The 144179-nt window shown below is 46.0% G+C and overlaps 1 protein-coding gene across 2 annotated transcripts; it reads left to right on the top strand.

The window, feature by feature from the left end:
• The first annotated feature begins 12432 nt into the window (after positions 1 to 12432).
• Positions 12433 to 100821, top strand: SPSB4 (splA/ryanodine receptor domain and SOCS box containing 4). Of its 2 annotated transcripts, XM_015132001.3 has the most exons (4): positions 12538 to 13212; positions 27151 to 27997; positions 99203 to 99252; positions 99357 to 100821. In XM_015132001.3, the coding sequence occupies exons 2-4, from the start codon at positions 27304 to 27306 to the stop codon at positions 99372 to 99374; spliced, it is 762 nt and encodes a 253-aa protein (XP_014987487.1). In that variant the 5' UTR covers positions 12538 to 13212; positions 27151 to 27303; the 3' UTR covers positions 99375 to 100821. The 2 variants fall into 2 exon arrangements, with proteins under 2 accessions (XP_014987486.1, XP_014987487.1); XM_015132000.3 differs by lacking the exon at positions 99203 to 99252 and having other exon boundaries at positions 12433 to 13212.
• Positions 100822 to 144179: the final 43358 nt, after the last annotated feature.

Below are 144179 nucleotides of genomic sequence, written 5' to 3' on the forward strand. Positions count from 1 at the left end.
AGACAGAGTTAAGCAGACCAATAGACCGGCAGACCCAGGAGCTAGAAATGTTATTGCAAGCCACTGAAACGTGGAGGTTGTTTGTTGCCACAGCAAAAGCTGACTAATTCATCAACAGTAATTAAACACTTGCTCTGTGCTGGCATTGTCCTAAGCATTTAACATGTGTCCTCTCATTAATCCTCGCATTAATCATGTAATGTAGTGTTTCAGTCAGGGTTCTCCAGTGTAAACACCAGAAAACTACTCTGGCTGTGTTCAAAAAGACTTCTGTTTCCAGCCACGATAGAACAACAGAATCTGGATGTACCTTCCCATCTGAAAGAACTAAAAAGGCAGAAAAAACATGTGAAACAATGGTTCTCAAGATATTAGACAACAGGCAATATGGGAGACTGATTTCTGAGAGATGACAAACAAACATAATGAACACTGCAAATTGACTCAGCTGACTACCTGGATAGAGTTTCCAGGCCATGGTGCAAAACAGAAGAGGCCAGGCAGAGCTTGGCAGTCTCCTTGATTTGGGAATATGGAGCTGAGAGAAGGGAGGCCAAGGGGACTAAGATTTGTGGGGCAGAATTCTAGAAAGGAAAAAGCTACATAGAGAGGAACATTGAGATTTACATAGAGTTCCCCCTTGAGGATTTAGCTGAGTACAGATCAGCACACACATGAGAGGAAACTATTCAAGACCTGGAAAAAAACAACCAAAGAGAGGGAACAATTAGTAGAGCTCACATAGGACTCAGCATAGTGCCTAGTCTTACCAGGCAGAGTGGACTTTGGGTGGAATACTCACAAAGAATTTTTTTTTTTTTTTTTTTTTTTTTTTTTGAGACAGAGTCTCATTCTGTTGCCCAGGCTGGAGTGCAGTGGCGCGATTCTGGCTCGACCACTGCAGCCTCCGTCTCCCAGGCTCAGGTAATCCTCCCACCTCAGTCACCCAAATAACTGGAGCGACAGGCACATGCCACCATGCCTGGCTAAGTTTTTAATTTTTTATAGAGATGGGGGTCTCACTATGTTGCCAGAATTGGTCTGGAACTCCTGGGCTCAAGTGATCCTTCCACCTTGACTTCCCAAAGTGCTGAGATTAAAGGTGAGAGCCACTGAGTTCAGTCCCTTAGAGGGATCTTGCTCCATAGTTGGAAAAAACTAGCAGGCATACAAAGAAGCAGGTATATACAATCCTAAATTTGGAGAAAAATCCATCACTTGAAACTGGCCTAAAAATGACATGGATAATAGAATTAGTAGACAAAGACATTTTTAAAAGTATTATGACTCTATTTTATATGTTCAAGAAGCTAAAGGAAAAACTAAACATGTTAAGTTAAAGGTATAGATGACATAATAAAGTCCCAAGTTGAATTTTTAGAGATACAACTACAAGGTCTGAGATTAAAAAATATGCTGAAAGGGACTAATAGCAGATTCTACATTGCAGAAAGGAGTGGTGAACTTGAAGACGTAAAAATAGAAGCTACTGAAAATTAAGCACACAGAGAAAAAGGATGAAAGAATGTTCAGAATAACAGGACAACTTTAGGCAGCCTATACATGTGTAATGGAGTCTTTGAAGAAAATGAAGGGGGAAGAAAAGTATTTGTAAAAATAATCGCTAAAAAATTTCCCAATGTGATAAAAACTGTAAACCAACAGATCCAAAAGCTAAATGAAACCCAAGTACAAGAAATATAAGGAAACCGCCACAGGACACATCATACTTCCCTTTATTAAAACCATTGATTAAGAAAAAACATTAAAAGTAGCCTGGAGGAAGCAGGACATATTACAGAAAAACAAAGAGGAGAATGGCCTTAGATTTTTCGTCAGAAACAATGTAAGCTAAAGGACAAAGAAGCAACATCTTTAAAGTCTGAAAGAAGAAAAAAAATTAATCAGTCCAAAATTCTTTACTAAGGGAAAATATCACTCAAAAATTAAGGCAAAATAAGACTTTTCCATACATGCAAAAGCTGAAAGAATTTATCACAATCAGACCTGCACCATAAGAAATGCTAAAAGGAAATCCTCTAGGCAGAAGGCAAATTATACCAGATGGCAATGTGAATCTATACATTGGAATGAAAAGTATTTGAAATGGCAGCTATGTGGATAAACATAACAACTTTAAAATACCTAAATCTCTTTAAAAGATAACCATTTGGGGCAAAAATAACAATATATTAAGGGGTTTATAACGTATCTAGGAGTAAAATGTATGACAACTATACATAAAAGTATACAAAAAAGGGTAAAAATGGAAATAAAAGTTTTGTAAAGTTCTTATACTATACATGAAATGGTATAATATTACTTGAAGGTAGACTATGGCAAGTTAATATGTATCCTATTAATATAAATTCTAAAGCAACCACCAAAATAACACAGTAACTTACAGCCATGAACCAACGAAGGAAATAAAAAGGATTTATAGAAAATAATCAAAAAGAAGGCAGAAAAAAAGACAGGAAAAAGCAGCAAAGAACAAATGGAGAAAATACAAAACAAATAGCAAGATATTAGATTTAAACCCAACCATATCAATAATCACATTAAATATAATAGTCTAAATATCCCAATCAAAAGGCAGAGATTACCCAATCAGATAACAAAATCAAATCACAACTACATGCTGTCTATAAGAAAACCTTTTGAAATATAAGGACACGTGTGTGTTAAAAGCTAAAAGATGGGAAAAGATATATCATGTTAATGCTAATTTTTAAAAGAGTCTAGCATAGTTATATTAATATCAAACGGTAGATTTCAAAGTGGTATTAGCAAACTTAAACAAGGTAATTTCATAAAGGGACATAACAAACCAAAAATATATGCATGTAAAACAAAGCTTCAAAATACCTGAAACAAAAATGGATAGAACTACAAGAAGTAGCAGACAATCCATAAGTACATTCATAGATTTCAATATCCTTCTCTCAGTAATGGACAGAACAGATAGACAGAAAGTCATTAAGGATATAGGAGACTTGAATAACACAACCAACTTGACTTATTTGCCATTTCCAAAGCACTCCACCCACCAATGGCAGAATACACATTCATTCCAAGTGCATCTGAAACATAAAGATCAACTGTATTTTGAGCTGAAAATACATTTAAATAAATTTAAGGCTATTCAAATCATGCAAAGAGTGCTGTCTGATCACAATAGAACCAAATTAGCAATCAATTCCAGAATGCTGTCTAAAAATCTCCAAATGTTTGCAAAAAATAACACAATTCTAAGTAACTTATGAGTCAAAGAAGAAATTTTTAAAATTACACAGTATTCTGAATTTGAGGAAAATACAAACACAATATAGCAAAATATGTGAGAGGTATCTGAAACAGTGCTTAGAAGGAAATGTATAGCCCTAAATGCCTATATTAGACAAGAAAAATGGTCTTAAATAAATGATCTCAGTTTTCACCTTAACAAGACAGAAAAAGAAGAGCAGATGGATCTCACCGTAGGCAGCATAAAGGAAATACTAAAGATCAGAGTGAAAAAACTCAATAAAATAGAAACCAGAAAAACACAGAGAAAATAAATAATACCAAAAGCTGTTTCTTTGAGAGGATTGATAAATTGCTAATGAGACTGAACAGACAAAAAAAAAAAAAGTGAGAACGAGAGCTGGGGGTTTGGGGGAGATCCAGAGAGAGACCCAAATTAACAATATCAGAAATGAGAGAAGTGACATCATTATAGATTATGCGGGTATTTAAAAGATTAGAAAGAAATAGGATGCACAACTTAATGTCAATATATCCTATAATTAGATGAAATGGACAGATTTCTTGAAAGGTGTTAACCACTATAATTCACTAAAAAAGAGATAACCTGAAGAGCTCTGTATCTATTAAAGATATTGAATTTCCACTTAAAAACCTCTCCACAAAGAAAACTCCAAGGCCCTATTACCTCACTGGTAAATTCTATGACACACTTAAGGACTAAATAACTCCAATTCTATACAAATTGTTTCAGAAAATAGAAGAAAAAACAACACATCTTAACTAATTAAGGTCAGTATTAGTTTGTTGCCATAGCCAGACAAAGATGTCACAAGAAAAGACAAACACAGACCAATATCCCTCATGAGCACAGACGCAAATTGAATCCAACAATATATTAAAAAGACAAATACGTTATGACTAAGTGGGATTTAGTTCAGGATTGCAAAGCTAGTTTCGCATTCAAAATTCAATTAATGCAATTTTCTGTATGAAGAGACTCAAACTGAAAGGAAATTGGGAAACTCACAGAGTGGACGGGGAAGGATGGAAAACCAGATCCAGAAAACAAATAAACAAACAAACAAAAACAGACAGGAACAACAACGACAAATTCTAGGCAGCAGAACCACCACGGAGGAAATCTCGCCTCAAACCCAATCTCGTGAGGCCCACTACTGCCACTCCCAGCACTGATCACTGGATATAGAGGTGACCACCAAAGCTAACATTGCCCATGGGCTCTTCTGCCAACCCTGCCCCCAACAGAAAAAATTCTCCATCCTTGCTTTTTTGAATGGCTGGTCCCAGCTTCAAAAACCTAAGAGGGAGGTTTTGATTGGCCGAACCGTCAGGAAGGCGGAATAGTAAGGAACCAACAAGGGGTCTTAGTTGCTAACAACAGAATTCACTCTAACTACTACATTCAGATAGGGACTTAGTTTAAAAGATTGACTAGCTCACAGAATCATTGTGATTGTTGAAACGTAGGTTCTGAACGGAGTTTTCAGGAACATACCTGTCATTACGCTGCAGAACTGACGCGGTAAGGGAGCTTCTGCCATAGCCAAGAGTAGGAAATTGCTACTCCTACCACTGACTCCAAACAAGAGTTGCATCTTCCTCACAGCAGCCAGAATGAATGCTCTAGCCCTAGAGAGTTTCTTCAAGTAGTTCACTTCTGAGTCAGATCAGTGTGTCCGTTCGCAGAATCTAGATGACATCTGCATAGATTACTAGAAAGGAGTCTTGATCCAGATTCCAAGAGAGGGTTCTTGGATCTTGGGCAAGAAAAAATTTGGGGCAAGTATAGTGAAAGCAAGTTTATTAGAGAAGTAAAGAAACAAAAGAATGACTACTTCATAGGCAGACCAGCCTTGAGGACTGCTGGTTGACTTTTTTTTTTTTTTTTTTTTTTTGAGATGGAGTCTCGCTCTGTAGCCCAGGCTGGAGTGCAGTGGTGCCATCTCGGCTCTCTGCAAGCTCCGCCTCTCAGGATCATGCCATTCTCCTGCCTCAGCCTCCCAAGTAGCTGGGACTACAGGCGCCCGCCATCACGTCCGGCTAATGTTTTGTAGTTTTAGTAGAGACGGGGTTTCACCGTGTTAGCCAGGATGGTCTCGATCTCCTGACCTCGTGATGCGCCCATCTCAACACCCCAAAGTGCAAGAATTACAGGCGTGAGCCGCTGTGCCCGGCCTGGTTGACTATTTTTATGGCTGTTTCTTGATCATATGCTAAACAAGGAGTGGATTATTCATGAGTTTTCTGGAAAAGGGGTGGGGATTTCCTGGAACTGTGGGTTCCTCTCTCTTTCTTAGACCATATAGGGTAACTTCTGGACATTGCCATGGCATTTGTAAACTGTCATGGCACTGGTGGGAGTGACTTTTAGTATGCTAATGCATTATAATCAGTGTATAATGATCAGCGAGGATGACTGGAGGTCACTTTCATCACCATCTTAGATTTGGTGGGTTTTGGCCAGTGTCTTTAGTGCATCCTGTTTTGTTTGTTTGTTTGAGACGGAGTCTCACTCTGTCGCCCAGGCTGGAGTGCAGTGGCGCAATCTCGGCTCACCGCAAGCTCCACCTCCCGGATTCACGCCGTTCTCCTGCCTCAGCCTCCTGCAAAGTTGGGACTACAGGCGCCCGCCACCACGCCCGGCTAATTTTTCGTATTTTTAGTAGAGACGGGGTTTCACCGTGTTAGCCAGGATGGTTTCCATCTCTTGACTTCGTGATCCGCCCACCTCCGCCTCCCAAAGTGCTGGGATTACAGGAGTGAGCCACCGCGACCGGCCTGCTGCATCCTGTTTTATCAACAGGGTCTTTGTGACCTGTATCTTGTGCCAACCTTCTATCTCATCCTAGTCTGAAAATGCCTAAGCTCCTGGAAATGCAGCCCCACAAGTCTCATTCTCATTTTACCCAGCCCCTATCCAAGATGGAGTTGCTCTGGTTCAAACGCCTCTGACACATCCGGTGCAAGGGAGGCTAGGAAATGAAAGACTTTTGTTTATTTGATTTTACCAAAAACAAATTGTGAAGAGGGTTTTCAAAAGATTGTGAGCATCATGTCATGACTGAATGCTGGGCTTTTTGGACATTACTGCGAAGTGACTCTGCTTCCTACTTAGAGTAATGTGGCAGGGAATTTCCCAGCTTAGGCAGGGGAGTTCAGCTGCTCAAGGTCCAAAAAGTAACAAATGCCAATAGAGGAAAGTACTTTTATTAGTTCCATTTTACAAATTGGAAACAGAAATTTCCTAGACATTTAGCAACTTGTGTAAGACCACAGCCCAAAGAACAAACATTCGCCAAGCCCTCATATGCATAATCTCCTTTCATCTTCACAATTTTATGTGGTAGGTGTTATTGACCCCATTTCATGTAAGAGAAAAATGAGGATTATAGAAACTAATTAAAAGCTAAAGATCCTGTGGTACATGCAACCCTGCCATAATCTGCCACGCCCACCCCAACGCTTCCTTCCAGGGTACCAAGTCATTTTATAGCAGAACTCTCCAGGTCTCCGTGCGTGTGTGTGTATGTCCTTAATATCTTGTCCTACACAAAATTCAGTGATCACTGGATATATTTGGGTATCTGTCACTGAGCCTCACCTGTCTTCTTTCCTACTACAGACTAACTCATGTCTTTTCCAGAGTTCTCCTGGGAGGCTGAGACTTCTGGGCCCCAGTAGGTCTAATTATCTAAGAAGTAAAGGGAAATGGGGCAGGGAATGGAATGGCCTGGAATCAGAAGCTCTGTCAGTATGCAAATAACTTACTTGCATGCAAATAATTCCAAGGAAATGGAGCTGGGTATCCCTTGTGCAAACATTTTTGTCTCCTGTGAATGATGTAAATTACTTTTGGTACATACAACCCTCCTTGTTTTGTGGCTAGATTGAAAAAGTTTTAGCCCTTCATTTGAATAGGCTGACCCATGCTAGACAGTGATGAAGAGGACAACAAGACACAATGATTCCACTCCTACGAATAGACCCAAGAAAACAGTAGCACAGATGCACCAGGGAACCTGTTCAGAAATGTTAATAGCAGCACGGTTTATAGTAGCTGCAAAATAAAATCAATCTGAACACCTATGGAAGGAAAATGGAAAAATTAATTGTGTATGTTCACTCAATGAACTATTATAGAGCCATGAAAATGAATGAGATACTGTTACATGTATCAACATGGATGAATCTTGTTAAGTCCAAATGGCAATTCCTAGAAAATGATATATAATACAGTATCTTTTAATAAAGTTCAAAAATCAAGTAAAGCTAAATAAATTCATGTTACATGTATTTTTAAATCCAAGGAAATGATAAACCATAAAAATCAAGATAGTGGCCAGGCGTGGTGGCTCATGCCTGTAATCCCAACACTTTGGGAGGCTGAGGTGGGTGGATCAAGAGGTCAGGAGTTCAAGACCAGCCTGGCCAAAATGGTGAAACCCCATCTCTACTAAAAATACAAAAAATTAGCTGGGCATGGTGGCGTGTACCTGTAATCCCAGCTATCCGGGAGGCTGAGGCAGATAATTGCTTGAACCTGGGAGGTGGAGGTTGCAGTGAGCTGAGATGGTGCCACTGCACTCCAGTCTGGGCGACAGAGCAGGACTCCATAAAAAATAATAATAATAATAATGATAGTGTTTTTTGTTTTTCTGGTTTTTTTGAGATGGAGTCTCCCTCTGTCGCCCAGGCTGGAGTGCAGTGGTGCAATCTCGGCTCACTGCATGCTCCGCCCCCTGCAGTTCACGCCATTCTCCTGCCTCAGCCTCCTGAGTAGCTGGGACTACAGGTGCCCACCACCACGCCCAGCTAATTTTTTGTATTTTCAGTAGAGACGGGGTTTCACTGTGTTAGCCAGGATGGTCTCCATCTCCTGACCTCGTGATCCTCCCACCTTGGCCTCCCAAAGTGCAGGATAGTGTTTTTGTGTGAAGGGGAGGCAGAAAGATGGGCTAGGAAAGGAGCACACAGGAAGATGTAGGTGTTGGAAATGTTCCAGGTCTTGGGTTCAATAGTGGGTTCATGTGTGTTCATTATGTTATGAACAAATACATAAATTAATAAGTGCCATACTTGGGCTAATGTTGACAATGTGTCATGATCAAGGACTATGATTAATTCAATTTTGATCATTCAATACCTTAAATGGAAGACAGAACTAGAGAGAGAGAAGACAGAACTAGGCAGTTAGCCTTCCTTCCTTTTTTCCTCCCTCCCTTCCTCCCCACCTGCCTGTCTTTCTTTTCTTCTCCTTTACCTTTAATTATTCCACAAACATCTACTGTCTGTTGACTGTATACACTGTGCCAGGCTGAGAACTAGGAACACTGGGATGAATCAGACACAATCCTGCCCCAAAGAGTCACCATGCAATGCGAGAGTCTGACAATTCCTCAAAGGTTTTCAAGGTGCTATGACAAATGTAAAGCAACAAGGTGTGGTAGGGCTTACAGAAGGGGCCCTTAACCCAGCCTGGGCTATTTGGGAAGACTGTGGAGCTTTCTGCTTTGACAAATTAGCAAGAAGAAAATGTGGTTGGGGGTGTAACAGGTATAAAAATGAAAAAGACAGCCTTGCCCTGGAAGAGCTCATATCTTGGGGTGAGGGACAAGAAAGGAGGCCACAACAGTGGGACTTGGGGTTGTGAGAGAGGCAAGCACAGTCTTGAGATGCACATAGGAGGGCACCGTGCTGTGCCTGCGGTGTTAGGAAGGCTTCCTGGAGGAGATAACATGTATATAGGCAGAGAGACAAAGTATGAATTAGTTACCTGGAAAGTCTGTACCAGAAAGAAAGGTAAGCATGTACAATGGCCTGTGGCAGGAAGAAAGAGCATGAAGGGGGCCCCAGTGTGACCTGGCCCAGAGTGCAAACGAGAGGAGGTGAAACTAGATGAGTAGGCAGGGAGCCAGATTCCATGAAAAAGCGTGACCATTATCCTGTGGGCCATGGGGTACCTCTGAAGGGAGTGGCAAGGGTGGTTTTTCCTTTATGAAGAGAGCCCAGCAGTAGAGTAGAGGTGAGGGGGCTGCTTTCGCTGCTGGGGAAAGAGATGGTGATGTTTGGGTTGTAGAGAGGAACAGAATTTGAGAGCTGAGCACCTGATGGGCAATGCCGCATGGCAGACTGGGCTCAAACACGATTGCTCCTGAGGGGTGGGCAGAGGACATTCAGACCTCACACAACACAGTTTTATGTTGCCACAGACCTCCTTGGAGCAAGCTTCAAGCTCCAAAATTTCTCAGAACTGAAAGTTTTTCCTCCAACTTCTATAAAACCAAGGTAAGTACTTTTGCAAGACAGAGAAGGAGTCCAAGATTTCAATAGCTAAAAACTGGGAAGTAGACTGTATACCATGTCTTGTGGGAGAAAGGCAGGAGGAGTGAGGGTCGCAGCTTTGCTTTATCCAAGGGGTTCTGGACTCCTGACTCCAGCAGCTCCCTACTGCACCTTCTGCCCCAGGCATTACTCCGCCTTAGTCCAAGAATCCCACAAATGCTACAGAGCTTGGTCTACTCCTGAGAAGTAGAAGGAAAAAGATTTATTGTGCACCTACTACATGACAAGCTACAACCCACAATTGTACTCTGGAGACATTCTTCTGTTCCTGTTTACAAATGAGAAAGCTAGGACCCAAAGGCTTGGAACTGAGATTTAAGCCCAGAGCTGTCTGACTATGCCGATGCAATACTGCACATTCTTTAGAGCAATACTGTGGCTAGTTTTTCACAGGTATAGTTAGACTCACTCTTGGACAGTTAAGAACATCTTGTATTAGTTATCTACTGCTGAATAACAAATTGCTCCAACATTTAACTGATGAAAACAACAAACATTTATTATCTTACAGTTTCCATGCATCAGAAATCTGAGCACAGGTAGTTGGTTTCGGTGATTCACGATCTCCCATGAAGTTGCAGTCAAGGCATCACACAGGGCTGTAGTTTCCTATGAAGGCTCAGCTGGGGGGGCAGAGATCTGCTCCCAAGTTCACTCGTGTGGTTATCGGCAGGTCTCAGTCACTCACCATAGGGCCTCTCTCCACAGTGCCGCTGCAGGATATGGCAGCTGGGTTCTCCAGGGGGGTGATCCCAAAAGAGAGCAAGAGTGCATGCTCAAAACAGAAGCCACAGTCTTCTTATAACCTAATATTGGAAGGAACATCCCATTACCTCTGCTGTATTCTGTTAGTGAGAAGCAAATCAGTTAAGTCCAGCCCACACTTTAAGGGAAAGGGTTTACACAAGGGAGTACATACCAGGAGTCAGGGATCACTGGGGGCCATGTAGAATCTGCTGATCGCAATCTAAAGAATTTTAGTAACCAGGCTATCCTGGCTTCTCCCCAAATAGCAAGTTGTTTCCCTTGTTATCCAGAGGCTGGAGGATTTGGGGGTCTACAGGGACACAAGAGGGCCCTGTTTTGGACCACTCTTTTGTGCCTGGGGCATCATCTCATTGGGAAAGGCCAGTGTGGTGAACCTAACTGGAGCCCCTAAGGGAGAGGGGAGTTGTTTTCTCAAATTATGGCCACTGCTCCCTCCCTCCCTTGTCCTTGAAGCTACTGTGATGCTTCCCAGCAAACTGTGGAAGCAACAGGCATCCTGCACACACACACCCAGCCTGTTAACCAGATTGGTAGAGAAACCATCAGCATGAACATCTTCTTTAAACTTTCCTTTGCTTCTGAGCTTCTTTCCACAAATTTTCTTTTCTTGCTCCCCAGCCACATCCATAACCCCCACAGTAGCTCACAGCAGAGGTGCTCCAGGAGCTTGTCAATAGGAGGTAGGAAGGAAAGACACCAAGTGTGGATGTAGATTAGCACTGTCACTTAGGGCAGTTCAAATGACATTCACTGTCCTCAGCATCTATCCTGTGCTGGTGCAGGCCATCCAGAGATGTGTGAGGTACCTATACTTGCCCTCCAGGGGGGGCTCACAGTTTTAGGAGGGGCAGACATGCAAACAATGATGAAACGTTAGAATAAGTACAATGCATACATGTCATTACATACTTTTGTCACCTCATCATGGTTATCTTAGTTCATAAAGCATCATCTTATGCTTAGACTATTACAATAGCTGCCAACCTGATTTCCTCCATCCACCCATCCACTTGGCTGCTAAGAGGTCTTTCTGGAATGCAAATCCGACAACATCACTACCCTGGTTAAAGGCCTCCCCAAGTAATGGGGAAGGTCAAGCTCTTGATACAGTCCCCACCCAAGACCCTAGACACCATCCATCCCTACAGCTCCATCATACTCCCTCTGCTCATAGCACAGGCTCTGTGCTGTGATAGGTAGCTCTCCAGGTGACCATGTTGTACCCCTGCCTCCAGGAGCTAATTCATGTAGACACATTTACTAGGAAACATTCCCAGTTGCCTTTTCCAGTCTGACAAATTCGCCCCAGAACCTCTCTCAAAACGTTTCCTTCACAGAGTTGGATTGTCTTTACTTGTTTTCCGTGTCCTTGATGAAATGGGCACTCTGCATCTACTCTTTGCCTCTTACCTGGCACAGAGAGGGATTGGGTCAGCAAATGACTGCGTAATGGACCTGAAGTCAATTCTGGGAGGCAGACGAGAGCCACCAAGACAAGAACTTTCAATTTCCCCAAGGAAGCGCAGATACCAGAAGCTCCCTGGCGGCTTCTGTTTTGGCCACGCCCTTTTCCTCAACGCTCAGTTCAGGCTCCCAAAGACGCAGCCCACCATCAGCGCTGGTAGAGCAAAGAGACCGATTTTCTGCGCCTCGAGTGGGCGGGGAACGCTCCTTGAGCAGGTGCGGTATGAAATTGGACTTTAAGAGATGAGTTGGAGCCTAATCTCAAAAATAAAGTGTGGACATGTGTGTGTCCGAGGAAGGTGGATATTAAACCACCCTCTTTTCCTCCCGGCTGCTATTTCCCACGTGCGTTGAGTAAAGGCACCAAAGCTGCCTAGCGACTGGGTGTCTACTCCCCGTCAGGGGCACCCACCCTGGCGCTCCAGGCGCGCTTGAGTGAATCCGGGAGGACCCACGCGCATGAATGAGTGCGAGAGCTAGAGAGTGAGCGCGCGAGCGGGCGGGTGAGTGAATGGCGACCGCGCCGCCGCCTCGGAACAGGGGCGCGGGCGCGGGCTCCACTTCCCTCTCCCGCCAGCTGGTGGCCTCGAGAAGGTGGCGGCGCCGGCAGCGGCCCGGGCTGGGACGGCTGGGGCGCGGGATGGTGGGGGAAGGGGCGTTCCCGGCGACCGCGCCTTCCGCGGCTATTGGATTAGTGGCCTTCAGGGATGAGCTCAGCCAGATCGGCTTTCAGCTGCAGCCTCCGGGCCGGCCGGGAAGGCGGGGAGCGGGCGGCGGCGGAGGAGGAGGGGGAGGCGGCGGCGGCTGCAGCATCTAGAGCTGGCCGTGGCTGCCGGGGCGCCCCGCGCACAAAGGCGCCCAGCCCCAGGGGAGGGCGATGAACACACCACATCCCGGGCCCGGACCCCAGCTGCTGCTTCCGCTGCGTGCGCTCAGGACGCTGGGGAAGACGCCCGGCGCGCCCGGGGCCGGCGGCCGAGGCGCGGCCCGTGCGCCCTGAGCGCGGGACTCGTCGCCCTCCGGGTCAGGCGCCAAGCTTCCAAGCGGCTAAAGCGCGGGCCTTGGAGCGCCCCCAGGATCGCCTCAGTAAGGCGCTTCCCCACTCCAGGCCCGACCCCCGGCGCCTGAGCTCCAACTTCGCGAAGAACGCTCCTAACTCCAGGCCATCCTGCAGCGCAGAGGGGGCGCTGCTGCCGGGCATCAGCCGTGAGGACGCGCCCCTGGCCGTGGGGAGAGAGCGGGCATTCGCGGGTCGCTCGGGCGCCCCTGAGTGGGCAGCGGCGGCGGCAGCAGACTCCTCTCCCGGGAGTCCAGGACCTGCCAGCGCTGGGGATTCTTCCCGAAGAGGCGCTTGCCCTCTCGTTTATGGTGAGTACTCTCTAGCTCCTGGTGAGGGGCGCGCGGGGGCCGGGAGCCTAGATCCGGCTGCACGGACTTTGTGCGGGTGAGCACTCGACACAGCTGGCGCTCCTGGCGTCCCAGTCCCCGAGAATTCCTCTCTGCAGGTTGTGGCAGTTCGAGAAGGTTGATTTGCGCTCAGCCCTGGGGCGTTTGGGGCCCGGCCCTTGGTATCATGGGTTCTCTAAGCCCTTTGCTTCTCTGCGTAGTGGACAACGCACAAAAAACTGCCACCCGATTCACCCGCTTGGGTTTGGATCCAGGATCCGTCACTCACTGGCTGGGTGACCTTGGACAGGGCGACAAACCTCTGTTTCCTCATCCGTAGGATGGGAATAACTGTGCATGTTTTATAGGGGGTATTGGAAAGATCTATGGGATGGTGCTCGTAGGTAGGCATGTGCCGGGCACACAGGAAGCACTCAATCATATGTTAGCTAGTATTATTATTAGCTTTGCGAGCCCAAGCTTGTTATCCAACTTTCCGGAGCTGCAGCAGTTCCCTCGTCCGTGTAATGGGGACAATAATTCCTGGGGATCTGTTCGTCCGGGGTATTCAGAGAGGTAGAAGTAAAGCACGGGTCACGCAATAAGCACCGGTGGCTGTTGTTACCGTTTATTCCTAACGCTGGGGCAGTAAGGCTGGTCCCCTGACCCGAGAGCGACTCGGGGACCAATTCCTGGCCTTGCTTGAAGACAAACTTGTCTATGCTCGGGAAGGGAGGGGGCTGGGAGCTCAGGAAACCCTGGGCGCGGGGCTCTGGGAAGGAGGTAGGGGGCCAGAGCCTTGAGCGCGGCAGATGTGTCCGCCCTGGTCGCTCTGTAAGTGCCAGGGGCTCCAAGCCAGGAGGGGACGTCGAGCCCCCGACCTCTGACTGGCGGGAGAACCGGGGGAGTGGCTGCTCCCGCCGGCCCCTGGCCAAGCGCAGGCTGCTGCCGATAGGAAGGAGAGGAGGGCACTTCTGTACCGCTGTCGCGAGAAGGTGGAGAGCTCTCAGTTCTGGAGTCAGGCTTGTGTTCGAATCTGTCTTCACCACCAGCTGGTGGTGTGACCTTGGGCAAGTTCTCTAACCTCCCCCAGCTTGGTTTCCTGGTCTGCGCCCCACCCTCCTCCTTGAGGGGTTGGGGGATGAAGATCGGAGTTCACTTATCTCAGACTCTGAGCCCTCTATCCTCCCACCCACTTTCTGCCCCCGCCCCGCCCCCCACCCCCGCAATTTGATGAGCTTAAGTCTGGAAGACGTGAAATGTGTAAAAGCATGATATAAACATCCTTTACCCAAGGGCATATTCCTCTGAGACACATACCCTCTAATTTATTCCACTTTTAAAACATTCTTTAAAAATCGTAATGAAAAGAATTTAAGCCACCTCTGGCAAACCACAAACAAAATTCAACTTACTGGTCATTCTACCCAAGTAGCTCTCCAGTTTGTATTTCTCGTTTATTTTAAAGATACGTTTAATGATATAAAAATAAAATCTGCAGTGAAAAGAAATCACCAGAAACAGTCAAAAGATATATGACAAACTGTCACATATGACATATGCCACTCCTATCACAACAGGCTCATCTCTTTAAATATGTAAAAGATTCCTGAGGCCAACAAACAAAAGATCAAATGAGCAAAGACACAATTTATATACGCTAAATAAAATAGAAATGATACTGAAACATATGACAAGATGCGTTATCTCAATAAGAAAAATGCAAGTTAAAATTAAAAGATTTTGTTTTTAATGTATCAAATTAGCAAGTAATCATAACCATTTATCAGAAGCATCTTTAAAAAATGTTGATCACATTTCTCCCTAGCTCAAGACCTCCTTAAGGCTGCCACAGAGTAAAATCTAGATGATCCCAGGGATCCTCAGGTCTGGTGCTGCCCTCCTCCACCTCTTCATCACCATTTTCCTCTCCCCCGCCACCCACTCTCCTAGCCTTCTTGGTTCTACTCCAACACTCCAAAGGCTCATTCACTTGCTGTTCCCCCTGCCTAGAATATTTTTCCTCCTAGTTTTTCATACAACTGAAACTTCCTCATCATTTATATAGACCTGTCCTTGGAAGGGCTTCATTTCTATCCCAGAAAGTGGCCAAGCAGCAGTGGCCAGTGCAGAATTCCTTGCCCTTTTGGGGAAAGACCTAGTACAACTCACCATATGGGAGTTACTTGATTTCCCCTGAGCTGCCCAACCTGTTGTCACACATCCATGCTCTCAAAAAGTTTTTTCTCTGTTGATACAGGAGTGAAGGGTCTCGGGCATGAAAATCAGGGGGTGCCAGGCCCTAGACCGAGGTCACCAGAAGTCTCTGCCTATATATGTACTATATAAGAACATAGTACGTACTCCTGATTTATGTGAACATGACCATCTGTGGCAAGAAAAGATCAACTATAAAAAATTTAAAATCCAGCAACACATTTTTAATCAAACATGGCTCCTCCATAAGCCAACTAATTTATTTGCTGCTGATCAGTTCAAGAAATAGGGATTTGTTTTGAGGCTATAGGAAAAACAGTTGTGGGTAGCGTGTCCTTTGGGAAAGACAGTGGTATACCTCAAACCAGTTATCATGAACTTTGTGGAACTTGAGAAGAACTTTCCTAAGCAGTGCTGATTGCGTGTGATTTTTGCTTTACACATTGAGTTCAGAACTTACTCCATTTAAAACGTATACACCTGGTGGCTCATGCCTGTAATCCCAGCACTTTGGGAGGCCAAGGCGGGCGGATCTCAAGGTCAGGAGATCGAGACCATCCTGGCTAACATGGTGAAACCCCATCTCTACTAAAAATACAAAAAATTAGCCAGGCCTGGCGGTGTGCGCCTGTAGTCCCAGCTGCTGGGGAGGCTGAGGCAGGAGGCAGGAGAATGGTGTGAACCCGGGAAGTAGAGCTTGCAGAGAGCCGAGATCACACCACAGCACTCCAGCCTGGGTGACAGAGTGAGACTCCATCTCAAAAAAAAAAAAAAGGCAAACCATGCTGGAGGTGTAGAGTGGCTAGTCCTTCTTCAGTCTGACAAGCACTTCTTAATGTAACCAGAGGTAACAGGTACAAGGCTGTGTATGAGTATTGGAGATAAAGGCTGGTTGGGTGCTGGCTCCACCAAGAAATGCAGATGTGGTGCAAGAGATAGCGGCAGGAATCAACAGCTAAGATGAAGACAAAGTGGGATGGAGGGCAGAGGGTGCAGTGGGACATAGGGAATAGGACATAATGGGGCAGAGGGAAGAGGATGCAGTGGGCTGGGGGGCTGCCATGGAGGGGTGTCTTGTTCTGCTTCTGCTAGAAGGGGCGGGGGAGTGAGAGAATGTCAGCCAGGTCAGAGAAGATGGGAAGGGTCCCAGGATGTGCTGACGAGGAGAGTCTGGCATGATGGGTCTGAGGTGGGCAGTGATGACAGAGAGTGTGGGAGAAATAAGAGCAGCCTGGAGGGCCTCTGGGTTCCAAGCAAAAAGGTGCAGCTTCTCTCCGAAGAAACCACCTGGAGGGTTGAATGAAGAGATTGGTGGGTGTCTTGGTCAAATTTACCCGTTGGCAGCATGGAGAGGGGGCTGGCGGGCAAACACTGGAGTCAGGGAAACCCGCTAAGAGACCAGTGAAGTAATCCAGGCAAGGTCTGAACTAGGGGAAAGGTGAGAGGGTTGGGTAGTGGGAACTGAGAGACGGGATCCATGGAAGGAACAGTGACATGGAGAGGAACCTGGTATGTGAGAGAGGGAAGAGGCCAGGCTCAGCCCAGGACCTACAGATTCCGAGGTGCCCATGGACCACAGATGTCCCACAGGGCTGAGAGTGTGGGTGTGTCCATGGTAGGAGGCTTACGATGGAAAGAGGTCAGCTGGCCTTACAAGGTCATTTGAAAGAACACCCAGGCAGGGCTGGCCAGTGGCTTCTAGTAGGTGGGTCTTGTGCTGAGGAGAGTGAAGGCAGCACTGGAGACCCGGCTTGAGAGTGTCTGCAGGGCGCTGGAGATGCAGGTCATAAGAGAAGATGCATGGAGAGAGAGAGTGAGAAGCAGAAACTGAAGTTGAAGCTATGGACTTGGGGGTGCCCCATTGATGGGGTAGGCAGGAAGACCCTGGAGCCAGGAGGACACAGGAAAGCTGCTGTGGTAAGCTCTACACTTCAGTGTGCTCATATGTGTGGTGGGAGATGCTGGAGCAGTGCCAAAGTCATCCATCTGAGCTTTAAACTTGTGAAATGTCATGTGCGGTGAACTGGAGCTCTGCTTTCTCCAGAAGCGAGTGGGCCTGGGCCCGGTTTGCTGGCCACAGACATTGCACCTGTTGTCTACCTTTAGGAGATATCCACCTGTTATCTGCATTCTATGAAATGCGCAAGTTGTACAGATTCCTGGGGCTGGAGCAGCTCCCTCCCCGATCCTGCTCCCTTTCTCCTCTCTTCCTCTCATGCTCTCTACTTTCCTCCTTAGTATCTCAAAAATGCCCCGAGAGATACTGTAGGCTTAACAGAGGGATCTTCAGAAATCCCAGCAGGTCCCTGTTATGACCTAGCTCAAGCCAGAGGCATGAATAGTTCTGCTTTTCTTTTAGGCATTCTGTTTCCAGACAAGAGTGATACCAAGTGGGGAAAGTTCATCTTGGGAGGTAAATGAGGGGTTGGACGCAAACCTTATCATGTTTTCATCATCGTTTTCCCCAGAGGGCTTCATTAAATGGCACCCTCCCCATCTTCTCCCTTCATGCTTTGACCCAGCCCAGACATGCTGGGCCTCAGGGAGGCCAGCTGCCCTGCAAACAACCTCCAAATGTGCCTGGGGCAGGCCTCTGGGCACAGGGGCAGCTGCAGTGACCAGGCTGGCCGGAACTGCACGTGGCCTCGCTGGCTCAGTGGTACGTCTCTTTCAAATGACCTTGCAGAGCTTGCTGCCCTGGTCACAGCCTAGCAAACCTCCTTCATCCCATCCGCTGCTCTCCTTGCTGGCTGACAGCCCAGCTTGCACCTTGGGGGCCCCTGGCTCAGTCACGCGTGGGAGGATTCCCATGGAAACCCCAGGAGAAGGAGAGGCTCGGGGAAACCTCATTGATTCTCACTACAGGAAGACAGGCGTGAGATGATTCCACCTGGAACTGGACAGATGGCTCTCTTTGTGAGCTCTTGGGGAAGAAAGGGCTTGCCCAGCCAGTTGTAGCCTGAGCTCCATGTGTGTATAGCAGGGAAAAGCTAATGAACACCTATGAACAGAACCTTGGGGGTTCTTTAGTTCATTCATTGTTGGTGGGTTCATTCTGAATGAGCATCTTTAATAAAACAGCCTCCCTACTTAATATTTGCACGAGAAAAATCTTAAAAACATTCCAGTTAAACTAAGGTCAGGCACCTATCATTGGTACCTTTGCACAGAGCTAAAAATTGAAAAATAAAGACAGGAAATAAATAGTCTGAGCTCATAGTGCTCTGCATTCCCAGTTCATTCTTACATGTTGGTTCTTTCTAAGGCAGTGTATTGCTTTTCTTCATTTGTTCATCCTTGTGCATTCCATAGACATTCACCCACCACTTTCTCTAAGCCAGGCCCATGGGGACTCTGATGAGAGAGACCCGGCCCCTGCTCCCCAGTCGCCCCAGTCCGATGGGAGGGAGGCAGCCAAACAGACATCATGTCCCCTTGTGATAAGTGCTGTGGTGGGCACAAGTATAAGGACTGTGAGAGCACAGGGGGCTGGGGAGCTCCCCAGAGTCACTAATATCTAATATCCTGAAAGCCTCAGAGAACCTGTGGAGGATTTTGAGCAGGAGCGTGATTAGATCAACTTTGTACTTTTACAAGTGCTGTAGTATATATTTGAAAGGTATGTGCAGTCTATAAAGGAATTCCAGTGGTATCTAAGTGGATTTCTTTTTACAGTCTTTGTCATTATTCAGATCTGTGGCGGAGTCTGACCCCTTCGGTGTAGGCTGTCTCCCTAAGGGAAAGTGGTTGAGTCTTATGCTTTTCAGCAGCCTGAGATCCCCAGACCAGCATCATTACTGCTGGCTAGATGAAAGAAGGAGACTTGCCCCCACCTCTGGCTCCGGCAAGTCCAAAGCCAGAGGCCACATAGAGAGAAGGGCATTTCACGCAGTCACTACCAATCCCCACAGCAGTCATGTCTTCTTGCAGACCTCGTGCCTGTTGAACTCAGCCAGACAGGCCTCTGTGGCTGTGATTTTGGGTCCCAGGCCTCTGAAGACTGTGCATCATATTTTTCAAACTAATGAGGTTCCTTAAACAGTGTGGCATTGCCACTTCGTGTCTCCTCATTCCCCTGTCGGGTAGGAACATCTGCTAGGGTCCTGGGAATGGCAATTAGCAAATTAGAGTTTTTGTTTTCTTGATCAGCCGTGATTGAAGCCCCAGAGCAGATCCTTTCGGATAATGTCATTAAGCATCCCCATCCAAGCATGATGTAGGAAATTAAGTTTGGTTTTGGGGGAAAGTGACGGAGGCACCCTTTGGCATTCTTCAGGATGCTGGCTGCTTACGGGGTTGAGAGATGATGGTATTCCTATCAGGAAGGTGGATTCTATTGTATGTCCCATGTGCCTGGCCCAGTGCTGTGTGCTGTGGTGGAGAAGAGGAGAGGAGAAATGTGCTAAGTGGCCACTCCCTCTGGCTGGAGAGAGAAGGCAGGGATGAGCCTGAGTTGGCCACTGCTATGCCCCTCGCTCTCAGCTGCACAGTGCCTGGCACTGTGTTCACTAAGCATTTTTTGAACAAATAAATGAGGGTTGGAAGCAGGGAAGGATGCAAAGCAGTAGCTAATAAAGGAGCAGACTGGATATAGCCAAGAGTCAGCTGCTCAGGAGTGGGAGTCCAACTGTGATAGTGGCATTACTGGGCTTCATGTCCCCATATCCTGACTTTAGCCCTGGCACTTTCTCTGCTTCATCCTCTGAAAAAGAACAGAGCATGAGCCCTCCCTGAAGCCCAGCACAACCTCTCCACAGTCCCTCTGTGTGCTCTGCCCCATGTTCAAAGTACCAGGCTTGTGTCTTGCATGGAGGGAGTGGGGCAGTGGCTGGGAGCACAGAAGTGCTGGTGAAAGCTTCCTGCCATCAGAGGAATGCCCTCAAGGTAGAGAAAAGCAGATCAGTAAGGCCTGAAAGATGTCCCCCCTGACTGATGCAAGGGTGGACAGAGGTACAGGGCAGGCCCCTGGAGGCCTACTGGATCCGGGCAGGCTTCCTAGAGGAGGTGGAACTCACTCTCATGGACTAATTATCTCTCGAAGACTCTACCTCCAAATACTGTCACACTGGGGCTTTGTGTTAGGCCATTTTTGCATCGCTATAAAGAAATACCTAAGACTGAGCAATTTATATCGAAAAGAAGTTTAGTTGGCTCAGGGTTCTGCAGGCTTTACAGGAAGCATGGTGCTGGCGTCTGCCTGGCTCCTAGAGAGGCCTCAGGAAGCTTACAATCATGGCAGAAGGTGAAGGGGGAGAAGTCATGTCACATGGTGAAAACAGGAGCAAGAGGCGAGGGTGGGGAGGTGTCACGCACTTTTAAATGAGCAGATCTCTCTCCAGAACTCAGTCACTATCCCTAAGACAGCACCAAGCCTTGACAGACTCGCCCCCATGACCCAGACAGCTCCCACCAGGCCTCACCTCCAGCACTGGGGATTACAACTCAACATGAGATTTGGGCAGGGACAAATATCCAACCTATATCAGGCTTCAACATGTGAATTTGGGGAGGACACAATCAGTTCATAGCAAGGCACATTCAAGTGGTGAGATGGCAATGTTGGAGGACGTCCACAATTTAAAAGAGCACTCACCACTTACTGGAAGCCCTGTGATGTGCCAGACTTTACAGATGTCTGCTCTGATACTTGCCAAGGCAGGCAAGGTTAGCACATAGTTAGCAGTACTCAACTAGTCTCAGAGAGGTTAAGGCCTGGCCTAGGGCCCAACAGACAGGTGCGGATTCACATCCAGGTCTGTCCTTCATTAGATTGCCCAGCTGCTAGTTTCCCTTAACGGCTTGCCATTCATGGACGTGAGCACTCTGCGGTGTGCCCTGTACTGGGGGAGCAGCAAAGGGGCTGTCTATTTACATGCCCACCTTGTCACACCACAGTGTGAGCACCCTTCAGGATCTCTGCCTGCCTCTGGTAGAGACAGAGACTTTGAGACTATGATTGCAAAGGAGAGCACTGTGCTCTCAGTGACCCAGTATGGGCCAAGCCAAGTACTAGTAAGAGGTCTCCCCTGGGGCTGCTGTTTGGCTGTTGCTTTCAAACACGTGTAAGTGTCTTTTCAACAACAGCAACTCCAAAGTTGGCATGGTTGTGTGCAAAGATAAAGCAGTTTTCCTTAGAAATGTTCTGTGTGGGCCACACAGAGCTGGTTATAGTCATTGCGGTGGAGAAGGCATTATTCTAAACAACATGGAGGAAGCCATAAGAGCACAGGCTTGTCATATGGTGACTCTGGGATTGATCCCAGTCCTGCCACTTCCTGGCTGTGTGTCCCCAGGTTATGCAAGTTATGCAACCTCTCTGAGCCCCGGCTGCTATTAGAAACAGTGCTGCGTATGTATGCATGTGCTGTGTACATAGGTAGTTTTGTGCATTTGAGAACACATCTGAATACATGCTGGAAGTAGAGTTGCTAGGTCAAAGGGTTTGCACATTTGCAATTCTGAAAGACGGTGTTAATTTGCCATTTGCTGAGGCTAAACCAGTTTATATCCATTTTAGCAATGTATGAGTCTGTCTTTTGTTCCACACATTCTCCAAGCATGCGTTATCCATTTTTTTGACCTTTGATAATCTGATAGACAAAAATGGCATTTCAATGGAGTTCTAACTCATTTCTTTTTCAGTATACATTGAGTATCTTTTCAAAGAAACCATTTGTTTCTGTGTAAACTGTTGATATCTTTTCACATTTTGTACTTGTATTCATTTGTAGGAGTGTGTCATATATTTGTTGGTGTGTTGCAAATTTTTTCCTATGTTAAAACAACAAACAAGTCTAACTTCTTTTACAAGTGCTTTTAGCTACACCGTTTTGTTATTTCCCATATTCATTTCTTATTTTACAGATTTCTGTCTTCTCCCCCATTAAATGATTAAATGGTTTATGTTTTATGTGTTTTTAAAAATTTAGTTACTTAAGTCATGCATTTAAAGTATATTTAGTAATATGTTAAAATGCTAATTACATCATTTTTAGGTGTAATAATCTAAATAAAGGTCCATTATACCAATTTTTAAAAATAAAATTTACTATAATTTGTAGACAACAACAAAATAAAAGAGAATAAAGCGAAATTCCTCCAAAAGCTGACAATGTTTATATCTGGTTAATGAGTAGGAGAAAGAGGTGAATTCTAGTTTTTGCCCTTTTTTTGTATTCCCTAAAATTTAGACATTTATGTAAGCTTTTCTAATTAATGGGCTTTATTTCTTCAGAATAGTTTTAGATTTAAAGAAAAACTAAACAGATAGTACAGAGAGTTCCCATATGGTCACGCCATTTACCACCCTAGTTTCCCCAATTATTAGCATCTTACATTAGTATTGTATATTTTTCACAACTAATGAACCAGTATTAATAATTATTAACTTCTTTTAATAATTAATATTATAGTTAAGTTATTAGTATTATTAACATATTTTTTCAGATTTCCTTTTTTCCTCAGATTTCAGTTTTTGCCTAATATCCTTTTTCTTTTCTTTCTTTTTCTTTTTTTTTTTTTTTTGAGATGGAGTCTCCCTCTGTTGTCCAGGCTGGAGCACAGTGGCACAATCTTGGCTCACTGCAACCTCCACCTCCAGGGTTAAAGTAGTCCTCCCGCCTCAGCCTCCCAAGTAGCTGGGATTACAGGCGTGTGCCACCACACCTGGCTATTTTTTTTTTTTTGTATTTTTAGTAGAGATGGGGTTTCACCATGTTGGGCCTGGCTGGTCTTGAACTCTTGACCTCAGATGATCCACCTGCCTTGGCCTCCCAAAGTGCTGGGATTCCAGGTGTGAGCCACCAATCCTGGCTCCTAATATCCTTCTTCTGTTCCAGATCCCATCTGGGATACCACATTACGTGGAATTGTTAGGTATCCTTAGGGCCGTCTTCACTATGATGATTTCTCAGACTTTGGTTCTGATGACCTTGCTGATTAGGTCAGGTATTTTGTGGGATGGCCTCCAAATGGAATTTGTCCTTTGTTTTTCTCATGATTAGAGTGAGGTTATGAGTTTTGGGGAAGATGCCCATAGAGGTAAAGTGCTATTTCATTATATCGTATCAAGGGTACATACTATCAACATGATAGATTAATATAATAGTAATATAATAATATAATATGATACATTACATGATTAGCTTTAATAGTTTATATGTTTTATTGGTTTGGTTTTTTGTGGTAGAACCAGCTCTTGAGTTTTTGCTTAGTTCTGTTATTTCCCTATTTTATTATGCTCCATTCATTTTTAAAAATTTAATATCATAAATATACCAGCCATGATTTCCTCTGAGAACGGCTGTAGAGGCATCCCGCAGGCTCTAGTATATGGAATGCTTTTTGTTATTGTTGTATTCCAGATATTCTGCAATTTCTGTATGGATTTCCTTTTTGATCTGAGTCGGAGTCAAGTTGTTTAAAGAATTTTTTAAAATGCCCAAGTGATAGGATTTTGTGATCTATAATTTTATGATTAATTTCTAGTTTTCCTTCTGTGTTATCAGATACTGTATTATTTTTGCTTTTTTGGAAGTTTCATTTGTGACCTAATATACGAGAAAATTTTTTTGACGGTTCCATGAACACTTGAAAAGAACATGCATTCTTTGTTTTCAAGGTATAGAATTTGATGAATACACTAATTAGATCTGTCTTATTAATTATGTAATTTGGTTTTTCTATGTCTTTACTTAATTTTGGTCCATTGGTCCATCATGAGCTAGAAGAGGGAAATTAAAATTATATGCCTCTGATGTGTATCTGTCTAAGGTCCCTCCTTATATTTCCTCTTGCTTTTGCTCTGAATTTTGGGGCTATTTGGTGAGTTCAGTCTTCAACTGTGGATCTTATTCTTTATTATTATTAAGTGTTCTTGTCTCACTTAAAGCCTTTTGTCCTGAAATCAACTTTAGTTGCCTAATATTAAGATTACAGTGCCTGCTTAGTTTGAGTTCACACTTCCCTGTTATGTGTTTGCCTTTCCTTTATTTTCAAAATTGTTAAATCACTTTGCTTTGGGGAATGTCTCTCATATGTAGCATATGGTTGGGGGTTTTGTGTTGTTCCCCAGTCTTAGAATCTTTTTTTAGCAGTTTACTACAGCCATTTAATGACATGGTTAATATTTTGGTCTTAGTTTTACTATCATATTTCATGCTTTCATGCCTCTCTTGCTTTCAAACAAAATCTTTCAGTACATGGTCTGTTTTATTTTGTATTGTGTTCAAGGTTTGTATTTGCAAGATGTGTATTTTTATTTTTAGTTCTGGAGATTACCTTTATAACTAGGGAAAATGGATTTAATCTTTTGTTGAGCCCATGCTAGTTGTCTCCCTTCTGAAATAATCAATTATAAAATTAGTTTACAACTTTGGTTCCCATTTTTATCTGCTTTGTGACAGCTTTTTTTCAGGTGAGTTTGCTTGGTTTGCCGTGTTTTGTCCTTTTCGTTTATTCCTTTCTTTCTTCTATAGCATCTTTGACTATATCCTGTGCTGGTTCCTCTTTGAAAGAGGTGAACCTTCTTGGATCAGCATTTTGCAGGAGACGCATGTGGAGGAGGTACCAGGAAGAGGGTAGGATTGCTCCCTGGTTCCCAGGAACTTTGTTCACAGGGTTGTCTTAGTGATTTCCTTTAGTCTTTGCTTCTACTCAGTCAGCAGAGTTCCGCAGCTGTGGGCTTTTCCCAATTCAGAGCCCTGCTCTCACTCTGCCTCACCAACACACTGCTTCCTGTGAAAATGGCGGGTCTGTGGTTTCCTCTGTTGGCCCTGCCCTCCTCTTCCTCCAAGGCGTAGAAGGCAGCTCCCACTACCAGACCACATGCCCTGTTCCCATTGTTTCTGATAAGGGATCATTAGTTTTTTCCTTCAGGGAATGCCAGCTCCTGGTGGCTGTGCCAGCTTTGTCTGAGATCTGCCACCACAGGTGTCTTCTCTAGGTGTTTTCTCACAGTATTTTTTATCTTCACTGCTTTTGGCAGCCCTTGCCTGTTTTTGGCAGCCTTTCCTTATAAGTTGTGGTTCAGGTTACAAATGTGTTCTAGTTTGCTGAAGAAGGAGTTTGCATTTCTTTTTTTCTCCTTGATTTTGGGTGATTTCAGATATGAAAAGGAGTAACTTTATTCTGCTATCTTAAAACTGTCTAGTGTTGCAAATTGTTATGTGTTCTGGTATTCCCTCAGATTGAACATTAGCCAGAGCTCTCGGAATAGGGTCAACATCTGCTGAAGCTGGGATCTGACAATAGAAACGAAAGAATATGAGAGTTAAGAATAAAATGGAATGGTGAAGAACCCACAGGATACTCGTCTGTGCTGTGTGGCAGCAGACTTCTTTCCTTCCCTACCTGGACTTTGGCTAGGGGTGCACCACTGTCTGGGTGGGAGGTTGAGGTCGGGGAAGGCAGGGCATGAAAAACACCCATCCATCTCCTCATCTGACTCAGGAGAAGTTGTTCTGGGCCCAGCAGCTCTCAGGCCAGGGAGGGGAGGGCACATGCCTCTGCTCTGGACAGGGCTTGGCTCTCCATCTCTCCCCATACCCAGGGCCCGTCCAAGTAGTCCAAGCTCCTTAGGTTCTGGCTGGTTTCCTGGTAATGGTGGCCAATTCCTTTTCCATGAAAACCAGGATCCTGCCTCAGGGAAGGCAATCTGGGGTCAATGCTGTTAATGGTGTTTACATGGCTGAAGAAAGAGCTCACCCATCCAAAGGGAGGGGATCCACATGGGATGCCCAGAAAACAGAGCCAGAGAGGAAAACCTGTTGGCCGAGTTCCAGGACCCTTTATATTATGGTCTCTTAAGTTCCCCCATCACCAGAGGGAGGTGTTTTATCCTCATTTTACTGGCAAGGTATCTGGAGTATCCAAGAGGCTAGGAGGCTTTCCTGTGGACCCACAGTAAGAGATGGAGAGAGGGATTTGGATGCAGTTCTGTCTGGCTACAGAGCCTGGACACCGGCTCCCTTATCCTTCCTCCTCACCTCTATTTACCTCCATTCACCTGCCCATGGAGCCCTCACTCCATCTTCCCACACTGCCTGATGTCCATGTCCCTGGTGACCCTGCTGCACCCTTGTTCTGTGTCTTCCCTCTCAAGCCTGGCTACATTTTAGGAGGTTATTTAGGCTCCCCAGGACTCCAGGGTTGGGAACCAATGGGCCACACCCTACAGCCCTGTGTCTTGAGCAGCTGTGTGCCCCCGCAGCCTTGGCACAGGGCTTGTCCCTGGGATCAAATGCACCTGGGTTCTCATCCAGGCTCTGATCTTGAGCAAGTCACAACTGCTCTGGGCTCATGCCTTATTTCTAAAATCAGACTCCCTATGATTGTTCTACGTCTGGAACACAGATCCTGAAGCCAGATGACCTTGGTTTGAATCTTGGCTCAGTCACCTATTTGCAGTGGGACTTTGGCTAATCACTTAACTTCTCTCTGCACTTCAGTGTTCTCATCTGTAAATGGTGAATAATAATGTATATCTCTTATAGGGAGGTGTTAAGGTTTAAACGAACTAATAAACATAAATCATTTAGAACACTGGCATATGGCAAGTGCTAGATTAGTGCCAGATACGAGTGTACGAATTAGTACTATTACTGTGCATGCACAGGGCTCAGCCAAGGCATGGACATAAATGAAGGGATTGGCAACTGGCTGCTGCTGCTGCTGCTATAACACGTGCCCTTTGCTTCCTTCCAGGAGCTTGGGCCCCTGCCACAGCCCGGTAGAGGCTGTGGAGGTCTACCGTCCGGAAGCCTGGTTCCCAGCCCCGTGGCCCATTCCTGGCTACGGGGAGTGGAGGCTCCCACGAGGTAGCGGTGGCCTGCAGCGGTCCCCTCCCGGCAGTGAAGCATGGGCCAGAAGCTCTCAGGGAGCCTCAAGTCGGTGGAGGTGCGAGAGCCCGCGCTGCGGCCGGCCAAGCGGGAGCTGCGGGGTGCAGAGCCCGGGCGGCCGGCGCGGCTGGACCAGCTGTTGGACATGCCAGCGGCGGGGCTAGCTGTGCAGCTGCGGCATGCGTGGAACCCCGAGGACCGCTCGCTCAACGTCTTCGTCAAGGATGACGACCGGCTCACCTTCCACCGGCACCCCGTGGCCCAGAGCACCGACGGCATCCGCGGCAAGGTGGGCCACGCCCGCGGCCTGCACGCCTGGCAGATCAACTGGCCAGCTCGGCAGCGCGGCACCCACGCTGTAGTTGGTGTGGCCACAGCCCGTGCTCCCCTGCACTCCGTGGGCTACACTGCGCTGGTGGGCAGTGACGCCGAGTCGTGGGGCTGGGACCTGGGCCGCAGCCGCCTCTACCACGACGGCAAGAACCAGCCCGGCGTGGCCTACCCGGCCTTCCTGGGGCCCGACGAGGCCTTCGCGCTGCCCGACTCGCTGCTCGTGGTGCTGGACATGGATGAAGGCACACTCAGCTTCATCGTGGACGGCCAGTACCTGGGGGTGGCCTTCCGAGGTCTCAAGGGCAAGAAGCTGTACCCGGTGGTGAGTGCCGTGTGGGGCCACTGCGAAGTCACCATGCGCTACATCAACGGCCTTGACCGTAAGTTGTGCCGGACTGGGGGGCAGGGCTTTCAGTTGTGCCAGGCCCTGGGAAAGCAGGGCAGGCCACGCCTCCATCGCCAGTTGGGAGGATCCTGCAGTGTGGAGGAATAGTCGGGACCTGGGTTTCAATCCTGACTCTCTCCTTTGCTGGTCTGGTGATCTGGGGCTGTGCCTTAGTTCTCCCATCGGCAAAAGCATTACTGTGATAGTAATCTAGCTCACAGCTGTGAAGATCAAATAAGATCACATGTGTGAAGTGCTCAGAACAGTGACTGGCACCTAATAGGGGCTTTGAGTATTGATGCCAATTACCAGTCTTCTAGTCTGTACAAAGGTTGTACCAAATGACCCAAGCTAGTCACAATGGGAGGATACTGACAAGTCCCCAGTCCCTGCACTTAAATGCCATGTACTCAAGTTATTGGTAAGTAATAAGTAATGACAACCGTCCTTTATTGGCCACCTACTGTATTCGAGAGGCTGAATACCCCAATTCTAGTGCTTACGGGCCATCTGCTAAGGGGGGCAGCTGCCTGTCATCTCCAGCCGACTGTCATCTCATGGGAATGAAAACCCTGGGTTGTGGAATCTTGTGACTTTTTCCAGGAGAGCTCAGAAATCTAGATTGTGTGAACTATTCCAATTTTTAAAGTTGACAGCTGCTGAAAACTCTCTATGGGCAAACAAAATACCCTTGCAGGCTACAAACCATCCCACAGGCTGCTGGGGTTGACCCCTGACAACTCTACAGCTTGCTCTCATTTAATATACACAACCATCCGGCAAGATAAAAAGTATAGGAACAAAGACGGTTATTGGTTTCGGGAGGGAGTCACTCAGGAAGACAGGGTGGCCTCTGGACCGAGGCACACGTGGCTGCCTGTCCTGAGCTGAATCCCAGCTGAGGGGCCAGGAGCCAGGCACTTGTGGGCTTGCACACTCCCCAACATCAGCCCACCACCACCCATCCAGACTTCCTGCCACACCCCTAATGAAGCTCTCAGAGGCGATGCTGAAAGGTAGAATTTCCAGTTATTCATTCTAAATAGGAGATGTAATTACCAGCCCCTGAGGCAGATCCTCCTTTTAGAAATAAGGAAACTTAAGAGCAGAGCTACAGAGAGCCAAAATCAGGGTTCCCCCAGTTCTGATGGCCCTGAAGTGCACTCTTTCCCTGTGTTCTCCCCTTTAGATGAGGGACTGAGAGTAACACCCCAGAAAAGAGTAACACTTCTCCAGAAAAGAAGTCAAGGACGAGATTTTACTCAAGCAAAATTTACATTTACTGGAGCCCGGGAAGGGGACATTTGATGGTTTCCAAGGGTGGCAGGCTAACGGAAAAGTGGCTGGTACGCTCAGCGCTCTGGTATAATTGTCAACGTTCTTGCTCCTATTTTATTTCCATGATCGTTGCCTACAATTGCCATTGAATGGCAAAATGTTGTTCCATTTTCTCTGTTTAATGGGTTAAATCTAGGAACTGATGATTATGTCCCTGAGAAGGGCAAATTTAGTCATCACGGTGCCTTGTGGAAAGTGTCTGGAGCCTTCTGAGACATAGTGACCAGGCAAATCCCAGTGGTGAGAAAACCAACAGAAACAACAAACAATCTTTATTTAATGGAATTGGAAAATTTATTTGCTGGAATTAATCACTGGACTAGAAGAGTGGCCTCGGTGTACCAAGGCTCTGGAGTCTGATGTGACTTATTTCCAAGTGTTCAGTGGTTTTCTGTCTTTGGTGAGTCACTCTTACTCCTTAAGACTCATTTTACTCATCTGTAAAATGGGATAGTATCAGGTCCCCTTTTTGCTGCTGTAAGCTCTTGTGTGGTAGCACCCATAATATGGTAGCTGAGATTTAAGGCCTGACATTGACACCCAGTGGGAGCTATCAGAGCCAACGGTTATACTCCTGCTGTAGGCTTCCTCTTGGCTATTAATTCACACTTGGGTTTTACTGGGTGCCTGGTTTTCAGGTACAAAGCCAAGGTGCTAACAGGGTTCCAGCCCGTGGGGCTATGCATGTTGGGATCAGGAGCAAGGACCTACCTCAGGGAGGTTGGGTGGGGAAGGGCAGTTGTGTTTGGGGTATTTTAAGCTTATGGGTCCTTCAGGTGGTTGAAAAAGTTTGGTGGAACTAAAATGTGAAGTGTTCTATCCTCTTCCTTACTGGTAGTGAATATTCAGGTTGGCTGAATCTGGAATATTGAATCTAGGAGGCAAGAGAGGCCAGATGTCATGGGATGCAAGCCTGGGGCATCTTCCGTTCAGTGATAGAGTTGGCTTATCTGCTATGGCACTAGTGTGTTCTCTAGATAGGGGTAATGTTCTCTCTCAGACAGGAGTGTGATTGCAGAAAAGGGAAGCTCAGCTTCTCTGGTTTTGAAAGGTCTATTCATGGCCAGCCTGGGACAATCTCCAGAGCGGGCCGTAGGAGAAGCTGCAGTGGAGTCTCGCAGGGATAGTTGGGAAGGGACTGTGTGATGCCTATAGCCTGTGTCCTGGGCTGAAGTCTACCATGAATCCCCGGGTTTGGGACTACTTTGGCTCTAGGGAGTCCCTGAGCAGGGAAGGTGACCCAAGGTGGATTCTGTGGATGGAAAGGATTCTGAGTTAATGTCGGTTGTGGACATGGTGGCAGGTCCCCAAACTCAGACATGATTGGGGTGTGAGGGACCAGAGTCAAAGACATGCTTGGAAGCAAAAGGCAGGCCAGCTCTCTGGAGTTGCTTCCCCACAGGATCATAGGAGAGAACTCTGCCCGGGGCCCCTCACAGAGCCGGGTCAGACCCGGGCCCCAGCACTCAACAAATGGCTGTTGGCGATTGCTTCCTCTTTCTGAACCTCAGTGTTCTCCTTTGAAAAAGGACGAGGATGATAAAGCTCACCGGCACAGAGCAAACACATAGCAATTGGTGCCCCTGCGTTGATGAACTAGGTGAGCTGAGGCAAACTCTGGGGTTCATCTGTGGCTTAAAGCAAAATGGCCTTAATAGAGGCTTTTCCTCTGACATGATGAAAGTAAGGTAATGGATATCACTTTCTCAGTTTTTGAATTTTTATTACGGTAAAAGCAAGACTTAGAAAGGGCTCACTACATTTAACTCTGGAAGCATGTGTTTGTTGAGGGCAAGAACTCCTGGAGGTGTGATTTCCTATTGCAAATGCATAACATTGTCAAACCTTCTGCAAGTGGAATTGTTTTGCTGCACTGTGGAGTGAAATGGCTTAGCATCTCAAAGCTAACTACAAAGAGCTGCAGGATGCACGGGGGCCCTGCCATTTAAGTGAACTGAGAAGCATGGAGCCGAGGCCAGGCAAATGGAGAAGCTGTCCCAGGTTGTCCAGGGCACAAATAATAATAATAATAATAGCAATAACAGCAACAACTAATACTTATGTAGTGTTTAGTCTAAGTGGGTAAGGGGGGTAGTATTCTAAACACTTTGCAATTTCTTTTCTTTTTTTTTTTTTTTGGTTTTGTTTGTTTTTTAGAGACAGAATCTCACACTGTCACCCAGGCTGCAGTGCAGCGGTGCAATCGTAGCTCACTGTAACCTCTCACTCCTGGGCTCAAATGATCCTCCCCTCAGCCTCCTGAGTAGCTGGGACTACAAGGATATGCCACCACTCCTAGCATGTATATAAATATGAATGAAACTGGCTCAGGAGGTAATGGCTAATTTATTTTATTTTATTTTTTTTATAGAGAAAATGCTCTCACTATGTCACCCAGGCTGGTCTTGAATTCCTGGCCTCAAGCAATCCTTCCACCTCTGCCTCCCAAAGCACTGGGATTACAGGCGTGAGACACCTCACCCAGCCATTTTGCAAATTTTAATTCATTTAGTTTTTGTAATGACTCTTTGCACTAGTACTGTCTATATTATCATTTTCAGTGTGTGATGAAGAAATTGAGGCACAGAGAGCTTGAGTAAGTTGCTGAAGGGGACACTATGAGTAACTAAGAGAGCCTGGATTCAAATGGAGGCGCACACGGGCACCTTGTGGAGACATTTACCCTCAAGGCAGGGAGAGAATGCGCAGGAGCATCTACTCCATCTGGCTGGTGACCGTGCAGCCCAGGGCCAGGTCCTTGCCTTTAGCAGTGAGTTTGGGCGAATCCCAGAAATGCTGTCCCTGTCATTTTTCCTCCTCTGACTGGCTTTACCTCCAGCCCTCAAAGCTCTTGGCTCAGCATGGAACTCTGCAGGGTGTTCTGTTGTACAAAGGCATCCCCAGCAGTGGCCATGGATCAGGCATTCTTGATCACTAACAGGGGAATGTCATTGTAAATGTCTCAACTACTGTGAGGTGTGGGCCCCTGGGGTGGGCCAGGCCTTTGGAATCTGCTCTGGGCTGCTTTCTGGAATTGCTCCATGGCTCCCCAGCTCCTCTCTCCACATGCTGGCGGCGGGAGGGCTGACAGAATGGCTCTGTCTCACATCTCGGAGTTCCTGGGTGGTGAGTGGTGTGTGAGTGACACCGGAAGCGGAGGGGAGTCTCAGACAGAGACAAGCGGCCTTGGGGTCCCAGGCAGCTTTGATTTGGGGGTATTGATGACACTTTTGTTGGCTCCCATCCATGTTCTGTTCTGTACCCTGGGCTTAGGGTTTTACTCGTATTTTTTTTCTTTTCATCGCAATAAGCCATGAGGCAGTATGACTGTTAGCCCCATTTTGTAGATGAGGAAAATGTCTTGGAAAGGTAACGAATTTGCCAAGGCCACACAGCTAGCAAATGACACAGCTGTGCTTATACCCAGCTCTGCCTCCTATGCCTGGGCCAACCTGCCCAAGCCTGCCTACCGCCGAGCGTGGCCCGACCCCACAGAGTGGACACCAGTGTCAGGGCTGACTTTCACAGGGTGGGGCGTGGAAATGCAGGTATTTGGGCCTAACTGGCTGAGAGGGCTTTCCCCCTGCACGGAGCCAAGGAAGCTGTATTTCCAGACGTCTTTCCTAGATGGTTTAATTGATCTGCCAACAAGTATTTATTGGCTCAATGGCTGAGCAGAGGAGGCTGGCAGCTAGCCAAGGCTTCTGGTATTGATGAAGGCCAGAGAGAGTTTACTCTCCCGATGACTACAAGGACACCATCTCCTTGCCAGAGCTGCACTCCAGATCTTCTCGCTAGACTCCCGTGCGTCTCACGGGGTAGTTTGGTCCTCCTAACCTCCGGGACATCTGGACTTGGCTCCTCTGGGCCTGGTCGCCCCTTTACCCCCATCCCTTATCAATCTGTCCTGACTCCAGCTCACCCCCAGGCCTCAGCTGAGGACTCCGTCTCTGCACCGGGAGTTTAGCGCTGACTTCTCCTACATCTGCAGGGTTCACTCATTTTTCCACCCATGCATAGGCCTTCTTTCCCCAAGTGGTTATGAAGTTCCTCAGGGCAGGGATGGAGACCCAGGAGGCATGCATGGTGAACTGGGAAGATTAGGGACGTCATATGTGCCTATTTACTTGATATCGCTTGGATATTTGTTTCTTCCAAATCTTGTGTTGAAATGAGATCCCCCATGTTGGAGGTGAGGGTTGGTGGGAGGTGATTGGGCCACGGGGGCAGATCTAACATGAATGGCTTGGCGCCCTCCTCGTGGTAATGAGTGAGTTCTCACTATTAGTTCGTGTGAGAGCTGGTTGTTTGAAAGAGCCTGGCATCTCTCTTCCTCCCTCTCTTATCATGTGACACACCTACTTTCCCTTTGCCTTTCGTCATGAGTAAAAGCTTCCTGAGGCCCTCAGCGGAGCCGTGCCATGTTTGTCCAACCTGCAGAGCGCTGAGCCAAATAAACCTCGTTTCTTTATAAATTACCCAGCCTCAGATATTTCTTTATAGTGACACAAGACAGACTAAAACATTGCTCTTGAAAGGAAAGCTGTACGTGTGGCAACAGATTTGAATACTACCAAAGGGTATATGGTGAAGTAACCCCTCCTCTGTAGCTCGGCCGCCGTCCCCTCCTGCTGGCAGCCACTATTAGCAGTTTCTTGTCTTTCCAGAGATATTTGTGACAGATAATTTTTAGATCATACTGAAAACATTCCCCTATATCTTGTTTTCTCCCTTCAATGGACCTTGGCAGTTATCTAATATCAGTTAATGCAGAGCTGCTTCATTCTTTCTTAACAGTCGCATGAGGCCATGATATAGTTGTGTTATAATCTAATTCTTCAGATCCCCGTATTTGGACATTTAGGCAGTTTCCAATCTTTGAACATAAACTTTTGATCCCAATTGAAATTTCCTTTCTGCCCCCTCTGGCTAATTAACATCCCCAAGTCTCAGTTTTCCCATCTGTGCAGTGGGAATAATTATATGTACCTTGCAGAGTTGCTGTATTAGAAGTGATGCAGAAATGAAGCATGGTCCAGCACGTGGGTCTCAGTAGGTTAATATTGATATGCGTATCCTGAATTTCTGATTGCGATGCTGAGCTCATCTTGCGCACCTGATGAAGGCTCATGAATGACTTCGTTTCTAGTTTAAAATACAGTAGAATCACATTAATTTTTTCTCTTTTTAAAATTTATTAATTTGATATTAAGGAGGCTTCAGACACATTGTTGGATTAAGATTATTTGAGGTGTCTAATTCAGCCGGTCCTTACATAGTGTAGAGTCAACATAAGACACCTAGCCCCTTACTTCACAGAATAGGCCCATAATGTGTGTGTTTTGCTTTTCTGTTATTGCTGCTGCTGCTAATGCTGAAAGTGGTGGCTCTTTGCTGTGGCAACTGCATCTTGGCCTTTTCAACCACCCTATAGCAGCCCTTGCAACAGAGTACATAGTACGTGCTCAGTAAATGCATATTAATGTCCTGGCCTCCCACCACCTGAATAAGCTTTTCTTTCCTCTGCCACAGGGGGACTTGAGTCACAGTTGGCTGGAGCAGAGGGGCTGGCTATGAGCTGCCCCCCCCCCCACTTGAAGCCTGGCCCCTGAGTGACCCTTTTCCCACCTCTCATTGTGTCCTGTGTACAGCACATCTGTCCCCGCACACAGGCCAGGCATGTTAATTCAGGATCCTGACATTCAGAAACTCCCCCTACCCTTTGTTTGAAAGGAACAGTCTCCCATTTGAGAAAAGGCCTCGATCAGATGCTGTGGCCCTTCTTTGAAGGAGGTTTTCACATTAACATAGTCATAATTAGGTTCATGGAAGTCTGGCTTGCAGAAAGGTGGCTTGAAATGCAGGTGACAGCATTTGAAATCAGGCTTAATCAGGACAAGCATCACCGTGGGCCACAGCGTGGTCTTGTGGGAAGCGCAGGGTTCAGGGGTCTTCCAGCACTGGCTTGGCTTCTAATTAGCTGTGACCCTGAACAAGTCATTTCACGCCTAAGCCTTCATTTTCTCATCTGAAAAACAGAAACTTACTTTGTCATGAGGTGTCAGGATCATGGATTACTATATAGAAAGTGACTGATCTAGTGCCTAGAACATAGCTACTGAAAAAGTGGTAGGTTTAAAAATGGCTAATTATGACTATTACTGCTCTCATAAATTGGTAAAATTACTGTTATTAAATATAGAAATAATTCTGGTTATTAAATTTTGGTCCACACCGTGAAACTGAAGGATTTCACACGAGGGAATTTGTGACGGTTTGGACGGTCTTGGTCTCGTTTCTAAGATACATGATGGAAATGCTACCTGAGGTTCAGAGGCCATTGTGAGTTTGTTGCAAATGAACTAGGAGTGTTTAGCCTTCCCTGTGAGCGGTTTCAACTGTTTCTGGCTGCACGTCTTATTCAAGCGGTTCTCTAAAAGGCCGCAGCTTCCAGTGGTGACTTGCCTGGTGGACATGTGTTCACAAGGATACCCAAACAAGCAGCACCTTCACCAGCTGTGTGCAGGCAGACATTCAGCAGAGATGAGCTGCCAAGGTGGCGGCCCTGAGGGCCAGCGTCCACCTCTGCAAAAATAGTGACTTGGTCTAGTTGTGGGCTGGCCATTATTGGACCTTTGGGAAAAAGGGAAGGGGAGGAGGTAAAGGGTCTCACCTTTTCAGGCCCTGGCAGAAGGGTGAAGGCAAGGCCCCAGACACAGGGATAGAAGAGATGATATCTGGCAGCCAATGCAAGACCCACATTTTACAGGTAGGAGCTGACTGGACCAGAGAGCTGGGAGGCTTTGCCCAAGGTTACCTGCCAGTTAGTGGCAGAACCTGAACTAAAACCCAGGCCTCCAATCCCCCTTGAAAATGTTCCCCATCAGAAACAAGGGAGTGAGAATTCAATGCCGTTTATGAGTCTGTATTGGAAAACACAGCTGTGGGAGGATGTAGGTGCTTAGGAGGAGAGGAGAGTGATTAGGGCCGGGTATGACGCTGATGGGTCAGAGGGACTTTCGCAGGGGAGGCCTTGGAGCCTGGGCAGAGTTTAGACCAGCGTCTCCCCACAACACACGCAGATGAAGATCCTCCATGGCTTCTCAGTGCCTCCTGCATGTCAGAGACCCTGCCCTGGCCACCGCTCAGACCATACAACCAGGGGGTCAGCACAGTCACAGATACCCAGGTAAGAAATGGTCTGTCTGTTTAGTACCTGCGTGACCTGGGCATACGTTTCCTGACTTTGCAGTTCCTCGGTATCCTCACCTGTAAAGTGGATATAGTGATGGTACTTACCCGTAGAGTTGTCAGCAATGCTGCTCAAACCTCAGTGTGCATTCAAGCCACCTGGTGACCTTATTAAAATGCCGATTCTGACTTAGTAGGACTGGGTCGGGCCCAAGATTCTGCATCTCTAACAAGCTCCTGGATGATGCTGCTGAAGAGTGTGACACAGAGCAAGGGACCCCAATCACAGCTTGTCCCCATGCCCCACCATCCACTCGTCTACCCCCATGCTGAATGATCTGGCAGCCAAGCTAAAATGCATATTCCAGCCGGGCATTGTGGCTCACACTTGTAATCCCAGCACTTTGGGAGGCCGAGGCAGGCGGATCACTTGAGGTCAGGAGTTCGAGACCACCCTGGCCAACATGATGAAACCCTGTCTCTACTAAAAATGCAAAAAAAAAAAAAAAAAAAAAAATAGCCAGGTGTGGTGGGACATGCCTGTAATCCCAGCTACTTGGGAGGCTGAGGCACAAGAATCATTTGAACCCAAAGGTGGAGGTTGCAGTGAGCCGAGATCAAGCCGCTGCACTCCAGCCTGGGCAAGAGAATGAAACTGTGTCTCAAACAATAAAAATAAATAAATAAGATAAAATAAAATGCATATTCCTCTGTGCCTTGGTCTGCGTTGCCCTCTTTGTTGGAAATGGCCCACTTCCCTGATGCCAGCTCAGCCTGGGGTTGCCGAGCCTGCTCTGCCCTCGTCCTTGCCACCTGGCTGACTCCAGGCCAGTCTCAGGCCTTCCTTGGCCCGGCTCCTGACAAGGCAGCTATGCCTTCTGCATTTCCTCCTTTTCACGTCCGGCCTTACTTCCCTCCCCAGCTACCAAGTGATTCCATTTATGTGCCCTGGAACCCAAATTCTTATAGTTGCCAATGCAGTGTACACAAGTAAATCCACACTCTTATCCATGAATGTTCCTGTGAGGATGACTTTGTTTGGCAAGGGATTACTGCAAATGGAAACAGCTCTTTGTTAAACAGTCATTGATTGAGCACTCACAAAAGGCCAGACACTGCCCAGCTCCACTGCCCCACACAAAGGCTCGTCAGCACCCTACACGGGGTAGCTCATTTAATCCACGGGTGAGGAGAAGTGCGGCTATCACAGTCTGCACGTGTGGATATTGGGCCTGAGGGAGATGAAGAGCCAGCACTTGCTTGGGAGGTATCTGTCCCGAACTTGAGTCCGGGCCTACTCCAGCGCCCACACCTGTAACCTCTGTGCTACTCAGGGTCACTTTGAGTCTTCAGTGGTTTTGCAGGTGGTCCCAGGCCTTGGGTTGACTGTGCTTAACAAGAGTTTGCTGAAGCCAGCGTTGGCAGCCCCCAGTATCACAGCGCTTAGATACCCTTAAATACAGTACAGCAAACTGCATTCACTCTGAACTCTTCTGACTTGCTGATGATTCTGAGTGGGTGGTGCTGGGAAAGCATTGAATGGAGGAAGCAAATTTGCCGGGGTGGGGGTGGGGTGTAAGTGAGCGGGGAGAGCCAACCGCCTGCCAGGCTGGCGGCAGCCTTCATTTACAGGGTCGGGAGCCAGCTGATTTGCCCAGTCTCGTCCTTTGGTTAAGGCAAGGGGGCGGTTAGCGTGAGTTACGGCCTCGCCCAGACACTAATAAGGCTGCTTGTCTGAGGCCTTCCATAATTCAAGCAAAGGCTGTGCCGCTTAATGGCCCGTCTTCGTCAGATCTTCCAGGACTCAGTGCCTCCTTAATGATTTATTTGCTTGGGATGAAATTAAGCCAAGACAGCGTGAGCTTGGAAAATACTGCCGTGCAGGCTCTCCCCGGTTCTTCATCCTTCACAGCGGCTGCTTTCTATAGAGCCGTGAGTCCTGCTTCATGACCCGCCTGCTGGGAGCCCCAGGGGGCACCTGGTGTCCCCCATCCCTCCTGTCTCCCACGCCCATGATCTCACTAGTGAGCAGCAGGGGGCTGGAACTGCCAGCAAAGACCTCGTCATCGTCCCAGCTTTGAAGTCATTTAAGTAGATGCTTCTGAGTCAACCCAGGGAGCCACAGCTGACTTCCAGATCTTGCCCTCTTTGTTGATGTTTCTCCCTCAAAATGCAATTCATGAGGAGGTCCCAGGGTGAGAGCATGTTTGCTTCTGGCATGTTCTGGGGTAGAGGACAGCTCTCTGCCTGATGTTTGAGCCTCACAAGGAGGAGCATGGGAGATCCCGTTCATCTCTTAAGGGTGAGGGGTCACAACTGAGGGCCACTCACAGTGCTTATGCAGAGGCCAGGCCAGGTGCCAAGAGTGGGAGTGGGCTGTTTAGTGGGGCCTCCTTTGGAAGCCCAGAACTCACAAATTGCCTCAGGGACGTGGTGAGCATAAGGCTGCATGTGGATTGTGGGAGGCAGCAGGTGGTCCAGGAATGAGAAAGCCTTTAGGCACCCCATCACTGCATCAACTGCACGTCTGCCCTGGTCTCCCCACCACTCCCAACCTCTCCTCTATCTTTTCTGTTCCCTCATAATTTGAGGTGCCCCTTGGCTTTGGCTCACTGTGGCCCTGGCAACTTTAATAATGTGCTAGCTGGCATGCTGTGTTCCCAGATCTTGGTTTAAAATCCTGTGAGTGTCTGATGGGCCCGGTGCTTCTCCTCAGGTGCAGGCAGAGGCTCCTACCAGCCCTTTGGTTGGGATGGGCCTAGCTGCTGCTGCTTCAGCTGTGGAAGAGCTTGGCCCTTAGCATACTTGCCTGGACCTCAGCATCCTTCAGGGCATGTGGAAGACACAGATCTCTGCTGTCTCTCACCTACCAAATCAGAAACCCTTGTAGTGGGACTTGGAACGTGTGTGTCACAAGCTTCCCAGCTGACTTGTGCCATCTGTCCCAGCACTGGCCAGAAGTCAGCTGCCTGGAATGCCTGGCCGGAAGGAGAGTGTGGGGAGTGCAAGGTCCTTAGGGGCAGGGTATGGTAGAGGGAGCCGCAATGCTCCAGATTCCCAGGGTCGGGGAGCTCGGTCTGGGGCAGAAGCAAGGGTCAGGCTCTCCGTATTGGCTGGAACAAGCTTGGGGGACCTGAAGATCCTTTCCGTCGACTCCGCCACCAAGGAAAGGTGTGTTTAGCAGAATTCAATGGCTTTCCTCTCCAAAGGGAAAATGTGTCCGTGCAACCTAAGTACCAGTGGTAGGTGCTCTGATTTGAAAAAGCAGCTTCATTTCACTGTTTCTTGCTGGGGCCTCCTGAGGGGCCTCTGGGTTAAGCGCCAGTGCATGGAAGCACTCTGCCGAAAGCCAGGCCCTCTGCTGCAATTCCAGGAGGTGCGGTGCTCTCGTGGGTGCCACTTCTGCACCCTCAAGATTGTGCAGTACAGTCTCAAGTCCTCCCAGTCGCTGCCCCTCTCCCGACAGCAGGGGGCTGTCCTATTTGTCCTGACATGTAGTGGGTTCTGTGTGTGTCTGTTAAATGAGCTGCTGCATCACTCACATGCCACACTGTGGGATGAAAAGCACATTTGGTTGGCAGCAGAGGCAGGGAAAGAGTGCCTGCTTCCCACAGCATCCCACGAAACAGAAAGAGTATAGACAAGCTTCCCACTGAAATTTTGGAGAAGGGAATCCTGAGAAATTTCCAATTAGCTACTAATAGTCAATTGAAATTCATTGCACCCTGCCCGTAGCTACTTAATTTGATATGAGTGTAAAGAAGCCATCGCTGTTTCCTCAATCACATGCAGTCCTGCTAGATCAATCAGCTGAGCTGCGTGGGGAGGGCAGTGACACCCGGTCATCTATCCCTGCACTGGTGTTTGTGAAGGGCCTGTGGTGTGCTGACCCTCAGCCGGGAGCCAGGCAGCAGTAGTGGGCAAGTCAGGTCCAGTTTCTACTCTCATGGAGGAAACAGAAAAAAACAAGAATAAATGCTTATGAAAATTCATAAATGCTTATGAAAATCCAGATACAGAACAAAGTTGGAGAATATGATAAGGGAGGGAGGTCAGCTGCTGCAGTGGCCCCCTTTGAGGGAGGGGCATTTGAGTGAGACCTAAATGATGGGGCGGAGGGAGCCATGTGAAGATCTAGGAGAAGAGCGAGTCACTGGCGACCAACAGGCAAGCCTGTGGCTGGCAAGGCTGGGGATCGTGGAGGGTAGAGTGGGGGTGGTGAGGCTCAGGGGTCAGCAGCAGGGAGACACCAGCATGTCTTTTCATCCTTCAGACTCCAGTCATTCCACTACTTTTTAAAAAGTTATACACAATCTCATTTGAAAGAAGCAATTCTTACTACCAGTGTCTTTTTCACTCGGACAGGTCTCCCCTGGTGCTGCAAAATGGCGCACGGTTGGAATTTTGGTCAGGGTGGCCTTTGGTTGAAGTGGATATGGCCATTCGCATTTTATAGACAAGTTGATTGAGGCCCAGGGTTGCTCCATGAGTGGTAGAGCTGATTTGAACCCCCATCTTGTGCTTTTCCATCTTGCCACTGTTCCAGAAACTGAATTCTAGGCTTTTTAAGAAAGTGTAGAGTTCCCTGAGTCTACTAAGAACCATCTGGCAGTCCAGCCATAAAAAGGGGCCTCTGTAAAGCAGTGAACTCAGTGTGAGCCTCAGTAAGTCTCAACTCTGGCCAGTTCTGGGGCAGGGCATTTGGGTTTCAGTCTTCCCTACCTGGGGCAAGCGAGTGACCCAGGGCTTGGAGCCCATCCCGACCTCTGTAGCTGTGACATAGGTCCCCCGCCTTGTCCATCATGCTGCAACCTCTCCACATTCTTGGCTGGACCCTGGGAAGGCAGCACCAGGGCAGGGCTCTGCTTGGGTGAGCTCTGCCTTCCCCTTCTGTCACCTGGGATGGTGGAGCTCAAGCTGGCCTGGGCGCTTGTCACTGCCAGGCTGGGCAAGCCACCCTGGAGCGAAGTGAGGGCTTGTATTTCCTTTTTGGCTGACATGGGCAACCTTCCTTGGATATTTAAGATGTTCTGCCAGAGTGGACTGTTCAGATATGTGAAAGTTAAAAAAGCATACTCACCCTGAACTGAGTTGATGTACTCAGAATCTGGTGTGGGATTATAAAAGAGGCAGGAGGCAGACAGGTCCTGGAAAGAGCACTTGTCTGGGAGTCAGGAAACCTGGCCCAGCGGGCTCCAGCTTGCCCACTAGCTCTGTGACCTCGGGGAAGTCAGCTCCTCTCTTTGTGCCTCAGTTTCTCCATTGCAAGGAGGGGACTGGGTAAGATGACCTCAAGTGGTCTCCATCATTCTGCAGTCTCTGAGATTGAGGGACTGTGCATCTCGATTTTTTGGTTGACAAACACTACCCTGTGGTGCTACAGCGGCTCCACGTCTGCCCTATCCAATGTGGGAGCCACTAGCCCTAACCATATGTGGCCGTTTCATTCAAATTAAATAAAGTTAAATGTTCAGTTACTTGGTTGTGCCAGCCACATCCGAACGCTCCACAGACACTCACGGCTGGTGGCTGCCCTACTGGATGAGCCCATGTAAACCATTCCCACCACGGCTCAAAATTCTAGCGGATGTGGCTGCTTTAGAGCCACTGCAGAGGGCTGGGGAGCCCCAGAGAGAGAGAGCACAGGCCTCTGTTTCTGCCATGGGACTTCTGGGCCAGTGGTCTGCCGAGTGGCTCCAGGGCCCAAGGAGCGAGTTCAAGTGGGGGCGGGTGTAGGAGAAAGATTTAGCCCAGATACCGGCCAACGAGTGTCAGGCTGCAGGACCAGAAAACCTTAGGAGAATGTCAAAGGTCCTGGGTGGTGGGGGGTGGCCACTGACAGGAGGTATGCCAGGAATGCTGAGGAGGGCCTGGGGGGACAGCAGGGGCCAGGAGCTCTGCGGGGGGAGGGGCGCTGTGCAGAACACAGCAGCAGTTCTGCAGCAGGCCTCTTGCTAACTCCGTGTCCTTGGGGACGTCCCTGAGCCTGCTGAGCCTCCATTTCTTTGTGGGTGAAATGGGAAAAATAAGAAAGAGGGCTGTTATGGAGATGAAATAAAGCAAAACCTGTGAAAGCCCTTTGTAAATGGCAAAGGCCTGGACGGTGTTAGGGGCTACTTCATATGGCGCTATTATTTATCTCAGCTTGTAATAAAGCTGGTTTTGCCTGCAGCTCTTCCTGCTACAGTAATCCTAGACCGTCCTCAGTTATGATTTTAAGGTTCTGGGGTGTCCATCCTGTCTTTCTGATGGGACTCTAGACCGTTTAGAGAAGGAGGCCAGCCATGTCCCTCTTGTATCCCCGACAGCCATGAACAGCGCTGGTGGCCGCTGCGTGGGGAGCCCACGTCTTTCTCTTTTCCTCCTGACCTGGTGGCCTTTCACCAGGCCATATTCCTGCCCCGAGACTTGTTGAACACGTTCCTTGTCCCGGACACATGTGTGGATCTGGCTGGGTCTGGTTGTCATTTGCTGAACCCATGGCCCATCCTGAGCTCTGACCCCAGCTCCCCACCTTGTGAAAACAATTCAGGGGCAGAGGTCAAAGGCCAGAGCTGGGCTTTGCCAGGTCTCCCAGGGAGTGCGCCTGGCGGGAAGTAGCCCAGTGCCAGGCTGCATCAGGCGGCCCCTCCCCAGGCTGGGCCAGGCTCTCATCCACATCCGTGGTTGGGAGGTGGCATTTCCAGCTGACTTATTGATGATGGATTGTCTGCTACACTCTAGCCCTGAGTGGGTTCATTGCTCAGATCTGGCTTTGGCTTTTCATGAGGTCCACACCACAGACATGCATAACATAGAGAGGAGTTTGAACCCTGCCAGATAAACTTTTGCTGTCACAGAGCTGCTGTGCTTCCCAACAATATTGGCAGTGAAGAAAAGCCAAAGTAACCATTTGATGATTACCTCCTTGCCCCAACCCAGGTGCTATCTATCTATCTATCCATATTTCCATTAAATCCTTTTAGCCCTATGTGGGGAGTGTTAATAATATCCCCATTTCACAGATGGGGAAACTGAGGTTGTGAGAGGCTGAAAGGTCTCAGGGCTGGAACTAGAATTTGGACTCTAGTCTGCCTGATTTCAGGCTCAAAGCCTCCCTTTTGGGATGTCCTGAGGGCTCCTTTCTTCCCTGCTGTCTTCACTCTGACCATGCTGAGCTGCACCAGGCTTTCTAAGTATCTGAAATGCTCTACGCCATCCCTGCTTTCTTTGTTTGGCCTCAGCGTGGTGATCTGGGCTTCCTCAGATTTGGGTTTAAGGCCAGGTTTTGGTGAGCTGTGTGACCTGCGTCCACCACAGACCCCCCAGGTGCCCTCACTAGAGTGGGGGTGCCTGGCTGGCTTATTTGATGGAGGAGATGGAGGGCTGGAGTGCCACGTGCATGGCTTCCCCGGCTGGTTTGGAGGGCCCATGGGGACTGTGTACTGTGACTTTTCCAAAGAGACTATCACTGTTGTCTCCACACTGCCACACTCCACCCTCTGTAGAGCCCTGGGTGGTGCCCCTCATGGTCCCAGGGCGTGTCCAGCAGAAGATATGAGAAGGGCCCCAGCCCCACTTGGGGCTTAGGCCTGCTGCTTTCTCTGGGCAGGGCCAGGGAGATGACCCTTGTGTGTGAAACCCAGCACCACAGCCTGCTTCTCCACCTCCCCCAGCAGAGGAGTGTGACCTCCCAGCCCTCAGTGCAGCCTCCACATCCCCTGGTGGGCAAGTCTCTGCCTCCACGCTTCCGCTTGTGCTGTGCTCCCTGCTTGATGCCAGCCCACTTCTCAGCTATCCTTTCTGAAGGCTCCGAGCAAGGCCATCTTGGTTTTTAAAGTCCTCTTTAACGACCTTAGTCCCTATTGCCCACTCTGTTCTGTGCTGCTGGAGCACATTTGCGGTGGTGAAGGGAGTCTGAGGGGTCTTTATAAGGCACGGCCCCCTTCTTAGTGAGCAATCCTCACAAGCCTTTCTCTGAGACTCCTCGTTTGACTCTGGCCCCTGCTTACCTCCCTCTCCTCTGAATTCCAGAATCCTCTGGAAGCCCTGCAGGGTAAAGGGGAAGGACTCTGCAGCTGGGCAGAAAGCCTGGGTTTGACTCCCAGCTCTGCCACTGCAGGCTGTGGGACTCTGCTCTTTGGCGTCATCATCTGCAGAATGTGGTTAATAAAGGCAGAGAGAGGTGGATGAGGCCGCAGTGTGGAAAGCCCCGGCGTCGCTGGATAGAGCTCATGTGGATTTACTTCCTCTCCGGAGAGTAACAGCATCCAATGCAGACCCAGGGAGACAGTGGGCACACAATAAATACTTCTTGACTTTTCTAATACTTTCTTTTGTGATGTTTCTTTTAAAAGCAACCTAAGGCACTCTATGGTCTGGAGCAGAAGCACAGGCTTGCTCAGCCTCTGAAGGGGCCTCTAACCGTCCCTTCCCTCCACCTCCCCCCAAACCCCTCTCCTGGCCTCTCCGTGCCCTCACCCTCATGCCGCCTGGGTGGCTGAACTGGCCTATAAATCAAACGGGTCCCTGGAGACCTTTGACCCAAACCAGATGGCTGTACTATGCCAGCGCAGAGTAAGCTTAGCTTCCAACAATGCTTGGCCCCCCTCCCCCTGCCTGCCCTGGGGCTTGGAACTTTTTAGGCAGCTGCCCTGTCAATCACAAACACTTGGTGATCCAGGCCCGGGCAGCAGCTGGGGGCTGTGACCTCTCCAAGACATCAGGGACCATCTTGGAGATATTCCATTAAGCCATATAAAGATCTCTGGAGGGTCTGTGGTGTCTACTTGTTATGGCACAGGCATTAACCTGGACCAACAGACCAAGCTGGCATTCCCTGTGCCGCTATCTCTCCCTCCTCCTCCAAGAAGCTTTTCGGCACCACGGCAGCTGCTGGAGCTTCTATAGCTCAGAATGTCTGACCCCTCCAGATGCTCATTCATACCTTGTTCATTCTTTCTGCAAACATTTACTGTGCTTCATCTGCCTGGGCCTATGGGGAAGATCAGACGCTGCCCTTGTGCCAGTCAGTCCCAAAGACAGCTATGGATACAGAATTGTAGGAATCGGTGATAGGGGCTGTAACTGAGCAGGAAGGCCAGGGTACTGTGGGAACTCAAGATGGATGCACTGCAGTGTGAGAATCCAGGACAGCTTTCCAGAGAGCAGCACTTGAGCTGAGTCTTGAAGGATGAGTTGGCGTTTGCCAAATAGATAGGGTGGCAGAAGGGTGCTTCAGACAGAAGGAACAGCATGTGGAAGGAAGGTACAGGCACAGGATGGGAACCAGCTTGATGGATTCAGGGACCTGCAAGCTGGACAGCATGCTGGAAGTACAACTAGGGGAGAAAATGAGGAGTTGGAACTGTATCAGTGAGAATTAGGTCTGCTTGTTTGCAACCAAGAATGCCTAATACTATGGACTTAAACAAGAATTTACTTCTCATGGAAGAGAAGTCTGGAAGCAGGCAGTGCAAGGATATTGGGGGCTCCATGGTCACTGCCCCTGGCTCCTTGTACCTGCTGCCCCACCTTCCTACCTCGTGGCTTCCATTCCCATAGGTACCTCATTGACCAGAATGGCTGCTAGAGCTTCAGCCATTGCACCCACATTCCAGGCAGCAGCGGCATGGAAGAGCTAAAGGAGGGCACATGACTCATCTTTTAAAATATTTTTCTGAAATGCCTTACTATGCTTCTGTGCACAGCCCAATGGCCAGAACATTATCACATGACCACTTTCAGTGCAAGGAAGCTGAGAGATACAGTTCGGATCAGTAGGTGCTACGCAGAGCACTGTTCTGCAAAGGATTCTGCAGCCCAATCTTACTTCTGTGGGAAAGAACACTGTGATCAATTAATGATGCCTCCCTTTGGTGTGGGTGTGGAGCCAATAGCATGTGTCTTGCTGGTCTTCTGCCAGAAGGTCCTCTCCCTAGGGATTCCCAAGGCTTGGTGCAGCTCCTGCAAACAGAGCTGGCACAAGGCCCACCATCCCCCAAAGCCCCAAAGCAGAGCAGAATTTAAGTGAAGGGTTTCTTGGTGCTCTGCAGTCTGATTTTATTTCTGATCTGCAGCCTCCTTAAGGCATCCATTGACCTTCAGCAGGGCTTAAGTCTGCAGAATGCTCTGTGTGGTTGGAGCACGATGTCACTAATGTAGCTGCAGTCTCATCTCCTGGTGAGAGGTTTTCCAGAATGCAATAATACCAAAAGAATTTGAGGGAAGTTCTGAGCCATTTTATTTTTCACACCTGGAAATGCACTGTGTTTGGTTTAATTTCACTCCTGCTGTGTGTCACAGCCCAGTTTCCTTAGCTGTGAAAGGGGGTAATACTACCTTCCTTGAAGGGTTTTTAAGAGGATCACACAAAATAAAAGAGGGCAAAGCAGGTGAGAGACACAGAGGGTAGCAATTGGGTGCAGAGGTTGTGTTCAAACTGTCTGGGTTCCAGTCTTAGCTTTTCTGCTTGCTTGCTGTGTGATCCTGCATCTGTTACTTAACCTCTCTGTGCTTCAGTTTCTCTGCCTGTAAAATGGAGATGATGATAATAGTACCCACCTTATGGGGCTGTTTTGAGGCCTGTACATGTGACATATACATAATCATCTTAAGACCTGGCACACAGTGTGGACGTGTAAGTGGTAATGGCTCCTTTGGTCATGATACAGTATTTGGATCCAACAGGTCTGGGCTATGATCCTGGGTAAACTACTCCTCTAAGCCCCAGTTTCTTTTTTTGAAACAAGGATAATACGACTTGCCTTGCAGAGTGAGGATTACTGACAGAATAACTTTAAAGTCCTGACACATAGGACATAAGCAATAAGTTAGAACTATGGTGGAGATTACAAACTAATGAAACCGTGTCCCAGGCTCTGTTATCAGCACTTTATATGTGTCACCTCTTTTACCTCGTAAGGACATTATAGAGGCAGGTGGTGTGAACATTCCTCTTGGGGAAACTGAGGCATAGAGGCTTGCCCAAGGTCATGTAGCTGGTGAGAAAGGAAGCTGAGAGTTGATTTCCTGGGTCAGCTGACCCAGAGCCTGTGCTATCCTGCTTGGGAACACTGATTCTGCAGAGGAGCAGGCCCTGGGTTTAAGAGCAGAAGGAAGGGGAGAAAGGTGGCCCAGAGCTTCAGGACCAGCTGCCTGGAAGATGACGTGCACACAGCACAGAGGACTAGGGCTTCTGAGCCTTCACAGTCAGATTTGCATGCAGGACCCTGACGCTTATTTAGGAGGATGAGCTCTCTGAGCCTATCTTGAGGGGGGGCTGTCTTCCTGCGGCTGGCGTAGCAGGCAGTGTGGACAGCAGTATGGCCGCAGTAGGTTGACAGGCCAGGAGGAGACCTCCAGGAGGCCTGGAGCATGCGGCTGCAGAATTTAGACTGCCTGTAGGCAGTGGGAGCCAGGGGACAGGCTGGCGGCGCATGATGAAAGCCACGTGTTAGGATTTTCCTTTAGTAATGTGGTACGAAGCACCAGGGGGCCTTGGACAGACAAAACTGAAGAAGGTGGAGGGAGGCAGGCCACACAGGGAGGTAACCCAGGAAGAGGGTCCCAGTATGGGGTAAAATGTCCAGCGTATGCTCAGGGAGCCCCCAGTTGTAGGACCCCAATGACATCAGGCACTGTGGCAGCTGCTTTACATCCATGACCTCATTTGATCCTCAAATAGTCCTGGGAAGTGTGTGTGATGTACCCATTTTCCAGATGAGCAAACAGAGCCTCGGAAGGTCAAGTGGCGGCTTGAGGTTGCAAGGCCAGGGAGTGGCAGAGCTGGACCAGAGCCCAGGGCTGCATACCAAGCCGCAGAGTCCTGCATTCCCCACGTGCCTGCCAAGGCAAATGCGGGCAGGGGAGAGGAGGAATGGGAGGGGCGATGGCAAGTATCTCTAGTCGCCTGTGAGGAGTTGCTGCCGGATGCGTTCTGGCCTTGTCTGTGGTAGAGGTGGGGAGTGGTGAGATGCTTCTGTACTCCACAACCTTAAATGATAGACTTTTCTTTAGGAAGCAAAAGTTTGGTTGGGCTCAATGAGCAGGAAAATGGAAGTGACCCTTGAGCGGAGATTTAAAGCCCTGTTGGCCATTTAGGCAGCACCGTGTTTAATAGCTGAGACACAGCATCAGGGTGATAAATCCGCAGTGTGCTGTGGGGTGGGGAATGGCCCAAGGGGGTCTCCCTGCTCTCTGAGTTCCATCTGGTCCTGAAACTCCTTCCCCCAGGGCTCTCTTGGAAAAGGACCCAGGAGCTGCCCACCCCTTGCCCTGGACTGCAGACGCTGTTAGTGCTGGTTTCAAGGGAAGTTGTTGCCAGCGGTACACAGGGTCACAGAAAAGCGCACACAGTTAAATGTACTGCATACATCCATGCTACAAAAAATAATGCTGGGAGGTATATTCCAAACAGGCTCTTGGCGATTACTTCTAGGTGGCAGGATAAGAGGTGAATTTGCCTGCCTCTTTGTGCTTTTATGTACTTCAAATCAACACATACAAAAGGATATAATTGTGAAAATTCTGAAGTGCCTGTATCCCCACTTCCTAGCAGACTCTTGGGGTGCCCCCACCACATCCTCTCAGCTCACCTGGTTAAGTACTGCTGTGGATGTCAGCCAGCTTTGCTTTCTCCTGAGCTGCAGGTAGCCACTCAGCAGGATGCAGGCAGCACCGGGATGTGCAGGGGAGTTAACACCCTTGGAGACACCCCTCAATGACTCAGAGACAGGAGTCCATGGATAAGTGCCCCCAGCTCCCCAGCCTCCAGGGGCACGGTTCTGAAGTTCATCCTACACAGGGGCTCAGAGCATCCTAGTGAATGAGCCCAGGATGCGCACAGTAGTATGCGGCTCATTGACACATTCCCTCTAGTCTTCCTCCCTTCTCTGTCTCGCTTTCTCCCTCTCTCATTTTCATCTCCTGAGATTGTCCCACAAAGCCATCTGCGCCCACATCTTTGTCTCAGGAACCCAAACCAAGGCCCACTCTGACCAATTTCTCATAGAGCTCCACAGACATATTCTAGGCATGTATATGCGCATGTGTGTCCATATCCAAACACTGACATACACACTTTCTTTTTCACAGAGTATAAACGGGACCACACTGAACTCACCAGTGTGCAACTCACTTCCTTCATGATTCAATGAAATATTGCAGGAGGAATTTCAGGCCAAGCAGCCCTTCCTGGCAGCCTCAATCCTGCTTAGGGGGTCACCCCCAACCCCCAAGGTTGGGACCAACCCAAGCCAGAGGCTACTGGTCCTTAAGGAAGGGTGTGTGTGACAAGTTTTTGTTCTCTTCAGATGGATGAGTGTCTAAACACTGGCTGACCTTCCCCACCTGCGCCGGGAGGCCAGACCAGGACGGGGAGTTGCAGCCACAAAGATTGGCCAACACGGTTCCAGCCCGTACGTCCAGCAGGAGTAAACAGTTCAGTAAGGACCCCAGGCGCCCACAGACCTCAGAAAGGAGACACAGGACACAGAGGAGTCAGGGAGTGAAGGGAGGGCTGTGCAGAGGAGGTGACACTCTGAGTCCTGGAATCTGTGTATTTGCCTAGTGGGGTAGAGCCTGGAGGAGAAGGAGGGGCCTAGCGGGAAGGCAAGGCAGGCCAGGGGCCAGCTTGAGCAAAGGTGGGGGAGGAGGTGGGTGTGGGGCAGGTAAGACAGTGAGCAGAGGTGGTGTTTCCAATGTCTTAAGCCTGTAGTTTTCCTGGATAGCAATGAAGTCTTTTATCACAGACTTTCACAGCCAGGCCTGTGCCGGCAGCCTCAGGGTTGGGAACCAGATGAGATGATGGACACATTTGGACAGAACCTCTTGCCTTATTCTTTGGGGGAATTTGTCAAAAGCCAGTTATCTTTGCAAAACCAATTTTCAGGGATTTCACAGAAATCATTTCACAATGTTTGGGTGTTGACAGCTCTGCCATTAATCAGCTAGGGTGACCTTGGGAAAGTCACTCTAGGTCCTGCTTTGAGAATTGCTCTTTTTGTTGTTTTGAAAGCAGCTGGTGAAAGCTTGCAGTGGGGTGGGGAGGTCCATGAACACTTGTCTTGGTTGGTGTTGGCCACTCCCTCCCTCCCCCATCCCTTGTGTTCTTGCTCCTGCCTCCCTTCCAGACTGCGTATGAATGAAGGGAGATGCTAAACAGAACAGTTCTTTCCCATCCCCTCCTCTCCCCCTCTTCTCCTGCTTCCCAGATTGGGAATGTATTAATATGTTGGCATTAGCCCAGAATTTAAACTCCCAACTCTACCACCATGTGTCCCTGAGAAAGTCCATTTTTAAATTCACTGAATCTGCACATATTGAGTACCTACTATGTGCCAAGCACTATTCCAGGCACTGATGATACAAAACAGCAGGGGCAAAACAGACAAAAGTCTCTGTCATCATGAAGCTTATATTTTAGTAGGTGGAGACAGAAAATCAGTCAATACATGAACAGTAAAGTGTTAGCTAACTATAAGTGCTGTGGAGAAAAATAAAATATGTAAGGGGCTGGAGTGTGTCGGAGGAGGCTAGGGTTTGCAATTTTAAATAAGATGGTTGAGAAACCCATGGAGAAAGTGACATTTAAGCAAGAAAAACGTGAAAGAGGGGAGGGAGTGAGCAATGTGGGTATCTCTGGGGAGGGCTATCCAGGCAGCAGAAACAGCGTGTACAAAGGCCCTGTGGCACATGTATTGGAGCCCAAGGGCGAGGGAGAGAGGAGCAGGGGCTGAGACCAGAGAGAAACCAGGCACAGAGGTTAGCAGATCAAGGATGATGTTTGACTTTTTCTGAGTGAGACAGGGAGTCACTACAGACTTTTGAGAAGAGGGGTGGCATGATTTGCCTTAGGTTTTAGAGGGATCACTTTAACTGCAGTCTTGAAATTAGACTGTAGAGGGGCCAGGGCAGAAATAAGGAGGCCAGCTAGGAAGGAGGCTATTTCAATAAAAGTAAGAGATGCTGGTGGCTTGGATCGGGATGGCAGCAATGAACATGGTGAGAAGTGGTTGGATGCTGGATTTATTTTGAAAGTGAAGCCAACATAATTTGCTGTAAGGGATAAGAAAAGAGTCAAGGAAAACCCCAAAGCTTTGGGCCCAAGCAACTGGAAGGATGAAGGGGCCATTCACCAAGATGGGGAAGACTGTAGGTTGGGGAGTGGCCAGCAGGGGCTCAGGTTTGGACATGCTATGGTTGAGATGCCCATCAGACATCCAAGAGGAGGTTCTGTGTGGACAGAGGTCAAGCATCCAGATTTTTAAAACAGTCATGATGTAGCATGAAATCCCCCGGCTAAGGAGGGTGGCTACCGAAGAGAAGAGGTCCCAGCACCAAGCCCTTGGGCACTGTAATGCTTAGAAACCAAGGCTCAGTTTCCGCTTCTGTAAAATAGGGATAAAAGCCATAACCACCTCATGAGGGTTGTCATGGAGATTAGTGAGACAGTGCTTATAATAAAGCGCATAGAGTAAGAGTAACAGAAACATGAGTTTCTATTAATGACAGAAATTATTGTTTCAACGAGCATAATGCTGTCTACTTATAAGTGCTTTTCAACTTTTGAATCTGTTTCCTATTATTTTTGACCAACAAAACTGTCCTGAGCAATAAAGCAGGACATAATTCTTCCCATCTGACAAGTGAGAACCCTGAGTTCAGAGAGTGTAAGGGAAGTGCCCAGATCTCCACCACATGTTGGTGACAGAGCCAGGGCTGTCGTGGAAACCCCAGACTCCTGCTCCTCTGATCTCTCTGCCACGGCCTGTTACTGCTGACAAATGACTTAATTAAAGTGGTGCAGGTGCCGTTTGCCAGTAATAATGTGGATGCTGACTGCTCAGGACAACCCAGTGGCACTGCCCACTACAGGTGGTACCAGGGACCCAGGTTCATGCTAAAAATGGCCAGGGAACACAGGCTACAACCCACAGAGGTGGCGACAGGGCAGAGATTTCCTTTTGTCAGACAGTTTCCTTTTGGAAGGTAGACGAGCAGGCAGAGCTCATTCCCTACCAGCTCCCTTCAGCAAAGCTTGTGTCTCTAGAGCCTGCTCACCCCAGATGCTGCTTTTCTCAGTAGTCAATGTAGCATCGAACACAGCAGGGAGCAAACTCTGGAGGAAGCTATGAACCCAGAGCTAGCAGCATGGGGACAGTCAAGGTCTGGGTTTGTGGGAAGCAGAATGTCAGTTTTGATTCAGATGGAGCTGGGTTCAAATTTCAGCTTCCTTTATCCTGAGCTGGGAGACCTGGTGCAAGTCATTTTACCTCTCCGAGCTTCGGCTTTCTCTTCTGCAAGATGGGAGGGTAACCCTTGCTTCTCAGCATTGTTTAAGGATTAGAAATAACAATGTAGAGTGAGAGGCACAAACAAGGCCTGCTAAATAGTAGATATTATTATTAGCATTAGCATATTAGCAAAAGAAAGACCTCCAGGGTGAAATCAACCTACATTCAACCAAAGCCCTTCTCCTTCACTAACCACATCTACCATTCTCAACTGTCAACAAATGATCAGTCAAGAAGCATTCATTAGAGCCGACTACACGTAAGGCCATTGTTGTTGACACAACTAATATCTCCATGTGCCCCTGTGCACCAGGAGTGCGCCTTGAGACTGGGATGGAGCTGGACTCTGCCAGAACAACTCCGGGCAGCTGGGGCCTGCTCAGGCAGCTACCACCTTTGCCCAGACACCCCTTCCTGCACTGCCCCACCAGCTGGCCCTTTAGAGGCTTGATTGGCATGCGGGCTTAGACTCTTGCTGTGGGGTTTACTGCTGCTGAGGCCAGGTGAGCAGCCTGTGCACTGTCCCAAGGCAGGGAACGAGGAGGCAACATTCCCTGCACAGACAGGGAATCTTCCTATGTGGCAGTGCACACTCACAGTCTTATCCACTTCCTCACACCTGCACTGCTGCAGGGACGGACTGCTCTCCCATTTGATGAGGCTCAGAGAGGGGAAGTGACATGCCCAAGACCACACAGCTGTTTTCAGGCTAGTGTGGTGCTTGGGCTCTGCTCTTTTTCCTCTGCCTGCTTTATCCCTCCCCAGGCCTGGCTCAGAGGAGGCTGTGGTCACACCGTGGTTGCTGGCCTGCAGTACAGGCTTCAGGGTGGCTCTGGGAAGGGGGTGGCAGTGGGGCTGAGACCGCCTCACAGGAAAAGGTGTCAGGAGCCCTATACCTGGATGGGATGGGAAGAGGTGGTGGAAGATGGGGCAGCTGCAGGGATGTGGGAACATTTGCAGAGGGAGTGCAGGGAGATGAAATGGTTCTCTTTCATAAGAGTCTGTAGAGAAGAAAATCAAAGCTTCTTGGAACTTAAACCTAAAAATGCCAGCTGAATATGATGACAACAACAATAATAAAATATCTAGTAATGCCATACATTGCGGTAAGCACTTTTCATATTGTAAATCTTCCCAGCAAATCTGCAGAGTAGGCCTTAGTTTCTTTTGCACTTAATGGCTCAGAGGGGTCACATAACTTGCCCAAGGTCACCCAACTAATAAGTGACAGAGCCGGGATCCAAACCTGGGTCTGTCTCATTCCAAAACCTTACTCATTCGGCCATACCGAGGTGTAATTCATCACAGTGTTTGAGCTTAGGTGACACAGAGGAGGCCCAGAGAGGTTAAGCCGGGCTTGAGATCCATGGTGGATTAGTCACAGCCAGTGAAGCTTCCGGTTCTCCAGAGCCACCTTCCCACCCTGCGGCGCTGGAGAAGGGCCATGCCGGCTGCCAAGGCTCAGCTGTGCCTCCCTCCCATCGTCCCACATGCATATTAATCACACACATAGACTCTAATGAGCAGTCCAACCTCTGCAGCAGGCTCAGACCAGAAGCCAAGGGTCCTCACCAGCTGGGCATGAAGAGCCCTGTGCCCACTCCTCCGGCCCTCCAGAGCCTGAGCCGTGCCTTGCTGAACTCCAGCCTGAGCCGTGCCTTAGCCCCCTCTTCTAATACCACACAGATCTCCCATGTGACCTTGTTCTGGTCACTGCTGTGTTCTGAGCCTCTGTTTCCACCTCTGGGAAGTGGGAGCTAGCAGCACCAGCCCCATGAGATGTCTGTAAAAACAAAGCCAGCCAGGTCCTGGCAGGCAAACTCTCCCCCGGCCTGGCCAGGTTCCCTGTAGTTGATGGCAGCCGGGCATGCTTGCTGTATGTCTAGAGCAGTTTGCTGCAGCCTTGCTGCCTGGGGTCAGCTGGGGCTCAATGGTTTGCCCCGAGGCTGACACTTCTCATGGCCACCTTCTCTTCCTCCTCCAGCTCCCAGTCCTCTCCCGCCATGGCCCTCCTCACCTGACTGTGAGCCTGGTTGGTCTGTGCACCTCTGGCCTCCAGCACTGGGCCGGCGCAGAGCAGGTGGATGGGAACCTGGTGAATGAATGAGTCATTGCATTTGTGTCTGGCTGTTTCCAGATCTGCACTGGCTGCCATGGGACATCCGGGGGAGAGTCTCCGCTCCTGCCCTCTCCAGGTGACCATGGGGAGATGAGGCAGCTCCTTATCTCTGTCAGTCGCCTCGGAGGGAGCTGAGCTGGACAGCTTGTTGCATGCGCTTCTGTGCCCTGAACCCAGAGAATGGCTGGTGAGAGACTCAGGGAAGGCCTCTTAGAGGAGGTAATTTTTTAACGATGCCCTGAAGAAAACATGGGTTGGATATTGTGTTTACTCCTGGGCCTTTTTTTTAAACCACCCCCAAAAGTCCTGTAACAAAATGCTCTCAAGTGGAAACCGCCTTATTGCACCCTGAGGAGGAAGCTGGTTGCCTGCTAGACTGAGATGCTGGCTTATTTCTTGGCCTGAAGGTTTTCCCTTGTGCCCTGCCCGCTCCCCACCCCCAGTCCCCCACAGCCCCCCACCTGTGCCCCCTGGGAGCGGCCCTCAATCACTGTCTGGAGGGTTGGTGTACACATTCTCCAGCCCCCTCACGCTACCCCTTGTGTTGGCTCACCCTGTAGCTGGCTGAGGACAAGCCTTCCCGATGTCACTTGCCCACTATCCTGCCTGTGCTTCCCTTGTCTCCAAGACCTCATCCATTTTCTCTGTGGCTGCACTGCTCCTCCCAGAGAACATGGGAGATTTGGAAGTACCTTAGAGACCACTAGGGATGCATTGTATCATGTGAGAGAAAAGCCTCCACTGGCTGGCGGCGTATTCTGCTGCCAAACGGGGTGTGTCTCGTCCGTCCGTATTTGGGTTAGAGGCGGGGAAGAGGCCGAGGCAGGCCAGGGGTAGGGGTGAAGACCGCTTCAGCCACCGTGCAGCAGTATGCCTGTGTGCTAGGTGTGAGGGTGATGCCGCAGCCCTGCGCAGTCCCCGGAGAGTTGCTGTGCTGCCGAGACTGCGGAGGGCATGTTCAGGAAGGGATTTCCGGGCTACTCTGAGGCGGAAAATTTGAGACTATAAGCTCCTCAACAGCTGTGTCCTCTGTATTGTTTGGGTCGCTGCCTGGAGCACCATGGCTACGGAATGAATACAAATGCATAATGGAAGAGGCTGTCCTGGGGCGCAGAACAGACTTATTCATTCCCCACTCACCCACCTGCTCCCTTCCCGCCTCCCCTGAGACTTTGCTGGGACTTGGTGTTGTCAAAAGTCATATAAATCCTAATGTCATCTGGCTCTGTTGTCCCCCACTGCCCCGGACATCAGGCAGAAGAAGGGATTTTTTGCTTCTCTCTGTGAGAAGGATGGATGAGGAGGGCCTGTGCCCACCCAAACTTCCTGGGAAGCTGCCAGGACCTGGACCCATTGTGTCCTGTCCCCTCGGAACATTCTGGAAAATCTATCCCAGTGCTTTCTGCTTATGAGGCTGGGCCTGGGGCTAACCGGGGTGGAGCTGGCACTGTGGGCAGAGGTACTCTCCCAGGATGAGGGAGGCCCAGGGAGGAGATGTGGCAGAGATTATTGGAGATCTTGGATCCAGACTCAGTGGAGAGCCAGGAGACTCCTGAGAGCAAGTCTGGATTGGGACCCAAGGCCTGGATTTGGGCAAGAAGAGCACAGGTCTTCCTCATCCATCCTTCTTACAGCTAAACGTAAAAACTTCCTTCTTCTGCCTGATGTCTGTGGCCGTGGGGAACAACAGAACCAGATGACATTAGGGTTTATATGACTTTTGACAACACCAAGTCCCAGAAAACTCTCAGGGGAGCCAGGAAGGGTCCAGGTAGATAAGTGGGGGAAGAACAGAGGTAGGAATAATGCCTGAGGCAGAAAAACCGGAGGTACCTTCTGCGTCAGCCGAAAGCCTTTTTTATGCTTCCTTGTAGAAAAGGAGCCAAACCTAGAATGTGACAACCACCCAGGAGCACAAGGGGAAACATCTAAATAGCTGAATAACATGGCACATGAATGTAGTGACCAAAGGAGGTACATGACGTGTTAGACACTTGGGACCTCCTAAAACACAGGTTGTAGTAGGACCCTCACCTCCCATCATCTGGACCTTATACTTCTTTTGATGCAGCCTCTGTTAGTCTTAGCTAATTGAACAGCCAGCTCATATTGCCCTGTCTCAGAGAACTTGTGACTCTCTTTCATGGAACATATTGCCAGGCCAGCTCTCCCTGTCCTGCCAGCTGGATTGATCTCCAAGGCCTAAAAACAGGACTTTACAGGAATTCCTAATGGGTTCCATCTAACTGCACTATGACAGATTTCCTAGAGTATGGAGACCATTTGGGTTTCTAATTCCATATTCTTTGTGCTCTCTCTCTTTTTCCAGCATGTGCTGCTCACGTATTTGTTAACATCATAGTAAACATATTAAAGTATATAGCATCCTACATTAAACATAATGGATGTGTAACTAGGATCCAAGTTGCATGTGACTTCTTGACATAATGCTCTTTTTTTTGGTAGGTGTTTAATTAAAACATATTCATTTTAACTTTCAGTAGTTTTTGAACCAATAAGTTCACCACATGTCTCAAACATTTTTTAAAGCCCTTGAAAAACATGTAGTCCAGAGCCCTGTGCCTGGAATGAGTACCCCATGGTTGAAACGGGCCCATCGCCTTCTTCCCGGTGTCCTGGTCAGCTGAATGAGCATCCCAGCCAACCTTCCTGTCTCTGGTTCCTCGTCCTCAATCTATCGTCTTTGTGCATGGCTTCTAAATTCATCACCCTGAAATACCCGTTCTTTCCATTTTCACCCTTTCTTGACAGTCTTGTGATGGTGACTGGAACCAGGCCATGCCACTCAGCCTGCATGGGGGCTCTCCATCAGGAGCTCCCAGCCCCCATGTGACCCAATGTCCCTCTGCCCTTACATAGGCCATTGCTGTAGTCTGGCCACGGCCTTTGTTGGCCCTTGGACCCGCCATGCTGATTCCTTCATTTCCCCCATTGTTCCTGCTCTTACCTAGACTGAGAATGGGAAGAGCTTCACCAATACCATCCTAGACCCAGGGATGGTATTTCAACCAAGGCTTTCAAACTACAGAAACTGTTTCTGAGACTGCCCATGTTTTTCTCCAAAGATACCCATATTCTTTTTTGTTTGTTTGTTTGTTTGTTTTTTGAGACACGGTTTCCCCATGTTGGCCAGGCTGGTCTTGAACTCCTGACCTCAGGTGATCCATCCACCTCGGCCTCCTGAAGTGCTGGGATTACAGGCGTGAGCCACTGCGCTCAGCCACAAATTTCCCATATTCTTGACCTTCTCTGAGAACTATCTCCTAATGCCTCTTCACTTTAACTTTCTGCTTGTCTCTTATAGAGGAGAGAGACTGGCCTCCCTCCTGTTCAGTGAGGAGGAATGGTCTCTGGGATCCGCAGGTAGCTGTATTTGGGAGGGAGGACCTGACAGGGAACTGAGATGTGGCTGCTCTCACAGAGCAAAAGGTCAGTGAGCCTCTGATTGGGTGGCAGATTGATAATATCTAATAACTGAAATAATTTTAAAAGAAAATGTAATAACCAATAATAAGAAAATTATTGATAATAATAGTGACCCTTTAATGAGTAGCCGTTGTATTGGAGTTCCTAGTCTGAGCACTTTACATACATTACCTTGCTTAATTCCCACAATATTCACATGAAACAAAAACAGGCTCAGAGCAAATACCAGAGACATCTAAGGTCACATGGGCTGGGAGGACAGCTCAGGCCTGTCTGGTTCTCAAATTCATGCCCTTTCTTCTTCACTAAACCATTTTCTTACTAACCAGCAACTATTTGCCAGTTTCTAGAGAAATGCAGTGTTCCACTGATCCATCTAGTCCTTCACCGGTACCAAGTGGTTTTGATTACTGTAATGCTATGGTTAAAAATCTGTTTTAATAGCTGATAGGACCACTCCCACCTCACTCTTCTTTGTTTTAGATATTTTTCTGTTTCTTCTTTTGTGTTTGTTTTTTTGAAGAATTTTAGTTAATTATTTTAGTATGGTCCCCACAAATTCTATTGGTATTTTTATTGAGATTATATGGCATTTATAGATTATTTTAAGAGATAAATGATATTTTTTAATTGTTAGGTATGCCAATCCAAACATAAATGTCTTTCCATTTATTCAGCTTTTGTTATATCTTTTAGTATATTTAATTTTTTCTTACAAGTCTTACATAATTCTTGTCATGTTTATCCCTAAGTATTTAGGGATACTAAATTGTTTTTATTATGAAAGAAGCCTAACTTTCATTATATTTCCTAACTTGTTATTTGTCTAGAAGGAAGCTGATGATTTTTTGTTACCAACTTTGTAATTATCTGCCTCACTGAATTCTAAGTTCCTCTAGTAGATTCTCTTTTGATTCTCTAGGGTATTCTAGGCATACCATCAAGTCATCTGCAGATAACGACAATTTTGCCTTCTTTTTTAATGTAATTATTTGGCTAATACGTCCAGAACAGTGAAAGGTAATAGTGGTGTTGGTGGGTGTCTTAGTTCATTTTCTGCTGCTAAAATAGAATTCCAAAGACTGGGTAATTTATAAAGACAGAATTTTATTTGTCTCACGGTTCTGGAGGTTGGGAAGTCCAAGAGCATGGCGTTGGCATCCGGCGAGGGTCATCCCATGGCAGAAGGTGGAAGCGAGCACATGAGAAAGAGACCAGATGGGGGCCAGACATCCTTCTGTCAGGAGGCCCCTCCCAAGATACTAGCCCAGTCCTGTAGTAACAGCACTAACATATTTCAGAGCGTGGACCCCTCAGGACGTCTTACCTCCTGAAGGTCTGATCTCTTAATACGGTTACAATGGCAGTTAAATATCGACATGAGTTTTAGGGGGACAGTTAAACCATAGTAATGGGATAATATGACTTTTAATGACTAAATAATGTGTCACCATTTGGTTATACCATAATCCAATTAATGTCCTTGATTTTGTATGTATAGATTGTTTATAATTGATTAAGTAATACTGCGGGGAATGCTTTTGCTTATACATTTACCACCCATGTTATTTATATCCATGTGGTAGATTGTTAGGAGTAAAAATGATGAGTCATGGAATAAAATTGTTTTTGACATTGCTGATGCTGAATGCCATCTGATTTCTCAGAAAAGATTTCTTTGTTAACCAAAGTGTATACTTCAAAGCTTCAGATGTTGGTTAGTGCCTTGCAGAGTCTTAGGATTGTGGGGGCATTTCCTGAGAAGGGAATTTATGTTGTGTGAGCTTGTATGTTAGTCTTGTTGGGAAGGTGTTTTATTGTGAGCTTAGATTTAGTTAAGAACAAGACATTGTGGCACCAGAATGTGCTGCTACTGAGGCCATCCCCCCTAACCTGAGGTCAATCAAACAAAGCCTCTGTTTACCTCTTTCTGAGAATCCCCTTCCATTAAGGACTGCTATAAACCATGCAACCATCAGACACATGCCCTAGTATGGTCTTGACTGGTCTTGTCCAAGCCCAAGAAGCCACAAGTTCATGACAGTGGCTCTCATCAGCCATACAGCAGCCATGTGGCCTCCTCCTCTGGCTCCCCATGGCTCTGCCCTCTGTGCTGACTTTGAACAAGTGTCTCACTCTCACTCATTCTCTCTCATTGCTCTCTGGTGGTCAACCCAACTGCCCTGTAGTCAGCTGCTGGGCTGTGCCTTGTTCTTCCCTGGCAGCTCTTGTTTTCCCTTGCAGAAAGTAGACAGAAGTGTTATGAGTTGATTGTGTCCCCCGCAAATTCATATGTTGATGTCCTAACCCCCAGCACCCCAGAAAGTGACATCATTGGGAAATGAGGTCATTGCAGATGTAATAAGTTAAGATGAGGTCATCAGGGTGGGCCTAAATCTGCTGTGACTGGTGTCCTTATGGAAAAGGGAAATTTGGACATAGATGTGCACACGAGAAGAATGCTCTGTGAGCATGAAGGCAGAGACCAGGGAGATGCATCTATAAGCCAAGGAAAGTCAAAGATTGCCGGTAAACCACCAGAAGCTAGGGGAGAAGCATGGAACAGATTCTCTCTCACACTCCTCAGAAGAAACCAACCCTGTAGACACCTTGATCTTGGACTTCCAGCCTCCAGAACTGTGAGGCAATAAATTTCTGTGAAGTTACACAGTCCATGGCACTTTGTTACGGCAGCCCCAGGAAACTGATACCCAGGGTTAGGGTGCATCTCCTCAGCCAGTGTGAAGCAAAGGTTCTCCACTGCTCAGGAATGACTTGTCGTGGTGGCTTGAACAGGTGAGGCCAAGGATGGGGAGGGGGCAGGAGGAGAGAGGAGAGAAAGCCTGTGGAGTGGGTTCCCTGAGTCCTGGGGTGTGGTAGCCCTGGGTATGGGCAGGGGCCTAGGGAGAGAAGGGAGGGCACCCTGGTACCCACATCGTAGCCCTCTGGTGAATGCTTGTTTTATAAACTCAACAAAGGGTCCCTGTGAAGTGGTTGGAGGTCTCTTTTCCAGGACCCAAGACAGACAGCTGCCCCTCTGGTGGTGGGGATGCGTGATGGCCAAGAAGGGAATGGAAACTTCCAGACAGCAGAGGGCTGGGTCCCCCTGACACCTGCAGCTCTGTGAATGTGGAAGGATGCAGTACAAGTTGTCATGGGTGAATGGCACTGGCCCAGAAAATGCCACCTGGACCTTCTGAAGCTGGCAGTGAAGGAGCCCCCTGAGGAGAATGGTGGGCGGAGCTTAGAGCCCAACTCTTGTCCCCTTGGACACTGCCACAGCTCCACCAGGTTGACACTGCCATGCTGTAGTGACTTGGCCAGAGTGATCTGAGGGCCCACCCTTTGCACCTCCCCTTGGCATTGCACTAAGGCTGGGAGGTCAGGAGAGACAGACCTGGCAGGACCAGGGGCTGGGAACCTTCTTTCCATGACAGCACTTTTGTCTTCAGCCTAGGGACACCTGCCTGGTGAGGAGCCCCTGCCTAGCTCCTCACTCCGCAACTGGGGCAGAGACGTAGGAGTCCAGCTGCCAGGGGGAAAGCCCAGCTGTGCCCCAAGCTAGTTCTGGAACCACAGCTGAGTTACTCAACCTCTTCAAGCCTCTGTCTTCCCATCTGTAAAATGGAGACAATAATCCCCACCTCGCAAAGTTCTCCTAAGGATTAAATAATAGAATGGGTATAAACTGCCCAGGACGCTGCTGGCACACAGAGGTGATCACCATCAGATGGCTTTTATTATTACCCATGTAATATTCCCCAAATGATGGACACCTAAGTTCTTTCCCACGTATTAATGTTTTTACCTTCCCTTAAGCTAAACAACTGACAGCACACTAAATAGAAGATGCACCGATAACACATTGCCCATCTTAAATTAGTCATAATAGGTTCTGCACTATTCATTTCCACGCACCAGCCCTTGCTCACTGGAGACCTGTAGGTTTCCCTGAAGCATTTAGAGAGATGCTTGTAAAGTCATCGTGCTTCCCTGAAGGCAGTACTCCTTCTCAGCGGCCTTTTTTTCTGGGAATGCTCCAGCCCCACATTTCATGCATTTCCAGTTGTGCAGTGGATTCTCACATAAGTCACCAAAAGTTCTAATAGTTTGTTTATTCATGCTTTCATTGATTCATTCATTCCTTCATCAAAGAGTAGGAATTACTCAGGCAAGAAAGGTGTATCCAGGCAGAAAGAGCAAGAAATTGGAGTTATGAGAGGGCTCAGGGTCTGGGGCAGCTCAGTGGGGCTAAAGCCGGAGTGAAGGGTGTAGCCACTGAGTAACTGAGTAATATATACAGAGCGGGTACTGTGGCCAGGCCCTGTGCTAGGTACTGAAGATAAGGCAGTGAACAGGCAGCCAGGGATCCTACCCCATGGAACGTACAATTAACAAGGAAAACATACAACCGATTACAGAAATTAGCCTGTGGTTACTAGTGTGCAGGGTGGCATGTTGAGAAGGTAGACAGCCCTGGGAGAGTGTATGAGTGGTGTCTGGTCTGTCTTGAAGCCAGACAAGGCTAATCTAAGGAACCGCTAAGCTTAGAGGAGGAATTAACAGGCGAGGTGCCTGTTTGGGGGTGAGGGATGAATAAAAAGGTATTGTAGGCAGCAGCAGCAGCATGTGCAAAGGCCCTGTGGCAAGAGGGAACCTGGCACAATTTAGGAACTCAGGTGGCAGGTGGCATGCAGGGAGCATGGCAGGAAAAAAAGCTGGAGAAGCAGGCAGGGTCTTACAGAGGATAAAGGAGCCAAGCAGGAACGGAAACTTTGTGTATATGAAAATTTTTAGTAAGGTAAGTTGGGGTATAGGCAAAATTGCAGACTTACTAACAGGTAAGTGGCCCCTTTGAGATGCCTGGAGTTCAACGCGGTTGCTCAAAGAAAGCATGGCCAAGAGGAGAACACTGCTTGGCAGAATTCATCAAGCCCTAGGGCAGCCAAGCTTCACCCCGCTCATGAGGAAGAGGCCACATCTCTGCCTCTACCTCATACTTGGACTCCAGGGACTCCTCTCTGTTCCCAGACCCTAAAAGAGGATTTCCTGCAGCCCAAACCAGATATGGTCACTTACGAAAAAAGGAATGGCTCCCAAGTGGCCGTGCCTGTCCTGTGTGCTGCATAAAGCTGTTTGACATCTCCGTTTTCCCAATACCTGATGGTTAGCAACAAGGCTTTAGGAATCCCGGCGGCAAAGGGGCAGCCTCTGAAGACAGCAGCCTACCCTGGCCTGGAGCCATGGCCCTCTCTGAGCTGGCTCCATTTTCAGACCTAGCATGCTCTTTCAAGACGCAATTAATTCTAAAGCAGGAGCTGATAACAGTGAACCCTGGGGTAGGTCACATCCTCCAAGGCAAGTCAACTGGGACTTGTTACTGAGCTACTCCAGGTCAGGCACAGTGTGGACACAGAGGGGCCCCGCGACAGGGAACAAAGGGCTTCCCATCCGGCTCACTCATCAACCCAAGGAAATGGCAGCATCAGAACAGCACACACCTTTGATGCCATCAGCTCTACACAGTCCTGACCCTGAAAATGAACGGAAAAGACTCACTTGGTGCCTGGGAAGGAATCAGCTTTTGTCCTGAGTATGTTAAAGAAAGGTCTTCTCAGGTGCTACTTGCTTGCAGTTCATTTACACCTGCCTGGTTACCTGCCTCCCATTCCCTCCGCACAACAAACCACAAATGAGCATGAGGGATAGGTAAGGCCAGAGACAGGCACACCAGCCGCAGCCCGCCAGTAGCCAACTGCATACCCACACGTGGGACACAGAACAGCCACAGCAAACAAGAACTCTTAAAGTGCAACTATCCAGAGCCATTCAGCAAAGGGGCATGAGGCCCAGCCCTCAGGAGCCAGGCAGAGCAAGGTTGCAATACCAAAAATGACTTTGCTTTTTTTGTTTGTTTGTTTGTTTGTTTGTTTTTTCTAATTCTGAATCCTCCAAAATGAATTCAGTTATGTTTAGGGTGATTGGTTTAAGATGAGGGAATAATGGGTCTTAGAAAAATTCCCACCCAAAGAGATCATGCTCAAAGTAGGTTGGTCATTTAAAAGGACCATTGATCAGACAAATTCACTCATGTTGAGAAAGCTTTCCCCAACAGTTTCTAATAAATGAGGTGTCAGTGAAATGATCTCAGCCGTGAAATAAGTAATCCCAGCATTAAACAATAAAGCAGCCCCAAGAAGGTATGATTATCTAGTGAGGGGTACAGACAATGAGTGCCTGCGGGTCCCTGCGGGTGCAGAATGACAGAGGGACTGGACTGAGAGGAGGACCTTGTGCCGCACTGAAATGGGGCAGGAATGGGCTGGAGGGAGAGGGCAGGGGAAAAGCACTCCAGGCGGTGGGAATGGCAGGAGAAAAGGCAAGGGGCTGGAATGTGCTTCGTTTCTTGGGGAAGGGGGAGACAGTACATGAGCCTGGCAAGTGGGAAGTTTGTGGGTAGATTCCTTGAGGAGAGCCTGCTGGGGCCAGACTGTGACCCGGACACACTGCAGACACCTCCCGGGTGGCTGCCACTGACCAGCCACAGAAGCTGCTTTGAGGGCCTCCCAGACACACCCCCAAGGATCTCCTCAGCATGGCAGATGGCTGGGGTTGTTTTTGGCAGCTTAGATTCTGGAAGTCTGTGGGAGGAGATGGCCAAGCGGGACTGAAAGGCTGCCAGGCCTCATGGCCTGCACACAGGTGGCCGGTGTCAGGCAGGCAGTGGTGTCTGCAGACTTCGCTGCCCAGACCTGGGCAGGGCCTGCCAGGGCGTCCTGGGAGCCGGCACAGGCTGCGCGGCCGGCCCATCACAAGTGAGCCTTTGTGGCCCCGGTTTACGAAACCAGCCAAATATTTTCCCTGTCACTTTACGAGGTGCTAGCTCTACCCATTCAAGCTGGGAAAAATAAAGCGTCACATAATTTGCGCCGTTAGAGTTGAGGAGGTTTGAAGTGAACCAATGCTCCTTTTAAAAGAATTCTGTGCCCCTGGGAAGGCCTGTCAGCCTGAGGGGGAGCAGTACACTCAAGATCCCACCTCTGGAAGGGATGGGTACCATCCAAGCCGCCTGCGGGTTTTGCAGACGTAGAGAATGAGGCCCTGAGTCTGGAAAGTCTTCAGCCCACAAGGCGGATGGCGTCAGACGAGTGAGGAGACTGAGTTCCTTACACATCTTTAGCACCACACATTCAGGAACCATTTCAGCCTCTTTTTCACAGGTGAGGCCAGAGAGGCTCAGAGAAAAGGGTGGCTGGGAATTCTCTTTCAGAACTTCACCACAAGGCAGAAAGGATTCCAGAAGGGCATTGAGACTGAGGTGCGTGGTGAAACGGGATGTTACACACTGAAGTTGAAAAGCATCCGCCTTGTGCAGTAAGCCAGTGGGCAGCCACCATTGCACTGTGATTCCTGGCCTCCCACTGAGTTCCCACATCCCCTACAAAGCCCCATTTCTTACTGCCCACGGCCTATAATTTCATTGGTAGATCTGCTTCTCTTTTGCCTCTAGTAATAAGTGTCATTTCTTGGGTACTTGCTATATTATGCCAAGCATTCCAGTAGGTACCTCATTCATTCATTCAGCTGAGATTTATCGAACACCTACTATATGCTATCCCCCGAGGATGCAGCAGCCCTATCTGTCGTAGTATTGAATCCCTTGTTACAGATGGATCATTTGAGCTCAAAGAGGAGTGACTTGCCAAAGACATACAGCTAATACATGGCAGAGTTGGATTTCAAAGCCAGGCGGGTCTGACTTCAAGGTATGGCTTCTCTCCACTCCCTCATTGACAGGGTTAGGAAGAGGCAAGTAATTATTAAAGAAGACACAATGTAGGTAATCAGAATTCTTTTCTTTGCCTTCGAAGTTATAATAAAACTGATCAAAGTTTTAAATGCCTACTACCTTTTTAAAAAAAATTTTCTTTTCCATCTCCCTTTCCATTATCTTTTAGATGAAATAAAGATACACTTTCATAAAAGCGAATCCGCGATGGCCACTTAAAATTCCACGCTACATGCGGTAACTCTACATCGCCACCTGGTGGTAGAGATTTTGCATAACGGGATGTAAATCAAGAGCAAAGACAACAGCTATGGGCCTTTGGAAGGGACTACGATCTGGAAGTGAGAATTCAGAGGTTCTAGTCTGTGGTCTGCCTAGACTGGCCACGGTGGCACTGAGTCAGCCACTCCAGCCCTGTAGGTGGCAGATCCTTTTTTTGCAGTTCCTGTGTGGGCTGGTGCCCCTGGAGACTCCCTTTTAACTTGGACATTCCCTGACTCTTTGTTGTCCTCTTATGTTGCGTTGAACTCAAAGAAAAATGCTCAGGTGGGTTTTGAGGTACCAGTTGGGGAGACAAGGTGGGGCAAGGCTTTCTGGAGCAGCACCTCCTCCTCTAAGTGTGCACCTTGGCCTGGCCTCAGGCATCCCATTATGGCTTCTCACCCTCCCTGGGATCTGCTCTGACTGCAGTCCTTTTAAGGGCAGTTCTCACCCTATGCCTTTCTTCACCAGACCAGAGACCCTCTACCACACCCTAGGGTATCCATCAGGAATTACCTCCAATCATAATTCAAGAAACCATGTTCAGGGTCTAGGATGGACTTAGCACAGCAGAAGTAGTTTATTAGTTGTATTCTTTTACAAGGAACAGAAGACCTGACCCCAAACTTCCTTACGTTAATAAAAGGAATATATGTGCTTTTATCACTGAGTAGTTGTAGTTGTTTCAGCCTCACCTGTATCCCAGGTTCAAACACCATTGGCAGGGTCTGGCATCTCTCTCTCCATTTCTCAGCTCTTCTTCCTACGTGTCTAGTGGCACCTTAGGGGTGTCTTATGGGGCTTTAGGCCCCACACCCTCAACCTACCCGAAATAACACGATCTAAGTAGACAGTGTTTCCTAGATCTCCCATCTCACAGACCACCACTTCTGAGCCCCTCCTACATACACATTCTAGAGGCCCCTCTACGGGGTCATCTTTCTCAGGTCCCCAAATGATTTCAAGGAGGCCCTTCTTATTGCAGGCCATGCCCAGCATAAGTCCTGGAATCCATTCTTATGGGCTCCACTGGGATCTCAGGCTCACCCCTGAACCAATCACGGCGGCCACTGGACTGGAATGTGCTGATTGGCTCAGCCTGGTCAGAGGCTCCAAGCCTGGGGTTGGGATGGGGCAAAGCCTCAGGAAAAACACACTCCCCAAGGGATCTGAAGTGTTTTACCTGAAGGGCAGGTGGAGGATGCTGGAGGCAAAACCATCAGAAATCCATTAGTAACTAACATAAAGGTTAGTAGAATGGAAGTTCATAAATGATTTATCTTTTGAGTAAATCAGAATGATAAGACTATCTTCATGGTAATGTCCCTTCATTCACTGAAAAGGCATGTTCCTAGGAATGCAAAAGGCTTAGGAAAAAATAAATAAGAAAAGAGAAAAGCCTGTTCAACGACAGAGAAAACTGAGTTGGGCCTGGCCTCTGTGTTGTCCCCACTACGCTTCCATCCAGGGCAACGGCAAGGACAGTATTGGTGAAGACATGTTTCAACAGTGCCTTCAACTCAGCCCTGAAGAAGAGAGGTAGTCCCTTAGGTTTCTGAGTTTCCCTCGGGGAGTCTGTCTTGCATGTGAATATCATCCTGTAACTAGTGGGACAGCCTTACATCCCCTCTGCTAGTCTCTAATGTTGATTTGAAGATTTTTATTTGTGCCCGGGCACAGTGGCTCAGGCCTGTAATCCCAGTACTTTGAGAGGCCAAGACGGGTGGATCGCCTGAGGTTAGGAGTTCAAGACCAGCCCGGGCAACATGGTGAAACCCCGTCTCCACTAAAAGTACAAAATTAGCTGGGCATGATGGCGCGTGCCTGTAATCCCAGCTACTCGGGAGGCTGAGGCACGGGAATTGCTTGAACCTAGGAGGCGGAGGTTGCAGTGAACCGAGATCACACCGCTGCACTCCAGCCCGGGCAACAGAGCAAGACTCCCTCTCAAAAAAAAAAAAAAAAAAAAAAAGATTTTTATTTGTCTGCAGTGGCCTCTTTCACTGTTCTGTCCTGCTTGGGCTAATTTTTAAATTCCAGATAGAGTGTCCAAGTGGGCAGGGCCTTAGGGACTCTGGTGCAAGCCCCTTCTGCTATGAATGGGGGCCAGCGAGGGTCAGGGTCTTACTGAGTTCTCAGAGCTAGTTAAATCACTGAGCTAGTTAAATCACTAAGCTCAGGAGCCTCTGCCTGGCAACCCCTTCTCATGGGTGTCTCGTTACCACTGGGTTCCCAAGCAGGCAGACAGAGAGGCAGCCAAGGTGAAGGCCCAGATGACACCTTTGCTATGAATAACCCACAAAATCAATTACCGCAATGGGCAGAGCAGCAGCCCGGCCCTTCACTGTGTGCTGCTGGGCATGTGTACTGAGATCACTTCTTGCTGCAGGGCTTCCCTTCCTAATTGTATTTTGCTCAAACTAATGTTAAAAATTAACTTTCCCAGCATTCAGATGAGGCCAAAGCGGGAGGTGGAATGAGAGAAAAGACTTAATTTTTAGTGGACAGACCACCTGGGATAGATGTTCTGTGTGTGTGTGTGATCTCTCAGAGACGCAGAATATTTACTGAGCAGCATTCTGTGCTAGGTCCTGGGGTACTCCCTAGGATCAGACCCAGGCTCTGCCTCAAAGAGCCCCTAGTTTATCAGGTAGCCACACAAGTAACAATCATGATAATTCTGTGAGATGAGCATTAATAAAGGGCTCTGGGTTGTGCAGGAGGTGTGGAGGAGAGGGAGAATATCAGGTGTTTGGGTCAGCTGTGGCATCGAGGAAGTGCAGACAGAGGAGGAATAACTGAGTTGAGATTTAAAGACTCAAGTATCCCTTTCCCTAGATGGAGAAGACTGAAAACGGCATTTCAGGGGAGGGTATAGCACGTGCGAAGGCACAGTGGCTTTAAATTGCACAGCAGCGCTCAGGAGGTTGTGAGAAGTCCAAGGAGCAGTCAGCAAAGATACCAGATCATGGAGGGTGACCTCACTGCTCTAACTGGTATTCATTCATTCATCAAAACCTGGGCCTTTTGGAGTCCAGTTTTTTAAATTTAGATTTTATTTATTTTGAATACCTTTATAAGGTTTTATCAAAACATGACAGTGACCAGTCTTCGACCCACCCCTGTTTTCAGCCACCCTCCCCAGAGGCAACCAATGCTGTCAGATTCTTGTGTATTCTAAGGTGTTTCGCACAAATACACAAGCAGCAGCAGTCCGCTCACACCCTGCCGTGCACCTTGCTTCCGTCACTTCATATATCTTGGAGGTGATTCAGCACCTGGAGCTTCCGCCTTCTCCTTGACAATGGTGGGAGCTCAGTTGTTAGTCCTAGCTTAGAGACCTTCTCATTCCACCCCTCGTCGTACAGTGGAAAGGCCCAGAGAAGGTGGGGAGCAGCTCCAGCTCACCTGCTGTTCAGGGACTGAGCCACGCCTGAAACTCCCTCCTCTGCCTTCCATACCCACCCTGGGCCAGCCAGATCCACTTCCTTGCCGGCGGTCCTCATTTGCTAGCCCATCAGCTGGGTGAGGCTGCCATTTTTCGTAGTCATTATGGGCAGAAGCTGGTGTTTCCATCGGCCTCGTGATGTGGATTTTAGACTTCCACAGTAATCTTTATCAATGTTTTCTCACTTTCCCTTTCTCTCTCGTCTTCCTCCTCCTCTTCCTCCCTACCTTAAATCTTAGCAGCCTTGTATCAAGCCTCTGCCCCATCCCGGTCCCAGCAACTGGTCACCATGGCAACAAGGGCCTTCCATCAAAAAGCGGCCTTCCAGGTATTTTATTTTGAGCCCCAATTAAGCAGGGCAGGCCACAGGCTGGGAGCAGTGCAGAGAACAGTGTTTTATGGCCTGTGAGAGAGCCCAGGTGCTATTTATAGCTCCTTAATCCGCGTTGCTAAATGGGTCTTAACGCAAGTCCTGTGGCAACTGCACATTTTCATCACAGAGAATCTCCGCCCCACAGCCTCACCCCCTCCATCTGTTGGCCTGAGGGAGAAATGGCGCCTCCTCTGTGCTCAGCAGCTCTCAGCAGGCCGCTTGGCCCTTCTGACCTCCTCCTGACATGCTCCGGCCCTTTGCAGCCCTGCCTTTGGGGATATTTGGTCCATAGCGGATGCTTCTGTCAGGAACCCAGAGGCCTCAGGAGGCTGCCTGTCCCAGGGCTGGAATTCTGTCTGCAACCTCCCACCACCTTTTCTCAGCCTCCCCATCAAACCAGAGTGGTAAGAGGGACATGTAAGACAATATATCCAGGTTTTTACGGATACTCCAAAAATTCTTTCCATTAACATCTCATAGGTTAACAAGCAGTTTCACTCATTAAAAGAGAGCAAGTTAACTGTTTCTTACAGTTGGGGAAATTGAGGCTGAGAATGTGAGAGGGAATTAACAGATACCCATTGCCACACACTGCCGTGGAGATTTATGTGTACCATCTCATTCAATCTTCACACAACTTGTTTTATAGAGAAGAAACCTATACCAGTCAGGATGGCCCAGGTTTCGCTGCAGTAACAGACAGTCCCCAAACCTCATTGACTTCAAACAACAAAGGTTTGTTTTTGCCCATACTGTGTGCTCATTGCTGTTCAACAGGAGGCTTTATTCCACAAAGTATGTCCTCACTTCGGGTCCAAGGCAGAAGGAACAGCCCCTAATGGTGACTAATGGAAAAGTGAAGGCAGCAAAATTCACCCTGGCTCCTAAAGCTTCCAAGCAAAAGTAACACATATCACTTCTGCTGCCATTTCCTTAGCAAGTCTTATGGCCACACCTAACTTCAAGTGAGTAAGGAAGGGTAAGCTGATCATTGCTCAGAGGGCAAGAGCCAGAATATTTGAGAACAACTGCAATGACCTCCCCAGAAGCTGAGAGTCCCAGAGGTGAAGTGATTTGCCCAGATGCCACGGCTTCAAAGTGGCAGAGCAGGGATTTGAACTGTCAGCTGTTTTCCCCAGAAACCTGTGCATATAACAAAGTGGTTATAGACTTGGGCTCTAACGTCATACTTCTGGCTTGAACTCTATCTCCAGTATTCACCAGCTAGGTTATCCTCATTAGGCCAGTCATTTAACCTCTCAGAGCCTCATTTATTTGTTAAATGAAGACACTAGTGCAGGACTATGTTCTGAAAACCAAAACTTTTTTCATAAGTTTAGGGCAAACTCATGTGGCAGCCAGACTCAACTTGAACTGAGTGAGACTATTTCTATCATTCCTTATTCCACTTGGTGTGAATATTCATAGGTTTCACTGTAGAAATATTAAAGTGTTTGATTGCAGGCCACTGGGGATGCTATACCATACATGGCATATGCAGCCTAATTACTAAACCCTGGAAACTTTCTTTTTTTTTTTGGATGAGGGACAGTGGTCCTGTAGTACCTCCCTAATAGGTTCATCATAAGGGAAATGATTTGTCAAAAATTCTGAGCAAGGGCCCAGCACATAGTGAGTGCTCCATGCTTGGTGGTTATTTTTGGTCCCTAGATTGAACTGTCGAGGCAGGAAGAGGCCTGGGCTGCGAGAGACTGCCATACAAGCTGAAACCACAGCAAGAAAAGAGTGGGAACACTCCAGTTTGCACAGAACCCACATCAGCGGGTCTCTCAGTTTCCTGAGTGTTCTGTCCTAGAAAATAGAGGTTCTTTAGGGCCCCATTAATCCTCTAGGGTATTTTTGGAATGATTCACTCTGAGAGCAAATGGAGTGTTTGGGTCCTCGGAAAAAGACAAAGTGCTTTGTAAGTATAAGGTATTGTTTTCACACTTATTAAATGTGATGTGCCCTTACCATCGGGCAAGAGTCTAGGGCTTTGTCATGTTCATTTCTCAGAATCGTGGAACCCAAAACCTTGTTCCTGGGAAGACCTCAAAGCCCTGCCTCACGGTTAGAACCCGAGACCCCATTCTCCACTCTGAGCAGCTTCCCGTCTCTCTGCTAAATAGACTGGATTCTACGTAAATTTCATTTGGCAGAGTGTTCTGCTGTTTGGAGAAAACTCGCCCTTCTCCTCGCAGCTGGAGAACTGCAGCCCGGGGAGGCACCATGCGTGGCAGTCAGAACCTGGGCTAGGACTGTGGTGGGATCCCCACTGATCACTCACTGGCTCCAAGATGCCCTTAGGCAGGTGGTAACCCCCCTGTGATTCACTTTCCTCATCTCTAAATGAAGATGTCAAGGGTCGTTATGAGGATTCAATGAGCTAATTTGCAGAAAGTTGTTACAACAGTGCCTGGTGCAGTAGACATACTGGTGATGCTGGCTATTATTAATATTTTCTCACGCGAGTTTGTGGTAGAGCCAGTACTTGGGCCTTCTATCAAAAGAGAGAAGGAATCTTGTTCAACTAAATTCATGGATTTGCCCTCTGCCTGCTGACTGGGCCGTCCCGTCATGACCTTAGATGGGTTATTGGGTGCCAGACCCTGCTCCTCTCAGTCCTTGGAGTGGCCAGGCAAGGCATGGGGCAGCAGAGCCCGTGGACGGACCACTTCTGGCCTCAAGGAGCTTTCCAGGGCCTCTCAGCAAGTGGCCCACGTAGAGGGGTTCTGACAGCGGCCTATGAGGCCCCTTTAGGTAGCTAGGACAATGGGCAAATGAATTGTTTGACCATGTCTTGGACAGAGGCCTGGACAGAGCCCCTCCAGGTTACCCCAGCTGTTCTCCTATCTTCTTTGTATCTCATGCTGAGCAAAAGGTCAGGAAGCAGTGCTTTAAATTCAGTGCAAGGATCCAAACCACAGTGAGATGCCACTTCATACCCACTAGGAGGGTTATAATTAAAAAGCAAACAAGCAGAACAGAAAATAACAAATGAGGAAGATTTGGAGGAATTCCTGGTGACAATGTAAAACGATGCAGCTGCTGTGGAAAACAGTTTGGCAGTTCCTCAAAAAGCTAAACATAGAATCACCATATGACCCAGCAATTCCTTTCCTAGGTATATACCCAAGAGGAATGAAAACAGGTAGGTATTCAAACAAATACTTATGCATGAATATAGCAGCACCATTCACAATAGCCAAAATGTGCAAACAGCCCAAAGTGTCCACCAGTGGATTAATGGGCAAACAAAATGTGGCATATTGATATAATGGAATATTATTTAGCCATGAAAAGGAATGATATTCAGATACAACATGGATGAACTTTGAAAACATTGTGCTAAGTGAAAGAAGCCTGATACAAAAGGTCTCATTTTATATGATTCCATACAATCATATAATATTCTGTATTCATATTCTGGGTATGGAATATCCAGAGTAGGTAAATTCATAGAGACAGAGGGTAGATTAGTGGTTTCCAGTGGCTGGGGAATGGAGGATGGGACACGACTGCTTAATGGGCACAGGGTTTCCTTTGGAAGTGATATAAATGGTTTGGAACTTGACAGAAGTGATTGTTGAATAACACTGTGAATGTATTAAATGCCACTGAATTGTATACTTTAAAATGGTTAATTTTGGCTGAGCATAGTGGCTCATGACTGTAATCCAGCATTTTGGTAGGCCAAGGCAGGCAGATCGCTTGAGTCCAGGAGTTTGAGACCTGCCTGGTCAACATGGTGAAACCCCGTCTCTACAAAACATTAGCCAGACATGGTGGCGCATGCCTGTGGTCCTGGCTACTCAAGAGGCTGAGGTGGGAGGATTCCTTGAGCCCAGGAATTTGAGGTTACAGTGAATTATGGTCACACCACGGCACTCCAGCCTGAGTGACAGAGTAAGACTCCATCTCAAACACAAAATAAATTATTAATTTCATGTTATGTAAACTTCACCTCAATTAAACAATTATAAATAAATTCAGTGCAAGAAGTTACCATCAGAATTCAGTCAACAGGTCAGTTGTGTTCATGTGGAAAATATCAGGGGTGAACTCAGTCAGTCGCCCTGAGCACGGCCCTGGGGGAGCACCCTTCATTCCCCATGAGCCCAGGAAACTGTGCACTCCTTCAGCTGAGGGCATCTTACTCATTTCCAGCTCCCCTGCACCTGATCTGGCACAAGACAAATTCTTAAGAGATTTGGAACTAACTCCTGTGGGTAATTGACGAAACACAGTGAATGCACAGGTACCTGTCCTCCACTCGCTGGCTTTGCAATATTGTGCTAGAAGCTTAATCTCAGCACTTAGTTTTCCTCACTGTGAAGTAACATGGGACAATGAGGCCGAGTCTAGACCCACTATGCTGGCCCAGCAACGGGATGCATCTAAACCACCAGGACCAGGCTGGGCGCATTGGCAGGGCTCTGCAAAGGGCATCTGCTGCTTGTCTTAAGTGGTTATCATTGTTATCCATGGTCAAGGGCATCTCGGTCTGTGGTCTTTCGAGAAACTGCTTTTGCCAGTACCTGAACTAAGATATTTTTCTGCCTTGTCCCAATTCAAAAAAAGTTCATTTTCTTTGTCATTTTTCTCTACCAATACATTTTTGTCCATAAACCTCTAATGTCTGCTACCCCTCTAATGTCTGCTACGCCTTGTCTATGGTAAAATAAGAAAGAAAGTGTCTGGTTTTATGGAAAAAGTAGATATCGTAGGCATTGTACATCAAATGTGTGAATGTTCTGGGCATTGACCAGTGTCTTGTGAGGAACACAAGAGTCTCGTGAGCCCAGCAGCCCTGCCGATGCTGCCTGCGTGACCTTGGAAATCATGTGACCTCTCTGTGCCTGAGTTCCCTCATAGGGTGTGAGGAGGACTGAGTAAGTTACTGCAGGTCAGGTGCTCAGCCGGCATCAGCACAAAGTGAACTTCCCAATCTGGACACTCAGACACTAAATGGGGTTTAAAAGCAATTCTGGTTTTTTACGTAGTTACGGACATCATAGCTAGAGTTGGTTGAGGTATGGAAGAACAATGATCAGATTCCTGGATGCAACTGCATTTGGGCCTCTGTGGTTGGATCCAGTCTCTGGCAGTTTACTGAGGGATCAGCTGTCCCCTGGTGGTGTTGGCAGGTACTGACATCCTTAATGGTGGATGAGCCTTATTTTGCAATAGAAGTGATACTGTCAGCTCAGGGCTGGATCTGGGCCTAGAAATATTTTGTTTGGCCATACTAAATTAAAACAACATAGAAATGTCACATAAAAACCTGAATTTTGGAGTTTTCTGGAAAGAGCAGGAAATGCCCCCTGCCCATAGCTTACACCTGCTCCCCACTATTCACTTAGGTTACTTGCCTGGCACCATGGACACTGGAGTTTGCAGCCTTTGATCTAAATTGCAAATGTATTTGTGGCACCTGACATAGTTTTCATTGATGCACTGATCATTAACTTTTTAAAAATGTATCTAAAACAAAAAATCATTTGCCTTGAAACCAGAAGTGGAAGTAAAGTAGCTGTTTTTAAATTGGCCAACTATTATTTTGTATCATGGCTGTTTATAAACTGAAAACATTTTTTTCAGACTTCATCATTTACCACTTCTTCTTAGACACAATTTTCCTCTTCTGGAGTATCTCATAAATACTGAGTTCCTCTTGGGCCTAATTGGATCATTTGACTAAAGGAGGAGGGGAGCTCTGGTGAGAAAACTGGGCAGACTCCTTCCAAGAATTCAGTTTACTCATCAGTTTTGCTTAACTTAAGAAAAACAAGCTTCCACCATCCTCCTCTGGGCCTCTTTCTGAGCTCACACTTGGAAAGGTCAAATAAACACCATAAATCCATTAGAAGGCCTTCATATTAAGCCCCTGGGGCTTATACTATTTAGCAAGAGGCTAAGGGATGACGTTTCCCAAGTAGAGGAAGTTTGCTCAAGCATCGCTGTTTGCTAGAAAACAGGAGTCAACTGTGCCAGGTAGTCTCAGCGGTTGTGAGGAGCATAGCCCCAGGCTGCTTCAGGAAGGGGACTTGATGGTGGTGGTTCTGGTGGCTGGGTCTGGAGGGGAGAACACCCCCTTGTGGAGTCCGTGTCAGCTCCCTTTCCCTTTCCAAATTCTTCAGGCCAAATCCCAGTTGGAATTAAGTGGATTGAACCCGTTAGTTGCTGCCCCGCACTAGACAGAGTCCCTCACTCTGGCTGAGCTTGGAAAACCAACTGGCACCACCACATGAAGCAGAGCTGAGGGTCAGGGCCATGGGGCCCCTGGGACTCAGGAACAGAACTGATAGGGTTGGTGAAGAGGTTTCCTTTGCAGTGACCGTCATCCCACTTCTTCAGGGGAGTTGGCAACAGAGAGTGCATCCCAGAGCATGTTGCCCCAGTTCCAATCCCATTCTCACCACTTAACTGTGGCCTTGAGCAAGCGCCTATCCCCTCAACTGCCTCCATTTCCTCCAGTCTGTAGCTGTGCATTCATAATGGTAACTACCTCATTGGGTTGTTATGAGGATTAAATACAGTAAGACAAAGAAAGTGCTTAGAACGTCTCATGACATAGGAAGTACTATGTAAGCTACCACTTACTACAACTATAATATTACTATTATTATTGCCAAAAAATCAGTTGAAGAGTCCAGTAAGAGCACGCAGATGGACTTTGAAAATATGTCAACACTCATGAGTTTCCCAAGGCCTCTGCTTCTGATGAGAAGATTAGAAGGAGGATCCTGAAGAGTGGAGCAGGCTGATGGGTGCAGCGGGAGCCGTGGGTCACACGGAGCTGGCTCTGAGCCCCAGCTCGCGGATGCATCAGATGCTGTGTCCTGTGCAGGCCTCTGTTTGGAATTATCTGTGGTTATTGATGTAGAGGCATCCTACCTAGGTGTCCAGTCCTCAGCTCCCTACACCAGCTGTCTATTTTTCACCTTGTCCCAAAGAACACTAACTTCTCTGAAATATTAATAATAGCTGTCATTGATTCATTGCCCACAAAAGACAGGGCCTATGCTGGGTACCTGGACTCTGTCCCTCTTCTAATCCTCCCAGCACTCCCCATGATGCAGGTGATGTTCCCATTTTACAGAAGAAGCGGCCTGCCCTGTAAAGCCAGAACTTGACTCTAGGTCTTCTAAGTCCAGGCCTGAGCTGCTGTTTCCTTCCAGCTCTGCCTTTGTCCAGCCACGCTAAGTTCTAAGCAGGCATTATTACTCCTTAGCTAGAATTTATAATTCATCTTCTGGCCAAGCTCTTTGAGTTTCGTTGGGGCCACCTCATAACTTTCTCATTCACTTCTGTTCTCTCTCTCTGTTTATTTTTATTTTTATTTAAGTTCTAGGGCACATGTGTACAATGTGCAGGTTTGTTACATAGGTATACTTGTGCCACGTTGGTTTGCCGCACCCATCAACTTGTCATCTACATTAGGTATTTCTCCTAATACTATCCCTCCTATAGCCCCCCACCCCCCAACAGGCCCCAGTGTGTGATGTTCCCCGCCTTGTGTCCATGTGTTCTCACTGTTCAACTCCCACTTATGAGTAAGAACGTATGGTGTTTGGTTTTCTGTCCTTGTGATAGTTTGCTGAGAATGATGGTTTCCAATTCAACCAAGTCCCTGCAAAGGACATTAACTCATCCTTTTTTATGGCTGCATAGTATTCCATGGTGTATATGTGCCACATTTTCTTAATCCAGTTTATCATTGATGGACATTTGGATTGGTTCCAAGTCTTGGCTATTGTGGATAGTGCTGCAATAACCATACATGTGCACGTGTCTTTATTGTAGTGTGATTTATAATCCTTTGGGTATATACCCAGTAATGGGATTGCTGGGTCAAATGGTATTTCTAGTTCTAGATCCTTGAAGAACCTCCACACTGTCTTCCACAATGGTTGAACTAATTTACACTCCCACCAACAGTATAAAAGTGTTCCTATTTCTCCACATCCTCTCCAGCATCTGTTCGTTCCTGACTTTTTAGTGATCACCATTCTAACTGGCGTGAGATGGTATCTCATTGTGGTTTTGATTTGCATTTCTCTGATGACCAGTGATGACGAGCATTTTTTCATGTGTCTGTTGGCTGCATTAATGTCTTCTTTTGAGAAGTGTCTATTCATATCCTTTGCCCACTTTTTGACGGGGTTGTTTGTTTTTTTCTTGTAAATTTGTTTAAGTTATTTGTAGATTCTGGATATTAGCCCTTTGTCAGATGAGTAGATTGCAAACATTTTCTCCCATTCTGCAGGTTGACTTTTCACTCTGATGATAGTTTCTTTTGCTGTGCAGAAGCTCTTTAGTTGAATTAGTCCGATTTGTCTATTTTGACTTTTGTTGCCATTGCTTTTGGTGTTTTAGTCATGAAGTCTTTGCTCATGCCTATGTCCTGAATGGTACTGCCTAGATTTTCCTCTAGGGTTTTTATGGTTTTAGGTCTTACATTTAGGTCTTTAATCCATCTTGAGTTAATTTTTGTATAAGGTGTAAGGAAGGGATCCAGTTTCAGCTTTCTACATATGGCTAGCCAGTTTGCCCAGCACCACTTATTAAATAGGGACTCCTTTCCCCATTTCTTGTTTTTGTCAGGTTTGTCAAAGATCAGATGGTTGCAGATGTATAGTGTTATTTCTGAGGCCTCTGTTCTGTTCCAATGGCCTATATATCTGTTTTGGTACCAGTACCATGCTGTTTTGGTTACTCTAGCCTTGTAGTATAGTTTGAAATCAGGTAGCCTGATGCCTTCAGCTTTGTTCTTTTTGCTTGGGATTGTCTTGGCTATGCGGGCTCTTTTTTGGTTCCATATGCACTTTAAAGTAGTTTTTTTCCAATTCTGTGAAGAAAGTCATTGGTAGTTTGATAGGGATGGCATTGAATCTATAAATTACCTTGGGCAGTATGGCCATTTTCACGATATTGATTCTTCCTATCCATGAGCATGGAATGTTCTTCCATTTGTTTATGTCCTCTTTTATTTCGTTGAGCCGTGGTTTGTAGTTCTCCTTGAAGAAGTCCTTCACATCCCTTGTAAGTTGTATTCCTAGGTATTTTATTATCTTTGTAGTAATTGTGAATGGGATTTCACTCATGATTTGGCTCAGTTTGTCTGTTATTGGTGTATAGGAATACTTGCGATTTTTGCACATTGATTTTGTATCCTGAGACTTTGCTGAAGTTGCTTATCAACTTAAGGAGATTTGGGGCTGAGATGATGGGGTTTTCTAAATATACAGTCATGTCCTCTGCAGACAGAGACAATTTAATTTCCTCTTTTCCTTATTGAATACACTTTATTTCTTTCTCTTGCCTGATTGCCCTTGCCAGAACTTCCAACACTATTTTGAATAGCAGTGGTGAGAGCGGACATCCTTGTCTTGTGCCAGTTTTAAAAGGAAATGCTTCCAGTTTTTGCCCATTCAGTATGATATGGCTGTGGGCTTGTCATAAATAGCTCTTATTATTTTGAGATATGTTCCATCAATGCCTAGTTTATTGAGAGTTTTCAGCATGAAGAGCTGTTGAATTCTGTCAATGGCCTTTTCTGCGTCTATTGAGATAATCATGTGGTTTTTGTCATTGGTTCTGTCTATATGATGGATTACGTTTATTGGTTTGCATATGTTGAACCAGCCTTGCATCCCAGGGATGAAGTCAACTTGATCATGTTGGATAAACTTTTTGATGTGCTGCTGGATTCAGTTTGCCAGTATTCTATTGAGGATTTTTGTATCAATATTCATCAGGGATATTGGCCTAAAATTCTCTTTTTGTTGCGTCTCTGCCAGGCTTCAGTATCGGGATGATGCTGGCCTCATAAAATGAGTTAGGGAGGATTCCTTCTTTTTCTATTGATTGGAATAGTTTCAGAAGGAATGGTACCAGCTCCACTTTGTACCTCTGGTAGAATTCGTCTGTGAATCTGTCTGGTCCTGGACTTTTTTTGGATAGTAGGCTATTAATTATGGCCTCAATTTCAGAACCTGTTATTGGTCTATTCAGAGATTCAACTTCTTCCTGGTTTAGTCTTGGGACGGTATATGTGTCCAGGAATTTATCCATTTCTTCTAGATTTTCTAGTTTATTTGTGTAGAGGTGTTTATAGTATTCTCTGATGATGGTTTCTATTTCTGTGGGATCAGTAGTGATATCCCCTTTATCATTTTTTATTGCATCTATTTGATTCTTCTCTCATTTCTTCTTTATTAGTCTTGCTAGCAGTCTATGCATTTTGTTGATTTTTTTCAAAAAACCAGCTCCTGAATTCATTAATTTTTATTGAAGTGTTTTTTGTGTCTGTATCTCCTTCAGTTCTGCTGTGATCTCAGTTATTTCTTGACTTCTGCTAGCTTTTGAATTTGTTTGCCCTTGCCTCTCTAGTTCTTTTCATTGTGATTTTAGGGTGTCGATTTTAGATCTTTCCTGCTTCCTCTAGTGGGCATTTAGTGCTATAATTTCCCTCTACACACTGCTTTAAATGTGTCCCAGAGATTCTGGTACATTGTGTCTTTGTTCTCATTGGTTTCAAAGAGCTTATTTATTTCTGCCTTCATTTCATTATTTATCCAGTAGTCATTCAGGAGCAGGTTGTTCAGTTTCCATGTAGTTGTGTGGTTTTGAGTGAGTTTCTTGTTGTTGCTGTTGTTGTTGTTGTTGTTGTTGTTATGGAGTCTCGCTCTGTCGCCCAGGCTGAAGTGCAGTGGTGTGATCTCGGCTCACTGCAAGCTCCGCCTCCCGGGTTCATGCCATTCTCCTGCCTCAGCCTCCTGAGTAGCTGGGACTACAGGCGCCTGCCACCACACCTGGCTAATCTTTTTGTATTTTTTTTAGTAAAGACGGGGTTTCACTGTGTTAGCCAGAATGGTCTCGATCTCTTGACCTCGTGATCTGCCCACCTCGGCCTCCCAAAGTGCTGCAATTACAGGCATGAGCCACCACGCTCCACTGGCCTTGAGTGAGTTTCTTAATCCTGAGTTCTAGTTTGATTGCACTGTGGTCTTAGAGACAGATTGTTGTGATTTCTGTTCTTTTGCATTTGCTGAGGAGTGCTTTACTTCCAATTATGTGGTCAATTTTAGAATAAGTGCGATGTGGTGCTGAGAAGAATGTATATTCTGTTGATTTGGGGTGGAGAGCTCTGTAGATGTCTATTAGGTCCACTTGGTCCAGAGCTGAGTTCAATTCCTGGATATCCTTGTTAACCTTCTGTCTCGTTGATCTGTCTAATGTTGACAATGGGGTGTTAAAGTCTCCCATTATTATTGTGTGAGAGTCTAAGTCTCTTTGTAGGTCTCTAAGGACTTCCTTTATGAATCTGTGTGCTCCTGTATTGGGTGCTTATATGTTTAGGATAGTTAGCTCTTCCTGTTGAATTGATCCCTTTACCATTATGTAATGGCCTTCTTTGTCTCTTTTGATCTTTGTTGGTTTAAAGTCTGTTTTATCAGAGACTAGGATTGCAACCCCTGCTTTTTAAATTTTGTTTTTTTATTTTTTGCTTTCCATTTGCTTGGTAGGTCTTCCTCCATCCCTTTATTTTGAGCCTATGTGTGTCTTTGCATGTGAGATGGGTCTCTGGAATACAGCACGCCCATGGGTCTTGACTGTATCCAATTTGCCAGTCTGTTTCTTTTAATTGGGGCATTTAGCCCATTTACATTTAATGTTAATATTGTTATGTGTGAATTTGATCCTGTCATTATGATGTTAGCTGGTTTTTATGCCCGTTAATTGATGCAGTTTCTTCATAGCATCAATGGTCTTTACAATTTGGCATGTTTTTGCGGTGGCTGGTACCAGTTGTTCCTTTCCATGTTTAGTGCTTCCTTCAGGAGCTCTTGTAAGGCAGGCCTGATGGGGACAAAATCTCTCAGCATTTGCTTGTCTGTAAAGGATTTTATTTCTCCTTCACTTATGAAGCTTAGTTTGGCTGGATATGAAATTCTGGGTTGGAAATTCTTTTCTTTAAGAATGTTGAATATTGGCCCTCACTCTCTTCTGGCTTGTAGGGTTTCAGCCGAGAGATTCACTGTTAGTTTGATGGGCTTCCCTTTGTGAGTAACCTGACCTTTCTCTCTGGCTGCCCTTAACATTTTTTCCTTCACTTCAACCTTGGAGAATCTGACAATTATGTGTCTTGGGGTTGCTCTTCTCGAGGAGTATCTTTGTGGTGTTCTCTGTGTTTCCTGAATTTGAATGTTGGCCTGCCTTGCTAGGTTGGGGAAGTTCTCCTGGATAATATCCTGAAGAGTATTTTCTAACTTGGATCCATTCTCCCCATCACTTTCAGGAACACTAATCAAACATAGATGTGGTCTTTTCACATAGTTCCATATTTCTTGGAGGCTTTGTTTGTTTCTTTTCACTCTTTTTGCTCTAATCTTGTCTTCTCACTTTATTTCATTAATTTGATCATCAATCACTGATATCCTTTCTTCCACTTGATTGAATCGGTTATTGAAGCTTGTGCATGCGTCGCGAAGTTCTTGTGCTGTGATTTTCAGCTCCATCAGGTCATTTAAGGTCTTCTCTACACTGTTTATTCTAGTTATCCATTCTTCTAACCTTTCTTCCAGGTTTTTAGCTTCCTTGCAATGGGTTAGAACATTCTGCTTTAGCTCGGAGAAGTTTGTTATTACCAACCTTCTGAAGCCTACTTCTGTCAACTTGTTAAACTCATTCTCTGTCCAGTTTTGTTCCTTTGCTGGTGAGGAGCTGCAATCCTTTGGAGGAGAAGAGGCACTATGGTTTTTGGAATTTTCAGCTTTTCTGCTCTGGTTTCTCCCATTCTTTGTGGTTTTATCTACGTTTGGTCTTTGATGTGAGTGACCCCTACAGATGGGGTTTTGGTGTGGATGTGCTTTTTGTTGATGTTGATGCTATTCCTTTCTGTTTGTTAGTTTTCCTTCTAACAGTTGGGCCCCTCAGCTGCAGGTCTGTTGGAATTTGCTGGAGGTTCACTCCAGACTCTATTTGCCTGGGTATCACCAGCATAGGCTGCAGAACAGCAAATATTGCTGCCTGATCCTTCCTCTGGAAGCTTCATCCCAGAGGGTCACCTGCCTGTATGAGGTGTCTGTCGGCCCCTACTGGGAGGTGTCTCCCAGTCAGGCTACACGGGGGTCAGGGACCCACTTGAGGAGGCAGTCTGTCCATTCTCAGAGGTCGAACACCGTGCTGGGAGAACCACTGCTCTCTTCAGAGCTGTCAGACAGGGACATTTAGGTCTGCTGAAGCTATCTGCTGTCTTTTGTTCTGATATGCCCTGCTCACAGAGGTGGAATCTACAGCAAGGCAGTAGGCCTTGATGAACTGCAGTGGGCTCTGCCCAGTTTGAGCTTCCCAGCCTCTTTGTTTATACTGTGAGCACAAAACCACCTACTCACGCCTCAGCAACAGTGGACGACCCTCCCCTCACCACGCTGCAGCATCGCAGGTCAATCTCAGACTGCTGTGCTAGCAGTGAGCAAGGCTCTGTGGGCATGGGACCTGCCAAACCAGGCACGGGAGGGAATTTCCTGGTCTGCCTGTTGCGAAGACTGTGAGAAAAGTGCAGTATTTGGGCAGGAGTGTACCGTTCCTCCAGGTACAGACTGTCATGGCTTCCCTTGGCTAGAAAAGGGAAATCCCCCAACCCCTTGCACTTCCTGGGTGAGGCGATGCCCTGCCCTGCTTTGGCTCACCCTCCATGGGCTGCACCCACTGTCCAACCAGTCCCAATGAGATGAACCAGGTACTTCAGTTGGAAATGCAGAAATCACCTGTCTTCTGCGTCAATCTCGCTGGGAGCTGCAGATCGAAGCTGTTCCTATTTGGCCATCTTGGAAGCTGGGCCTAAATCCTCTCTCTTTGTTTTTAACTGAACTTCTGATATACAGAATTGGATTAAACATAATCCTTAGTTGTAATACACTGTCATCTTTGGTCCCTTGCATAGCCCTCTTTAATTCTAATTTCCTTGTTTATGTATTTACCCCTTTATAATGTAATGCACACCCAAGAATCCACCACCCAACCCAGTGCCTAGAACATTGATAATCAAGCACCTTTATGTCCCTCGTGTCATCTCCGCCAATCTGCACCCTTGCTGCAGGCAACCACTCTTAGAATTTTGTGCTTATTATTCCTTTGCTCTTTTCCTTATAGATTTTTTGTGCATACATGTGTACCTCAATAATGCCTTGTTTCATTTTAGTTGTTCTGCAACTTCCTAAATTACTTACTCCTATACCAGTACCACTCAGTGTCATTGCTACAGCGTTAAATAGCCTGATATCTGGTAGGTAAGTCCTGCTGTCCCCACATTCCTCCTTCCTTTTTAGAAGGAGATGCCACAGGGAACTGGGGACTCATTCCTGAGGACTTCACCCTGCCCTGGATGAAATTAGCACTAGCTGTCTCTGCAAGCACCCTTCTGCTTCCCCTTCCTGCTCTCCCATGTTGGATGTGTTTCTTTCAGTACCTGTAGGGGCGGCTGGGTTGTTCTAGTGCTGCAGTGACAGAGAACACTGCAGAGGTTGGGAAGATCCGTGGAGCAGGGTGCATGCCAACCCAGAGGCACCCCCACCTGACACTCTCCCCATGTGACAAGGGATGTCCCATCCGAGGCCAGCACGTCCAACCATTGTGCAGCTCCCCAGGGCAGGCTCCAAGTTAAACACAGTCAGATTTTCTGGGACAATTTTAAGCTGAGTTAGGAGTATCCTCTACCAGACCGAGGAACTGGTGCAGTGTTACTAATTCTGTCTGCCTGCAGGGCCTTGCTGGGGTTCTTCAGTGGACTCAGGGCAGTATGAAAGAGCTACTTTTCATTCATTACCTGCATCAGAAGACCTGGGCTGCATTTTCCTTTGTAGAGATGCAGGCTAATTTCAGCTGCCTCCTCTCTTCTGAACACCAAGTTTCTCATTCTTATTGACCCAGCACCCACAATATCCAAAGCAGAGCGGTAAGGGCTGGACAGTTAGCATGAGACCCAGCCCTGCCTGTGGGAGCCCATAGGGGTGAGGACAGCTCCAGCAACAGGGAATGGTTCTACAGCGATCTAGGGTAGTCAGGGATTTCCTGAAGTTTGAGGGCAGGGAGACCACATTTCCCAAACCCCAAATTAGGACAATGAGGTCTGGCAGCAGGACAGAATATTTCAAACTAGGATCGTCTCATAAAACTCTCAGGTTTCGTCACCATAATGATGAGAACCATTCACAGGCCTCTGCCTGGGAGAGTCTGATGAGGGTGTGGAGAAGGGCTCACAGCAGCAGGTGTGAGCTGTGTTGGATGGGGGCAGAGAAGGGCACGGAGACCGAGGGAGGCTGAGTTCCTGATGGAGTCAAGAAGATAGAAAGGATGGAGCACTGAGATGTTTAGGAGGTGGACATGAAAGCACTTGGGGGTAGGTTGGGCTTGGAGAGCAGAGGAGGGACATCATGAGTGTGTCTGAAGGCCTCAGCCTGGTAACACGGCTACAAAGACAGGGCTCCCACTAGAGAAGTACAGCAGTAAGAAGGAAGGGCAAGGAACTTGGTTTCACTGCAGAGCATTTTCATGTCTGTGAGGTCACGGACAGGGCGTGTGGACCAGTGTGTCAGAATCACTCAGATCATGTTAAATTGTTGCTTATGATGCCGTAGGTCAGGGTGGAGCACGAGATCCTGCATTTTCAACAGGCTTCCAGGTGACACCGGTGCTACCAGTCCACAGACCACATAGCCAGGCTAACGAGGGTCCCAGACAAGGACTGGGCAGAGATCACGTGTGACAATGTCCCTAATTTGGATAAGGAGTTAAGTACATGTTGAATTGAGGTATGTAGTGTCATTTTTCACTTCTCCCCACAAGAAAAATGTCTCAACTTCCAGGAAAACCATTATCAATCATCCTGGTCAAAATCCAGGAATGCAAAAATGGAAGGGGAGATGTGCCTTTATATTATTTTTTTCATATGAAGAAATGATTCCTGTAACTTTCACAGGTATGACTTTGGTTGTAAGCAGTTGAACAGAGCCATTTTTTTCTTTCTGCCTCTTCGGAACTGAATTTTCTGATGAGGTGAGCTCCTTCTCTGCGTTTCAGCCATGCTCTCACCAGCACAAGGTGACAGGATCTGCACTCAGACAGGAAGTGGCTGATGTTGCGGTAATATTAGAGTCAGGGCAGCTCTGTGCCTTCATCACACCATGACAGGGGAAGAATCAGAAGGTTCAGAACGCTAGAGACCAGGACTCCCATGCCTCCTCCTCATGATACCTGGACTCAGGTGTTCTCAGGCATGTCCATTAGTATGAATTTAAGTCAACATGTGCCCCCTGCCAGGGGTCAGTCTCATTCTGAGACCACAGTCTGCCTGCAGAAATAAGCAGTGAAGGAATTTCAGGCACAGGCCCAGGGTGCAGGGGGATGTATGTGGTTCCTCTGAGAATCAGGAAGCTGCGTCCTGCCCCAGGGTTGTCTCTGCAGACCCCTCTTCCCTCCGCTCATATTCAGGGAAGGGTTGCAATTCGGCTCCTGTATATTGGGCTTATTTTGAACTTTAATGACACCAAAAAAAAAAAAAAAAAAAAAACAGTTGATTTTGTGACTTGGTTTTCTTTGGGAGTTTTAAATAAATATTACTATAGAAATATCATTCTCCTGGTCCAAGGCTTCTCTTCTAAGAGGTGTGGAGACAGAGGAGAATCATATTGGATCCTGGCCTTTCCCCTGCTCGTGGAGATTTTGTGGGAAGGCCAGTCAAGCTTATGGGTGCCCCATGCAGACAGCTTTGAAAGACCTGCCTGAGAAAGGGGTTCTGGTTACATCCTTGCCACCCCACCAAATGCTCCCCAAGGCTGTGGGGTTTTATGATTCCCCACAAGAGAGTGAGCCCCAGCATTTCAGAACTGACCAGATGCTTAGAGAAAATCTCGTTCAGTGGCCTCAGACAGGAAAGAGAAGCTCAGAGAGGGAAAGAACGTTGTAGCGTCCCAAGGGGTTAATGGTGGAACTGAGATTCAAACCCCTGTCTCCTGAACCCAGTCACCTCTGCCTCCACCTCCCTGCCTTCCTTGACCTGAGGAGTGGCATTCACTGCAGCAGCCCAGGTCCCAGCCAGCCTTTCATCCCTGAGGCAGTGGGCTCAGGAGATCTCAGACTCAATCCTGAAGAGAGAAGATGGAGCAGCCTGTTGGAATGGAAGCTGATCCCAAGTCCACATCCATAGAGATCAAGGCTCCTGGACCCCAGTCCAGTCCTCTGTTTTTCTCCCACTTTCCTTCAATTTCCAACCAGGGTTCCAGGCTTGCTACCAACATCCCAAGGGTGACATTTCTCTAGGGACACCATCTGCCCATTTTATCTACCCCAGAGGATCTTCTTCCACAGACCCAGGGAGACCAAATAACAACAGCAAACCAAACATCAATGGCATCTGAGCGTATGTCAGACCATGCTTTAATCCTTTCCATAGGTTACCTCCTTTAATTCACACAAGCACCATCAGAGACGGGTCCACGAGCTGAGTTTGCTAAGACCTTGGCTGGAATAGAACTTGAATTCCTCTGTGAAAATAGAGCCCACTCCGACCCCTTCCATGGATAGATTAGTGGTGGATCTGCCTCTGCTTTCGATGGTAAGAGGCTACTGAAAGAGTCTGGCATGGGCCTTGCACGAGGGTGGAGGCTGAGCTAGGATTCATCTCCAATACAGCCCCCCATGTCCCAGCCCAGGCTCTCAAAGCCTGGGCAAGGGATGGGACCTTTTTCCACCTCTTCACTCCCTGCCCAACCCAAACACAGAGGTTTCTCCAAGATGTGTATGCTTCGAGGTCAAGAAGACCTAACAGTGGTCCTGGACACAAACCCCCAGGAGGACCCACGTCTCCAGCGCCTTCCTGGAGCCAGTCATTCTTCCTCACAGCTGGGAGGGGGTCGAGAGTGAACACCCATGTGGCTCAGCAGGGCTGGGGTGCAGCAGCAAGCCAGCAGTGGACAGACAGCTGAGCGCTGCTGAGCTCTTGGCCAGGAAGGCAGAGGCCTGTGGAAGGAAGGCCCCCAGAGAGGGGTTCAGGTCTCTAGACCCCTTGTTCCTTTGACAGTGCTAGTGTGAGCCCATGGCTAAAATGAGCCTCACCTGTAAAGCTGAGTGAGGCCTCAGTTCAGCCAGTCCTGCCTTTGATAAGAACAGCAGCTTGAACCTGCCTTTGGGCCTTGTTCAGCCCCACCTCCCCGAGGAAACCTGCCTGGCCTCTGTCTAGAGCTCAGAAGCCACATCCCCAGGTCTGCAAGGCTCTTCTAACATTTATCTCACAGACATCACTTGCCTTGCCATTCACTTTTTCATGTGCATTCTTTTTTCTATCAAATCTAATTTGATTTGGTACAGTCAAGGCCCTTTCACTGCCAGGATTAAATGTGATTTCTGTTCTGCCAAACGTCAACCAGTGCAGAGGCGCCTCAGCCATCATGCCAAGCCATTTCCCACTCTGATGGAGACACAAGCTGGAGAAGGAAGGCGAGGCTACTCTGCCAGCTGGTGGCTGAGACTGGCCAGGCACCCAGGGCTCCCAGTTGCCCAGCTGCATGGCAGGTCAGGGAAAGGAGGACAAATCCTCTCTTAGGCCCTGCAGCGGAACTGAGGTCTAAGAACTGAGAACCAAACAGAATTCCAGATGTTCCTTGTTCCCAGTGCGTTTCCTAGTCCCTGGCCCTGCCCCTCCCACAGCCCCTCACTGGCTACCCCATTGGCCTGCCTGGCCCCATACCCTTGGTTCCTGGCAATAGTAAATTGTTCAACTGGATGAGGAGGGGAGGGGAAGAAAAAGAAGGCTGGTGGGTTGAGCAGATCTTAAGAGATGGCCCTGTGGCCTCCAGGTTTCCCTGAGGGGAAATAATGGTTATGGTCAGTGGGGAGGGAGGTGGAGTGTGGCGATTCATTGGTCAGAGACTGGGGTGCAAGAATGGGTTTAGGGGTGATGCTGAGGTTCATGGTGGCCCAGGTAATAGTGGCTGGGTGGAGGAGAGGGTCCCTGAGGATCTGGCAGTCAAGAATCAGGAGCCTAAGTGATGAGAAAGTGATCCCTGTGGAGGAATCATCAAGGGGTGGCAGGTATGGGTGGAGAGAGGGTGTGGGAGGCCAGGCCAAAGCCCTGACAAACGTGGGGCCAGCGGTCAGTGGATGACAGCATCAAGGAGTGGAGAGAGGACTGAGCCAAGTGGTGTGAACCACACAGGAAGGGGGATTTCTCACAACCAGAAGGTGGGTGTGGAGCTTTGTATGTGGCAGAGGAGCCAGGAGGGGCCGTGCCCTGCCTCCAGGCCTGAGTGAGTACACAGCCCCCAGAGAAGGTGGAAGGGCAGCGGGGTGCCGGGACAGATGCTTGGTCCAGTTAAGGCAGTGGAGGGGAGCTCACAGAGAAGAAGCTGGGGTTGCAGTTTTCATTATGTGGAGTGGCAGTTCCAAAGGGTGCAGTGGAAGATCTGAGTGGTGGGGAAGCTGAGGGCTGGAGTCAGAGGTGAGGGGGACAGAGCATCATCGGGGGATGGCTCTTTAGCAAAGTCAGCTGCTAGAAAGAGGTTCTACTAAGCATCAGGATCCAACAGAACTTCAAATTGTTCCATTCTACCTTCCTTCACTTCAAGGTTACATTCACCCTCCTCTTTTTCCGGAGGTGGGTACCATCCTGTTTCTAGGGCTCCTTTTTCGTTTTGCTGGAATGCCTCCTTGAGTAACTTTCAGACTAGGGGGATAGAAGCTCTTCTTTCAGAGCCACTGCACACATCCAAAAAGGAAGCTGCTGTTTGCTCTGCAACAGTGTAGCTCCCCTTAGCCTGGGAGAGTGAGGAGTCTGGGTGAAAATATTTTGCCAGACACACTCTTCTGTCAGTACTGAGTCAGGGAGCTGACGGGAAGGCCAGACCCTTGAGTTCTTCATCGAAGTGGAGGTGTCTTTCCCACAAATCCTGCCCACCTCTGTTGTGGAGGTTTTGCCCATGCTTTATTCAGCTTCTCTATTGGACCCTGACACCTCCAGGAGCCTCTCCCAAAGGCTGCCCTGCTCAAACAGAGCTGGATCAGGCTCTGCAACTGGGGCAGACAGGAACACAACTGTCCCAGATGTTGGGATTACAGTTCTTTGAGGATTACCCTATATTTACTCCTTGGAGCTTGGGATTTCTCTGGGACTCTTTTGGTGAGAGCCCTGTGCACCCCTGGTACACAAGGCTACTGGTCTCGCTGCTTGATTTCTCCACCATCCTGTCGCACCTGCTTCCTGTCTTCCTGGAATTTACCATAATGTCTGGCTGCTGATGGCCTTTCTTGTTTTCCAGCACCCTTATCCTGTCTCTTGTGCACACGCATGCACACATGAGCGAATCTTCTGTCATTTCAGAGAGACGCTGGGTGGGAGGGGTGCAGTGTGTGGGCCCAGGCTGCCCCCTTGAGCACCCTGCCTTCGTCCTTTGAACAGCCCCATGCAGTTCAGCTGGAACATTTGAATGGAATTTTTCAAGCACTCCCTGTTCTGAGTTGTCCCCTTTGGAGGTTTCTCACATCCTTGCTTTGCAGCGTTGCTAGGGAAGGCCATGCATTATTTAGGACTATTTTCCTGTGCAACACTCCTCTGTGCACAAGAAGTAACTTGATAGCTCCCTATCCCAGGGAAAAATGAGGGCCCCACCTGGACTGTGGGGACCATCTGTGTGGATGACGCTTGTTGGCACAGAGTTCATTTGAAGATGCTGCTTGTGTCCCAGCTGTAGTCACAACCCTTTTTACTGAGGAAACAGTGAAGCTTGTCAACAGAAAACTCTCCAAATTCCAAATGCTTCCTAGACGGGAGCTGAGGTCTCTGTTGCCCATGACAGGGCCAGTCGATACAGGGATGCCATATTTTAGAAGTATCATTACTACAGGTAATGATACACTTGACAATTTGCATGATTAAGTAAGTGGATTGACACCTAACAGGTGCAGACCCTGAGGGCAGAGGAGCCAAGTCATTGAGGAAGAGGTGACACTTGATTTGAGTCTGGAAAGATGAAGCATGCTCCTGGCAGGAAGTACAAGGAATAGTGTTCTAGGCAAAAGGAGCAGCATGAGGGGAGTCTCAGGGGCATGAAAGCAATTCTGAGGCTTCGGACACCAAAACCATATTCTGTGGATAACTGATGGGCACAGTGTCTGCCACAGAGTGTGTGTGTGCTTGCACATGTATGTGGCTCCTCCTCGATTCATTCCCTGAAAACAAGCAGTGCCCAGGTCTATTTGAGTTCAGCTTTCAGGACTGTCGCTCAAACCCTCCACCGTCGGCTGACCATTGTCTAAAATTACCACAAGATAATTTCATCTCTTGACCCTAAGATGTTGATTTTTTTTCAAATATAAATACAGGATTGGGATAGGGTAGTGACTTGTGTCTTGGCATGTTCTCACCACAGGCAGAGAAGACTTCAAAGGGCCCAGGGAAGCAGCTTAAGCCACCAATCTCTGTGCCAAGATCTCCACCCATTTGCGTCACAGAAACAGACCATCATAACCGGATGCAGAAACTTTCCCCATTTTATTGATAGCTAAACAGAGTCCCTGGGAAGTCCAATGGTTCATCTAGTCCAAGTCCAATGGTTAGTGATGGAAAGTTAAGCAATATTCAGGTCACTGGAGAACTTTTGAAATGATTACCTTGTCATATTTTTAGCACAAAACCAGACATCCATCCCTGGCTCCAGGAAATCTTCTTCAAGAGCAGAACATTGTTGTCAATTAGGATGATGTACTGAGGCATCTGTAGAGCCACAATAAGTAAATTATGACTATTTTTAAGGGTGCTTCTTGGGCTGATGGCCTGAAATAAGACACACTTTAGAGAGAAAACACCTTTAAGGCAAGGGGCCTGTTATGTCATACCATCATCACAACAGCCCATAGATGGAGGTGTTGCTATCTCCATTTTACAGATGATAAAAATGTGGACCCACATTTTTCTCCTCTAATAAATGGGTGGTGGGAGCAGAAGCTAGGCTTCCAAGCCAGCTCCTTCCCCCTACTTTTTCCCATTAGGGCAGGCAGGCAAATGCTTCACTTGTGTTGCCTCTCACCAAGTACTTCTGTCAGTGATTTTTTTCTTTAATGTAAATTTGTTTTTGAAGTATAAGATGTATGTAGACAGCACACAAATCTTAAGGGTGCTGCTTGATGATGTTTACAAACAACAGGCTAGTAGAACCAGAACTCAATTCAAGCAGTAGAAAATACCAACCCCCCCCTCCGCCAAGAAATCCCTCATGCCTCCTCCCCATCACTAACTACTCCCTTAAGGTCACCTCTGCCTAACTTCATCACCTTGCTTTTGCTTTTATACAGAAGATGTCACACAAAATGTACTTTTTTTCACTCAAAACTATGTCGAAAGATTCCTCCATGCTTTTACATATAATTGTGGTTCCTTCATTCTTGTGGCTGATTAGTGTTCTATATGAAGTTACACAATTTATTTTTACATTCCACTGTTGATGGACAGTAGAAGTGTTGCTTCCAGTTTGGTGCTGTTACAAATAATGCTCCTATGAGCATTTGTGAATGTACATTTTGGTAAACATGCATATGCTTTTCTGTTAGGCATTTGCCCAGGAGATTCAGCAGTTTTAGTCAATGTGCCTAGCTTTCCAAAGTGGTTGTGCAGTTCACATTCCCACTGAAAGCATTGTGAGCATTCTGGTTGCTCTACATCCTCATCAGCACTTAATACTATCTTTTTCATTTCAGTCATTCTTTTTTTTTACTTTCTTAATTTCAATAGTTTTGGGGGAACAGGTGGTTTTTGGTTTCAAGGAAAAAGTCTTTAGTGGTGGTTTCTGAAATTTTGATGTCCTACTCAATGTGTAGTCTTTTATCCCTCAATCCCCTCCCACCCTTTCCCCCAAGTCCCTAAAGTTCATTTTATCATTTTTTATTTTTTAAATATTTATGTATTTATTTATTTATTTATTTACTTATTTTTGAGATGGAGTCTAGCTCTGTCGCCCTCGCTGGAATGCAGTGGCACAATCTCGGCTCACTGCAACCTCCGCCTCCCAGGTTCAAGCAATTCTTCTGCCTCAGCTTCCCGAGTAGCTGGGACTACAGGCAAGCACCACCATACCCGGCTAATTTTTTTATTTTTAGTAGAGACGGGGTTTCACCGTGTTGGCCAGACTGATCTCAAACTCCTGACCTCGTGATCCGCCCACCTCATACTCCCAAAGTGCTGAGATTGCAGGTGTGAGCCACCGTGCCCAGCCTCATTTTATCATTCTTACAACTTTGCATCCTCCTACCTTAGCTCCCATTTAAAACTGAGAACATAGATGTTTGGTTTTCCATTCCTGAGTTACTTCTTTTAAAATAATGGTCTCCAACTTCATCCAGGTTGCTGTGAATGCCATTATTTCATTCCTTTTTATGGCTGAGTAGTGTTCCAAGGTGTGTGTGTGTGTGTATGTGTGTGTGTACACATATATATATACACACACATTTTGTTTATCCACTAATTCGTTGGTGGGCATTTAGGTTGTTTCCGTATTTTTACAATTGTGAATTGTGCTGCTATAAACATGCATGTGCAAGTGTCTTGTTCATACAATAACTTATTTTCTTCTGGGTAGATACCTAGCAGTGAGATTGCCAGATCAAGCAGTAGTTCTACTTTTAGTTCTTTAAGGAATCTCCGTACTGTTTTCCAAAATGGTTGTACTGGTTTACATTCCCATCAGCAGTGTAAGGTGTTCCCTTTTCACCACATCCACACAAACATCTGCTATTTTTTGACATCTGTTATTTCTTAAATTATGGTCATTCTTGCAGGAGTATTTCATTGTGGTTTTAATTTGCATTTCCCTGATAATTAGTGATGCTGGCTTCATAGAATAATTTAAGGAGGATTCCCTCTTTCTCTATCCTTTGGAATAGTTTCAGAAAGATTAGTCCCAATTCTTTGAATACCTGATAGAATTCAGCTGTGAATCCATCTGGTCCTTGACTTTTTTTGGTGGCATTTTTTAAATTTCCATTTCAATTTCACTACTTGTTACTGGTCTGTTTGGAATTTCTATTTCTTCCTGATTTAATCTAGGAAGGTTGTATATTTGAAGAAATTTATCTATCTCCTTTAAATTTTCTAGTTTGTGTGTGTAAAGGTGTTAATAATCCCCTTGAATGCTCTTTTGTATTCTGTGGTATCAGTTGTAATATCTCCTGTTTTGTTTCTAATTGAACTTATTTGGATCTTCTCTTGTCTTTTCTTGGTTATTCTCATTAATGGTCTATCAGTTTTGTTTATCTTTTCAAAGAACCTGCTTTTTGTTTTATTTATCTTTTGTATTTTTTTGTTTCAATTTCATTTAGGTCTGCTCTGATCTTTGTTATTTATTTTCTTCTGCTGAGTTTGAGTTTAGTTTGTTCTTGTTTCTCTAGTTCCTTGAGGTGTGACCTTAGATTGTCTATTCATGTTCTTTCAGCTTTTTGATGTAGGCATTTAATGCTATGAACTTTCCTCTTAGCACTGCTTTGACTGTATCCCAGAGGTTTTTATAAGTTGTGTCACTATTATTGTTCAATTCAAAGAATTTTTACATTTCCATCTTGATTTCATTGTTGACCCAAAGATCATTCAGGAGCAGATTATTTAATTTTCATGTATTTGTATAGTTTTGAGGGTTCCTTTTGGAGTTAACTTCCAATTTTATTCCACTGTGGTCTGAGAGGATACTTGATATAATTTCGATTTTCTTAAATTTATTGAGACTTGTTTTGTGGCCTATCATATGGTCTATCTTGGAGAATGTTCCATGTGCTGAAGAAAAGAATGTATATTCTGCAATTGTTGGGTAGAATGTTCTGTAAATATTTGTTAAGTCCATTTGTTCTAGGGTATAGTTGAACTATATTGTTCCTTTGTTGACTCTGTCTTGGTGAACTGTCTAGTGCTGTCAGTGGAGCACTGAAGTCCCCCACTATTGTTGTGTAGTTGTCTATCTCATTTCTTATGTCTAGTCATAATTGTTTTATAAATTTGGGAGCTCCTGTGTCAGGTGCCTGTATATTTAGGATTGTGATATTCTCCTCTTGGACTGATCCTTTTATTATGATATAATGTCCCTCTTTGTGTTTTTTTTTTGGGGGGGGGGACAGAGTCTCACTCTGTCACCCAGGCTGGAGAGCAGTGGCGTGATCTTGGCTCACTGCAAGCTCCACCTCCTGGGTTCACGCCATTCTCCTGCCTCAGCCTCCCGAGTAGCTGGTACTACAGGTGCCCACCACCACACCCGGCTAATTTTTTGTATTTTTAGTAGAGACGGGGTTTCACCATGTTAGCCAGGATGGTCTTGATCTCCTGACCTTGGGATCCACCAGCCTTGCCCTCCCAAAGTGCTGGGATTACAGGCCCGAGCCACCGCGCCCAGCCCCATCTTTGTCTTTTTATCTTTTTAAACTGTTGTTGCTTTAAAGCCTGTTTTGTCTGATATAAGAATAGCTACTCCTGCTTGCTTTTGGTTTCCATTTGCATGGAATATCTCTTTCCCCCCTTTACCTTGAGTTTATGTGAGTCCTTATGTGCTAGGTGAGTCTCTTGAAGACAGCAGATACTTGTTTGGTGGATTTTTATCCACCTTAATGTGGTGCTCTCCTGCTTCCCCTAGGGATGGGGCTACCTGAGAGCTGGACTGCAAAGATTGTTATTGCTCTTCTGGGTCTAACCATGCAGCGGGGCTACCAGGCTCTGGGCTGGTGCTGGGAAATGTTTGCAAGGAGTCCTGTGATGTGATCTGTCTTCAGGTCTCCCAGCCATGGATACCAGCACCTGCTCTGGTGGAGGCGGCAGGGGAGTGAAGTAGACTCTGTGAGAGTCTTTGGTTATAGATATGTTTAGTGTACTGGCTTTCTCTAATGCTGGTTATGCTAGCAGTGAGGTCGTAATATGGACAGACTTGGGAACCAATGGTTAGCCAGGATTTGGCAGGCAGTGGAATTAACTCCTGTTTTCTTCTTCCATGGAGCAAGGTTGTTCTGTCGTGAGTTGCTGTAATGTCCTGAGTTGGTTGGCCTCCAGCCAGGAGGTGGCGCTTTCAAGAGAGCACCAGAGTTCTTTTCCTGTCTCACAGAATTTGCAGTGGCTTGCCACTTCTTTTCATTAGGTTAATTACATCTGAGGGTTACAGACTGAATACAAATTTAGAAATAGACAAACATATGAGTCCTCATTTTTACATTAATATATAAATTAAATATAAGTAGACAATAAAAAGTAGAAGAAAAGCCTATTTTTAGAAAAGACCAAATTAATAGCTCCTAACAGTGTCAGGGACATTTATTTGTTCATCAGTTGAGTCTGCATAGACAATCTTGGAATCATCACAGCTGTTTGAGCAAACTTGGATTGGAGGACAGGCTGTGCAGTTAACTCTGGGTATGAATTTTGGCTAAATATTTGACAACTTCTAAGCAGATCCTATCAGAGGTCTTCATCACTCCAGACTTCAGTCTCAGGCATCACAGGAAAGAGGAAATCATCATTTTAGTCTTCCTTGTTGGTATGTAGCAGAGTCATATTATGGTATTAATTTCTACTTTCCTGATGATTCATGAAGTTAAGCACTTTTACATATGTTTATCGGCCATTTGGATATTCACCTTTGTGAATAGTGATTCTTTTTCAGTTTTAACTTTGGTCAGAAAATAGTTCTAAGAATAGTTCCCATACTGGAAAATTCTGTGCTTCACTTCCTATCTAGGTGATTATTTCCAAGCTTTGACATTTGGTAGTTCTAAGAAAAGCCTCAAAGCCAGGGGAGGTGAGAAAGAAGAGCCAAGGGAATGGGCACAGCCAATGCTGGGCATTCTCTGAGCTCTTAACGTTCCACAGTGGGGGCAGGAACTCAAGGACTTTCTCTGTGCACTTTGGGATTGTCAGTTTACTCTCCCCTCAGAAGTGAGGAGAGATTATTTATATTTCACATTTAGAGCTAGCAACGTACTCTGAACTCCTTTTCTTTCTCCCTTTGGAATTTAGACTCTAGATTGATTTCAATGACTGCAGAGAGATGAAGATAAAAGGCATCTGTCCTCTTCAGCCCCTAATTGGGCAGGCAACACACAAGGAGTTGGGTTTGCTGACAAGGCTAAGCATTTTGGACGTTATGTGCCTAGGGTGTTAAAGTGATAAGAAAATCTCTTAAGGTCTGCCAATGATTTTGAAATTTTAACAGCTCAGTTTTCCTGATGCCAGATGGGGGACAGGGAGTGGGAGAACTGGGTACAAGGGTGTTGCTGGAGGAGAGATGGGGACACCCTGAGGGAGGGTTGTCAAATGTTGGCCTAGGCACAGTGATTGGGTGACTGGAGGTGAGCAATCAGCCTTCTGGGCCTGGAAAATAGGGCATGGCTGGGCTTCCCCTGTCCAGCCTCATTTTCTATGAGGATCAATATACTGTCTCCATATTTGACTGTTCTGGAGGTTTTGTACAAGTGGAATTATACAATAAAAATAATAAATAATTGTTTTAAAAAGAGGATACAGAGGTGAGTGTTTGAAGCCACTAGTGCTCCCTGCAGATAGCCTTGGGATCTGGCCTCAAGTGAAGGAGAGCTGGATGTACTCTTGTGCACAGCTTCCAAAGCATGTGCCCCGAGCCCCACTTTCATTTTAATGGCTCCCTTTATTAACTGTGTGGCTCAGGTAAATAAAAATTCCTGTAAAACATATTCTTGACTCTTGACTACATTCCCATGTAAAAAGTACTTCTCACTGCAGGTCGTGATAAAAAATGTTTGAAAGCTGCAGGCCTCGGGTGGATCTGTAGAGGGCCTTTCTCTGTGGTACTATTCCTATCACAGTTCTTGTGTTAGTATTCACCACTCAACATTTTTATTGTATCTTAGTATATTATAGGACATTTATGAAATATCATTTATTCTATTACCAAAAAAAGTATTAAGATGCAGGTTCAGGCTTCCAGCCTGTAGGATTGGGGAAACCAGGCCTGTACAAACCATACCAGATGCCATGTGACCACCATCATCATCTTCCTTCCAGCTGGTACTAACTGATCAGCGCTGTTCCTCTCCCCACAAACTTCCAGCCTGTCCTGTTTTATTCCTCTTTTGCCTTTGCCTGTTCTCTCTGCCTAGGATAACTTCTCCACCCTCATGTGTCTTTAACACTCCTATTCACTCTTCAAAACCCCATCATATGTCTTCTCTTTGAAGCTTTCAAACAGCTCTTCTATGTAAGAAATTCCCGGTTTCTGTACCTGTATATTTAGGAATTATTGCATATATTACACTCTATTAAAATGATTCACGTATTTAAAATCCCAGATCATGAGCCTCCACCTCCCACTCCACCCCCACCCTCTTTCAGAGCTGCCTCTGGTGTTAGCTTAGTTATCCCTGTTTCCCCAGGGCTAATCATAGGGCTTGGACCAGAATAAGATCTTACTAAAGGTGTCTGCAATAGACCTAGTTAAACTTGGTTTAACTGGTCCTATGTCCCGGGGTTCCATTATTTATGGATTTTAACTTACAAATTTTTCCAGAGCTAGGTGCTGCAAGAAAATGCAACCTGCTGCTGACCATCAAGGAAAGCTATAGGGGAAGTTTCAGGGTTCACAGGCATTCCAGGCAGCCAGCCTCTCAGAATCTAACTGGTTTGTAGAGGAAACCCCTCTGCAGATCCACCCAAGGCCAGCAGCTTTTAAACATTTTCCATCATGGCCTGCAGTGAGAAGTCCTTTTCACATTAAGACACACTAAACACCTACATCAGAGACAAGGCTTTCATGAAACAACATTTATCCTTTCTATGGGTATTGCTCCCATTTTCTCTTTTTTTAAAAAAAAAATTATTGCTGGTCACCACCCACTGAATTGATTTTGTGACTCTTTAGTCTCACTGGTTGCATTCCACGGTCTGATGAACACTGCTCTACGCTTTCAGCTTATGTAACCAGAGAAATCTTCTCAGAGGAGAAGCCATCGGCCCTGAAGGTCAGTTCAGAGGAGCGGGCAGGAGGCGTCGTGCAGCGGGGGCTGGGATGAGAAGGTGCCAGGACGGCGCGGGGCACATTCTAACTGCTTCCCTCTCGTTGCAGCGGAGCCCCTGCCACTGATGGACCTGTGCCGGAGATCCGTCCGCTCGGCCCTGGGCCGCCAGCGCCTGCGGGACATCAGCTCCCTGCCCTTGCCTCAGTCTCTCAAAAACTATCTGCAGTACCAGTGAGCCGGGCCTGACAGGCAGCACAGACACACAACGCAGGGCCCGGCCCGCCTGTCATTCACAGTCCCGTGGCACATAGGGGAAAGGATCCACCCTTCCTCCGGCTCCCCAGGACACTCAGTTCTTTCAAAGACCAGGATGTGGTATCAACTTTGGAAACGAAAGGTCTGTTGCCAACAGTATCTACTGCCCTCGAGGCAGCCCTCCCGAGTCAGACACCTCCTTCGGAGCCACAGAGAGCCTGGAGTCTGCACCTGCTGGAAATCCTGCCACCAACCAGGACACAGCAGCCACTGTATTGATCAGAGAGCCTGTTTCCTTATTCAAGAGAATGAATAAAACATTTAGGCAGGAGACTTTCTATTGCGTACCCTGTTGCAGACAGGGCCAGGGAGAAATTAGCCAGTGCAGGGAGAAAATTGCCTCTGAATAATGAATGATGAAAGCAGCCTGACGCTGTGCCCCTCCTGGCCCACACCCCTTGCCAGGGCAGCAGGATTGTCATGCCATTTTAGGACTTTGTGCCACTTTGAGGGACTGTTCCCAGGAGGCCCAACCGCAGACCTGGCAAGTGGACAGTGCAGTGTGGAGACACCCTCCGGCTTACCTCTTTGAACGTTGTTTACCTACCCCTTTCCACGTGCCCCGCTTCCCAGCCACTGACTCACAGTTCTCTGGATGCCCAGACACCTCTCTTCAGGGAAGAGGAGTCTGACTGGTTCGCCCCAGGGAAGAGCATATCCTTACCATTATTTTAAGTAGCATTTGCATTTTAAAAGAGGAATGAGGAGAGGACAGTACTTAGTCCAAAGGTGCTAACAGGGGAACAGGGGAACCGGGGGCATGGTGACACCCAAGTCTGATGTGTCCTGGGTTGGGGGGCCTTCCTGGAGTGTCAGGGTCTCTGGGCATCGTCCATTCAGGGCGCAGCATGGCTGTCACAAAGCTTTATTTGAGGAAATTATTTTTTCACTTCAGGAGACTTGTACGAGTCTGTTTCCTGTTTCAAATGTGTGTGTGATGTGCTGTTTATTTATCAGCTGAGGTCTGTGGGGGCGGCCTTGTGACTGGAAGGGTGGATATGGGAGACACATTCTCCACCCGCTCCGAGCCTGGTCCTCTCGCAGGAATGCTGCTGCTGCCTCCGCCGCCACCTCTTATATGTTTCAGACACTCTCTGCCCAGACTCATTTTTAACTGGAAATCATCACAGCGGTGGGATATCAGAGCTCCAGACAGCACTGCCTCTCCCTACCCGCCCCCCCACTGCCCCCATCTTAATGTGAATTTGACTGATGAATGAGGAGCGTTTCTAATAAAGTTTGTCATTCAGTCCTTCAGCTGCGTATTAAATGTTGTCTGGGGAGGGACCCTGAGAGCTTCTTCCATCAGCCTGCCTGGTCCTTCCGCAGACCCATAGAAGCCAGGCACGTGACTCCCTCTTTACACATTTCTTGTCTCGTCTGACTTGTGGTCCCTGCTTGAGCCCAAACTGCAGCTATTTTGCAAAGGCCTGCCCTGGACAAGAGAATGTGCCTGTGTCCTGGGTCCATGCAAAGCTGACCTTAATGGTGGAAAAACAACTCAGTCTCCTGTTGCCAGAGCCAAGGGGTGGCCCTGCAAAGGGGCTTAGGGTCAGGGAGGGCAAACCCAATGGAACACCAGTTTCCAAGTGGACTGGAGGTGGGGCTGGATGTGACTGTGATGAACGTATATTGTCATCAAGGAGCAGTGCCAGTTGCTGAAGGTGAGTGTGAAGTAAGGCCAGGCTCTGGGCTGGTAGCAGTTCAGGAGTTAGAGTCAGTATGGGGTCTGGGTAAGGACTGGCATAGCATTCACTCAGCAGTACCAGCCAACAGCACGCACTATGCCAATTTCCAGGGACCCAGCCCCCAGGCTGATATGTCTCATCCCCAGAGACGTGTAGTACAGCATAATAAAGTGAGAAGGAGCTCATGAAGCGGGGTGGATGAGAGTAGAGTATGAAGGGAAGGCTTCCTGGAGGAAGAGGCACTCTCCAGACTTTTAAGGGCAGACAACCTTCCTGAGGACCACCAAGAGACCAAACTTGCACCTGCCCCCAGGGGCAATGTTCCCAGCTCTGACCTCAGGGCTGGGCTCTGCATCAGGCAGCTTTCAGTCATTTTGTTTGCCAGGGGCAGCTTCCTGTGGCTGTGGCATTAAGGCTTTGTGGCTTTGTGTGTAGGAAGCCTGGGTTTGAGTCCCAGCTTCATCGTTTTTGTGCTGTGACCTTGGGGAAGTCACTTCCTTCTGTGCACACTATGCTGGCTGAGCCAGGTAGCCAGTAACTGGGGACTCTTCCTCTCCCAGCTCATGGAGTCCCCATCTCAGCACCAGCTTTCCAGCTTAGATGCATCTGCCTTATCTTGGCTTCCAAGCCTCACTTATGTGGTTTCCCTCACCCCAACAATGTCCTCCCCGTCTTTACCCTCTCCAGGATCTGGCTTACAGTGGCCCTCCAGGAAGCCCTCTTTAACCACTCCCCCCATCTCTGCCTCCTCTGAGAATTCAGCTCTTCATGTCCTGGCCTGAGGATGCCACTCCCGGGGCCCAGGACCCTCTCCTGAGTACTGGGACTTGAGATCCTCTGCCCTGTGGTCTCACCTGCCCAGGGATCTATGGACGTTTGACGGGTGGGGCCTCTGCCTGCTCCTTCCCACACAGCCCAGAGCAGACACATGGGCTCAGCGAAGATGGAGGGGTGGGTGGAGGTGCCTCAGCAGCTGGGATGACCATGGGAAACTGCAAGGAGGAGCGGGGAGGGGAGGATCCTCCCAGAGCCAAGAACCTGGCCTTGGGGCCTCCCGGATCTCTTGCCCTTTCATTCCCTCACCTTTTCCCAGGTATTTATGAGGCATTTTTCATGCACCCAGCACTATTACGAGGACATGAATAAGGAAATCTGGCCCTGCCATATCAGAGCTCACATTCTAAGGGAGAGACAGGACACACAAGCAAAGAAACAGATGACGTCAGAGGGTGGAGATGAGCAGCGGGTGGGCTAGAGCGGGGGAGCAGAAGGGACCCAATAATTGAGGGTGATTGGGGGGTGTCCTCTGGGAAGATGCTGAGTACTGAAGAAATGAGAGGGAGCCAAATACCTGAAAGGGCTTGGATCTCCAGGTCGAGGGGAACTTCTGGCTCTCCCAGCCTACTCAAAGTGGGAACTCCCAAGCCCAGTGAGTTGAGCTGAGGAAAGGAGGCCCCTGTGCCGCCACTCCCACCCAAACTGCAGCTCAGCGTCCCCGTGTATGTGAGCCCCACATACCTCCGGGCTTGCTCGCGCAATTGTGCTCCCTGCAGGTGTGCAAGTGCGCCCACACACAGACACACACACGACCAAGGGCCTGTCCCCAGTAGACATCCTGGGAGCTCATGACCACCCCGGCCCCCTAGTGCCAGAGTACATTATAACCCGGATCCAGCCCCCTCCATGCTTGGCACATTCTCTAAAGTTTGGCCTCTCCATGACCCATTTCCAGCAGGGGCACTTGCCAAACCAGTCCTGCTAGTCACTTTGTAATTGTCTACGAATAGAGCGTATGGTGGCACCGTCCCCCACAGATCTGATGATCCCCACGAGCACCCTAGCTCGCTCTACCCCATCTGACATTCCCATCTTCTGAGTAAAGCCACCCTTTTTCCTTTGCTTTCCTCCTCTGTCATCTACACTAGCAGCTGGCTCCTGTGTGGGTTATCTTTCACTAGGAAACAAATATTTCATCTCACAGTGTTACAGAAGTGGCAGCAGGTAGCAAGTAACCCCATTGTATGGCAGTTGATGTGTGCCAGGGCAGCTGTCTCTGTCCCCAGGGCCTTGGTCCCAGCCACAGCCTCTGAACAGGGGCCACATATTTGCCAAGACAGAGGAACAGGGAACCACACAGCATTACACTTCAGGTCCCTAACAAGGAGTGGAAATGCCCAGTTTTAGTCCAGAACACAAGAAAATTGGTGCACTCTTGCCTCTAGCTCTGGGTGCTTGGATCTCATTCCAGCCTACAGATTTGTTTTGTTATACTTTGTGTGTGTGTGTGTGTGTGTGTGTGTGTGTGTGTGTGTGTGTGTGTTTTAATAAAATTGAGCCTAGCAAAGAAAAATCAAGTAATTTAACAGAAAAATCCAGATTTCAGATTTCTCTTGAAAACTGGGGAGATGTGTTAAAGCCAGGCCCACATTCCTTCATAGTGAGGTTGGCCAAGGCTGAGTAGTGCCAGTCCCTTGAGAAGAGTCCTCTGCTCTGTGGTCCAGCCCTCCCACAACACAGCACTGGGACCTCTCACCGCCACCTGCCTGAAGGCCGTTCACTCCCTGCGTCTGTGCTAAGGCTTCTGAGTTTGCTTCTCTGGACTATTGGTATAAGATACATCAGTGGGTAGTAAGTGCCCACACATAGGCGTGCACACACATACATACACACACGCGTGCACACACACACACCCCCCCGACCGAGGGAGGGCACAGGAGGGGAGAGTCTGCTGGCTCTGCATTTGACCTTGAAGTCTCTCCAGCCTCAGCCACTGATATTCAAGGAGCTCACAGACACCCAGGATCTTTACTCAGACACCAGGGAAACCCAGGTGTTCCTGGCTAGATGGTGAACTCCTAGAGGACAAGGACAAGAATTCTCAGGGCCTATTTGTAATGAGCTGGGTGACGTGATTAGACAGTCTGGCTGCACATTAGAATTCCTTGAGGAACTTTGTAAAAAGTCCCAGTGCACAGGCCCTTCTTCAGTCCAATTAAATCAGGACCTCTGGGGGTAGGGCTGGGCCATGGCAGTTTTTAGAGCTCCCTAGATGGTTCTATGCTCAACTAGGGCTGAGAACCACTGGATAAGGTGCTTAATTAAGTCATCTCCTTGAAGAGGTGATTGACGTTTTTGAGAATGCACATCAAGACCAGAAAATGCTGGCCAGGCTCCCTGCATTCCCAGAGCCAATGGGATGCTGAGTGGTGGGAGTCCCCAGTGTGGCCAGGTCCAAAGGCAGGGAGTCCCTCCCAGCCCTTCTTCCCCCTTTCCAGTGATGCTGAGCTGGTTGCTCTTGAGCGTGGGGGAGAAAGGACCAGCCACACCTGCCCTGATGCTGCACAATTCTTGACAAATTGACTCCAGCCCCACCCACTCCCTGACTTGTGAGGCCCGTGCTGGGGGGCGATCTTCCGGACAGCATTGTCCTGAGCAATCAGAATAACCTTAGAATCAGAAGTGAAGAGCAGACTGAGAATGGCTTGGTCTTCAATGTGCTATTTTGAATAGAAAAATTTGAGATTATGAGAATTTGAGATAGTGAGTGGTTTGGTTCCTAGCATTTCCAAACCTCGCTTTCTTAAGGCCAGGTAACACATTTGGCCAATAATAAATAATAAATTATAGTTAATTATATGCTTATAATTATAAATATATTTGTAATTTATATTTGTATTTATACATTATATAGCTATAATTATAAAATTGTGCCCTTTGCACACGCACTTCTAGGTTTTAGAGTAAAATGAGCCATGAACAAGCCAAGCCTGGCTTGGTGGCAGTGTTAGTGTCCCCAGCTGCTCTGCCTCTTCAGCAAGCAGGGCTCTTTTCCTGGGAGGAGGCCTGGTACCGGGTGAGTGCAGCCCCGTCAGCCCATGGAGGAGGATCAAGGTAAGTCATTTCCCTTCCTCCAACCAGCCCCAGGGGCCTCGGTAACACTGCTCCTATGCCTGGGGATTTCCATCCAAGGGAGATAATATGTTGATGATTTACTGCACAGTGATGGCATTTTAAAAAAAGAGTTGCCTGTTACTTGCCTGATTCAACAAATGGCTCTGTACCAAGTTCTGTGCAAGCTCAAGAACATTCCTGCTGCCCGAGAGTGCCCCTACACCTCAGGGAGACCAACAGGTAAACAGGTGTCAACTGCCTGCTGACAGGGTGGGCAACAGGGCCAGTGGAGAGAAGGCACAACAGAAGCAAGTGCTGGAGCGTGGAAAGCCTAGAGTGTGGTGGGGAGTGTTGAGGAATCCCAAACAACAGAGGAGAAGCTACACAGGGTAGTGGAGGAGGGCACACAGTGATGAAGGGTGGGGCCTTGCAAGTCACACTCAGGAATAAGGGGTTGGGATGTGTCTTAGTAAGTTCGTATTGCTATGACAAAGTGCCACAGACTGCAGAGCTTGTAAACAACAGGAATGTACATATTCCCCACAGTTTTAGAGGCTGGAAGTCCAAGATCAGGGTGCCAGCGTGGTCAGTTTCTGGTGAGGGCCCCATTGCGGGTTGCTGACTGCTGACTTCTCATTGTGTCCTCATGTGGCAGAGAGCAAGAGAGCTCCCTGGGGCCTCTTTTATAAGGGCACTAATCCTATTCATAAGGCTCCACTCTCACAACCTAATTAGGTCCCACCTCCTAGTACCATTATGTTGAGGGTTAGGATTTCAACACATGAATTTTGGAGGGACACAAATAGTCAGTCCGTAACAGTATGGGTCAGCGTTCTAGGAGGAAACAGCTAGCACACTGAAATGGTAGACTGAAGAGAGAGTTCAATAAGAAAGGGACTATTTACAGAGGTATGGGCAGAGTTCAGGGAAACCAGCAGCTGAGTGTGAGGAACCCTGCGCTGGCAACACTGGGAGGGAAAACCATTAGCATCCCTTGGCTCAAAGGGCCAAGAAAAGGGAGCAGTAACTGGGAAAAGAAAAAACCATAGCTACAAGAGAGAGCCACCCAACAGGAGATGCAAGGTTAGATGGAGGAACACAGCCACAGCCACTGCCAACCAAAGCCTGGCAAGGAGGAAGCAGGGCATAAATATTCTCACTTGCTCTTATTCTTCCTCTCATCTCCTGTCTGTGCCTCCCACTGGCTGAAACTCAGGAGCACAGCAGACAAGGGAACCTGATTGGTGTCATCCACAGAGGTCAGCTTTCTACCCACAGAGCAGGACAGAGGAGGAGGGAGAGTGGATGAATGTCAAGAGAAGAATATATGCAACAGACTTTATCTATAGGATAAACAAACAAAATTGCAAATATGCAAAACTTGAGTGCATAAATAGATAAAAGCTAATTTGTTTCAAATGTGGGTGGGGGATTTTGAACTCCTCTGCCACCCTAACATCAGATGCTAAACATCTGAAGCATCTCCAAAGAGCCTTAGGTTAGTATCAAAATTACATTCTTCCAAAGTACAACCCAAATGTGTGACACAAAGAGGCAGGTCCAGAGCCTAGAATTAGATTTTGTAAATGCTGTTGCAAGAGCGACAGAGGATTTGAAGTGGGAATTATGAGGTCCAGTTTGCGTTTTTGTATGGTTTGTGTTTTTGCAGGAATGCAGGGTCTTTGGATGGGGGCTTAGCAAGTCAGCGGGAGTAGAGGTGGGTAGCGGTCATGGTGGCTCATGCCTGTAATCTCAGCACTTTGCAAGGCCAAGGCAGGCAGATCACTTGAGGTCAGGAGTTCAAGACCAGCCTGGCCAACATGGAGAAACCCTGTCTCTACTAAAAATACAAAAAGTAGCTGGGTGTGGTGGCCCTTACCTGTAACCCCAGCTACTTGGGAGGGTGAGTCAGGAGAATTGCTTGAACCTGGGAGTCAGAGGTTGCAGTGAGCCAAGATTGTGCCACTGCACTCCAGCCAGGGTGATGGAGCAAGACTCCATCTTAAAAAAAAAAAAAAAAAAAAACCAGAGACAAGAGTACAGGTGGGGAAATTGAGGGAAAGGCTGTTGGTTCTAGGGAGAGAAGGAGGGCCTAAATGAAGGCCATGGGAGTAGGGGCTGGGAAAGAGAGCTGGTGCAAACAGGCCAAGTCCACAGATATTAGTGACTTGGTGCATGCAGGACTCCAGCAAGAAAAGAAGTGAGGACACTCGCAAACCATTCACTCACTTGTTCTCAATACGTTTATTCAGGGCCTGCTATGTGTGAGGCACTGCTGTTGATGCAGACGACACTACAATGAAGAAAACAAATATAAAATCTGCACCCTTGGAGAGCTTATACTCTAGTAGGAAAGGTACATAGACAGGTAACCGGGTAAATGTAAAGTATCCCACATGCATGCTAAGCCGGGAAGAGGAGTAGAGAGAGCAGATGGCTGCGCTGCCACAGTGGTGTGCTTGTAAATGTTTAACAACCATCTCTCTGGGGATAAGTAAAAAGCCCTGATTTGTAGTGTTTGCTGTTTTCCATAATGTAAATACTCCCACCACAGCCAATTTTAAGCTCCAACGTGATGCCACTGAATGCAGATTGGGAAAAGATGATCAGTAGCCAACCAACACAGAGTGTTTCCAATCATACAGATATGGTAGATGTAAATGATCTGAAGAGCAAAGATAATAATGAAATGTAGTAACATAATTAAAAAGTGATGAGTTTTCAGTATTTGTTTTTAATGTAATTTATTTAATTGTGCACTTATATAATTTAATTTTTAATAATGACTGTAATCAATAGCCAGTTTGAAAGATTTCCAAAGTTTTAACCATCAGCGTTTGCAAGCCAGTATGAGCTGGCTCCAGGATACTACTATGCTGCTGACATTGGGATTATCCCATATTAATTCTGACCTTGTTTGGGTACTCTACCAAGTGTGAGCACATTTCACTCGGCCTAACATTACAATGGTCCCTTTTCTGACATGCCCCTTGATTAGTGATGAAGATAAGCTGGCTTAGAGTAGATGGGAGTGAGGGAAACCAAGCCTCAATGAAGCTTTCACAGCAATGACCTACACAGAGTCTGACCCATGTATGAGAGTTTATACCTCTAACTATTCCTGGGCACCCAGCATGCACACAACATTACCAGAGACACTAGTTCAAAAGAGAGATGCAAAGATCTTAAAATGTTAGCAAATCAAACCGAGGAGTATATATATCTCTTCATCATGACCAAAGTGGATTTATTTTATGAGTACGAGTTTGGCTTAATAATCAAAAAGTGATATAATCGTATTGTCCAAATTTTAAAAATTACCATCTCAATAGAGGTAGAAAAATTATTTGCTAAAATTCAATACCTGTTTATGATTCTGAAAAAAATTTTCATAAAACTAGGAAGAGATACACTTACTGAAACTAGTAAAGGATATCTATGAAACACCTACAGTTAATACCATATTTAATGAAAAATTATTGAATGCCTCCTTTTGAGATAAGTAGCAAGAAAAGTTGTCCATTATTACCACTTCTACACAATATTGTATTGGAAACCCTAGGCAGTTTAATAAGACAAAAATAAGAAATTAGAAGGTGTAAAAATCAGAAGGAAAGAAACAAAATCACCATCATTTGCAAATGACATCATTGTATGCATAGGAAAAAATATAGGAAACTATGAGAATTCATAAGGGAATTTAGAAAATATGAATACAAGGTTAATATTTTAGAAGTTGTATTTCTACATATTAACAATAAACAATTAGAAAATGAAATGTAAAACAATGCCATTTATAGTAACAAAAATAGAAAAATCTAATGAAAAATGTGCAAGACCTCCACACTGAAAATTACAAAACATTGGGAAAAGACATGGAAGAACTAAAGAAATAGAGGGCTCTACCGTGTCAATTGGATAATCCAATATTGTTAAAAATGTCAGTTCTACCCAAAGTAATCTGTAGAGTCAATGCAATAACAATACAAATTTTCTGAGGTTTTTTTGTGGAATTGACAAGTTGATTCTAAATTCATTTGGAAATGCAAAGGACCTTAATAGCTGTAACAATATTGGAAAAGAAAACAATGTCAGGCCAAGATGGTGAACTAGAAGAAGCTAGTATGTGTGGCTCTCATGGAGAGGAACAGAAGACATGAGTAAATACAACACCTTCAATTGAAACATCCAGACACTTGCACTGGGACTAATCAAGGAAACAACTTGACCCATGGAGAATGAACAAAAGAAAGACAGGACAGTGGCCCACCCGGGAGCAACACAGAGCCAGGGAGACCCTCCCCTGCCCAGGGAAGGGTGAGTGAATGTGAAACCCCAGGAAACCACACTTCTCCCATGGATCTTTGCAACCCTCAGGTCAGGAGATCTTGTGAACCCACTCCACCAGGGCCTTTAGTCTGACAGACAGAGCTATGTGGACTCTTGGCAGAGCAGCCATTCAGGCATGCTTGGAGAGCCTGGAGGCTTAGGTACTTGGGCTTTCCAGCAAAAGTAGCTGCAGGCCCAACAAAATGGGAGGTTAGACTCCCGTACATACCCCTAAGAAAGAGACTGAATGCGCGGGACTGAGCAGTGACAGCCTGCAGGCTCCACTTCCACAGCACTTCACAAGATAAGACCCACTGGCTTGGAATTCCAGCCAGCCACCAGTAGTGGCATTGCACCTCCATAAGAAGGAGCTCTTAGGGGGAGGGGTGGAACACCATCTTTGCTGTGTGGGCACCTTACCCATTCCAGCCTTCAAGCTTTGGAGTGTCTGAGCCAATGGGGGGCAGAAGGGATTCCCCACAGCACAGTTGCTCTACCAAAACATGACCAAACTGCTGCTTTAAGCAGATACCTGATCCTGTTCCTCCTCACTGGGTGGGACCTCCCAACCGAGTATCCAGCCACCCTGCCCATGTTCACCATCTGACAGAGATTTGAATTCTCCTGGGACAGTGCTCCCAGAGGAACGGGTGGAATGCCATCTTTCCTGTTTGGGCCACCTAGCCAATCCAGCCTTCAGGCTTTGGAGAGTGAGCAACTGGGGGCAGAAGGGATCCCCCAGCACTGCACAGCTGCTCTACCAAAATGTGGCCAGACTGCTTTCTTAAGTGAGTCCTCAATCTCATTCCTCCTCACTAGGCAGGGCCTCCCAACCAGGGTTTCCAGCCACCTCCTACAGGTGCCTTTGAACTGGCAATAGGCCTGTACGTTTTGGGAATGAAGCTTCCTGAGGGCAGAACAGGCTGCCATCTTTGCTGTTTTGCAGCCTTCACTGGTGATACCTCCAGATACTGGAAAATGTGAGGTGACTAGGGACTGGAGTGACCCTACAGAAAAAGTGGCCAGACTGTTACATGGGTGTCTATTCCCGTATCTCCTCACCAGGCAGGTCCTCCAGGCCTGGGCTTCCAGCCACTCTATGCCAGAGCTATCAAGCCACTAGCAACTCAGCAATTCCCCGGACAGAGCCTCCAGGGACAACTGAAAGCCTCTCTGCCACTGCCTCTGCAGTGGAACTGCCCTGCCATCCTCTGACTAATGAAGGTGTAAAGACCCTAAGTGCTTTATTCATACTTCCAACAAGCTGCGGTCGACCTAATGAGAGGAGGCCCATCTGTCTCCCAGGGGTTCCACACACCTCCCACTGCTTGTCACCAGACAGGGAATCCCTTGCTTGAGCCCAAAACATACCCTCCATCCTGGGCTGATTGCACTGAGCAATTGCTGACCCAAAGCTCTCTGGGGTGGAGCTCCCAGGAGACAAGCAAATGACCCTCGGCCACAACCACTACTAAGATCTCTTCCTCTGCTGCCTTCAAGTTGGGGAAGAAACATAAACACTGAGAGAGCCCCAGAGCTAAAGTGAGCAGCCCAAGAGTGCCAAGTCATGATCTATAATCAGGACTCAATGGGGAGAGGAACCCACACTTTCAGAGCATTGAGAGGGGACATGGCTGCAATTGTGAGGAAACATAGGGGAGCCCCACAACCAAGCAAGAGTCTACCAACTGACCAATATGCCTGAGTGCCACCTGCTGAATCACACCCCAAAGCTTCAACACCAAAAATATCTCACTAACATACCACTCTCTAAAATAACGGACAAGAAGTCAGCATCAAATAAAGACCCTGCACAAAGCCTTGACCCAGTGAAAACATTCAGAATAAAAGTCTATTGACTATACTCAATCTACACTGCAATCAAAGGAATACCCACATGCAGAGATGAGAAAGAACCAATGCAGGAACTCTGGTAACTCAAATGGCCAGAGTGTCACATGTCCTTCAAACAACAGTACCAGTTCTCCAACAAGAGTTCTTAACCAGGCCAAACTGGCTGGGATGACAGAAACAGAATTCAGAATATAAATAGGAACAAAGATCATCGAGATTCAGGAGGATGGCAAAACCCAATTCAAGGAAAATAAAAATCATGATAAAGCAATACAAGAGCTAAAGGACAAAATAGTTGCTATATAAAAGAAACTAATAGGTCCAACAGAGCTGACTAACACAATACAAGACTGTTTCTCTGAAATAAGACAGTCAGACAAAAATAAAGAAAAAAGAATAAAAAGGAATTAACAAAACCTCCAAGGAGTATGGGATTCTGTAAAGAGGCCAAATCTATGAATCATTAGCATCCCTGAAAGAGATAAGGAGAAAGCAAACAACTTGGAAAGCATATTTCAGGATATCATACATGAAAACTTCCCCAACCTTGCTAGAGAGACCAGCAGTCAAATTCAGAAAATACAGAGAACTGCAAAATTCTACACAAGAAGTTCATCCCCAAGATACATAATCATCAGATTTTCCAAGGTCGAAATGAGGGGAAAATGTTAAAAGCAGCTAGGGAGAAAAGGTAGGTCACCAACAAAGGGAAACCCATCAGGCTAACAGTGGACCTCTCAGCTGAAACCCTAGAAGCCAGAAGAGGTTGGGGGCCAATATTCAATATTCTTAAAGAAAAACATCTTCAACCAAGAATTTTAGATCCAGCCAAACTAAGTTTCCTAAGTGAAGAAGAAATAAGATCTTTTTCAGATAAGCAAACATTGAGGGAACTCATTACTGCCATATCTGCCTTGCAAGAGATCTTGAAAGGAGCACTAAATATAGAAGGGATAGACCACTACCAGCTAATACAAAAACACACTTAAACACGGAGACCAGTATCACTGTAAAACAACTACACAAACAAGCCAACATAACAACCAGTTAACAGCACAATGACAGGATCAAATCCACACATATCAATGGCAACCTTGAATGTAAACAGGCTAAATGTCCCACATAAAAGACAGAGATTTGAATTCTCTTGGGATAGTGCTCCCAGAGGAAGGGGTGGGCCACCAAGCCAAATTAAAAAAAAAAAAAAAAGCAAGACCTAATGGTATGCTGTCTTCAAGAGGCCCGTCTCACACTTAATGTCACTCATGGGCTCAAAATAAAGGGATGGAGGAAAACCTACCAAGCAAATGGAAAATAGAAAAAAAAAAAAAGAGTTCCAATCCTAATTTCAGACTATTCAACATAGTATCGGAAGTGCTAGCCAGAGCAAAGTCAAGAGAAAGAAATAAAGGGCATCCAAATAGGAAGAGAGGAAGTCGAACTATCTCTGTTTGCAGAAGACATGATTCTATATCTAGAAAACCCCATAGTCTCAGCTCAGAAGCTTTTCCTGCTGATAAACAACTCCAGCAAAATTGCAGGATACAAAAATCAATGTGCAAAAATTACTAGCATCCCTATACTAACAACAGCCAAACCAAGAGCCAAATAAGAATGACAGTCCCATTCACAATTGTCACAAAAAGAATAAAATACCATGTAGTTGAGCGGTTTTGATTGAGTTTCTTAGTCCTGAGTTCTAGTTCGATTGCACTGTGGTCTCCTGGGTACATAACGAAATGAAGGCAGAAATGAAGATGTTCTTTGAAACCAATGAGAACAAAGATACAACATACCAGAATCTCTGGGACACATTTAAAGCAGTGTGTAGAGGGAAATTTATAGCACTAAATGCCCACAAGAGAAAGCAGGAAAGATCTAAAATTGACACTCTAACATCGCAATTAAAAGAACTAGAGAAGCAAGAGCAAACACATTCGAAAGCTAGCAGAAGGCAAGAAATAACTAAGATCAGAGCAGAACTGAAGGAGATAGAGACACAAAAAAAAACTCTCCAAAAAAATCAATGAATCCAGGAGTTGGTTTTTTGAAAAGATCAACAAAATTGACAGACCACTAGCAAGACTAATAAAGAAGAAAAGAGAGAAGAATCAAATCGACGCAATTAAAAATGATAAAGGGGATATCACCACCGACCCCACAGAAATACAAACTACCATCAGAGAATACTATAAACACCTCTACACAAATAAACTGGAAAATCTAGAAGAAATGGATAATTTCCTGGACACTTACACTCTTCCAAGACTAAACCAGGAAGAAGTTGAATCCCTAAATAGACCAATAGCAGGCTCTGAAATTGAGGCAATAATTAATAGCCTACCAACCAAAAAAAGTCCAGGACCAGATGGATTCACAGCTGAATTCTACCAGAGGTACAAGGAGGAGTTGGTACCATTCCTTCTGAAACTATTCCAAGCAATAGAAAAAGAGGGAATCCTCCCTAACTCATTTTATGAAGCCAACATCATCCTGATACCAAAGCCTGGCAGAGACACAACAAAAAAAGAGAATTTTAGACCAATATCCCTGATGAACATCGATGCAAAAATCCTCAATAAAATACTGGCAAACCGGATTCAGCAACACATCAAAAAGCTTATCCACCATGATCAAGTGGGCTTCATCCCTGGGATGCAAGGCTGGTTCAACATTCGCAAATCAATAAACATAATCCAGCATATAAACAGAACCAAAGACAAGAACCACATGATTATCTCAATAGATGCAGAAAAGGCTTTTGACAAAATTCAACAGCCCTTCATGCTAAAAACGCTCAATAAATTCGGTATTGATGGAACGTACCTCAAAATAATAAGAGCTATTTATGACAAACCCACAGCCAATATCATACTGAACGGGCAAAAACTGGAAAAATTCCCTTTGAAAACTGGCACAAGACAGGGATGCCCTCTCTCACCACTCCTATTCAACATAGTGTTGGAAGTTCTGGCTAGGGCAATGAGGCAAGAGAAAGAAATCAAGGGTATTCAGTTAGGAAAAGAAGAAGTCAAATTGTCCCTGTTTGAAGATGACATGATTGTATATTTAGAAAACCCCATTGTCTCAGCCCAAAATCTCCTTAAGCTGATAAGCAACTTCAGCAAAGTCTCAGGATACAAAATTAATGTGCAAAAATCACAAGCATTCTTATACACCAGTAACAGACAAACAGAGAGCCAAATCAGGAATGAACTTCCATTCACAATTGCTTCAAAGAGAATCAAATACCTAGGAATCCAACTTACAAGGGATGTAAAGGACCTCTTCAAGGAGAACTACAAACCACTGCTCAGTGAAATAAAAGAGGACACAAACAAATGGAAGAACATACCATGCTCATGGATAGGAAGAATCAATATCGTGAAAATGGCCATACTGCCCAAGGTAATTTATAGATTCAATGCCATCCCCATCAAGCTACCAATGAGTTTCTTCACAGAATTGGAAAAAACTGCTTTAAAGTTCATATGGAACCAAAAAAGAGCCCGCATCTCCAAGACAATCTTAAGTCAAAAGAACAAAGCTGGAGGCATCACGCTACCTGACTTCAAACTATACTACAAGGCTACAGTAACCAAAACAGCATGGTACTGGTACCAAAACAGAGATATAGACCAACGGAACAGAACAGAGTCCTCAGAAATAATACCACACATCTACAGCCATCTGATCTTTGACAAACCTGAGAGAAACAAGAAATGGGGAAAGGATTCCCTATTTAATAAATGGTGCTGGGAAAATTGGCTAGCCATAAGTAGAAAGCTGAAACTGGATCCTTTCCTTACTCCTTATACGAAAATTAATTCAAGATGGATTAGAGACTTAAATGTTAGACCTAATACCATAAAAATCCTAGAGGAAAACCTAGGTAGTACCATTCAGGACATAGGCATAGGCAAAGACTTCATGTCTAAAACACCAAAAGCAACGGCAGCAAAAGCCAAAATTGACAAATGGGATCTCATTAAACTAAAGAGCTTCTGCACAGCAAAAGAAACTACCATCAGAGTGAACAGGCAACCTACAGAATGGGAGAAAATGTTTGCAATCTACTCATCTGACAAAGGGCTAATATCCAGAACCTATAAAGAACTCAAACAAATTTACAAGAAAAAAACAAACAACCCCATCAAAAAGTGGGCAAAGGATATGAACAGACATTTCTCAAAAGAAGACATTCATACAGCCAACAGACACATGAAAAAATGCTCATCATCACTGGCCATCAGAGAAATGCAAATCAAAACCACAATGAGATACCATCTCACACCAGTTAGAATGGCGATCATTAAAAAGTCAGGAAACAACAGGTGCTGGAGAGGATGTGGAGAAATAGGAACACTTTTACACTGTTGGTGGGATTGTAAACTAGTTCAACCATTATGGAAAACAGTATGGCGATTCCTCAAGGATCTAGAACTAGATGTACCATATGACCCAGCCATCCCATTACTGGGTATATACCCAAAGGATTATAAATTATGCTGCTATAAAGACACATGCACACGTATGTTTATTGCAGCACTATTCACAATAGCAAAGACTTGGAATCAACCCAAATGTCCATCAGTGACAGATTGGATTGAGAAAATGTGGCACATATACACCATGGAATACTATGCAGCCATCAAAAAGGATGAGTTTGTGTCCTTTGTAGGGACATGGATGCAGCTGGAAACCATCATTCTTAGCAAACTATCACAAGAACAGAAAACCAAACACCGCATGTTCTCACTCATAGGTGGGAACTGAACAATGAGATCACTTGGACTCAGGAAGGGGAACATCACACACCGGGACCTATCATGGGGGGGGGGGGGGAGGGATTGCATTGGGAGTTATACCTGATGTAAATGACGAGTTGCTGGGTGCAGCACACCAACATGGCACAAGTATACATATGTAACAAACCTGCACGTTATGCACATGTACCCTACAACTTAAAGTATTATAATAATAAATAAATTTTAAAAAAAAAAAAAAAGAATAAAATACCTAGGAATACAGCTAACCAGGGAAGTGAAAGATCTCTACAATGAGAATTACAACACTCTGCTCAAAAAAATCAGAGAAGACATAAGCATCCCATGTTCATGGATAGGAAAAATCAATATCATTAAAATGGCTATATTGCCCAAAGCAATTTACAGATTCATTGCTATTCCTATCAAACTACCAATAATATTCTTCACAAAACTAGAAAAAACTATTTTAAAATTCATATAGAACCAAAGAAGAACCCAAATAATGAAGGCAATCCTAAGCAAAAAGGAAAAAGCTGGAGGCATCACATTACATGACTTCAAACTATACTACAAGGCTACAGTAACCAAAACAGCGTGGTACTGGTACAAAAACAGTCACATAGACCAATGGAACAGAATGGAGAGCCCAGAAATAAGGCCACACATCTATGCCCATCTGATCTTTGACAAAGCTGACAAAAATGAGCAATGGGGAAAAGACCCCCTGTTCAATAAATGGTGCTGGTACAAGGGGCTAGCCATATGCAGAAGATTGAAACTGGACCCCCTTTTTTTACAGCATATACAAAAATCAACTTGAGATGGATTAAAGACTTAAATGTGAAACTCGAACCTATAAAAATCTTGGAAGACAACTTAGGCAATACCAGTCAGAACATAAGAATGGGCAAAGATTTCATGACAAAGACATTGAAAGCAATTACAACAAAAGCAAAAATTAACAAATGAGATTTAATTAAACTCAAGAGCTTCTGCACAGCAAAAGAAACTATCAACAGAGTAAGCACAGATTTGGTACTGGGCTTAATACCTGGGTAATGAAATAACATGCACAGCAAAACCCTGTGACATGTGTTTACCTATGTAACTTTCACATGTACCCCCAAACCTGAAATGAAAGTTTTAAAAAAGCTAAAAACCTATAGAACGGGATAAAATATTTGCAAAACCCTCGTGACATGTGTTTACACATGTAACCTTCACATGTACCCCCAAACCTGAAATAAAAGTTAAAAAAAAAAGTTAAAAAAACAACCCTACAGAATGGGAGAAAATATTTGCAAACTTTGCATCTGACAAAGTCTAGTATCTATTATCTACAAGGAACTTAGACAAATTTATAAGAAAAAATCCAAACAACCCCATTAAAAAGTAGGCAAAGGACATGAACAGACACATTTCAAAAGAAGACATACATGCGGCCAACAATCATATGAAAAAAAGCTCAATATCACTGATCATTAGAGAAATGCAAATCAAAATCACATTAAGATACCATCTCACACCAATCAAAATGGCTATTTAAAAAAATTAAAAAATACCAGATGCTGGCAAGGTTGCAGAGAAAAGGGAACACTTATACACTGCTGGTGGGAGTGTAAATTAGTTCAATCATGGGGGAAGCAGTGTGGGGATGCCTCAAAGAGCTAAAAGCAAAACTACCATTCAGTCCAGCAATCCCATTACTGGGTATATATCCAGAGGAATAGAAATTATTCTACCATAAAGACACATGAATGCAAATGTTCATTGCAGCACTATTCACAATAGTAAAGACAAGCAATCAACTTAAATGCCCATCATTGGTAGACTGGATAAAGAAAATGTGGTACATACACACTATGGAATACTGTGCAGCCATAAAAATGAATGAGATCATGCCTTTTGCGGGAACATGGATGGAGCTGGAGGCTATTATCCTTAGCAAACTAGCACAGGAACAGAAAACCAAATACCACATGTTCTAACTTAAAAGTGGGAGCTAAATTATGAGAACTTATGAACACAAAGAAGGAAACAACAGACACTGGGGTCTACTTGATCAGGGAAGGTGGAAGGAGGAAAAGGAGAAGAAAAGATAACAATTGTGTACTGGGCTTAAGGCCTCGGTAATCAAATAATATGCACAGCAAACCCCTGTGACATGTGTTTACCTATGTAACCTTCATATGTACCCCCAAACCTGAAATACAAGTTAAAAAATAATAATAATGAAGAAAAGAAAAACAAAATAGGAAACTTACATTACCAGATCCTGAGAAAACTATGAAGATATGATCATTGCTATGGTTTGAATGTGTCCCCCAAATTCATGTATTAGAAACATAATTCCCAACGCAACAATGTTGAGAGATGGGGCCCTTAAAAGGTGGTTAGGTCATGAGGGCAGCCCTCATGGATAGATTAATGTTGTTACCTTGAGAATGAGTGAGTTATCATAGGAGTGGTTTCCTGATAAAAGGATGAGTTTGACCCCCTTCCCTCTCTTTTTCTGGTGTGTGCTCTCTTGCCCTTCTGCCTTCTGCCATAGGATGATCCAGCAATAAGGCCTCTGCCAGATACAGGCCCCTTGACCTTGGACTTCCCAGTGTCCAGAACTGGAAGAAATAAATCTCTATTTCTTACCAGTTACCCAGTCTCAGATATTATGTTTCAGCTGCACAAAATGGACTAAAAAAATAATTAAGATAGTTTGATACTGGGGTAAGCATAAAAACAAATAGACCAATGAATAGAACAGAGTCCAGAAACAGACCCACACTTACATGGTCCATCGTGATGCTGCAATTCAGTGGGGGAAAAGACGGTGTTTTCAACAAATGGGACTGGATCAATAGGATATCCGTATAGAAAAAACATGAATCTTCACCCCTTCCTTACACCATAGACAAAAACTAAATGGAAAGTGATTATAAACCTAAACATGAAAAGCAAAACAGCAACAACAAAAAAACTCCTAGAATAATACATAGGAAAAAAAAACTTTATGTTTTTGGGGTGATCAAGGCTTTCTTCAACAGAACATTGAATGCAATAACAATAAAGAAAAAGACTAACATTGTGAACTTCATTGAAATTAATAACTACTTTTCATTAAGAATCACATTAAGAGAGTGAAAGGCAAGGCACAGTCTGAGAAAAGATAGTTGCAATATACATAATTGATAAAGGAGAGTATTCTTAACACTCCCAAATTGGAAACAATCCAAATGGCATCACTGGTAGAAAACAAAAATAAATAGTGGCATATTCATACAGTGGAATACGATACAACAATTTTCAACAGAAGAAACACACTACTGCTTACACACCGCATAGATGAAGCTCATGGAATGTTGAATAAAAGAAGCTACACATGAAAGATTATATGATTCCACTTAGGTGAATTCAAGAACAGGCGAACATTATCTATGATCGTGGAAGTCAAAATAGTGCTACTCTGGAGGGAGAGAGGCATGTTATTGATTTTGGGAATGAGAATGAGGGAGCTTGCTGGGGTCCTAGAAAAGTTTCACATTTCTATCTGGGTGATGATTATATTAATTCATACATATATAAAAGTGTATCAAACTATGTACTTAGGATTTGTGTACTTTGTTTATGTATAGTACACCTAAGTTGTTGTTGTTGTTGTTGTTTTGAGACGGAGTCTCGCTCTGTCGCCCAGGCTGGAGTGCAGTGGCGTGATCTCGGCTCACTGCAAGCTCCGCCTCCCAGGTTCACACCATTCTCCTGCCTCAGTCTCCCGAGTAGCTGGGACTACAGGCGCCCACCACCACACCCGGCTAATTTTTTTGTATTTTTAGTAGAGACGGGGTTTCATCGTGTTAGCCAGGATGGTCTCGATCTCCTGACCTCGTGATCTGCCCGCCTCGGCCTCCCAAAGTGCTGGGATTACAGGCTTGAGCCACCGCACCCGGCCCACCTAAGTTTCTTTTTAAGGAGGAGGGAGGAGTACTATCCCCAAACTTCTGTGTTTAAAAAGTTACTACCTTCTCACTAGAAATTCTTTGGACTCAATGCAGTGTTTCCCTTGGCAGTAACTGCATCTGAGCAAAGAAATGGTTCCACGGCAGAAAAAAGAAAGGGGGGCTGAGAGATTGGAAGATCTGGAAGAAGGAAGAATCCTGTTGTCTAGTGAAAACAACTCCCAGACCTAACGCCCTAGAAGCACTCACAGGAGTTCAACATCTGTTCAGTGACTCCCTGGATCAAGTGACCTCCTATAAAGCAAGTGTGGGTGCTCTCAGGAGCCCGACTGCACACAGGCCATAGGTTCTAGAATTGCAAATTTTTATCTAAAATGCACATTCTTTTCGTGGATGAAGATAATGTTACACAACAGCCTCTGGGATTTTCACAAAGAGCTAAACAGGATATCACTGCCCACTAGCTAGAGAAAAATCAGTCTTTTTTTTTTTTTTTTTTTTTTTGTAAACAGAGGAGGTAAACCTTTTCTTTTTCCTTTTCTTAAAAGAAAAAAAAAATCTCCTGGCAGGTAAATCAATTCACTTTTCTCAATGTGCAGGCAGTCCCATATTCCTCACCAATTCCTCCAAAATTTTCAGATGAAGTTGCCAGGACTGGATTTGAATTATTAGAAATACAAAACAGAGACAAAAAAAAATCCTTTTCTTGTAGAAAAACAAACACATATTTTCAGATGAAATAGCATGATATTTGGAACTGGGGCACGGAGAATGGATGGGCATATAAAGATGAGACAGAATTGTCACGGCCAGGTGCAGTGGCTCACACCTATAATCCCAGCCCTTCGGAGGCCAAGGCAGGTGTATCACCTGAGATCAGGAATTTGAGACCAGCCTAGCCTGACCAACATGGTGAAACCCTGTCTCTACTAAATCTATGAAAATTAGCCAGGCGTGGTGGCAGGCGGCTGTGCTCGGGAGGCAGAGGCAAGAGAATCGCTTGAACCCAGGAGGCGGAGGTTGCAGTGAGCAGAGATGCCACTGCACTCCAGCCTGAGTGACAGAACAAGACTCTGTCTCTAGGAAAAAAAAACAAACAAACCCAGAATTATCAATGAATTGAAAATTGTTGAAGCTGAGTAATGAGAACATGGTAGTTTATTATACTCTTTGTTCTAATCTTGTTTGAAATTGCCCATAATAATTATAATACAAGAATTCTCTGCGGGTGAATTGATTTGGAAGGTTGAGCATTTACATATGATCACATGAATTTATAATCAAGGAGATTCTGACTGATTTAATCAACCTGCCATTTCTCATCAAGCTTGGAAAATGAAAATAAAATTCCCTGATTTGATACCCAAGTCCCTAATTATTTTCTGCTTTCAATTGTTCTTCACTAACTGGTGTCCAAGCTTTGAGTTTAATATCTTGTTATTTTCATTTTTGATTGCTAAAGAACATATTGGTTCTTCTGTACTCTTTTTTTACCTGAATTCTTTCAGATAAATAACAGCATGATTATCCATGTTTTTAACATGTAGCAATAGTTAATTCCTTTTTATTACCGAATAGTATTTCATTGCATAGATATACTACAATTTGTTTATCTGCTCACCATTGATGGCATTTGGGTTGCTTCTGGTTTGGGGCCATTACAAATAAGGCAACTGTGAGCATTAATGTTCCAACATAGACTTTCTTTTCTCTTGGGTAAATACCTAGGAGTGGAACGGCTGAATAATACGGGAGGTGTATGTTTAACTTTTTAGGAAACTGCCAAACTGCTTTCCAAAGTTGTGTCATTTTACATTCCCACCAACAGTGTATAAGGGTTTTAGTTTCTTCACATCTTTGCCAACATTTGATACGATCAGACTTCGTAGTTTTAAGTATGAAGTGGTATTTCATTGAGTGTTTAATTTGCAGATCCTTAATAACTAATGAGATTGAGCATCTTTTCATATGTTTATTTACCACTCATACATATTTTTCTGTTGAAATATCTGCTCAAATCTTTTTCCCATTTTTAATTGGTTGGTTTGTTTTTAATTAAGTTTTGAGAGTTCTTTACATATTCTGACTGCATATTCTTTATAAGATACATGCTTTATTTTCTCCCAGTGTGTGACTTGTCTTTTCATTCTCTTAACCGTGTCTTTCAAGAACAGAAATTTTTTACTTTGATAAGGTCCAGATCATTAATTTGTTCTTTTATAGACTGTTTTTGGTGTCTTATTAGAGAAATCTTTGCCTTACTCGTGATTCCAAAGATTTGCATCTGTATTTTCTTTCAAAATTTTATAGCTTTAAGTTTTATATTTAGGTATTTGATCCACTTTGGGAAATTTTTGCACATTTTGCCTTAGAGGAATTGATCAAAGTCTTTTTATTGAGTGTGTATATCCAAATATTCCAGCACCATTTGTTGAAAAGACTATCCTTTCTCCACCCAATTGCCTTTGCATCTTTGTAAAAACTGAGTTGTCCCCATGTGTATGATCTTTTTATGGACTCTTCATTCTGTTCCATTGATTTATTTGTTTTTCCTGATGCCAATATTATGCTATCTTGACTACTGTAGCTTTCCAATAGGTCTTGAAATCAGATAGTATTAATCCTCCAACCTTGTTCTTCTTTACGAAAGTCATTTTGACTATTCTAAGTCTTTTGTATTTCCATATAAACTGTAGAATCAGCTTGTCAATATCTCCCAAAAGGAAAACTTACTTGAATTTCAGTAGAAAGTGCATTGCATCTATAGATCAGTTGTGGACAGAATTGACATCTTAACATTACGGAGTCTTCTACTTTGTGGAAAAAAAAATATATACCTTTCCATTTATTTAGGTCTTTTTAAATTTCTCCCAAACATGTTTAGTAGTTTTAGTGGACAAGCCTTGAACTTCTTTTGATAGATTCACCCCCTAGATATTTAATATTAATTTAATATTAAATTGGTGTAAAAGTAATTGTGGTTTTTGCCATTACATTTTAAAAACCTTCAATTACTTTTGCACCAGCCTAATATTTGTTGATGTCATTGTAAATTTTTAAACAATTTTCTACTTTGGATTCTTGGTTGCTGACATATAGAAAACCAATTGATTTTTATATATTGATCTTGTATCCTGCCAACATTGCCATAGTAGAAAATTTTTACTTATTAGTTCCATTGTCTTTTTGTAAATTTCACTAGTTTTTATACATAATCGATCATGGTGTCTGCAAATAAGGACAGCTCTACTTCTTCATTACCGATCAAGATGTTTTTTATTTCCTTTCCTTGCCTTATTGCATTGGCCAGACCCTCCAGTACAATGTTGAATAGAAGCAGTGAGAGGACATTCTTGTTTCATACCTGATTTTAGTGACATAAGTATTCAGTCTTTCACTGTTAACTAAGATGTTAGCTGTTTTTCATAGAGGCTTTTAACAAGTTGAGAACATTTCCTTTAGAAGAAACGCTAGTTTGTTTTGAGTTTTGATCTGGAATGGATATTGGATTTTATCAAATGCTTTTTCTGCATTTACTGAGATGATTATATGGTTTGGTTTGGTTTTTAGTTTGTTTATTATTTATTTATTTATTGAAACAGGCTCTCATTCTGTTGCCTAGTCTGGAGTGCAGTTACAGGATTATAGCTCACTGCAGCCTCAGATTCCTGGACTCAAGCAATCCTCCCACCTCAGCTACCCCAGTAGCCAGGACTACAGGTACATACCACCACATCCAGCTACTTTTAAGTTTTTTTTTGTAGACCTAGAGTCTCACTATGTTGCACAGGCTGGTCTTGAACTCTTGGCTTCAACCAACCTTTCCACCTCCCCAAATTTTGGGAATACAGGCATGAGCCACCACACCTGGCTGTTGTTAGCTTATTAATGGGGAAGATCACATTAATCAATTGTGACATGTTAAACTAACCTTGCATTCCTGAGATCAACCCTACTTGGTAATAATTTGTTATCTCTTTTTACACATTTTTATTAATTTGCTAACATTTTGTTTTAAAGTTTGTATTTGTGTTTGTGAGGGATGCTAGTCTGTAGTTAATGTCTCTTGTAATGTCTCTTATCTGGTTTTATGTAAGGGTAGTATTGGCCTCAAAATGAGTTGGCAAGTATTCCCTCCTTTTCAATTTTCTGGAAGAGTTTGTGTATAATTTTAATACTATTTCTTTCTTAAATATTTTATAGATTTCATCAGTGACGCCAACTGTGCCTGAATTTAATACCTGTTATGGAGATCTATGATCAGTAATCTTTGATGTTACTATTGTTTTGAGACACCATGAACCACACCCATATAAGATGGCAAACTTAATCAATAAATGTATGTGTTCTGATGGTTCTACTGACCAGCCATTCTCTCTCTGTCTTTCCTCAGGCCTCCCTCTTCCCTGAGAAACAACAATATTGCAATTAGGGCAATTAACCTTACAATGGCTTCTAAGTGTTTAACATTTCTCACTTTAAAAGCCAGAAATAATTAAGTTTAGTGAAGAAGCTGTGCTAAAAGCCAAGACAGGCAAAAATCTAGGCCTTTTTCACCAAATAGCCAAGTGGTAAGTGCAAATGAAAAGTTCTTGAAGAAAGTTAAAAGTGTTACGTCAGTGAATGCATGAATGATAAGAGAGCAAAACAGGCTTATTGCTAATATGGAGAAGTCTGAGTGGTCTGGATAGAAGATCAAACCAGCCACATTTCCTTAAGCCAAAGTTTAATCCAAAGTAAGGCCCTAACCTAGTTTTATGAAGCCTGAGAGAGATGAGGAAGGTGCAGAAGAAAAGTTGGAGGCTAGCAGAGATTGGTCCCTGAAGTTTAAGGAAAAAAGCCATCTCCAAACATAAAACTGTAAGATGAAGTAGGAAGTGCCGCTGAAGAAGCGACAAGAAGTTATTCAGAAGATTTAGCTAAGATAATTGATGAAGGTGGCTACACTAAACAACAGATTTTCAATGTAGACAAAACAGCCTTCTATTAAAAGAAGATGCCATCTAGGACTTTCGTAGCTAGAGAGAAGTCAATGCCTGGTTTCAAAGCTTCATAGGACAGGCTGAGTCTCTTGTTAGGAGGTAATGCAGCTGGTGACTTTAAGTTGAAGCCAGTGCTCATTTACCATTGCAAAAACCCTGGAGCCCTCAAAAATTATGGTAAATCTACTCTTTCTGGATGATAGCACAACTGTTTCCAGCATGGTTTACTGAATGAGTATCTTAAGCCCACTGTTGAGACCTACTGCTCAGGAAAAAAAAAAATCCTTTCAAAATATTACTGCTCATTGACAATGCACTTGGTCACCAAGAGCTCTGATGAACATGTACAAGGAGATTAATGTTGTTTTCATGCCTGCTAACACAACATCCTTTCTGCAGCCCTGATCAAGGAGTAATAACTCTCAAGTCTTATTATTTAAGAAATACATTTCATAAGGTTGTAGCTGCCATAAATAGTGATTCCTTTGATTGATCTAAGTAAAGCAAATTGAAAACCTTCTGGAAAGGATTCACCATTCTAGATTTCATTAAGAACATTCATGATTCATGGAAAGAGGCCAAATATCAACATTAACAGGAGTTTGAAAGAAGTTAATTCGAACCGTCATGGATGACTTTGAGGGGTTCAAGATTTCAGTGGAGGAAGTAACTGCAGATATAATGGAAATAGCAAGAGAACTAGAATTAGAAGTGGAGCCTGAAGATGGGACTGAATTGCTGCAACCTCATGATAAAACTTGAGCAGATGAGGAGTTGCTTCTTACAGGTGAATAGAGAAAGTGGTTTCTTAAGATGGAATCTGCTCCCGGTGAAGATGCTGTGAATATTGTTGAAATGATAACAAAGGATTTAGGATATTACGTAAACATAGTTGATAAAGTAGCCCCAGGGTTTGAGAGGATTGTCTCCAGATTTGAAAGAAAGTCTGTTGTGGGTAAAATGCTATCAACCAACATTTCATGTGACAGAGAAACTTTTCATAAAAAGAAAAGTCAACCCATGCAGCAAACTCCACCGTTTTCTTATTTTAAGAAATTGCCATGGCCATACCAACCTTCAGTAACCACCACTCTAACCAGTCAACAGTCAACAACATTGAGGCAAGAGCTTCCACCAGGAAAAAGATTACAACTCTTTAAAAACTAAGATGATCATTAGCAGTTTTTAGCAATAAAGTATATTTAAATTAAGGCATGTACATTTTTTAGACATAATGCTATTTGTGGAGTATGTGTAAATGTTATGTTTATATTATACCATAGTCTACCATAATAGATGATGGGTGAGCTAGCCTGGTGACTAGCTATGTTACATTTATAGTCTACCATAGTCTGTTGGTGACTCACCATAATAGACTATGGTATAGTATAAACATTTGTATACACTAGAAAGACAAAAAAATTGTACAACTCACTTTATTGTGATATGTGCCTTATTGCTGGGCCTGGAACTGAACCCACAATATCTCTGAGGTACATCTGTACTTGAGAGAGATCCCCCTGTTCATTACCAGGTTCTTTCTCTGTGCCACTCCCTCCTCTTCAGTGCTCTGCCCTGTGAACTCTGGCCACCTTGGCCTCCCTGGACTGTCAGCTCCATGTCCTCAAGTGCAGAGATACCACCAGGCTCCAGGGATTGCTCTCTTTACACCTTGTCCTGGAGCTTCTCTTAAGGCAGTAAGCTGGTGCAATTCTAGGCCTCACCTTGTATTTCTTCTGTCTTCCAGAGAACATTGTCCTTTGTTGCCTGATGTACAGTGTCTTATTTCATATGTCTTGTCTATACTTTTCTGTTTGTTTGGGGTTTTTTGGTTCAGAGAGGAAGTTCAATCCAGTCCCTGGCCCTCCGTTTTTTTCTGAAAGAATTAGCAATCAATTGATTTTCAACAACATTGCCAAGGCAATTCAATAGAGCAAGGTAAGATTTTTCAACAAATAACACTAGTGTGATTTGATATTAATATAAAAACCAATTCTTATCTCACGCCATACACAAAAACTAATTTCTATTAGAAAACACATGAAAAAATTGTTGCAACCTGGGAATAAGCAAAGGTTACTTGGGGCCAGAAAAGCACGAAACATAAAGCAAAATGTTGATAAGTTGGACTTTATAAAAATCTTTTATTCCAAAATACACTGCTTAAAAAAAGGCAAGTCACAGAATCAAAGAAAATATTTTCTATTCTTAGATCTGAAAAAGTGCTTGTATCCAGAGCATATAAAGAACGTTTACAATTTAACATAAAGTTATTCAAAACAACATGAAAATGAACAAAGCATTAGAAAAGAAACTTCAGCAACTTACAAATAAGCAGAGATACCACCAGGCTCCACTCGGGATTGTTCTGTTCGCACCATGTCCTGGAGCCTCTCTTAAGGCAGTAAGCCGGTGCAATTCTAGGCACGCAAAAAGATGCTAAATATTATTAGTCTGGGGGAAAAGCAAATAAAAGCCACCATGAGAATAGCTAAAATTTAAAAAGCGAATTAAAAATGCTCACAATACCCAGTATGAGCTAGGATGTGAAGCATTGGAAACTCCTATGCTCTGCTGGTGCTATGTAAAATGGTAAAACCACTTTAAGAAATTCTTTATGAATGTTTAAAACTTGAACATTCATTTACCATACAATCCAGCCATTCCACTCCCAGATAATTTCCCAAGAGAAACTAAAACCTAGTCACAGAAAGACATGTCATAAATATATATAGCACCTTTATTTAAAATTTTCCCAAACTGGAAATAACCCAAATGTCCATCAGTAAGTGAATAAATAAGCAAAATATGGTGTATCTATAGAATGGAATTCTACTCAGCAATAAAAACAAGTGGACTACTGGCCGGGCGCGGTGGCTCAAGCCTGTAATCCCAGCACTTTGGGAGGCCCAGGCGGGTGGATCACGAGGTCAGGAGATCGAGACTATCCTGGCTAACATGGTGAAACCCCGTCTCTACTAAAAATACAAAAAAACTAGCCGGGCGTGGTGGCCGGCGCCTGTAGTCTCAGCTACTTGGGAAGGCTGAGGCGGGAGAATGGCGTGAACCCGGGAGGCGGAGCTTGCAGTGAGCCGAGATCACGCCACTGCACTCCAGCCTGGGAGACACAGCGAGACTCCGTCTCAAAAAAAAAAAAACAAAAAACAAAAAACAAGTGGACTACTGATAACATGTAGCAACATGGATGAATTTCAAAAACACTATGCAGAATGAAGACAATCATATTCAAAAGAGAATATACTATATCATTCCATTTATGTAAAATTCTAGAAAATATAAGCTAATCTATAATAACAAAATGCAGGTCACTGATTGCCTGAGGCTATGATGGAATGCAAAGGGTATGAAGGAACTTTGGGTGGTGATAGAAATGTTTTGTATCTGGATTGCAGCACTGGCTTTATTGGTGTGTATACATCTGAAAAAGTGAAACTGTAGACTTTAAGTGGATGCACCTCATTATATAAAAATTATACCTACCTAGAGTTGATTAAGGAGACTCTAATATTTGGAACATTTCTTTTCTTTCCTTTTGGTTTTCTTGTTTTTTGTTTTTTGAGACAGGGTCTCACTCTGTCACCCTAGCTGGAGTGCAGTGGCACACTCGTAGCTCACAGCAGCTTCAACCTGCTGGGTTTAAGCCATCCTCCCACCCCAGCCTCCTGAGTAGCTGGGACTACAGGCACACACAACAATGCCTGGCTAATTTTTTTTTTTTTTTTGGTAGAGATGGGGTCCCACTATGTTGCCCAAGCTAGTCTCAAGCTAACTCTTGGACTCAAGCAATCCTCCTGCCTTGGCCTCCTAAAGTGCTAAGGTTATAGACTTGAACCACTGTGTCTGGCCAGGATTTCTGCTTTCACTTAGAACCTAGAAAGTTGCAAGACAATTCCTCTAACTATAAAAATGACAGGTAGGACTGTGGACAAAACCGAAATAGGCCCACAAGAATAAAACAGATAAAGAATTCAACCAAAAGAATATACAAAATTTTATATATAAAGAATAAAAGCTAATGAAGATTGAAAGTGTGTCCCATAAGGGAAAAAAAATGTGAAAACACAGAAAAGGCACATAAAATAAAGGAAACCGTATATTAAAATGAAAAAGGACTCACCCCGAATTCTTTCTTGCATGAGATCCAAGAACCCTCTCTTGGGGTCTAGATCAGGACCCCTTTCCAGTAACACTGGGAGGGAAGGAACTGATGAGGAAGTGGAATAGTCTTGAATTGGATGAGTTTAAATCTTCAATTGACACATTTAAAATCAATTCTGCTAAGGTGGCTTCAACTAGTACATTTAGTTCTTTTTCTGAAAAGGGAGTCTATCAGTCACTCAAGAAAAAATAAGGTACATATTTGCATGTCTGAATTAAGATTGCAAATTTTTATACTGACCACCTGTTAGCAAATTCCATTTCTGTCTTCATTCCTTTTTATTGTTACTTTGCAAGTATCCAACATCTCCAGACTCTTTACCTCTGTCAACCTAAATAACCAACAGAGAGGAGCTCTCTAAAAAAAAATAATATTTATTTGGGAATAAGGTATTGCAATGGGAATACACATACCATTGTAAACTATGTGTGTCTTCAGGAAAGTAAGGGAAGACAAATGGTTTTAAAGAAAAAATGAGGAGGATTACATAATTGTTTTGAGATGATCACCCTTGGCTACAAGGATCAATAACAATGGTGACACCACTCTGAGTTTGGACAGGCAGTTGATAGGCAGATATCCCTGCAGAATTATCTTTTGTGTAAGGTTGTGATAACCTCTGTGCAACGTTTTGGTTTTTGTAGAATCTTTTGTGATACTTTTTATTATCAGGCACTTGTGCATAAAAACCCTCTCTTTATATCCTTTTTAACTCTACTTGTCAGAGTTTTTGGTTTGTTTGTTTGTTTGTAACATAAATGACTCCATTTTGATTCTGAGTCAGAAAACTTGCACATCTGTGGTATGTCTGTGTCCTCTGATTGTTGTAAGATTTCCCTGCTAGAACGTTCACAGAAAGGAAGCCCATTCTCCCCTCTGTATGAAGGAAAATGTTCCAGGAGTCCACTGGCAATCTGAATAAACGGAGTTTAATAATTTGGTGCATGTAAATCGACATTGGACCAGAATTTCAACAGGACCATGGATACCAGGGAAATTTCTATTTTCTGAAGAGAGATCATTCCAGTGATTTATGTAGGGGCAGAGAAAGTCATAAGCATAAAGAAAATTGCAGAAAGGTATTCGAAGGCCAGTTCCTGATAAGATGGAAAGATGAACACAGGACCGTGTCCACTCAGTACTCTGTACATAGTAGACGTTCAATAAATATCTACACACTTTTTTAATAGATAGAGAAATAAAAAATTATTATTGTCCCTCACACTTTTAAGTTCATATGCTCTTCCTTCCAGAAGTTTCAGCGTTTCAACCTAATTGGTTATTCAGAGATTGCAGACTTCATCCCACCTAGAGAGGGATATGACAGCCATCATTCTTTCTAGGTGCCTCGCTCCCATGAACTGAATTTGGGGAATCCCCCACTGTATGAATTGGGCACTCCCACTAGAGGAGCTCTCTCTCCCAGCTTCCCTAGCAGCGAGGGACCAGCCTGAGCCCCACCCTGAGTCAGCTGCCTCCATGCCAGACTGTAAATCTAAAGCTGATGATAAGGAAGGAATGGGCCCCCATGGGAGCAACTCAGCAAGGATGGCAGCAGCAGCGGGCTAGGGCAGGGCTCCCCCAGTGCCTGTGCCTACCTCCCAGGGAGCATTACTCCTGACCATGCAGCCACCTTGCCTGGATTTCTGACCCACCTGGAAATTCTGTGAGCTATTTAATATTCTCTAAGCTTTGCTACTTTCAGTGAGATGGATGGGTCAGCAATGGCATCACCTAATTAGAAATGCAGAGCCCCAGGCCTACCCCAGACCTACTGAATCAGAATCTGCATTTTAACAAGTTCCCCAGGGACCTGAATTTGCATTAAAGTTACAAAGCACCAAAAGATTTCTCAACCATCCACAAAGGGTTTCTATCATTTGTGATAGAATCCTGCTGATGGGAGTACTCATCTCTGTGCCCCCATCTTCTCATCTGTACACTGAGAAGGCTTGACTTGACAGCCTTGAAAAAAAGGAAATTGTGACACATGCTACAACATAAGGATGTTATGCTGAGACAAATAAGCCAGTCACAGAAGGACAAAAACTGTGTGATTCCACTTGCACAGGTCCCTAGAGTAGTCACACTAATAGAAAGTAGAATGGTGGTTACTAGGGGCTGGGGTTGAAGGGAAAGGAGAAGGAGCTGTTTAATGGATACAGAGTTTCAGTTTTCCAAGAAGAAAAAGTTCTGAACATTAGTTGCACAGCAATGTGAATATACTTAACACAAACTGCACACTTAAAAATTGTTAAGGGCCAGACGCAGTGGCTCACGCCTGTAATCCCAAAACTTTGGGGTACTGAGGTGGGCAGATCACCTGAAGTGAGGAGTCTGAGCCTGGCCAACATGGTGAAACCCCATCTCTACTAAAAATACACAAATTACTCGGGCATGGTGGTGTGCCTGTAATCCCAGCTACTTGGGAGGCTGAGGCAGGAGAATTGCTTGAACCCTGGAGGCGGAGGTTGCAGTGAGCCCAGATCCCATCACTGCACTCCAGCCTGGGTAACAGAGTGAGACTCCATCTCAAAAAAAAAAAAAAAAAAAAAAGAAGGAAAATTGTTGGCCAGGCTCTGTGACTCACGCCTGTGATCCCAGCACTTTGGGAGGCCGAGGTGGGCGGATCACGAGGTCAGGAGATCGAGACCATCCTGGCCAACACGGTGAAACCCCGTCTCCACTAAAAAGATACAAAAAAATTAGCCAGGCATGGTGGCGGGCACCTGTGGCACCAGCTACTCTGGAGGCTGAGGAAGGAGAATGGTGTGAACCAGAGAGGCGGAGCTTGCAGTGAGCGGAGAGACTTGCAGTGAGTGTCGCCTCCAGCCTGGGCGACAGAGCAAGGCTCCATCAAAAACAAACAAACAAACAAACAAACAAAAAGCACATGAAAAGTTGTTCAACATCATTAGCCATCAAAGAAGTTCAAATTAAAACAAGGCTAAGATAACCGCTACACAGCTATCAAAATGGTTAAATCCAAAATGGGGAGAATACCAAATGCTGGTGAGGATCCAGAAGAACTGGATTGCTCCTCTGTTGTTGGTGGTGGAAATGTAAAATGGTACAGTTCCTTGAACTATGGAAAATGATTTGGTAATTTCTCAAAAAACTAAGCACAGAACTACCATAAGACATAGTAGTTTCACTCCTTAGCATTTATGCCAGAAATGAAGACTTACGTTTACACAAAACTCTATATATAAATATTTACGGTAGCTGTAGTCATAGCAGCCAAAACCTAGAAACAGTCCAGATGCCCAATGGTGAATGGTTTAACAGTCACACATCTATACCATAGAATATTACCCAGCAATACAAAGGAATTAACCACGGAGACATGCAAAAACCTGGATAAATCTCCAAATAATTATTCTAGATGAAAAAAGCCAATCCGAACGTTACACGAGGTAATGACTCCATTCATATGACATTTTTAAAATGTCAAAATTGTGGAAATAGAGAACAGATTAACAGTTGTGAGGGGTTAAGGAGAGGGTGAGTAGGAGGAAGGTGAGTGTGGCTACACAAGGGCAACCCGAGGGATGCTTGCGGTGATGCAAATGTTCTACCTTGACTATATCAATGTTAATTTCCTGGTTGAGATATTGTACAATAGCTTTGCTCAGTGATATTATCACTGAGGGAAACCAAGTAAAGGGTACATAGGATGTCTCTATATTATTTTTTACAACTGCATATGGATCTACAATTATCTCAAAACTAAAAGTTTGATTTAACAAACACACACACAAAATTCCTTGATTTGGACGATAAATTACACAGTCATCCTGCTTATACGGCTCACTGTGACCTGACCTTTGCTTATGTCTCTATGTCCTGAAACTCCAACTTGCACTTCTAGCCACAAAGAATTGCTTTTGTTCCCCACACTTCCCTGCAAACTCTACTATTCTTCATCCCCACAGCTGAGGCCCATGCTCCTAGAGGTCTTCTCTACTCCCCCATTCCCATGTCCTTCCCCCCATCCTGCCCCCAGCACCATTTGTGCACCTCTCTCAACACTGAGCATATTCTCACAATTCCTCACTTGCCTGTCTGTCTTCCCATCTGGCTGGGAACTGATCTCCATTCACCTCTGTCCCCTCAGTAGCTGCTTGTTAAGTTGAGCTCAACTAACACTCACTAACACAGTCAACATTAATACCACACCACACCACTGCACTGCCACTGGACTCAGCTCCCTGCCTAACCCATCCCTGTCTCTTGCCTTCACTTCCTCAAACTTCAGAATTCTTTGCAGGAATACCCAGTTAGCTGAGCCTAGGTCACAGGCTCATACCCCAGCCTCCAGGGGAGTAGAAAAGGGTTAGCCAATCACTACCCATTCTGAAGATGGAGGCAGAGTCCTGTCTCCTACCAAGCACCACACAACAGAGCATCACCTACAAGCAGGAAGAGGCTCCTGTTGTTGGATGGCCAAAAAATAACAAATATCTATTCTACACCTCAAACTGCAGGAGCATGAAAAGTATAGAAGCTCTCTAATTTCTTCTCTCCCTAAAAATGTTTCACTTGCTCCTCTTCTTGCTTCCCTCACGAACTCTTTGGGCCACTTCAGCTCAAATATAGCCAATATATAGAGGGATTACATTTACAAAGATTATTGAAAAATGACCAAAATGCTCCTGTCCCAGGCATTCAGGGCCAGACAGGTGTTGGAAGATGTGGTCTTTGTCTGTGGCAATAAACCTTAAGTGCTTCCAGCTCATGCATGAATTCTCAAGCTTCTTGGGATCCACTCTTAGCTCACCTTCAATTATCCACAACTCACGTCAACTATGTGTCAGACCAAGAAATCCAGGGGGAGATGATGATGACGATGATGATGATGATAACAGCAATACTAATATCTATTGATAATATTTGATGAGCACTTTTACTCCAAACATGACTCTAAATGCTTCACATTATTTTATTTAATCCTCACAATATCCCCATGAAAGCAATACTACTTTATGCTCATTTTAAAGATGAGGAAATAGAAATCCTGAGAGATTTTCTACTGAAAATGCCCAAGGTCACACAGCTGGTAAGTGGTGAAGCAAAGGTCTAGTTCTAACCCCCATGCCACCCTGCCTTTTGAGAGCATCTGCCTGATGGCAGGGAGCGCAGCAGCTAGGATCCAGCGGTTAGTGCCTCTGCAGGAGGTATTGGTGATTCTCAAGCTTGCACATTCAGGAAGACCCTTCTCTTGTGAGGAGAGGCCCAGCTCCCTCTGTCATCCAAGGAGGTGAATTATCATCAGCATCTGTAACAGATAACTGACTGAATTGTCATTCTGGCTCTTACTTTCCTGGACTTCTTCAACATTCTTTTGGCTTCTCTTTTTACCAAAGGTTGGAAGCATGTTTCCTTGCAACTAAATGAATGAACTGGAGTAAGATGACAATAAAAGCTTTCTTTAAAATCTCTCAACTAGTTGTTTTATTTTTAAATAAATCCATGCTTGTCTAGAGCCCTGTGGGTGTGCTGGCAGCATTTAAGAAAATCCTGGGTCTGGGAGCCAGCAGACACCCGCGAACAATAATGAACCAGAATCCTCTGCAACCTGAACTTCTAAAACAATCTAATTGCTTGCCAGACAACTGGGAAAATATGTCCATTGACTTCCCCGCTTCCTTGGCCAGGCCAGGGTTCCAGGAAGCGCAATGGTGTGTATGCATCTGAGCAGGGGAAGGGGGCAGGAGGTGCTGGGGGATGGGAATTTGTGTGCAGAGTAGGTACATATGCCCATGGAATATGGGGAAGGAAATCCATATAAATAGATGATGTGCCCAAGTCTTGGCCAGTGCAAATGCCCCACGGAGGCTGTGGTTCAGTGCATGATGGCTTGTGGCCTCCTTCCCCACCCAGTGTTTCCCTGCTACCCTTTCCTACAGGAGATCAGGCAGGACATCAACAAACCCGGTTTGTTGATGCTTTAGTGTTTCCTCACGTGTTCCAGTGATAAGGACTTCTATTTGTTGAGCTCACTAAGAATCAGACGCTTTATACACAGTTACAGTTTTTCTACATGGAGGCTTTGAGTCTGCCCATGTAATAAAATGGAGGGCATTTGGTCAAGGTTCAGAGTCGGCAAATGGTGGAGCTGAGCTAGGCCCAGGTCCTTCTGATGAAAAAATGTCTCTGTTTTCTCTGTATATACACAGCACCTAGGAAGGCATGGCTGCCCCAGCTTGGTGACACCCAAGACCACACCAGGCTCACCTCCACCAGCAAACACAGTGTTGAACAGGGACACAGAGGGACTGGTAAGACTGGGGGTGAGGAAGAGGAATAGTGCAAGAAATATTTCAACAATAATAATAATAACTGAAAATAATATCCAGCCATAATTGACTGCTTACTATAGTTAAAGCAAATAAGAAGGAGACCATTATCCTAAGGTTGTCTATATACCTGGAGCGTTTACAAAGCTAAACCAAAACTTAACTTGGAGGCATTTCTTATAACCATTTTAAAACAACAACAACAACAAAACTGATCTTTATCCAATCACAGGCAGCCAACTAGCCAGCCTGTTACATAGCTAGGGATCTCCCCTTGAACTACACCCAAATAAAGCAAATGCTCAGCTGTAGCCAATCAAGTAATTTTGTCACGTTACTTTTGCATTCAGCCGGTAAAAGCCGGTTGCTCATGCTGCTGTGGGAGAGCTCTCTGAACCTCTTCTGGTTTTGAGTGCTGCCCAAGTCATGAACTGTTCTTTGCTCAAATAGACTCTGTTAAATTTATTTTGTCTAAAGTTTTGCTTTTAACATGCTGTGCCAGACACCATGCAAAGCACTTTACATTATCTCCTCTAAAAGAAATAAACTTCTCAAACTAGCCACCTGTGTTGGGCAGGCAGCATGAAAAGTCCCCTCTGCTAGATGGCATGGCTGAAGAATCTACTTCATGAGGATCCAGACGTCATGAACAATAGGCACCCCATACAGATATGAGAACTCACTGACCTGCACAGGCAGGTGGATGATTCCTCCCACCAGACTCTCTCTCTCTCTGGTGGAGATATAGATGCCTTTCCCAACCACTCTCCAGAAGACTCTGCTTTCTCGTAGACATGTCTGGCCACCGTGATTATCTAAGAGTTAGAATTATTATCTCAGGGCTGGCCTGAGACATGTGCATGTCTCAGACAGGCTAATGAATCTGAGGCCCCTTCAGTAGTTTAGACCCTATTTGTTCCGTATGTGTCAGATGAGTGTTCTCAATGAATATTTAAATGTCCCCCAGTATGCTTTCTGTCTCAACAGAAGTGGACCATGGTACGTTTTGCCACATTTGTGTGGTGCCAAGTGCAGACATCTGAGTTAATTGGTACCGTGTTTTCCATTTATTCTGCTGCTGTCTTAGTGGTCCTTGTAGATTGACACCTCAGACCCATTGGCCTACTCTTTCATATGATTCCACCGACTGTGGTGGTTTTGTGAGGATCATAAATGTCCTTCAAACAGGGACAGGTGCCCCAAACTTTATTCTTCTAGTAACATGCCTGCCTTTGCCAATTGTGAATTCCTCCTAGCCTTTCTTGAACCTGTCTCCATTTCCAGCCTGTGCTATCTCTCAAAGTGACAGGTTGCCCTTGGGGAAATAGAATTTCCTTCTCTGTGTTTTAAAGTTCCCCCGAGTGTCTAGATTTTTGTCATAAGATCCAAGTTCTATTCTACACCTTCTCCATTATTTCACATACTTTGTAAGTCTCTAAGGATGAAAGAGGCAACTTTTTTGTCTCCGTTACTTAAGAATTACACTCTGCTATTGCTCTAGTTTTTTGATGCTATTTTTTTTCTCACTGCAAAGGAGACCCCTCTTTTTGTGTGTCTGTGCTTGACATCAGGATTTAAATACAACTGCTTGCCATTGGTATTGTGCCCTCACATTTCAGGCTTCCCTCATATCTGATTTCAAAACTGTATCCACTCCAGCCACTGAAACAGATTTGCACTTCCACCACAACACTCAAGAGCAAGAAATATTGCATTACTTTCTTTTTTCCTAATTCAAATTCCATCTGGCTCTCGGTCCCTACTTCCCTGGGCAGTGAGATGCCCAACATAACTCACTACTGGGGATACCTTTTCTTCCCCAGGGTCACCCAGGAATCCAGTGAGACTCGCACAGTCTTGAAAACTTGGGGAAGCAGGTCTCTGGTCTTCAGCCTACCACTAAGATGCCCATTGCCCACGCTGTCTATTTAAAAAGGGTGGTGTCACATTTTACCTCCTGTATAGGATGCTGTGTGTGTTTGCTGCTACTCCCAACATCACACCCTTTAGGGCTCAGTAACTGACAACTGTGTATCATCCCCTGGAGGCCTTGACATGAAGGTGAGGTGTCATTTTCACCATGCATGGACCTCACCATCACCTTCTCCTCCACCTCCAGGAGTCATCCCAAACAGCAAGCACCAGCTTCCACCTCCTCCTCCTCAGGCAGAACCAAGCCTGAGCCCCTAGTGTGGAAGGGCTGTCTTCTGGGTGCCAGGTACAGCAATCATTCTAGGTGTCTGCTGCTAAGCCCAGAACTCACCTTTCTGGGGACTAAGCTGCTGCTTGAGGACTTTCACAGCTGCAGGGGTGTGCCTGGCTCACTGTGCAAGCCAGAAGTACCTGGAAGTTAATGACCTGGAAGCAACCTCAATCAATGACTTGGGGATAAATACATCAGCTCCTGGTCCCTGTGGTGGAACAACACAGGGAGCTGTGTTTCACACAACCTCCCAGTGGGATAGAGCCCGAGGTGCCCTCGGCAGTAACCTGCCGGTCAACACACCCTGCGTTAGCTCCCCTCCATGTCTGGGCTCACTTCTCTACCCCACCTACTGTGTGCCTCCTGTGGTCACCTCCCAGATTGCCGCCAAACTCTTGTCCTGGGGTCTGCTTCAGGGAACCCCAACCTAGGAGCCCTGGTAGCTTCTGTTCTGGGCTCTGAAACCCAAAAGTTATCAACATCTCCAGAGGCAAAGGAATCCAGATCTAATCTACCCTTATCTGTTAAGAAAGAAAAGAGAAGAAAGAAAAATGACCTTTTTCTTCTTCCGGAGCCTCCTCCACAAAGAGGATAAGAGAAATGAACAACACAGTATATTTTACCGCCATAGAATAATTACTAACTGAGCACCTACTGTGAGGCCAGCCTGGCCCACAGCTATCTGGGTGATAAAGAAGAAAAATGAGAAGGTGCTGATGACCCAGATCTCAGGAGAAGAAAATCAACATTCTTGGTGTGGGAATGAATGATGGTGGAGGACCGACTCTGGGGCACATGTCCTATATTCACATCCTCAGGTATTTGTTAGGAAAATTAGGACTCAAGGGAAGGCAGTGACTTGCTCAAGCTGAAGGTCGCCTAATCCAACCCTGGTATGACCACACATTGGCCAGCAGGTTCTCTTGCCCTGATATAGGGGGCTCTGGTTGGCAAGGAGAGGACTTTGGCAGTAGTAGGCCCTACATTTGACAGGACCCAAATGGGGCTTCTCTAGGGCTGAGTTTTCAAAACCATGTACTTCAGCTCCACCCAGCCCTTTTGGGGAAGGTGCAATTCAGAGAAGCTACAATAAACACTCACAAAATGGGTTAAAGCAGTAGGGCAAACACCAAATTAATTGCCCACCCAAGTAATGCAGTCCATATGGGGGCCCTGGAGAGCAGAGAAAATTGGTGGATTCCCTCTCTGTACTCAAGTCAGCAGGAGTCAAAGTCACTGAGATTGAGGACCCAAAGTTCTCCCAGAGCCATGAGTAGTGGCTTCACCTTATTCTGGCCTTCTTGCCTGTAACTTCTATAAAGCGAGTTTTGCAGGGCTTGAAGTCATTGCTGAGACAAAGTGGAGGTTGTGTTTTGTTGCGCTGTGAGCACTTTCTCAAAGAGAGGGTCTGTTTGGGGCTCTGCTTCCCCGGCTTTCCTCTTCTAAAGGCCAAGAGCTTGCAAACACTGCAATGTGAACTATGCATTAAAATTTTATACACTAATATATATTTTACTGAACTTTTTAATAACCCTGGGAGAAATAGCTTTAAATAATTCAATGTGGTATTGGCCCCGAGCTGAACTATGCTACAAGTAACCATGTATAAAATATGACACTAATATTGCATACCTTAATATAATAAATGTTTATCTTGATAATAAGCCATTTGAATTCTAGCAATGTGTGAGTTACGGTTGCTATGGCACAGTCTTGTTAAGGTTTTAAATGAGACATCAACAGCAAAAGCAACATAAATGCACATGTTAGTCTACTTGCTATTTATAAATGAACCAACTGGACAGTGAATAGCTTATTCATAAATAAAAGCTTTAAATGCCATTTATAAGCAAGTGAATGACTGGAGGAAGTATGCTGCCAGTAATGTATGTTTTCCTCAGAGCTACCTTTGGAATTTTATAGAAAGTCCAGCATGAGGACAGAGGTCAGTTTCCCCACCCAACAAGGAGGCCATTGTCAGAGGAAGGAGCCATTGATGCATAGTAGGTGTTCAATAAATTCTTATTGGAAGACTTTAAATGGCTGCCTCAGGAAGAAGAATTTAAGAATTTGAGTGGTTTCCAAACCTGCCTATGAATCAAAATTACCTGGATGTTGTGTTAAAAATACAGATCTCCAAGCCCCGCCCAGATACAGAGTCGGAATCTTCAGATTTTCAGCCTAGGAATCTCACCCCAAGTCTACAGTCAATTTGCCTTTAAATTCTACAAGTTTTTTTGTTTTGTTTTGTTTCATTGTTGTTTTGTGAGGGGCTGAGGGTTGGGTTTTTTTGTTCGTTTGTGTTTGTTTTTAGAGACAAGGCCCCACTGTGTTGTCCAGGCTGAACTCAAACTCCTGGGCTCAAGCAGTTCTCCCACCTCAGCCTCCCGAGTAGCTGGGATTACAGGTGTGTGCCCTGCACCCAGCTCTACGAGATTTTTAGGCAGAGAATCTTAAAGTTGGAAGAAACCCTGGTGATTACCTAATCCAACCTCTAAAATCATATAGTAGGTTTGTGGGAAAGCTAGGACCCATCTGCCTCCTGATCCCAAACGAATGTCCCAACATTCTTTCCACCAGGCCTGTGTCTCCAAACTGGGGCATGTGTCCACTAGTTGGATTAGTCAGTACTCAAATTTTAGTTATAAGTGAAAATAGCCTGAGGCAAATCAATTTAACCAAGAAATTAAATGGCTTTAGGTACAGCTAGATCCCAGGATTAAAATGATGTCATTGGGGTTTACCTCTTTCCACCCTTTAGTAATGCCTTCCTTTGGGCTGGTTCATTCCCAGGCAGTTTCCTCTACTGGTGACCTTGAAACTTCTAGGTTTACCCACCCGAGCTGAAACAGTCCCTCTCTGTTGCAAGAGTAGCAGCAGATGCCCAAGGGCTGATACTCATTGGTCTGCTTGGGCCACATGTTCATTTCTTTTTTTTTTTTTCTGAGATGGAGTCTCGCTCTGTTGCCCAGGCTGGAGAGCAGTGCCATCTCAGCTCACTCCAACCTCCACTTCCTGAGGTCAAGCGATTCTTCTGCCTCATCCTCCCCAGTAGCTGGGATTACAGGCATGTACCACCACACCCGGCTAATTTCTTTATCCTTTTTTTTTTTTTTTTTTAATTCAGTAGAGATGGGGTTTCGCCATATTGGCCAGGCTGGTCTTGAACTCCTGACCTCAGGTGATCCGCTTGCCTCGGCCTCTCAAAGTGCTGGGATTAGAAGTGTGAGCCACCGCACCCGGCCCATGTGTTCATTTCTGAAGCAAGCATGGCACTCAGAGGAATGTAACCTGAATTCTGGGTACACCTGGGACAGGGCAGGGTCCAGCCATGGGCAGAGAGTGGGGAGGAGTGGTTCCCCCAGAGAAAAATTGAGCCACTGGTACCAGAAAGGGAAAGCTGTCTCCTCACCAACACCGTGCCAGCCACATGCGAAGTGACAGGTGAACACAAGCGTCTTCTGCAGCTCCCGTCTTACTCACAAAAAGTAGCTTAACACATCACTACTACGTTAAAACAAGCCCAGAAGTAGAGTGCAAAATTCTCATGAATTTTTAAGAGGAAACGGATAATTTCAAAGAGCCCTCAAGCTTGCAGAGGCAGTGCCGGCTCACCCCAGACTCCCAAGGGCCCGGAGCGGGAGCTCAGTAGGCACATTCACTGGGGGAGTCTGGGAAGCCTGAACTGCAGGGTCTGGCCCTGAAATGATCTGTTGCTTGAATTATTCATTATTTGCTCTCTTGATAAATCTAATCTCTCTCCACCCCGGTTGTAATTCCCTCATAGCAGGGCCTGTTCCCTTGCCCCTCTTTGATCTTCCCTTGTGTAGAAGGACCTGAAGGTCCCACTCCCCACTCCAGCCTCAGATGCTTTGCCAAGATTGGGTCCCACTGGAGGGCAGACATGGGGTAGTCAATGTGCTCTAAGCCCAAGCTAGGGAGAGCTTCAAACTGAAACAGGTTTAGCCCTGGCACCGCCAGACAGGCCAAGCACTGCCAGCCCTGGATTCCTTTTCTCTGACTTTGGCAGTTGGGCCGGAGGACATGGGCATGAGGTCATCCATTTGTCCCACTGGGTGATCCTGTTCCTGGCCGCTATGATAGAGATGAGTATGAGCATCTTTGCCTTCAAGGTGCCCCTAATCTAAGCAGAGAATGGGGCAGGATCTTGAGCATCAGGACACCATGTGTGGTTGTGCAGGTTGAGCACTGCACAAATGCCCCAACTGAGGGGGCCAGTCAGCCCTCACTTGCTTATCTGTGAACCCTGGCACAGGCCTATCTGCCTGTGGGAAGAGACACAAAACCACCATGGGGCTAGTGACAGCCCTAAGGACGTCATGTTCCTAAGGCCAGAGGAAGTCTGAGGAAGAAGCTGGGAAGTGGAGCCATGGGGGTCTGAGGCACCAGCCCCAATACTGGATCCCCAAACCCAGCAATGGGGAGAGGAGGGAGCAATTGTGTGTTCCTGAAAAGAGCAGAAACCTTAGTTAGAAGCCAGAAAGAGTCTGGAAGCCAAGAGAGACAATGAGAAGTCAGAGGAAGTAGGCAGGTCGGGGAAGAGCTGGGAGAATCTATGAGCTGCATATTTACCTCTAATCCATTCCCTGCCCTTCTCCTGCCTGCTTGGTGTTGCAGGGAACTGCCTTCCCCAGGCTCTCTAGTTCTCTGACTTCTGGGTAGTGTTGTATGCAAAATATCTCTCTATTGTTCCAGCTCTGGCTACATGCTGTTCCCTTCATCCAGAATATCCTTCTCCACCAGCTTAACTTTTTCAGAACTCAACGTAGGTACCACCTTCTCTAGGAAGTATTTCTACCCACACAGACTGAATTGCACACATTTTCTTTGAGCCCAACAGCCTCCTGTGCCTCCCTGTTATAACAGACCACATTGTGTTGTTCATCTTCCGATATAATCTGTTCCCATCCCACCTCCCATGGGCTCTGAACTTTCAGAAGGCAGGGTGTCATCTCTCATCTCTGCATCCCCAATATCTAGCACAGAGAAGGGGTCCAATAAATGTTGGTTGGATGCTTACTCTTTATCAAGGGATTTGCAAATGTTTTCTCATTGAATAATCATATAACCTGGCATGGCAGAAACTGTCATTATCATTTTCACTTCACAGATGAATCTAAGTAACTTTCCCAAAGTTGCCCTGTTAAAAGATGGTTCTTGGCCAGGCATGGTGGCTCTTGTCTGTAATCCTAGCACTTTGGGAGGCCGAGGCAGGCGAATCACCTGAAGTCAGGAGTTCGAGACCAGTCTGGCCAATATGGTGAAACCCTGTCTCTACTAAAAATACAAAAATTAGCTGGGTGTGGTGGCATGTGCCTGTAATCCCAGCTACCTAGGAGGCTGAGGAAGGAGAATCACTAGAACTCAGGAGGCAGAGGTTGCAGTGAGCAGAGATTGCACCACTGCACTCCAGCCTGGGTGACAGAGTGAGACTCCGTCTCAAAAACGAACAAACAAAAAAGTGGTTCTTGAACCCAAATTCCCCCTCCCTTGTCCTCAGCCCTTCCCAGTTCCTGAACAGCTTCTCCTACTTGAATGTTCTTCCAAGAGTCTTAGCACAATCCGCCCCTCCCACCGCACCCCAAGATGGATAACATCATTGCTAACCTCAGCCTTGAGATCTATGAGTTTTCTGGAGTTAGAATACTACCTAGGTTTAAATCTCCGTTCTGTTATTTGCTGGGTAACCTTAGGGAAGTTGCTTAATCTCTCCAAACTTTAGCTTCTTTATCTGTAAAATGGGTTCGAAAGAGTCTCTACCTTGTCAAGCTGTGTACGACTTAAATAAGATGAGATATGCAAAGTCTTAGCACACCGCCTGGACCATAGGAAGAATTCTACAATGTTAGCTAGTAGTAATAGAGTAAGTTGATTGATCAGATTGTGTATTCTAACTTGCTGCTTCTTAAACTTCAATGTTCCTGTGAATAAATTGGGGGCTTCCTTAAAATGCAGATTCTGATTCAGGGGGTCTGGGGTAGAGCCCCAATTTTGCATTTCCAATAAGCTCCTGAGTAATGCTTCTGCTGCAGGTCCAAGAGCCACCCTTTGAGTACCAAAGCTCTAGGGCAATTAGGAGCAGGACCTTGAGAGTCAGGGACTTAAAGGGGAGTGGAGGTGTATTATTTTGGAGTCAGGGGTCCTACCTGAGGTGGGACGAAACAGGGAGTTCGGGAGGGGGTTCTGCGGTGGACCAAAAGGCGAGTAAAAAGAGGGCAGAAGGGTTCCCTGCAGACCAGTGTCCTCAGCTTTTTCAGATTGTGGCAGGGAGGCAAGAGGAGAGGAAAGAAGGATTGGGCCTTCCTTCCTGGGACCTGCCCTCCCACCTGCAGAGGGGAGAGTCTTACAACACATGTGCATGTATCTAGCTGCCAACTGCTGCCTCCATCTGTCCTTGGGGAGGAATGCTGGGGCCACAGAATGGCCGAGAGGCTGGGAACAACTGGTTC

The sequence above is a fragment of the Macaca mulatta genome, chromosome 2, assembly GCF_049350105.2.
Source record: "Macaca mulatta isolate MMU2019108-1 chromosome 2, T2T-MMU8v2.0, whole genome shotgun sequence".
Classification (NCBI taxonomy): Eukaryota; Metazoa; Chordata; class Mammalia; order Primates; family Cercopithecidae; genus Macaca; species Macaca mulatta.

Bases quoted from the DNA above. Each gene is read 5' to 3' on its own strand.
- SPSB4 (XM_015132000.3), top strand. From the start codon at position 27,304: ATGGGCCAGAAGCTCTCAGGGAGCCTCAAGTCGGTGGAGGTGCGAGAG. The intron at 27,998-99,356 runs GTAAGTTGTGCC...CTCTCGTTGCAG, and splicing joins CTACATCAACGGCCTTGACC to CGGAGCCCCTGCCACTGATG.